The sequence below is a fragment of the Lycium barbarum genome, chromosome 11 (genome assembly GCF_019175385.1).
Source record: "Lycium barbarum isolate Lr01 chromosome 11, ASM1917538v2, whole genome shotgun sequence".
Taxonomy (NCBI): domain Eukaryota; kingdom Viridiplantae; phylum Streptophyta; class Magnoliopsida; order Solanales; family Solanaceae; genus Lycium; species Lycium barbarum.
This window is the reverse complement of record NC_083347.1, coordinates 13,848,593-13,960,349: the sequence shown is the minus strand read 5'-3', so window position 1 is coordinate 13,960,349 and position 111,757 is coordinate 13,848,593. Positions and strand designations below refer to the sequence as shown.

Sequence of the window (111,757 nt, the reverse complement as noted above, 5' to 3'; positions counted from 1 at the left end):
AATTTACCTAGAACAACATATTGTAAATTTTCCTTCAGGATTAATTGCTTAACTTCCCTTGAATTCCATTCCACATGAGGTTCTCCATTAACATAAGTAATTGGTTTCAGAGGAGTCACCGGATGATTTGTTCCTATATTTGGCTTTAATAGATTAGCATAAGTTAATCAGTTAGACAAATTATTAGGAACATTTTGGTTTGGGGTTGGGTTTAGGGATGAGGTTGTAGGTGATGAGGCATTTTGGATGGGGCTATTTTTAACACCCTGTACCTTTAACGAAAGCTTTGACCATGATCCTAGACTTAGAAAATCAGATAAAGAATGTGGGAATTGGAATTTCCCTGTTCAGTTGTAAGACGGGGGTTTACGCCCATGAACAGTGACCGTATTTCAGTATAAGACCCGTAATTCAAGTCGTAAACTGGTACCAAGGATTTCTGAGCATTCTGGAATTTGGCATTTGGATGTCAAATGGTTAAATACAGACCGTATTTTAAAATACGGCCCGTATTTCAAAATACGGCCCGTATTTCAAAAGGTATTTGGAACTTGGGAAAACTTCCTTGATGAAAGATGTAGAGCTTTGAAATACCTTTCCAACGGTATATTATGGGGGTCAAACGGACATCTGTGCAAAGAGTTATGGCCATTTTACTGAAGAGATGCAGTGCAGTCCGTAATTTAAAAATACGGACCGTATTTAAAAATACGGCCAGTATTTAACTGGGCCGAAAATCCAATTTTTCCAGAACAGTATATATTCATCCGTATCAGTTCACATCATTATTTTTCATTCCTTCAAGCCCTAGAACGACCTCCTACCCTCCTCCATCATCAAGAACACCAAGGTAAGCCCACTCTAATTATTCCAACTCAATTCTAACATATATTCTAATAATCTAAGCAAGAAATTATTGTTCCTAATCTAGGGTTTTCAAGAAAACCCATCTCAAGGTTCAAGAATCAAGATTTAGGAAATCTTCTCCAAAACTCAAGTCTTTAATTCAAGTTTTGGAGCAATTAAGGCATGTAGAACTTCCATCCACATGTGAGAATCTCTACGTTCTTCCCTATGCTCCGTTTCTTGATATCCATGAAGTTCAAATCCTAAGGCATTAAACCCAACATATTGGTAGCCCGTATTTATGTACATGAATGTTGTATCTATATTCGTTATTGTATTCCTAATCTTCCATTACGGTTATTAGGAACCCTAGCTTAATCCATGAATCATGAATTCTTCCTCATGTGTTCTCATTATGTTTATATGAAACTTTATGATTTTATCTAGCAAGTTACAAGCATGTTTTCAAGTCAATTATATATATATAATTATGAACTATTGATTTTACTCATGAATTAAGAACATGTTTGCAAGACTATGATAAGTTATCTTATGAAACCATATTACAAGATATTTCATGAAACCATGTTACAAGTTATTTTGTGAAATCATGATTACAAGTTATTTCACGAAAATAATGGGCTTCTTAGCCAACTCTATCATGTTCATGTTTTTGGGAATTGCTTAGTTAACCGAGAAGACTCAGATAGCCTGAAACTACGTTGTCACCGTAGGATAAGGGTTGTCAGTAAGGAGGCAACACCTTCATTATGCAGTTTGGATCCTTACATGCTTATTATCACTTAAATCTCATATCCCTGGCAAGGTGTGAGTGTTCTCCTGGTAGGACGCAAGTACCAGATCATGTTGTCGGTTATACTATAGCGTTCCCCACGTTACAAGCAGTTTTACATACATGTACTTCCATTGATTTACTGTTTTCAGACTTTGCTCACGTTTCATGCTCATGTTCAAGTTACATTCAGTTTCAGTTCATGTCCCATTCCTATGTTGTGCCATGTTCTTCATTTCAACAGGTTTTACATACTAGTACTATTCACCATGTACTAACGTCCCTTTTGCCCGGGGCCTGCACTTCACGGTGCAGATATCGATTTTCAAGAGCATACATCTGCGCAGTAGAATCACTTCAGTTATCAGCTTATTGGTGAGCCCCACTCCTCTCGGGGTTCAACATAGAGTCTGCATTAGTATTCAGTTTATGGTAGTCCAGGGCCATGTCCTGGTAGTTAGTATTCAGACATGTTTTAGAGGTTTCATAGACAGATGTTAGTTCACAGAGTCAGTTGTGCTTTCATGTTTGCAAACTATTATGTTTTCATGAAATTTCATGCTATGAGATAATTTCAAGACTTTATTCCGCAAATTACATTTTCATGATTCATTTAAATTGCATCATATAGATTATATTGTTTTGATGCCCATGTTGACAAGCAAGCCATGAGGTTCGGTCGGACACATGCAAGCAAGGCTCGAGTGCCGTGTTACGCCCAGGTCATGGTTCGGGGCGTGACAAAGCTTGGTATCAGAGCTATAGGTTCAAGTGTCTTAGGGAGTCTATGAAATCGTGTCCAATGGGGTCACTTTTATATGTGTGTGGCGCCCACACATATAAACAGTTGACCACCAAGACATTTAATGTTACACCTCGGAAAATTTTCCGTTCATGCACAGTGAATTGACCGAAGAAGGGCATGATGCATATGATGTTTTGATAAGTAAGAAATAATATTTAATGAATCTAAATGATATTTCAAAGCCATTGGAGGTAGGAGACGAAAGTTGTTAAGGAAAGCAAGGTATATGTTATGTATCGGGAAATAATTTCGAGTATCGAATTAATGATGGCTTAATGACATTTTGGAGAAGAGTTATAATGTCCCTTGTATTGGTAATGAAGTGTTAAGTAAGTGTCAAGAAGGACCCATAAGCCAAATATGGGCATAAGCCATCCAAAAGGGCGAGTTAAGGAAAACATTTTCGGATGATCTGGTTTGGAGGGGCAAACACGCTATTATAAAGTTGGAGTTTGGGAAAAATACCACAGGATGAAAGTTGTATATAATTGAAAGATCTTTCTAACCATAGGTCGTGGGCCCTCACAGCTTATCGGGATCAAACGTTATGGGCATTCTACGACAGACTGTCTGAGCAGAGAAGTTCTACGGACCATTTGACGGTCCGTAGAAATTTTTGACGAACCGTAAAACATTTTTACGGTCCGTAAAATGGACCCAGACCAGCGTAAAACGGTCACAGAAACTCATATTTTGCTGGGCAATTTTACGGTCCATTTTGACGGTCCGTCAAACAGTTTGACGGTCCGTAAAAAAATGGGCGTAGAGTTGCCCGAAGGATCAGATTTCAAGCTTTTAAAAAGAGGACCCAAGTTCATAAATTCATTTCATTTTCCACACCACTTCTCTCTAAGAACCCTCTAGAACCCTCTCAACATTTCATCCACAAGAAAAATCAAAGGGAACCAAGATTAACAACATCAAATTCATGAACCCAAGTGTGTGAAACTCAAGTAGGATTCATCTTCTTCAAGAAAATCCTAAGGAAGGTGAAAAAGGGTTTTGGTGATAAAGGGAGGATTCAACTCTAAGCTTGTTCCACCATCATCTAAGGTATGTTTCATGGTTTTATTGTGCTATTTAAGGTATTGTAAAGCTAAGATGCTTGGATTGTAGAAAAACATGGAAAATGAGTTTTGGAAGGATGAGTAGTGTCACTATTGAATGGTAGTTGAATGAAACCATGAACGTTGATATGTTGTGATCATGAGTATGCTATAAATGATGTTTAGACCATGAAATGAGTGTGATGTATGAGAAAAATGTGACGATAAGCTAAAACCACTAAATGTGGAGAAATTGGAGGAAATTGGTGAATTTTGCTAAATGTATATAAATGATGATTGTTGGTTTCTATATTACGATTATGGTTGCGAATGTTTGGGAGCTGAAACAGAATATGGGAAAAGTAGTAGAAACAAAGGAAATGCTGCCCAATTTTCCCTAAAAATAGCAGTCCGTTCTTATAATTGCTTAGCTAATGACGGCATGAATTCTCTTGAAGGTATACATGAGTGCATCATAGGGGAAGCAAGCAAGCGATAAGAATAGTAAACGTCAAAGGTATGTGAGGCTAGTACTTTCTTTCTATGGTATGAATCCGATGGTATGATTTTCCTTTCTTTACATGAATTCTTTATATATATACCCCAGAAAGTCAAGAGTCTATGATCATGAATAGCTATATGAGATAAGAGATATGCTATGAGTACAATGATGATAAGCTTGAGTCTAAAGATTCTAGAGTTCATGCTATGACGCTCCTATAACGCTAATGATGTCGTATGTTGTATACACTCACCTCATGCATTGTTCCCTCCGAGGTGAGGCAGAATACTATTAAGTTAAGTATGTCTTCTATTGTATACACTCACCTTATGTATTGTCCCTTCAAGGTGAGGTAGAACATTATTAAGTTACAGATGTCTGTTGTGGCATACACTCACCTTATACACTACTTCCTTCATGGTGAGGCATAATACTTATAGATGTCCATAATAAAGTAGGGGGATCACGACCCTACGTCACCCCGACAAAGTATAGTTGTCCTTGAGTTCTCATGCATGTATTACGATGAGTATATAATGATGAGCATATTATGATGATGATATTACACCGCTCCTATATGGACGGGCAGACATACACACCACTATAGTGGGCAGCTTATACCCCGGACGCGGGAGGCCTGGACGCAGGCTATGATTATCACACCGATCCGATATGGACGGGCAGCTTATACATTAATACACTGTACCTATATGGACGGGCAGCTTATACATTATTGCATACATGAGATGATGATGATTATGAGTAAGTCAGCATGTGCTATTTCTTCTATAAGTTACAGTCATATACAGTTGCGTCCTTATTGATGCTTCATTCATCTCATCGACGTATTTTCATTGTTATGCCTCTCATACTCAGTACAATGTTCGTACTGACGTCCGTTTTCTTTGGACGCTGTGTTCATGCCCACAGGTAGACAGGGAGGTGAGCCTGATTCAGACTCATAGGAGCTGGCAGTTGATTTGAGAGCACTCCATTGTTCGGAGGTGCTTATGATTATCTTTTTGTATATATGTATTTTGGGCATGACGGGGTCTTGTCCCGTCCTTATGTTTAGCACTCCAGTAGAGGCTCGTAGATACTCAGTGTGGGTTAGATGGTCTCACGAGATGTTATTTAGTATAAATGTTATTTTGATGGCCAAGAGGTATATATATAAGTATTTATGTTTTATATGGAATATGATTTTCCTACGATTTGAGTATAAAAGTGATAAAAGAGCATTAAATGAGTATGATGAGACATAGAACGATTGGTGCTCGGTAGTTAGCCCCGGGTACCCGTCGTGGCCCCTAGTCGGGTCGTGACATTTAAGATTGTCTCACTTCTTTCAACTCTAGATCGTGCAATAGAGCTATATTCTCATAAATCACTCGGACTCGTGTGTTGTTTCCCATTCTACCGAATACGCCACGTCTCAATGGATGAGAAAGATATAAATCTAATCATTATCGATGTGTTTCTTTCAGATGGGTGGTCATCATGAATTATTCTAACTCGTGCCATGAAGCTTAGAGCAGTAAGTAATATTCTTTTTCCATCGAATTCTTAACGTATCGAATGCGTAAGCGGCGAGAAGGAAAATTCGAGACCCAAGCCTTACCAAATAGTGCATGGTATGTTTATTAGGTCTTAGTACCATTTGGAAGACAAATTTCGATATGGTAGCACACGTAGATTATATACCCTATAAAGTAAGTTTATTTGAACTCTTTTACCATGGAGCTATAGTATAAGGGTGATGGTTCATATTTAAGACCCCACGAGGTAGCATGTTTTGAAGCTAACCGCAGTAGGCATAAATTGTCCACGGTAGTTTTGAGCAGCAAATAGCCTAAGAGCCAACCACCTGCAATACTAGAAAGTATCAACTTTTTCAAGGATATATATATTTTTGTCATATGATCTATGCACATGACTAGAAAGGGACTGATGTGATAAGAAAACCACGAGCAGACGATATGAATTGTTTTAAGGTTAGTTTTAAATTATTTCAGCTTATTCAGATCAGACCTAGAGGGTATGATGTTAGTAAGCTACTAAAAGAAACAGATATTACTATGAGATAAAAGATATGACAATCCCCTCTTAGGTTATGTGATTAAGTATTTATCCCTAATGTGTATAGTATGATATAACTTTGAAAGTGTATAGGGAGTTTGAGGTTAATTGTTCCAATTCCTTGTTTGAGACAGATGAAGTTTCCTAAGTGTGATTCATGTCTATAGTTCAGAAAGATAGTATACAACCCCAGAATAGAGTCAGATAAGGAGGAAAAGTTAGAAATAACCTTATGCTTCACTTTAGTACTCAGAGAAGAATTAGAGAATATGATGCTAGCAAGTGGTTAACAGAAGCATAGTGAGTAAGTTTGAATAGACACAGTGAATTAGAAATTTTCAGCAGAGTTAGTAGAAGTACGATTTGAGTTACTTAGTCAAGTTAGCACTACTAAGGCAACTGTCTGAATACACCGAAGGCGTGCTAGAACCCAAAGGGTTTAAGTTAAATTTGAGGTATAGAAATTGGTGAAAGAAGAAAACCATCTAAGCAGTAAGAGAGCAAGCTATAGAAGAAGAGTCTTTAAGAGTTATTAGAAAAGAGTTTTCCCTAAGACTGACAAAGCTAGTATTCCAGTTATGTACATTAGAAACCCGTTCATTTAAGTAATCCAGTTTTCCCAGTAAGTAAGACTTGCTTGAAGTAAGCTGAAGAAATGGGTCGTCACTATTTTAGAGGAAATTGGTGGAACCACTAGATGACCACTTATCGCTAACTCGAGAGATCCACAGGCTTTAAACGTCAGCTTTTGAACTAAGGGAGAGATCGTGTGATAAGGTGCGTAGAATGTGATTTTTGTCAAGTACTAGGTAATTATGTTATGAGATAAAGTTCTAGATCGAATAGCGGGTTTTAAGGGTATAACGGTTCCAATTCCAGAGTAATTCATGTACTATGTGGTACTAATGCCCATACGTACTCTACTCGTGCCTTTCGTACCCATATCATGCCCATGTTAGAGCTTTACACTCCACGTTTAAGATACAAGAATTAAGACTTCATACGATAGTAAGCTATGCAAGGGAATGTCTTTTCATGTTTCGCACATCAGGTGTGCTCATGTCTAAAGTTAAAAATCGCATTCAGGTCTCACGTATCTGTCATACTTTTACACTCATGTCCATGTTCTAGCATCTAAGTGCTTTTCAAATCTGATGATGATCTTGATCCCTATGATTATTTTATCCATGTTACCACATACTTGTGCCCCAATCCATTTCGCTATGCATCCCACTTATAGCGGTATCGTAACAATCATTTTGTTAGATAACAATGAAGGTGAACCAATATGGATGTCCTACCCATGATTCTATGTAATTCGTGCATATGTTCCTTTAGCTAATGTTTTACGATCATGATGACATGATTCTTTTTTTCTTTTCGCTAAGTATCTAGGCCTCGTTATGTTCAAGGTGACTTTCTATCCATGTCTTAGATGCTCGAGGAACGAATTATTTATGCCTATAATCCATTCTTTCATGAGCCTTATTTATAACAAGGGCGTTTACTCACGGTGATAAGAGTAAGCTATGTTGAGCCATGTCCTATTCTTTCGGTATATCTAAATCCTAAAGGTAATGTTTTATCCATGCCTTACGTCTTTGAGTACCCACGAGTTAGCCTACAATTGTACTCCATGCAAGTCACACTTATGCCTTAGTCTTACTTCAATGCTCATGAACTCAAGTCTATACGCCATGGTATGCAGATACTTATGTGAACGACATGTTTTTCATGTACCCATGTCCCATGTCATGCTATTCACGTATTCACGTTTCATGCCATAAGAATCACGTTCCCATGTACGCATGTTCCATGTTACGTCCTCCATGTACAATGCACCATGTCATGTCTGTTCTCTAAAGCAAAGTATCTTATATGAATAGTACCAATAATTCCTTTTCTCCCAGTTTTCTATAATTCGCTCACGAGAATGAGCAAGATGAGCTAAGGTATTCATAATCATGATTAACAGCTAACAAGATAATCAGAAGTAAGGTGCATTCCTATATTCAAATAGATATATTTTCATGTACCCTATGGTACTTATGTCGGGAGTATTCTACTCAGATTCGACGTATTCATGTCATGCCTATGCTAGAGATTTATGAACACCTATGTTAGGATCATATTCTTGTTATACGACTCAAGTCTGTCGCATTCACATCGAGTTGCGCTTACATTCAAAGCCTAAGTCATACTCATATCTCATATTACCATGGTGACATACGACGTCTGTGATTAAGTCTCTAAGTATCCAAATCCTACACGCGCTTAGTATTCAACCCACATGTTGTAACAATTATGTTTCGACATTCAGATCCCATGTTACGATATCCATTTTCACACGTATTCGTATCTCATAACAGTCTAGCACTCATGTATTCATGCCATCCAGTCTTCGTGTATTTAGGTCCCACGTCATGCGTTTCACGCCCAGGTAATCATGTCATGTTCGTGCCTATGTCCAGTACTCCTGTCATTCGTGCCTACGCATTTATTCCAAACCCCATGCATAGTAATCATGTAATCATTCAGCCAATATCCGTGTGTTCAAGCCAGCTCAGTATATATGTTAGCTACATTCAAGATTCAGTAATCACGTTATGTCACATCATGCGTATTAAGATACCGTGTGAGTTGTGTGTTGGCACTTTAGTTAGCTGGTAGGCGTTTGAGAAATGTCGTGAAGGTCCGAATTATGAAGGAAGTCCTGCCATAAATTTTGTAGATTCCAAAGTTAGTAGCGATTCTTAACCACTAGTCAAAAATCGAGGATAAATGTTTCATGATTCTCATTCATGTAGGCGCTACTCAGTTTCATGTTCCCCATGTACATGTTTCTATGTAATCACGTATTCAGTTCTCATGATCCATGACCATGTTCCCACGTAACCATGTCAAGCTCTTATGTTTTACGTCATGTTTCTTTCATGTTCAGGTATTCAAGCCATGTCCAGCCATGTTCTTAACCATGACCCATCATTCGAGGACGAATGATCCCAAGGGAGAGATATTGAAACACCCTATACCTTTAACGAAAGCTTTTGACCATGATCCTAGACTTAGAAAATCAGATAAAGAATGTGGGAATTGGAATTTCCCTGTTCAGTTGTAAGACGGGGGTTTACGCCCATGAACAGTGACCGTATTTCAGTATAAGGCCCGTAATTCAAGTCGTAAACTGGTACCAAGGATTTATGAGCATTCTGGAATTTGGCATTTGGATGTCAAATGGTTAAATACAGACCGTATTTCAAAACGGCCCGTATTTCAAAATGTATTTGGAACTTGGGAAAACTTCCTTGATGAAAGTTTTATAGCTTTGAAATACCTTTCCAACGGTATATTATGAGATTCAAACAGACATCTGTGCAAAGAGTTATGGTCATTTTACTGAAGAGACGCAGTGCAGTCCGTAATTTAAAAATACGGACCGTATTTAAAAATACGGACCGTATTTAAAAATACGGACCGTATTTAAAAATACGGCCAGTATTTCAAAATACGGCCAATATTTAACTGGGCCGAAAATCCAATTTTTTCAGAACAGTATATATTCATCCGTATCAGTTCACATCATTATTTTTCATTCCTTCAAGCCCTAGAACGACCTCCTACCCTCCTCCATCATCAAGAACACCAAGGTAAGCCCACTCTAATTATTCCAACTCAATTCTAACATATATTCTAATAATCTAAGCAAGAAATTATTGTTCCTAATCTAGGGTTTTCAATAAAACCCATCTCAAGGTTCAAGAATCAAGATTTAGGAAATCTTCTCCAAAACTCAAGTCTTTAATTCAAGTTTTGGAGCAATTAAGGTATGTAGAACTTCCATCCACATGTGGGAATTTCTACGTTCTTCCCTATGCTCCGTTTCTTGATATCCATGAAGTTCAAATCCTAAGGCATTAAACCCAACATATTGGTAACCCGTATTTATGTACATGAATGTTGTATCTATATTCGTTATTGTATTCCTAATCTTCCATTACGGTTATTAGGAACCCTAGCTTAATCCATGAATCATGAATTCTTCCTCATGTGTTCTCATTATGTTTATATGAAACTTTATTATTTTATCTAGCAAGTTACAAGCATGTTTTCAAGTCAATTATATATATATATAATTATGAACTATTGATATTACTCATGAATCAAGAACATGTTTGCAAGACTTTGACAAGTTATCTTATGAAACCATATTACAAGATATTTCATGAAACCATGTTACAAGTTATTTGGTGAAATCGTGATTACAAGTTATTTCACGAAAATAATGGGCTTCTTAGCCAACTCTATCATGTTCATGTTTTTGGGAATTGCTTAGTTAACCGAGAAGACTCAGATAGCCTGAAACTACGTTGCCACCGTAGGATAAGGGTTGTCAGTAAGGAGGCAACACCTTCATTATGCAGTTTGGATCCTTACATGCTTATTATCACTTAAATCTCATATCCCTGGCAAGGTGTGAGTGTTCTCCTGGTAGGACGCAAGTACCAGATCATGTTGTCGGTTTTACTATAGCGTTCCCCACGTTACAAGCAGTTTTACATACATGTACTTCCATTGATTTACTGTTTTCAGACTTTACTCACGTTTCATGTTCATGTTCATGTTCAAGTTAAATTCAGTTTCAGTTCATGTCCTATTCCTATGTTGTGCCATGTTTGTAGCACCTCGTAGCTTCGGGTGAAGGTTTGACTCGTAAGATGATAATATAATGAAACCAATATGAGGATTTTATAAATTATTTTGAAAACTAATCAAGTCATAAGAATAGTCTTTGGACAAAGCAAAGTCAGAAGCCTTTCTACGGGGGATGTTTTCAAGTGAGTTTGTAGAAGGTCTTACTTCCAACGACCATAACCCCTTTATTATTTGGGAATTTGGGAAAACTTCCTTGATGAAAGTTGTATCCCTTTGAAATATATTTCCAACGGTATATTATGGGTCTTGAACAGAGCTACGTACAAGAAGTTATGCCTATTTTACCGAACACTGTGCAGAACCGACATATGTCGCTTGGGGGGGGGGGGGGGGGGGGCGTGCGATGGCCCCGCGCCACGGGCCGTTCGCACAAAAACCCCCTCTCTGACTATCGACCTGAAGGGGGTCGTGCGATGCACGTGCATCGCGGACCCAACACATAAAAGGGTCGGGTTTCGGGTCAAAAGTCGGATTTACGCGTTTTAAGTTATATTTAATATTTGGGGTTTATTTCCCCAACACACCGTTCACGAAAAATCACCCTAAATTCATAGAGAACAAGTCCCAAACCTCAAGAACCTTCCAAGGTAAGTTTTATCATGATTCTAGGTTGAATTTAATTCCCTAATCCCTTTCTAACTTGAGTAAACCTTTCCAACTCAATTCTAACATATATTCTAATAATCTAAGCAAGAATTCATTGTTCCTAATCTAGGCTTATCAAGAAAACCCATCTCAAGGTTCAAGAATCAAGATTGAGGAAATCGTCTCCAAAACTCAAGTCTTTAATTCAAGTTTTGGAGCAATTAAGGTATGTAGAACTTCCATCCACATGTGGGAATCTCTACATTCTTCCCCATGCTCCGTTTCTTGATATTCATGAAGTTCAAATCCTAGGGCATTAAACCCAACATATTGGTAGCCCGTATTTATGTATTTATGTACATGAATTTTGTATCTACTTCGTTATTGTATTCCTAATCTTCCATTACGGTTATTAGGAACCCTAGCTTAATCATGAATCATGAATTCTTCCTCATGTGTTGTCATTATGTTTATATGAAACCTTATGATTTTATCTAGCAAGTTACAAGCATGTTTTCAAGTCAATTATATATATAATTATGAACTATTGATATTACTCATGAATCAAGAACATGTTTGCAAGACTTTGACAAGTTATCTTATGAAACCATATTATAAGATATTTCATGAAACCATGTTACAAGTTATTTCGTGAAATCATGATTTTAATTTATTTACAAGTTATTTTACGAAAATCATGGGCTTCTTAGCCAACTATATCATGTTCATGTTTTTTGAGAATTGCTCAGTTAACCGAGAAGGCTCAGGTAGCCTGAAACTATGTTGCCACCGTAGGATAAGGGTTGTCAGGAAGGAGGCAACACCTTCATTATGCAGTTTGGATCCTTACATGCTTATTATTACTTAAATCTCATATCCCTGGCAAGGTATGGGTGTTCTGCTGGTAGGACGCAAGTACCAGACCATGTTATCGGTTATACTATAGCATTCCCCACGTTACAAGCAGTGTTTTAAAAGGCGGGGCGTTTTACATACGCCTCGACGAGGCATAAGCCTCGAGGCACGGGGCGTAAGCCCCATGGGTTTTTAATTTTTAGTATTTCTTAAAATAATATAATTACAATAAATATTTTTAAATAGGTAAAATTACATAAAAAAAATAAAAGAAAATTGTAAATAAATGAAATATATATATGTGTGTGTGTGTGTGTGCGCGCGCGCGCGTCCTCACAAAAAAGTAATCAAAGCAATCCATTATACACCGCTTATAACTTGTAATTACATATAACATAATTTTACAAGTATAAACAATACAATGAAATAAAAGCTATTATGAAATGCAAATCAATTCTAACATTTTAACTTTCAAACACGGAAATAAACATAGTTTCTTAAAAACACTATTACTATCATACTATTCATTTTATCTCTCTATAAGCAAATAATCAATAAAATTTATCAATATTACAATTAAAACATAACTTTTTCATGAACAAAAAATAAAATTATATGATAATTCTGATACATAGGACTTATGACCAATGACAAGTGAAAATGTACAATTCCGCTATGTGTTTTTTTTTTAAAAAAATTAAGTGATATTCACCCTCACGACGTTCTCAAATAGTAAATATCCAATACTACGACTTGTTAAATGAGTTACACCCAATCTTCTATTTCTATAGATGAAAAAATATTAAGTATCATTATTTTGTTAAACAATTATGAGGGTGAATGATTTTAATTAAGGAATTTAAAATATAATTTGTGTAAGAACTGTTAGGCGAGCCCCGGGCGATGGGCGTTAGGCGCTTAGGGCGTAAGCCTCATAGGTACTAAGCCCCGCACATTAGCCCCAGGGCGTTTTGCCACTGCCGTGCCCCGAGGCGAGCCCCGGGGCGAGTCCTAACACTGCCTTTTAAAACAATGGTTACAAGCAGTTTTATATACATGTATTTCCATTGATTTACTGTTTTCAGACTTTACTCACGTTTCATGCTCATGTTCAAGTTACATTCAGTTTCAGTTCATGTCCTATACCTATGTTGTGCCATGCTCTTCAATTCAGCAGGTTTTACATACTAGTACTATTCACCATGTACTAACGTCCCTTTTGCTCGGGGCCTGCACTTCACCGTGCAGATACCGATTTTCAGGAGCATACACCTGCGCAGTAGGATCACTTCAATTATCAGCTTATTGGTGAGCCCCACTCCTCTCGGGGTTCAACACGGAGTCTGCATTAGTAGTCAGTTTATGGTAGTCCAGGGCCATGTCCTGATAGTTAGTATTCAGACATGTTTTAGAGGTTTCATAGACATATATTAGTTCACAGAGTCAGCTATGCTTTCATGTTTGCAGACTATTATGTTTTCATGATATTTCATGCTATGAGATAATTCCAAGACTTTATTCCGCAAATTACTTTTTCATGATTCATTTAAATTGCATCATATAGATTGTATTGTTTTGATGCCCATGTTGACAAGCAAGCCATGAGGTTCGCTCGGACACATGCAAGCAAGGCCCGAGTGCCGTGTTACGCCCAGGCCATGGTTCGAGGCGTGACAATGTTCTTCATTTCAGCAGATTATACGTACTAGTACTATTCACCATGTACTAACGTTGTTATACCCCATTTAAACGGGTTAAATTAGAGTACAACATATTGGAGATTCCTATTTTGCTTTATTTTAAGGAGTCGCCACCTAATTAGTTTTAAGGTGAATTAGAGCACCTAATTATTAACTAAGGTAAAGCTAACTAAACCCCGTTAATAGTCTGCTTAAATTTTAATTCTAGGTAAGGGTTCTAATTATCCTAAAGGGAAGGGATTGGGCATCCTCTAGGATCCGTAACTACGGTTATCCGGCCAAACTTAGGTTAATTAATTAAGGTTAAATAAGGTGCTTAAATTTTAAGAAAATGGCTTATAATATTACTAAGGTTTTGAAGGAAAATATAAATATACTATTTGTTGACACCCAATGTTGTCCCTCCCTTATTTAATTTTATTTTCCCGGGCTTCTAAATTTATTGGCGAGCTAAACGTTTTTCACTATTAATATCGTTATTTTCATTTTTTCACTATTACTAGCATCACTTTATCACAAATTCTAAAAAGGTTCATTGTCACTTTATTTTCGTTAAATTAATTATACTTTATCAAGTATTTTATTTTCTACATATTAATCATTAATTATCATAGTATACATATTGTACTAGTTACTAAATTAGAAGTCCAAAAACAATTAAAATAGCGGAGGAAGGACCAATATTTTTCAGCCAAATTAATGGCCCAAAATACAAACACAACATCCATTAATTCCACCAGCCCAAATTTTTTCTACCCAACCAGCCCATTACCTAACCAACCCGCCAGCCCACTTCCTCCAAACCGACCCGACCCGGCCCACTACCATTAAAACCCTAAAACTCTTCTTAACAAAAAGAGAGAGAGAGAGAGAGAGCAGCCGCAGCTCTCTCATCTCCCTTCCCTTCTCCTTTTCTCCCTCCATTCCCTCTCCCACGCCGCACACTCCACGCCCACTTCCCTCTGTCCCCCACTTCGTCTTGTCCCCCCACGCTCCTCTCTCTCTTCCACTTCCCTCTGTCCCCGCTCCTCTCAAACTCAAACCCTAAATCGCCCTATAAATAATCGTTTCCAAGTCAGTTAAAGGAGGAGTTTTTTGATTCATGAAATTCCCTAAGAATCAAGGCTGAGAATCGCAAGAAATCCCTTAGGAGAACGGATCTTGAACCCCGAAATCCCCTGAAAAGAACAAGTGGAGTTGGCCGAGATCCCCCTAAGAAAAGATTATTCTTAGCTGCTTCGAATCTATGAAAAATAGGAGTTATTTCAGTCCTTTTGAATACCCGAAAATACAAAGTCTTTAATCGTTCAAATTCCCTTTTAAAATATTAGTTTCAGTTTTCTTGATATTATCTCAAAATACTAAATCCATTCTGTTTTTTCTCGTTCGAATCTAAGTGCCGAGAACTCGGAGTTTGTGTTGTTTCGAGAGTAGATCGAAGATTCGAGGCCTCACTTCGCTGCACTCAAAGAAGGTAAAAAAGCTTCCTTAGTTGAATTTATAGTGTCTTGGTATGTTTATGTATGTTGACGATCGTTAACGTTGGATTAACTGTTAGTGTAGCATATTAGTGAGTTTAGTATTAGAAGTTTGTTTAATTTCATATGAAATTCTTAAGTGTCTGCATGTTGGTTAGTGATTATTATGTGATCATTATGGTCTAAATTAAGTTAGTTTAGCATCTGTTTATATTGGTAAGTTTGATTAATTATTAGCTTTTTGATTAGATTTTATGTTTGGTTGCTAAGTAGAAATATTTGTATTTGGTCATGTTTAATGGTCACTCATACCGGCAAGACAGTTGAGTAGCGGCGGCTTGAGTCATTGGCATCTCTATGAAACCCCTTTACTGTTAGCTATCCTCCATATTGATATGATTCCTCGTTAGTTCAATTAATCATGAGCCTGTCTAGCTGAATATTAATACAAGTCCATAGTTAAATGATTTTTATGTTAATATAAGTTATATATGGTTAGCTTGTTGGTTTTAGAATGATGTTTGCTTTAGTCTAAGGTCAGTAAACTTCATATTTTTATCTTCCAGTTCTGGTATGTAGTCTGTTTCTATGCTTAATTTGCTGTTTAGCTCAACATATCGTTAGGATGTGTTCAAATGCTTATATGACGTAGTTTGTTATTTCATTTGTTTGTTTGTTGTCAGTTTACTTTCGTTCTGTTTTAATTTAGTTTAAGATATTTTTGGGATGCTCCTGATTAAGGTTTAATTTGCTTTATACTTATAGCAGGCCTGATAGGTTTAAATCTTGCTTATGCTTAATCTTAATAGTTTTTTCTTTTAACCTGTTTTGGCTTCATGTTTGGACAACCGAATGAATAATTTAAATGTGGGATTGATTGGACATTAGTGTTTGCTTATAAGCTCATTTTTTACTTTAGGCAGCTGCTATTTGGCTAAGTGTATATTAGTTAAACATTGGTCTGTTTTCTTTGTCACTTAATTTAATCTTTGATTAATAATATTTATACCCTTGTAATTAAGCAAGCATGTATGTATATGTGTGTGTGTGTTATTTGAGTAAGTTGAAGCCATGACAGTGCTGTTTTCCTTTGCTTAAATTGGTTCCTCTGAAAATTGAAGCATTTTTGGTGCCCTGCTACTTCACTCGTTATATACCCTTGCCATCAGACAAGTTTCTAGCCGTACGTATTCATGTTTAGTTTGGTTTAACTTCCAGTTGGGTAATCGGTTATGTGTTAGCTTATTTGACTTGAGAAACTGTGCCTCTGTCAATATTGTCTGGCCATTTTATTTATTTAAAGTTTCAAAACCCTCATGTTTCACTCATTTTTTATTTTGGTCCTTACTATATGTCCTGTATTGCCTCATATGACTTGCACTGTTATGAATTTGATCCTATAGATCTGCTTTAAATCACACATGCTGTCTCTGAATCACTTGGCTTAGCTATTTGCAGAACTATTTGGAACTTGCTTGTATTCTTTGTCTATATGTTGTTATGATTCACCTGGCTTCATAATCTAAAAGAAACTTTGACAAGTCCCCCAGATACCCTCTTGTGTGAACTTACACTGCATAGACTCAACTTGTGTAACTGTGTGTGTCCAAGTAACTTGAGTATTACTCGTCCTTCATTGCTTGAGTCTAAACCTATCTGAAACTATGATTTCTTACTTAAAAATGGCACCTGAGGTCCTTCATGTGTTTAAACTGTCTCACCTTCTTAACTACATGTACACATGCCATCTAAATTAAAATCTATTGTCTTAAACTGAACCTTTTCCTATCTAACTACTATTGAAAGTCTTAAGGTCCTGCTGGTTTCCCATAATCGCAGTGTATATGCTGTGTGTTTGTGATCATTCATGCCTTGTGTTGTTACATTTCTGCACCTGTAGCCATTCATTCAGAGCTCTGCATAACCTGTAGCTCCTCAACTTCCTTTGCTGAGCCTCACACTTATAGAACTTAACTGCTTGAATCTTGTATGCTGTCCTTTCAATATTGACAGTTCTCTCAATTTGCATTACTTGAATTTTGGCATTTTTTATGACCTCTAACTTACCAAAACTAGCTATTGAAGTCTCTTACCTGTTAAACCATTCACTCATCTCAACATCTAGTCTTTTTCACTTAATGTTCTTGAACTATATGAGATGCCCATGAATTCCCCTGCCTTAATTTGGATTTCATCAGTTTGAACACGACCATACTCTCAATCCTGGGCATTTTTTCGGTACAAATCAGTTGAGATCTGGTTTGAATTAGAAAAACCAGTCTGTCTGTAACTGCTGTCCCCCCATTTATGACATAAAATGCTTTGTATTCTGTTTGTTTACCCCTGTAAGTAATGAAACTGAAATGCGGATTTAAGTATTATCGTAGGCTATAAAACTGCAGTTATTTATATACGTTGAAGCTGTTTTAATTAAGACACATGATACGCGGCTGTCCGAGGTTCTATCCACGTGTGAGTATTGTCTCGCTTAGATCGTAATTTGTCGTGCCTGAATCATATATATGTGTGTATGTTGCTGGTATACCTTCGCTGAAATGCATTAGATATACACAGAATATACACAATCTACTGGTCTGTTTTGAATATATATTTTTCATGGCCGACCTGTTGAATTTGTATTTTTACATCTTCGTCGATTAGATACTAATCCTTTTTCTTTTCATTTTATGCATGACCTTCGCATACGAGTCCAAGGGACTCATCTTCCGCATTCGATGTTGGGCCAAGGCCCTACGGAACATCATTTCCCCCTTTTCTATCCAGTTGTGTCCGCAACAAAGGAAACAAAAATATTGGGCTGTTGGCCCAGGCAAACAGCAACAGATTGCAACAGCCCCCTTAAAACAGGCTGAACTATCCCAACAACATTATGGCTATCAGTCCGAAAATGGGCTGAGCCCATTTAAATTATCTCTTCCTCTATTTATTTTGTGCATATTAATTTGTACTATTCAACTAATTCTTTGTTTGTTTTGTTTTATTAGTTTAGATAAATCCTAATTATTTAGTAGGTTTAGTTTTAGTAATGGGTAGTTAGTTTAAGGAAGACTAACAATTAATTCCATAAGCTTTATTCTCTTCTTTTCATGTTTTATTTGGAATAGTTGATTTGCAAAATAGCATGACTAGATATTTTGAGTTAATGGAATCATATTTAATTCTTACTATCTTAAAATTTCAAAACGCTACTAATACACAAATGTAAATTCAAATAACTTTTATAAATAATTTCTTCAAGATTTATCAAATTATACATATTTTAGCCGAATACAACCAAATAAAGTTAGAGGAAGAAAACTCGTTACCTTTTGCATTTTATTAAAAAGATAAGTCTAGATTTCTCTTAAAAAGCTTCTATCTATATACAAATCATTATATTTTGCAAGTCTCATTTTTAAAATAAAATTATCATTTAAAGCTTAACAACATTTATAAGTTTTATTTTTGAGTGGACTACCATGTATTTCTTCAAGTTAGTCTAAATAACATTACTATGTTTTCCTTTAAAACCTTAATAACATTTGCAACCCATTTTCTTAAAATTTAAGTGTTATATTTAGCTTCAATTAATTAACGTAAGTTTGGTCGGATAATCGTAGTTAGCGGATTCTAAAGGATGCCTAACCCCTTCCCTTTAGGATAATATAGAGCCCTTACCTAGAATCACATTGGTTAAGCAGACTATTAACAGAGGTTTAGTTTTAACTTTACCTTAGTTAACATCTAGGTGTCCTAATTCACCGTAAAATTAATTAGGTGACGACTCCTTAAAACAAAATAAATAGGAATCACCAATATGTTGTACTCCTAATTAACCCGTTAAAATGGGGTATAACAGCTTGGCGACTCTGCTGGGGACTTAGGTTCTTAACCATAATGACTTAGGTTAATAATTAATTAATTGGACGTTTTGGGTTTTTTATTTTTTTATTTTGCCTTTATTGTTGCTTTTATTTCTTATGTGTTTTAAGTGGTTGTTTTATTACGTGAAATTTTCTATGCAACAATATGTTACTGCTTTCCTTAAAATGGTATTCCGTTCATATTTCCTCGACTCCTGAAAAATTCACACACTTAAAGCGGTTTCGCGGTTCGCGGCCGTGATTTACTAAATTACCCTTTTAGTTGGATCGATCTTGTGGATTTAGTCGATCGGCGGTGCAGTCGACGGCCACGGACTTTCCACTCCCAAGTTGTCCGCTTGGGGGAGCCTTGTGTCATAGGAAAACAACTCTTAGTCTACCTAGGTAGAGCAAAAACCAAAACCTTGTAAGGACATGCATCATTTTAAACCTAGGAGGCTTAATACCCTTGGTGTATTAAGTTCATTAGTCAACCTTACCAAATGTCCAAATGAGTCTATGACTCTAAGTGACACTATTCACTATTTATGTGCATTATTTGAAGGACAAATGTGTGGAATATGTGGAACTAGTACTCTATAGATAAATATTTCGGGAAAACTGACATTTTGTTGCAGGTTGTCGTGGAGCATCCAATTAATGTCGGAGGGTTGAAGACAACTAAAAGAAATTAGTGGAGATGAAGTGTTAGATATCTTAGAATTGTATTATTAACTAGCATGTAATAAATGTTTATTATTCTTGTAATTAATTTTAGGAAGAGTTGTGGAATGATACATAAAAGACATGTTTGTCCTTCAAATGTTTGTTAGACCTACCTCTGGCATAAAGAGGTCCCTTGCATTATAGAACGCGATGTATTATGTGCAATAATATGTCCTTACACTATATTGACTCTTTTTTTTTTCTTTTCTTGTTTATCTTTTTTTTTTTCGTTTAAACTTATTTTCAAAACAAAAGGTTGACTTGTGCTAAAAGGGAATTGGCGGAGCATCCATATTTCACACGGTCTAGAGCCAAGAAATCAGACTCTGACTCATCACTAATCACCTGGTTAACTAAAAAGACTCGTTCTAAAACGGAGCAAAGTTTGATCAATGCAACCACTTCATCTGAGCCATCTCTTAGTTTACCGATCACGAGTGATCCCACATCCTCTAATGAACCAGAAACACATTTGGAGATCATTGCTCGTCTGGAGCGACGAGTTGCTGAACTAAGTCACATGGTACTTCAAAATCGGTCATTTTCTCAAACTCCGCCACATATGACTCCATCTCAGGGGGTTCGTCAGACTTTGCCTATGCCACCTCAATTCCCAAATTTGGATGAACTTAACCAAGCAAACTATTTTACGACTTCTCAACCAGCTCATTCCGAACCCATTGCCCACCTAGTTACTCAAAATGCTCCTCTTTTGTTTACAGCCGCCTCTTCAAAGGCTCAGTTCATACCGCCGACACATGATGTTACCAATTCGCATCAAGTTCCGCCGGTATATACTTATACCGCAGCTCCACCCATGACACAAACCCAAGGACAATGTCGCACAGATGTTGATCATTATGTCGAAGTCGAAAATGAGGCAAGGGTAGTTAATGATGAAATGATAAATAGAAAGCTCAAAAGTTTGGAAGATGCCATGAGGAGTTTGCGTGGACTCGGTAGTAACCAAAGCCTGAGATATGAAAAGTTATGTGCATTTCCTGAGGTAGAATTGCCACCAGGTTACAAGATTCAAAAATTTGAGAAGTTTGATGGGTCGGGAAACCCTTTCTTCCATCTGAAGGTCTATTGTGAAAAGTTGATTGGTGTGGGGAAGAACGAAGGGATAAGAGTCAAACTATTTAATCAGAGTTTGAGTGGAAAAGCTTTGGAATGGTATTCCAAACAAGATACAACCAAATGGCGTACTTGGGATGACTTGGCAAATGCTTTTGTGGATCATTACAAGTTTCATGTTGAGATCGCTCCTGACAAAATCTCAATTACAAAGTTAAAAAAGAAGTTAACCGAATCATTCCGAGAATATGCTGTCATACCCCATTTTAACCGGGTTATAATTTAGAGTACAACATATTGGTGATTCCTATTTATTTTGTTTTAAGGAGACGCCACCTAATTAATTTAACGGTGAATTAGGACACCTAGATGTTAACTAAGGTAAAGTTAAAACTAAACCTCCATTAATAGTCTGCTTAACCAATGTGATTCTAGGTAAGGGCTCTATATTATCCTAAAGGGAAGGGGTTAGGCATCCTTTAGAATCCGTTAACTACGGTTGTCCGGCCAAACTTATGTTAATTAATTTAGATTAAATATAATGCTTAAATCTTAAGCAAAATAGGTTGTAAGTGTTATTGAGGTTTTAAAGAAAAAACATAATAATGCTATTTAAACTAACTTGAAGAAATACATAGTAGTCCACTTAAAAAATAAAACTTATAAATGTTGTTAAGCTTAAAATAATAATTTTATTTTAAAAATGAGACTTGCAAAATATAATGATTTGTATATAAATAGAAGCTTTTTAAGAGAAAGCCTAGCCAATTTGACTTGGAATAAAATGACATTATATGAGTATAGTGATGTAGGAAATCTAGACTCGTTATGAATAGAATGCAAAAGGTTTAAACTAATGTAAATGAGGCTTTAAAATTCAATTGGTTAGATATGCTTACTTAATCTAAACTATTTTATAAATAGAATGCAAAAGGTGATGGGTTTTCTTTCTCTTTCTTATTAACTTATTTAACTATGTTCGACTCAAAATATGTATAATCAAATTAATCTAAACTGTTTATAAAATATACTCGGATTAATATTTGTATATTAGTGACGTTTAATTTTCTAATATGGTAATAAATAAAACATAATTCCTTTGATTCAAAAATATTCTATTTTAAAAATCAATTGTTCTGAAAGTAAATATTAAGATACTATAAATAACTTTAATGTAAAGAGAAGAAAACAAAACTTATGGTATTAATTGAGTTACTCTCTTAAATTTACTACCCATTATACTAAATCTAACCCACTAAATTTGCTAAGGTTCACCTAAATTAAGAAAATAAAAACAAAATAAAAAGTTAGTCACATAATACAAGTTAAAGGGCACAAAAATAAAATAAAAGAGGCCAACTAATATCAAATGGGCCTGCCCGTTTCGGGCCACTGTGATCCGTAGCTGCAGTTGGGGAGAATGGGCTCAGCCCATTTGTAAATTGCTGTGCACTGTTCATGCCTATTGGGCCTTGGCCCATAAAGTCTTTTTTTTTTGTTGTTGCGGGCTGTTTTGCTATTGGGCTTCGGCCCAGTTTTGTTTTCTATTTTGTGCTGCGGGCTGGGCTGACACAGGAGGAGAGTTTCGTTGGGCTTTTAGCCCAACGCCGAATACAGGAGAAGATGAGTCCCCCAAACTCGTATGCGATGTTCATGCATAAAGAAAATGGAAAGAAAAGGATTAGTATACAATCAAAGAATAAGGTCAAGCATACGAAATGTAAACTAGAAATAGATCAGTAGGTTGTGTATATACTATGTATATCTAAAAAATGAAATAGAGACAGGGAGAAAAGAAAAGGCTTTAGACTAATTCAACCAACCCACAGAAGGTCCAAATCAAATAAGTCACTTAAACTCAATTTTAGACTGGCCCAGTATAAACTGAAAGCTTAGCACATAAAGGAGGCCCAATAATAAATAGCTAACGAGACTTAACCCAACTGCATGCATAGGCTACAAAATCTGTACTTATATTAATAATATACTTGATTTATACTAAATATACAAGTTCCCTTATGCTAACAGTATGCGGGACTGCATATATCTGGTATATTCAGGCATATCCATGGTATATTTACTCGTAAATCAACAACTAGATCCACACAGGGACATGTTCACATATGTTTAGACAGCTTTCGAAGTATAGAGGCAGTACCAGGAACAAAAGAGATAAAAAAAATGCAGTATGATGTGTCTAAAAACAGAAACCAAATACTAATATACCATCAGATGCCTGGTTTGATACATTAGGGCATTTCATGTCATTCTAATATTCAAGGATGGACTTAATATGCAGCACATACAGAAGGGAGTAAATATATCATATAGGAAAGAAAAATATACCACCAACACTAAAAGTACAGAATGCATTTCTGAGAAAAAAAAGGAAGACATCTTAAATACTCAAATGAACCTTGAAAACAGATAGCCAGGAATAAGTCAACTTGCAGCATTTGAAACTCTCAGAACAAGATAAACATGGTGAAAGGGGACAAATATTTTAAGTAAAAAAAAGAAACATGCAGGATTTTGACAAGAATGGATAAAACAAGTATGGCATCCTGATAAGAGCAGGCATAGTATGGTTAATTTGCCATTGAGCAATGGTGCTTTAACTAGTGACATAGCAGGCCAAAGAAAAGTAGGATTTTGGAGTTTCAAGCCACAGAATCATGTAGGCTAATTAGATGAAATGTAAGATTTACTATGCCCAGACAATGCTAACTCAAATACAGGTACAATGGGAGAGAACAAACAGGCTCAATACTAGGTTCAGGTGATACACATGCCTGGGAACATAGAAGTAATCCAAGCAAAGACACATAATAGAACTTATAGATTACAAGCTGAGCACCATCATCTGAGTATATGACATATAGTAGTAAATAGACTAGTTCACATGGTCACGGAATGTCACAGAAATTCATGCTTGCAGGATTAACATTAAAACAACCTCACTTTTCCTCACCAGAGGTCAATGTTCCCACAAAAAGAAATCCAAAACAAATAGCCATAAAACACCAGATACGGATAACTTCAAACAAGCAAGTGGAGACAAGAGGCTAATATGCAGATGCAAAGGTCAAGCTCAAATGGGATGTGTCACATAAATCTTAAAGCAGAAAATCAAATGAGACTGCCACCCCTTACAATTTTAAAAGTTGCTTTCAGTCAAAAATAAAGCTCTCACTAACAGTCAATAGGTAAAACTCACACCCCAGACAAAGAACAGTTTAACATAAGACCCAAAGTAAACCCTTTAAGAATATACGACCATTTTCAACAACCTATACTCCCAGAACATGTCATGAACAACACAAACAATACAGAATACGACATTAGAGACAAGATAAACTTGTATGATCAGCCCATTTCCTCTTTAGCAGACCAACAAGCAAACCAAACAATCCATTTCCCACTCATGTCACACTAATAGCTTAAGAATATTACCAAACAATCATCACTAATCCCTTTGTTCTAACCTGTTTGATATCAGCTCAGACATATTTATTGGAATTTTTCTATTAACAGTCTCAAGATCTGAGTCCAAAACATGCTTATTAGATTATCAAATGACTAGTTTAAACATTTACACTCTATCAGTCTAAGTCCAAATTAAACCAGGACTTCTCTTAATCATATTACACTCTATCAATCTAAGTCAACAAATAATCAGATAGGCTTTATACTAATCTCAGATAATTCTCACTCATTTAACTGAACAATTGATTCAACTAATCATGTTTAGGTAAAAACACCAGCAGACAGGCCTATTCCTATACTAAACACACGCATGCAATTCGGATTACACAAACTTATCTTTAGCACAAGCTAAATTCAAACAGGACAAACTGCAGCTAGACATAATTTTAAAACTGAGTTAACACAAGCAGGGTCCAGTTCCACATAATAGAGACTCAGCCAACAAACACGGACTAAAACTAACTTAGAGGGAATTAAACAGGAAGCTAACACTCATAAACATAATTAACAAGATTTAAACATGGTCGAATATAACTAAACTGGATTCAAGTGGGCTTAAAACTAGCGACTAACAAACATGCTAGGCCAGAGCAGTGATTAGCATATGCAAACAAGAACTAATCTAGCGATTAACGCTACTACACTAAATAATCTAGCACATATAAGTAGAAAATAGCTAATAAATGCTAAAATAAATAAAAAGGAGGAAGATTACCTTTTTTGAGTGCAGCGAAGTGGGTGCGAAGGATATCTACCTCGAAGACTACCAAATCCGAGCTTGCGAGGCTCGGATTCACAACAACAACAGAGCAGACGAAAAAAACAACAAATTTGTTTTAGTATTTCGACTCGATATTTTGAACTATCACAACCACTGCAAATTTGATATTTTTGAAAACTTTGGGGTTTTTCAACTTTAATTTCTAGGGGATTCTGCCACTAAAACAAACCTGTTCTTGGAGGATTCCATGAATCGAAAAAATCCTCTCCTAACTGGATAAAAAAAGTGAGTATTTATAGGGAACTTTTAGGGCTTTTCATTTGACAAGAAGAGAGAGAGGAGCGGGGGGACAGACGGAGGTGGAGGATGCAGAGGAGTGGGGAACAGGAGAAGGTGGAGGGAACAGAAAGAAGTGGGTGGAGCGGCGTGGTGTGGGGTGAGGAGAGAAAGGAGAGAAATATTAAGGGAGATGAGATAGAAGACGATGGGGGTGGCGGCTGATGAGCAAAAAATGAAAGGGAAACCCTAAAAGAGTTTCCCCTTATTTTGAAATGGATGGGTCGGGTCCGGGTCAAAATTAAACGGGTATGGGCTGGTCCGTTTAGGTAATTATTTGGGCTGAATTGATTGAAAATGTGGGTTGGGTGGAAGAAATAGTTTGGCTTCTAAATTTACATAAGAAATCCATTTTAAATTAATCATGTACTGAGTGTGCTAAAATATTCCCTGATATAAAAGTATGTATTTATTAATATTTAGATGAAAATAAAATGACATCGTAATAGCCGGGCGATAATATATTTGAAATTCAACAGTAAGTGAATGCTATTATTAAATTACGCGAAGATAAATGCGATGCGTGTGCGTAAGCTGGTAAAAAGTGCCGAAATGACAAAAAATGTGAATTATAATAGTACTGGTAACATAATAATAATAATAATAATAATAATAATAATAATAATAATAATAATAATAATAATAATAATAATAATAATAATAATAGTAGCTAGTAACTGTAATAGATTAATGAAACGCCAGTATTGATAAGAGTAAAATATAAATATATTTTTTAATTTGCCAAAAATATTGGAAGCGTAAATAGGTATTTCGGAGGAAAGGCGGGACAAAATTGGGTGTCAACATATGCTATACGGTGGAGGGAAGAAGCATCTAGGGTGCACCCGCCCACAGAGGAAACAGAAATGGTTACTTTCTTCATTCAGGCACTAGAACCAGAGTACTATGAACGTTTGGTGACAATGGGCGGAAAAACTTTTGCGGAAGTGATCAAAGCTAGGGACATGATCGAAGATGGCATTAAGACAGGGAGAATAACAAGTCTAGCAGCATTGCAGTCTACTAGTAAGGCCATACAAACTGGTGCTCTTGGAAATGGAAAGAAAAAAGAAAAGGACGCGGCAGCGGTAATAGCTCTAGGAAGCACCTCATACCACCACCAACAACCTCCACGATACAAGTCTAACGCTCTCCACTCACAATATTTCCAATATTCGTCACATCCATACAGCCAAGCTTTGTCATCTTACTCGCCTCAATCACCACAAATTTCCTACCCCGTCTACAACACACAGCCAACATACCGAGCTCCACGAACACCAACATACCCAGCTCCACCATCACAATCTCATCATCCAAACAATGCATCCGCACCTCGCCCAAATAGACCTTTCCGCAATTTTACACCATTGGGAGAGCCATTAAGCGTTGTTTTTGAAAGACTGCAAGCTTCAGGCTTAATATATCCTATGGAAGGAAGAATTCCAGATCCATTACCTAGAAGTTTTGATCCCACTAAAACGTGTGCATATCATTCGGGGGTAAAAGGCCATTCCACTGATCGTTGTTACGCATTGAAACACAAGGTTGAAGATCTTATTGAAGCAAAACAGATCATGGTTAAACAACCGGCACCAAACGTGGTTAACAATCCACTCCCGACCCATGATGGGGCCATGATAAATATGATTGGAATAGATGAAAATGATGACGATCCAGCCAAATTCATAGTGCCTATGAATAGCGTGGAAGATCATGGTCTTATAGCCGTTGCTTCTCCGGCTATAGTGATAAGAGGTTTTGTGCCTGTCGAGATATTAGGAGCTTCATCAACACCTGTGGAGGTAGTTCAAGCGCCAAATCATTTACCAGTACTCTATACCAAAGCGGTACCATGGAATTATCAACAAGCCATGATGGAGTGTCGAGGAAAGGAAACGATCACTGACAAGACTAAGACGTTAGGAATGACAAGGTCCGGAAGGTGCTATACCCCTGAAGAGCTAGCTAGATTGAGGCAAACTAAATAAAGCAATGTGCCTCCCAAAAGGGTCGTGACAGAAGCCGAGGCAGAAGAATTTTTTAGGAAGATTAAGGCCAGTGAGTACTCAGTTGTGGATCAGTTGAAAAAGACCAATGCCCAGATTCCTATTATTTCTTTGCTTTTAAGTTCAGATGTACACAGAAATGCACTCTTGAAGATTTTTAGTGAAGCATATGTTCCAAGTGAAACAACTAGTGAGACGTTAGCTGGGATAGTTGGGCGCGTGCTTGACAGTCATCGAATCAGCTTCGATAATGAAGAACTGCCACCAGAGGGATGTAGTCACAACAAAGCACTCCATATAACTGTCAAGTGTCGTAACATGTTTGTGTCTAAAGTGTTGATTGATGGGGGCTCTGGCCTTAACATTTGTCCACTAACAAGTCTGAAGAAGATCGGATATAATATTAGCGAGCTCAAGACAAGTGATATGAATATTCGAGCATTTGATGGGGCTCAAAGGCGTCCTATTGGAGAAATAGAGTTGAACGTGCTGATTGGACCTGTTGAGTTCATCATGGATTTTCAAGTACTTGATATCTCCACGACATACAACATGTTGTTAGGAAGACCGTGGATCCATTTGGCTGGAGCTGTGCCATCTACTTTGCACCAGACTGTCAAATTTGAGTGGGATCAACAACAAATATGCATACATGGAGAAGGTGGCACGTCTATCTATCGAGAGCAATCTATCCCATTCATCGAGGCAACAGGAGGGTTTGATGGAACAACTTACCATGCTTGGGAGGTTATGAATGTTACTAGAGTGGGTGAAGTGTGTCAAACTTAAGAATCAAAAAGGTCATGCGCCGCAATCATGGTTGCAAAGGAAATGCTGAAAAATGGGTACCAACCTGGATTTGGGTTAGGGAAGACATTAAATGGGCGGGTTGAGCCTGTAGTACTCCCTGCGCAACAGTTTACATTTGGTTTGGGATATGAACCAACTGAGGAAGAAGTGAAGAAAGCACGAAAGAATAAAGGAAAGGGGATTTTCTTGCCAAAACCCATTCCTACCATCGATCAAACTTTCTCAAAACCTGCCATCTCCAAAATTTCAGATTTAACTGTTGAAGTTGCCTATGATGATATTGTGGAAGGGATCAAGAACTTGTTCGTGGAAGATGAAGATGATCATGCCGTGGTAATCGAAGACATTGTGGAAGCACCGACCTTATAGGCTGCCGAGCCAGGACCTGAGTTGAAGAATTGGACTTTTATCTTAGCCCCGATTCACCGGGAGTTTCAGTAATTTAAGTTTAAATTTCCTTTTGTAATAGGCCGGAGGCATAAGCTAGAACCTTTAATTTCTTTTTGTCATGTCGCCTCTATGTTTTGTTATGGCCTTTCTAAATTAAGACTTTGTCATTTGTTGCAATGAACTACGTTTGGCCTGACTTCCTTTTGGATACGTAGGCAGCCCACATCGGGTTCGGCCACTCTTTTCAAAATATTTCGGTGTCTTTGTTTTGTGGGTAATGAACTACGCTTGGCCTGACTTTCTTTTGGATACGTAGGCAGCCCACATCCGGTTCGGCCACTCTTTTCAAAATATTTCGGTGTCTTTGTTTTGTGGGTAATGAACTACGTTTGGCCTGACTTCCTTTTGGATACGTAGGCAGCCCATATCGGGTTCGGCCACTCTTTTCAAAATATTTCAGTGTCTTTGTTTTGTGGGTTTGAACTACGTGTGGCCTGACTTCCTTTTGGATACGTAGGCAACCCACATCGGGTTCGGCCCTCCTTTTATTAAAATAAAACCTCAAAATTTCTTATTTTTATTCACGAACTACGTCTGGCCTGATTCCTTTGGGATACGTAGGCAACCCAAGGCGGGTTCGGCCCTTCTATTTTAAAATTCCAATGTCTTTGGTTTGCCTAACCATTTTGGTCCCCATGAGATACATAAGGATTTTTATGTAAGCTTTTGGTCTTTCCATTCTTTAGATTCATGTGTCCCAGTATCTTGAAACTGGGACAATTTTTTTTTGAAATCGGTCAAATCGCTCCCAAAAACTTTCATTATAAGTTCTCACTTTTCAATTGTTTAGAACCAAGCGCCTCCAGGACTGGAAACTGGGACAATTTTTAGAAGTAGCACAAAAGTGGTCTTAAATGAAGCTCGTCCATGTCTTTCTAAAATGTTGATAAGTTTGAATTCGAGTCTTCATAATCATTTTATCTATTAGAGCCACTAAGTATTCCCTTTCGAAGTCAGCCAAATCTCGTTGCTCTTATTTTCAAACTACACTCTTTATTACTTATTACTGAAACTCCTTGGCAAAGCAAAATATCTGGTGGGGCCTCGAAGAACGTGGACGCAACTGAGACAAGAATCAATTCAAGGACCAAGTTCCCCGGCAAGCACAAGTCAACCAACTTTCTTTTAAACTCATAATTTTTCTTTGATGAGAAGGTTCAATTAATATGAATGTGGCGCATATTTGACTCCTCTTCAAATTTTAATTATGGACGCGAACAAAGAATTAGCTTTCTTCAAAAGGCAAATATCCTTCAATGTGGATGTAAATTTAGCTTGCGCTAAATGGTGGATGTTGTTCCACTCTTCATGGAATTTTGATTGCAACAGTGGACATGAATTTATCTTCTCAACCAAGGGCTGTGAGCGTAATTCTTTCAAACCCAGCTATTTACATATTCTTACCACTAACAGTTGTTTTAGCTCGTGGCATTTTCTCGAGGGACCAAGGGCACGTGATCGTGGAGTTAACCTTTTTCAAAGTGGATACGGACATTGTCACCTGTTATCGGTTTAAATTCCTCGACTTTATCATCATTTCATACATATTTATTTATTTCAAGTCGCCAACAAGTTCTTTTTAGAATGTGGTATTTAATGAGATGACAGGATCGAAATCTTGCATCATATGTTAAATCGTGGGGACAATTGTAGATTTAACTTCTGTCATAACGGGACATGGATGTGGAATTATATCTCTTCACGAATGGTTTTGTGGACGTGGGTATAAACGTGGATATACATTTCTACATTACAAATCATATATCTTTCTGCATTATGAGATTGTGGACGTGACATGGATTTATCTTTCTCGCATTATACAATTTGTGAAAGTGGACGTGGATTTAAATTTCCATGCTATGAATCTTGTGGACATGGACATGAAATTCTACATTATAAAATTTGTAGAAGTGGATGTGGATTTATATTTTTACCGTGGATGTGGACGTGGCAGTGGATTTATATTTCTTACATTATAAAATTTTGTGGAAATGAACGTGAATTTATTTTCTGCATTGTGGATATTGTGGACGTGGAAGTGGATTTATGTTTTTACATTATAAACATTGTGGACGTGGACGTGGACGTGGATTTATCTTTCTTGCGTTATAAATTTTGTGAAAGTAGATGTGGATTTACATTTTTGCACGAATGACTTCGTGGATGTGGACGTGAAAGTGGATTTATATTTTTACATTATAAAATTTGTGGAAGTGGACTTGGATTTATTTTCTACATTGTGGATATTATGGACGTGGAAGTGGATTTATCTTTTTGCATCATGGACATTATGGACGTGGACGTGGATTTAACTTTCTTGCATTACAAATTTTGTGGAGGTGGATGTGGATTTATATTTTTGTACCGTGGAAGTGGATGTGGATTTATATTTTGTACCACGGAAGTGGATGTGGATTTATATTTTGTACCACGGAAGTGGATGTGGATTTATATTTTTGCACCATGGAAGTGGATGTGGATTTACATTTTGTACAGTGGAAGTGGATGTGGAACTATATTTTTGTACCGTGGAAGTGGATGTGGATTTATATTTTGTACCGTGGAAGTGGATGTGAATTTATATTTTTGTACCGTGGAAGTGGATGTGGATTTATATTTTTGTACCGTGGAAGTGGATGTGGATTTACATTTTTTGTACCGTGGAAGTGGATGTGGATTTATATTTTGTACCGTGGAAGTGGATGTGGATTTATATTTTTGTACCGTGGAAGTGGATGTGGATTTATATTTTTGTACCGTGGAAGTGGATGTGGATTTATATTTTTGTACCGTGGAAGTGGATGTGAATTTATATTTTTGTACCGTGGAAGTGGATGTGGATTTATATTTTTGTACCATGGAAGTGGATGTGAATTTATATTTTTGTACCGTGGAATGCGGACGTGGAAGTGGATTTATTTTTTTCTCGCCCTTAAAGTCTGTGGAAGTGGATGTGGATTTATATTTTTGTACCGTGGAATGCGGATGTGGACATAGATTTATTTTTCTACATTATAAAGTTCATGGAAGTGGACGTGGATTTATGTTTTGCATTGTGGATTTTGGGGCATAGACGTGGATTTAAATTTCAGCACAGTGAATTTCGTGGACGTGGATTTATTTTTACATTATAGATCTCGTGGATGTGGAAGTAGATTTATCTCTTTGCACTTAAAGTTTGTGGAAGTGGATGTGGATTTATATTTTTGTACCATTGGAATGTGGACGTGGATGTGGATTTATATTTGGACAGAGTGGATCTTCGAACGTGGATATGAATTCATTTTTTCTACATCATGAGTTTTATGATGTGGGCATGGATTTCGCGAATGAGGACGTGGATCACTATTTACACATTATGGATTTGTACATATGGATTTGAATGTGATCATAAATTAGACTTTCTCAAAAGCGGACATCATCGTGGTTTTAGATTTCCTTAAAAAACAAACGTGGATGTGGATTTAGCTTTCGTTAAAGTGGATATCAACGTCGACTTAATTCTTCTTCAAGTGGAAGCCATAAATTTAATTCATCTCCAAAGTATGTTGTGGATTCAACTTTCGAAACAGGGGTTACAAGTGTAAACTTCTCCAACCCTGTCTTATTTACACATATATTTCTTTATTGCTAACAATTGTCTTCCGCTTGTGGCCTTTTGACAATACTAAAGTTGGCATCACACATCAACTCGTGGAACTATTTCTTCGGCAGCGAACTGGGGCAATTGGTTGGGAAGGATAATCAGACTTCTCGACAATGGTCAAAGATCTACCTCGAACACTCGTCTCCAACCCCAAATATTCCGCTTGCATTCCAGCACACTCAATTTTTCAGAATTCCCAAGTTCTATCATAATTCGACACTGGGACAATATTTTGCAAAGATTCGCACTAATCGGGATTTGTTAGTCATAAGGTGTCGTAGTTGTCCCAGAACTACACCCGGCCTGATTCTCGTGCAGCCCGAGATATGTAGGCAACTCAGAGACCGGAGTTCGGCCATAATCCTCTCAAATTTCCTTTAGCCGGGACAAAATAGGCTACTGAGTCAACGTCTTTGCCCGAAAATTCTTTCATCATTACCGGGCAAAGAGGGACAATTTGTTGACACCCAATTTTGTCCTTCCCTTATTTAATTTTATTTTCCCGAGCTTCTAAATTTATTGGCGAGTTAAACGTTTTTCACTATTAATATCGTTATTTTCATTTTTTCACTATTACTAGCATCACTTTATCACAAATTCTAAAAGGGTTCATTGCCACTATATTTTCGTTAAATTAATTATACTTTATCAAGTATTTTATTTTCTACATATTAATCATTAATTATCATAGTATACATATTGTACTAGTTACTAAATTAGAAGCCCAAAAACAATTAAAATAGCGGAGGAAGGACCAATATTTTTCAGCCAAATTAATGGCCCAAAATACAAACACAACATCCATTAATTCCACCAGCCCATATTTTTTCTACCCAACCAGCCCATTACCTAACCAACCCGCCAGCCCACTTCCTCCAAACCGACCCGACCCGGCCCACTACCATTAAAACCCTAAAACTCTTCTTAACAAAAAGAGAGAGAGAACAGCCGCAGCTCTCTCATCTCCCTTCCCTTCTCCTTTTCTCCCTCCATTCCCTCTCCCACGCCGCACACTCCACGCCCACTTCCCTCTGTCCCCCACTTCGTCTTGTCCCCCCACGCTCCTCTCTCTCTTCCACTTCCCTCTGTCCCCGCTCCTCTCAAACTCAAACCCTAAATCGCCCTATAAATAATCGTTTCCAAGTCAGTTAAAGCAGGAGTTTTTTGATTCATGAAATTCCCTAAGAATCAAGGCTGAGAATTGCAAGAAATCCCTTAGGAGAACGGATCTTGAACCCCGAAATCCCCTGAAAAGAACAAGTGGAGTTGGCCGAGATCCCCCTAAGAAAAGATTATTCTTAGCTGCTTCGAATCTATGAAAAATAGGAGTTATTTCAGTCCTTTTGAATACCCGAAAATACAAAGTCTTTAATCGTTCAAATTCCCTTTTCAAATATTAGTTTCAGTTTTCTTGATATTATCTCAAAATACTAAATCCATTCTGTTTTTGCTCGTTCGAATCTGAGTGCCGAGAACTCGGAGTTTGTGTTGTTTCGAGAGTAGATCGAAGATTCGAGGCCTCACTTCGCTACACTCAAAGAAGGTAAAAAAGCTTCCTTAGTTGAATTTATAGTGTCTTGGTATGTTTATGTATGTTGACGATCGTTAACGTTGGATTAACTGTTAGTGTAGCATATTAGTGAGTTTAGTATTAGAAGTTTGTTTAATTTCATATGAAATTCTTAAGTGTCTGCATGTTGGTTAGTGATTATTATGTGATCATTATGGTCTAAATTAAGTTAGTTTAGCATCTGTTTATATTGGTAAGTCTGATTAATTATTAGCTTTTTGATTAGATTTTATGTTTGGTTGCTAAGTAGCAATATTTGTATTTGGTCATGTTTAATGGTCACTCATACCGGCAAGACAATTGAGTAGCGGCGGCTTAAGTCATTGGCATCTCTATGAAACCCCTTTACTGTTAGCTATCCTCCATATTGATATGATTCCTCGTTAGTTCAATTAATCATGAGCCTGTCTAGCTGAATATTAATACAAGTCCATAGTTAAATGATTTTTATGTTAATATAAGTTATATATGGTTAGCTTGTTGGTTTTAGAATGATGTTTGCTTTAGTCTAAGGTCAGTAAACTTCATATTTTTATCTTCAAATTCTGGTATGTAGTCTGTTTCTATGCTTAATTTGGTGTTTAGCTCAACATATCGTTAGGATGTGTTCAAATGCTTATATGACGTAGTTTGTTATTTCATTTGTTTGTTTGTTGTCAGTTTACTTTCGTTCTGTTTTAATTTAGTTTAAGATATTTTTGGGATGCTCCTGATTAAGGTTTAATTTGCTTTATACTTATAGCAGGCCTGATAGGTTTAAATCTTGCTTATGCTTAATCTTAATAGTTTTTTCTTTTAACCTGTTTTGGCTTCATGTTTGGACAACCGAATGAATAATTTAAATGTGGGATTGATTGGACATTAGTGTTTGCTTATAAGCTCATTTTTTACTTTAGGCAGCTGCTATTTGGCTAAGTGTATATTAGTTAAACATTGGTCTGTTTTCTTTGTCACTTAATTTAATCTTTGATTAATAATATTTATACCCTTGTAATTAAGCAAGCATGTATGTATATGTGTGTGTGTGTTATTTGAGTAAGTTGAAGCCATGACAGTGCTGTTTTCCTTTGCTTAAATTGGTTCCTCTGAAAATTGAAGCATTTTTGGTGCCCTGCTACTTCACTCGTTATATACCCTTGCCATCAGACAAGTTTCTAGCCGTACGTATTCATGTTTAGTTTGGTTTAACTTCCAGTTGGGTAATCGGTTATGTGTTAGCTTATTTGACTTGAGAAACTGTGCCTCTGTCAATATTGTCTGGCCATTTTACTTATTTAAAGTTTCAAAACCCTCATGTTTCACTCATTTTTTATTTTGGTCCTTACTATATGTCCTGTATTGCCTCATATGACTTGCACTGTTATGAATTTGATCCTATAGATCTGCTTTAAATCACACATGCTGTCTCTGAATCACTTGGCTAAGCTATTTGCAGAACTATTTGGAACTTGCTTGTATTCTTTGTCTATATGTTGTTATGATTCACCTGGCTTCATAATCTAAAAGAAACTTTGACAAGTCCCCCAGATACCCTCTTGTGTGAACTTACACTGCATAGACTCAACTTGTGTAACTGTGTGTGTCCAAGTAACTTGAGTATTACTCGTCCTTCATTGCTTGAGTCTAAACCTATCTGAAACTATGATTTCTTACTTAAAAATGGCACCTGAGGTCCTTCATGTGTTTAAACTGTCTCACCTTCTTAACTACATGTACACATGCCATCTAAATTAAAATCTATTGTCTTAAACTGAACCTTTTCCTATCTAACTACTATTGAAAGTCTTAAGGTCCTGCTGGTTTCCCATAATCGCAGTGTATATGCTGTGTGTTTGTGATCATTCATGCCTTGTGTTGTTACATTTCTGCACCTGTAGCCATTCATTCAGAGCTCTGCATAACCTGTAGCTCCTCAACTTCCTTTGCTGAGCCTCACACTTATAGAACTTAACTGCTTGAATCTTGTATGCTGTCCTTTCAATATTGACAGTTCTCTCAATTTGCATTACTTGAATTTTGGCATTTTTTATGACCTCTAACTTACCAAAACTAGCTATTGAAGTCTCTTACCTGTTAAACCATTCACTCATCTCAACATCTAGTCTTTTTCACTTAATGTTCTTGAACTATATGAGATGCCCATGAATTCCCCTGCCTTAATTTGGATTTCATCAGTTTGAACACGACCATACTCTCAATCCTGGGCATTTTTTCGGTACAAATCAGTTGAGATCTGGTTTGAATTAGAAAAACCAGTCTGTCTGTAACTGCTGTCCCCCCATTTATGACATAAAATGCTTTGTATTCTGTTTGTTTACCCCTGTAAGTAATGAAACTGAAATGCGGATTTAAGTATTATCGTAGGCTATAAAACTGCAGTTATTTATATACGTTGAAGCTGTTTTAATTAAGACACATGATACGCGGCTGTCCGAGGTTCTATCCACGTGTGAGTATTGTCTCGCTTAGATCGTAATTTGTCGTGCCTGAATCATATATACGTGTGTATGTTGCTGGTATACCTTCGCTGAAATGCATTAGATATACACAGAATATACACAATCTACTGGTCTGTTTTGAATATATATTTTTCATGGCCGACCTGTTGAATTTGTATTTTTACATCTTCGTCGATTAGATACTAATCCTTTTTCTTTTCATTTTATGCATGACCTTCGCATACGAGTCCAAGGGACTCATCTTCCGCATTCGATGTTGGGCCAAGGCCCTACGGAACATCATTTCCCCCTTTTCTATCCAGTTGTGTCCGCAACAAAGGAAACAAAAATATTGGGCTGTTGGCCCAGGCAAACAGCAACAGATTGCAACAGCCCCCTTAAAACAGGCTGAACTATCCCAACAACATTATGGCTATCAGTCCGAAAATGGGCTGAGCCCATTTAAATTATCTCTTCCTCTATTTATTTTGTGCATATTAATTTGTACTATTCAACTAATTCTTTGTTTGTTTTGTTTTATTAGTTTAGATAAATCCTAATTATTTAGTAGGTTTAGTTTTAGTAATGGGTAGTTAGTTTAAGGAAGACTAACAATTAATTCCATAAGCTTTATTCTCTTCTTTTCATGTTTTATTTGGAATAGTTGATTTGCAAAATAGCATGACTAGATATTTTGAGTTAATGGAATCATATTTAATTCTTACTATCTTAAAATTTCAAAACGCTACTAATACACAAATGTAAATTCAAATAACTTTTATAAATAATTTCTTCAAGATTTATCAAATTATACATATTTTAGCCGAATACAACCAAATAAAGTTAGAGGAAGAAAACTCGTTACCTTTTGCATTTTATTAAAAAGATAAGTCTAGATTTCTCTTAAAAAGCTTCTATCTATATACAAATCATTATATTTTGCAAGTCTCATTTTTAAAATAAAATTATCATTTAAAGCTTAACAACATTTATAAGTTTTATTTTTGAGTGGACTACCATGTATTTCTTCAAGTTAGTCTAAATAACATTACTATGTTTTCCTTTAAAACCTTAATAACATTTGCAACCCATTTTCTTAAAATTTAAGTGTTATATTTAGCTTCAATTAATTAACCTAAGTTTGGTCGGATAACCGTAGTTAGCGGATTCTAAAGGATGCCTAACCCCTTCCCTTTAGGATAATATAGAGCCCTTACCTAGAATCACATTGGTTAAGCAGACTATTAACAGAGGTTTAGTTTTAACTTTACCTTAGTTAACATCTAGGTGTCCTAATTCACCGTTAAATTAATTAGGTGGCGACTCCTTAAAACAAAATAAATAGGAATCACCAATATGTTGTCTAAACTTTATGCAAAGCAGCTTCAGACTTAACAAAAACCGAATTAATGCATGAACATACTTGACTGGACCAGTTGACTCAACACATCGTAAGTAAATGACTCACATTTGCCTTAAAACAGACAATAGGCTAACTGATCATACAAGATTTAGGCACACAAACATGATTAACAAATCTCTAACCAAACTGAACCTATAACTAATCAAATTAGCCATGGATAACATGCATCTAAACACGTCGTTAATCCGAGATTGCATATATAGGGAAAAACCAAGCTAGCAGAACCAACCTAAACTAAAACATACTATGCTAATCAAAATATGAAAAGCAGAAACGACATATAATAAAAAACATAAACAAACTCATAACTAAACAATTTCAGAAAAAAGGTAATTAAAGGGGAGGGATTCACCTTTTCCAAGTGCAGCGAACTGGGGCTTCAAGGTTTCCGATATACACTCGAATTTCAAAATAGCAGCCGAAATAGAAAGACGAATGGATCAATATGTCGAATGAGAAACCAGAAATATAAAAATTGCAAAATATCAATTTTTTTTTAAAGTAAATCAAGGCGGCTAAAAAAAAGACTTCAATTTTTAGGGAATTTCCACGGTTCCAGACCAGCCCTTTTTTTGACCTCCGAAAGGATTATTTATAGGAACCCACTAGGGTTTTCTCTAGGGCTTCAAATTTGGGCGGGATTTCAAAATCAAATCTTTTCCAGTCAACGCGAGGAGGTCCTTTTCTATCGTTGAATCAGAAGCAATGAAGAAAGAAAACAAAAACCATTAAAACCCTTCGTACCCGAAAGTAAAAAGGAACGATTTGAAATCACAACTTGACAAAACTCATCAAAGTTATTTCAGATGCGAGCAGAAAAGAAAGAGGGAGAAAACAAGATTTACCCGCTTCAACGGTTGCAAAACTGACGGAAAAGGGACAAGCCTTAATTGCCTTCCCTGAAATGGCCATGCAAGGCCTGGAATCGCGAAAGTTCACTGCCTATTTTCCGTTCACGTTAGAGAGAGAGACGAAGGGGAAGAGAGAGAGAAGAGGGGAAAAGAGGAGTGTGTGCGGCGCTGAACTAACGATTAGGTTTTAGGAAATGAACCAGTATTATTTCATTGGGCCGGGTCGGGGAACGGGTAGTGGGCTGGGTATGAATTTAAAGTGTGGGCTGGTTATGTGGGTAGGTTTGGACGAAATGGGCTAGTAATTTAAGCTTTAGCCCAAGTGATTTTAGGACTGATTGTAGACTGATTATTATGGACTGGTCTGAAAATATTTATGGGTTTATTGGGCTCGGATTTGAACGAATGAGCTTCTAAATTAAAATATTACCTATTATAAAAGTATGTATTTATCATTGCTCGGAAAAAAAAAAAAAATTATATGACGTCGTAATAGACGTGAGCTAATATTTTGAAAGTTCAACAATAAATAAACACCATTATTTAACTGCGCGAAATAAATGCGATGCATGTGCATAAGATGGTAAAAATGCTGAAATGATAAAAATGCGAATTATCATAATACTGGTAATGATAATAATAACAAAATAATAATGATAATAATAATAATAATGATAATAGTAATAATAATAATGATAATAGTAGTAGCAACGGTAATAAAATAAAGATGATGACAGTAGTGGCTAGGACAAGATAATGAAATGCCGGTATTAATAAAAGTTAATAATTATATATAAATAACTATTTCTTAAGTTGCCAAAAATATTAGAAGCGTAAATAGATATTTCGGAGGAAAGGTGGGACAAAATCGGGTGTCAACAAACGTCCCTTTTGCCCAGGGCCTGCACTTCACGGTGCAAATACCGGTTTTCAGGAGCATACATCTGCGCAGTAGGATCACTTCAGTTATCAGCTTATTGGTGAGCCCCACTCATCTTGGGGTTCAACATAGAGTCTGCATTAGTATTCAGTTTATGGTAGTCCAGGGCCATGTCCTGGTAGTTAGTATTCAGACATGTTTTAGAGGTTTCATAGACAGATGTTAGTTCACAGAGTCAGTTGTGCTTTCATGTTTGCAGACTATTATGTTTTCATGATATTTCATGCTATGAGATAATTTCAAGACTTTATTCCGCAAATTACATTTTCATGATTCGTTTAAATTGCATCATATAGATTATATTGTTTTGATGCCCATGTTGACAAGCAAGCCATGAGGTTCGCTTGGACACATGCAAGCAAGGTCCGAGTGCCGTGTTACGCCCAGGCCATGGTTCGGGGCGTGACACTGTTGTTCATAGATGTTGATGTTTCAGCTGTAAGATTAGAGGGTAATTCGACTACTTGCTTCAAACGGAGGTTGGTATTTGGTGGAGCAGCCCCTATAGGGGTTGTCCACCGGCCAAAGAGGCCATGACCGGCGGCCTGTATGTAGATTTTTTTGTAATTAGGGTTTTAATTTTGAGGAGAGAGAAGAGAGTGTTCTAATCCAAAAATTTGGGACCGGACTGAGGAAATGGAATTGCATTTGATAGAAGAAAAAAAAAATCTACCTTTAGAACGAAGTTGGAATGTGAAAAATAAGTGTTCTATTTTTTAAGGTTTTGATTTAAGCGTGTTATTTTTTAATCAAGACATAATTTTATTTTGAATATAACTCTAATTCAATTAGATAAAAACGTATTTAAAAAAATATAGGGAGAAAAGCTAGTTGTAAAGTGGTCAAGCTTTAGATTGTCATAACGTTGCGCTCGGATGTCCGTTTTATGCGATTTTTTAGGCCCCAAAGGTTAACGTCAGGGGTATCTGTTTGGCCTAGCTTATTTTTCCCCCAAAAGTACTTATTTTTTCAATAAGTGCTTATTTGAAAAAAAGTGGCGTGTTTGGCCAAGCTTTTGGGAGAAAATAAGTACTTCTAGGGAGTAGCAAAAACAGTTTTTCAGAAGCTAAAAAAAATAGTTTTTGCTCAAAAGCATTTTTTTAAAAAGTACTTTTGAGAAAAATACACATAGAAGCACTTTTTAAAATGTTGGCCAAACACTCATTACTGCTCAAAAGTGTTTTTTAAATTAATTGGCCAAACACAAACTGTTTTTTGCCAAAAGTATTTTTTTGAAAAGTACTTTTAAAGAAAAAGTACTTTTTAAAATAAGTTGATTTTATAAGCTTGGCCAAACAGGCTATTAGGCCCCAAAGGTAGATGAAGGGTATTTTTACACCAAATTTAATATTTCAAGGATATTTTAGGCCCTTTTCCGTTAAAAGAATAACAACTTATTCTTCTATTTTTTGGATATTTTAGAATTTTCGGCTATAAATTTTTCTTACATATGGAAATAAAAATCTTAGCGCCCGCAGCACATGTTTAAACCCGCACAATCCAAGTATAAAGACTAAACGTACACCGTCCCGTTGTCATCCCTATTGACGCTAATCTACAACAGAAAACTAAAATGTTCCAATCTCCGGCTAGGTAATTCTTGCTGATAAAGTTATTCCATTTAAGCTCATTAATCTAAGATCAATATTGCACAAAATAAAACATAAATTGTACTTGAAGTCTTTTTTTTTTCTTTTTTATAATTTGTACTGTAGTTCTTTGACAAGAATAAAAGACTCCTAAAAATTATGGGACCTATAGAATAAAATGAAGAAAAAGAAGCTAATCTAAGTCTCTTAAACAATCCGAGTAAATATTAATTTGAATCTGAAGGGAAAGGAAATCTTTCCATTCCCACCGCTAATCAAATAAAACTTAAATATTGTTTTAAACTTCTTCACTGGTGTTTGTTAATTTTTACTTTCCAATTTCCTAATACAAGGTAATTAAGCAATTGAAATCAACTTTGTCACGCATCAACTGTAATAATCTCATTCAAATAGAATGATAACAACTGCAAATCATAATTCACGGACATCTAGTTAATGAATAACCTCCTACACAAAATCTATAAGACTCTGCTAATTAATTACTTACTAATACCAATTAATCAGCAGAAAAATGGCAACCAAAAATCTACAAGTTTTTGTTGCACTAGTTGTGTTAGTGGTTCTAAGTCCATGCAATGCATTGGTCAGAGTCCTTGAAAAAGATGCAATTTGTGAAGATGTGAATGCTTGCTTTGAATATTGTGAAAATTTTGTAGACGGGATTACTGGACTTCCAACCCGTGAGTGTTGTGATAACTTAATGATATTGAATGGCAAGGTAAAATACGAGGACGATGGGGTTCGTAGGTATTGTTCATGCATCGTAGACTTCAGTAATAGCCACTATCATCCTCCTTATCTCCAATCCAGGATCGAACAACTTTATTTAATATGCGACATTCATCTTAGCTTCCCCATCTCTGAGCACATGGATTGCTCTAAGTACTTCCACAAACTCTCTTTCTTTTGTCCATCTTTTATTTGATTTTATTTTCTTGAGGTTGTGATGAGTTTCTTTTAATAGTAACTAACACTTTCTTTAAAAAAAAATTGTGCTTGCAGGCTTTAGTAAGAACTTGTATTTGAGGAGGAGCTGTTCTCTGGGGTCTAATGCTATAATAATTGTTAAATATTTGTACTTTCATCTTTTCCTGAACTTTGAAAGAAGTATGATGATGTGTATTATATACTATCACTCTATGTTTGGTTAACAAGGTTAAGTTGGAATTTATGGAGCAAAGCTTTGTGTTTCAATTAGTTAGAGCGATAATTTAGACATTGTGAGTTTTGAATGAAAAAATGGATTCCATAATGTATATATAACTTTGTTCTAAGGGTGTATTTTACACACGTATATAGAGTTCGACTTGTTCGATATTGAGTCGTCAATTGCCTAGGTGGCTAACCCGACCCACATACAGAAAGAGAATTGACGTGGGGCAATTTTCGTTGTACTGCAAATAATATGGCGCCAGGCCGAAGATCGACGAGCTTTCGTAATTTTGTATTTTAAGAAGATTAAAGAGCTGTGTTTTGAGGTATAAAAAAAATGCTCCTCTGTATATATTCTCACGAATCACGATCACCTAATCAGGTTACAATTGGTCCTTAATATAAGTCATACGGCTCTAACATTGTAATACAATAACAATAGGATTCTTCAACACCTAATCCTAAAGCCTTAAAATTGTGTTGGGTAAAATTTGTGTCCGGGCTAATTTCCGCAACTGGGAGCTTGGAGAGGCAGGGAGGACCTTCACAGTTGGCACCCACTTCCACCTACTCGGGTCATATCAATGAATCTCAATCAGAGTGCTGTGACAGAAAATCATGTGGGGGTGCAGTCGGGTCACATCAGTCGACTGTTAGAGTTGAAAAGTCTTGTTTTGGTTTCTATATAGATATCTTATTATGTAAGCTAAGGGGGATCCATCTCATCTCTTGTAACCCATCTCTTATTTTTTCTCAAAAGCAATACACATCCGTGCACCCTGATTTTCTTTGAATATATATCTATCTTGCTTGATTTTATCATTTCTTGAGCTCGGTTCTTTCAATCTAACTCTGGTAATCACAAATATTAACCCCAAAAGAAGAGATTTCGGGATTGGATACAATCTACTTGTCTTTAAACCCTTAAAATACAAATCTCTAACTGATTATCCGTTTTTACCGGAAAACAAAAATATTATTGGACCTCTGCTGGACCTAAAGCCTTATATCAGTCTCTTCTAAATCAGTTTTTCTTATAAATAATAGGGTGTTGAAGGAGAACTTATCGATGGCAATAAAGACGAGGACCTGTTGCATAGTCCCTGATGCCCGAATCAAATTAAATTGAAATGATTTTTTTATTAATATTAATAAAGACGAGGACATGTTGGATAGTCCCTGATGCCCGAGTCAACTTAAATTGAAAGTACTTTCCTTTTCTTAAATATTAATAAACAAGATAGCATCTTGAAAGTGTCGCTAATCATGCAAAGTTCAAAAAGAATTTATAAGTACAACTTACATATTAACACATGTATGTACGTATTAGATTGTGTTTTTAATTAAGAGATATTCCAAGATGTCATAGGCTTATAGCTATAAGAGTGAAAATTATATATGTTGCTCCTGTGAATCTTTGATTCTTTCTTTTTTCTATCTTGATATTTCTTTCTCGTAGAAGCAATACATTTTTTTTGTTTCTTTTATTTGATACATGCACTTTAGCCAATGCAATTAAGAAAAGATTGAACATGGCTTTAAAATAGAGTCTTTAATGTGTTTTTATTTTTCTGTTACATTTTACCCTGCAATACATCATTAACTCTCTCTATGAAACTAATTATAAATAATCAACCTCTTACCAAAACAACTTGATAATCTACAAGATTGAACTTTTCTAAAACTATTAGTATTGGTATCATAATAATTAAATGGCATATTTTCCGGCTTTTGTTCTAGTTTTTCTTGCAATTACAAGATCAAGTTTGGCTTGGTTCGACTCGAATTGTGCAGATGTCACTGATAATTTCTCATGGTGTGAAAGTTTTGTTGATGGAATCGAACAAACTCCATCGGACGAATGTTGCGATAGTCTCGGAAATTTAAACACCATCGCGAAACAAGAGGACCAAGGTGCTACAAGAATTTGTCAGTGTATTGAAAACATGGCAAATACTGGAGATCATCCTCCATACCAAGAAGACCGAATCACCGATCTTTATAATTACTGTCAAATTCACCTTAGCTTCCCCATTTCTGAACACATGGATTGTTACAGGTATATCCAATTCATTTAATTTCTCTCTTCTAAGAAATGTTTTTTTTGCACCTTGTTAACTGAAACAACTCTTTTTCCCTTGCAGTATTAATAATTAGTACTATGGTGCTATGGATTGTGTTGCTTTAAGAGGTAACAATCACTGAGAGCTTCAAGTTTTGGTGTTCGAGGTTTGTAGCTAGAGGAATACAGCCGATTGGATTTTGATGTTAATCCCATCAATACTGAAGCTTTGTCTTTTGTATCGTAGCTAATAATAATAATAATAATAATTTAATATATGTTTATCGTTGAACTAGTTAAACATCCACTTAAAACGTCAGAATTGATTGCAACTTCATTGCTTGAATAAACTGGTGCCTGGGCTCTGGAACTGGAATTTGTGGAATAATGAAAACTACTCTATGACTCTAAATGATCTATTTAAAACAATTAATGTACAATATGTCAAAATACTGAAATTAAAATTGATAACTTTCGTTCTTTAACATGTTATGCAACTTGCAAAAATTTCACTATTTTTGTGCTGAATTTTTTAACAAAAGAATAGTTTATTCTCTCTATTATATGGATATCTTTTAGAATCTTCTGCTATAAATTTTTCTAACATATTGAAAGAAAATCGTTAGCGCCCCGTATAAGCTTAAACCCGCCCCCTTCTCGTCGCTCCCCATCGCCATTCTTATTGACACTAATCTACAACATCAACTAATTAATACATTTCAATCTCCGGCTAGATAATTCTCAGTGATAAAAGTTATTCCATTTAAGCTCATTTAAGATCAATACTGCACAAAATAAAACATAAATTGTATTTGAAGTTTTATTTTTACTGCAGTTCTTTGACTAGAATAAGAGACTCTTTAAAAACATGGGACTTAAAGTAATATAGGACATAAAAAACATAAGTCGCTGCTAATCTACGCCAAAGAAAAAGAAGCTAATCCAAGCCTCTTAAACAATCCGAGTAAAAAAATTTAATCTGATGAAGGGAGAGGGAAATTTAGGGTTGTTTCGTTTTTCCTTACAATTTTTGGTTTTGATGTACTGATGAAATTTTACATTTATAAACACCGAACTCCCAACTATTTTTTTTTTCTTAAGCTTTCAGATTGCAGTTATATTTTCTTTATTTGGAAAGAGCTATCAATTTGCCATGATAGGGAAAATTCTGCTGCAGAATAATTAATTCTGGAAGCAATATTTTTCTTAATATGTGTCAATATAATTTATATCTCTTAATGTTTAATTTATCAATTGGGTGCAAATGTTGGATACGAATGAACTTTTGCAATGTTATCCGCCGGTAGGTTACTCCGAATCCAGTAATTTTAATCCAAATTTTATATTTGTTTTTAAACAAATCATGTAATATAAATAAATTATTAGTTTAGAACCATTAACTTAAAAAAAAGTTAGTAGAATCTGGAAGTTTCAGATCTTGGTTCCATCTCGGTGGTCAAATAAAACTTAAGCATTGCTTTGAACTTCTTCACTGGTGTTTGTTACCAGCCAGTCAAACTTGTTTATTCAATCTTTCTATTTCCCTACTATATACAAGTTAACTAAACGATAAAATAATTTTGTCACGCATCAAACTATAATCACAGCTGCAAATCACAGTTCATGGACATATATCTGATTAATGAATAACCCCCTACACAAAATCTATAAAACTCTTCTAATAAGTCCATGCAATGCATTGATCAGAGTCCTTGAAAAAGATGCAATTTGTGAAAATGTGAATGCTTGCTTTGAATATTGTGAAAATTTTGTAGATTGGGTTACTTTACTTCCAACCCGTGAGTGTTGTGACAACTTAATGATATTGAATGGCAAGGTAAAATACGAGGACGACGATAGGGTTCGTATGTATTGTTCATGCATCGTAGACTTCAGTAATAGCCACTATCACTATCACTCTCCTTATCGCAGTATCGAATAGAACAACTTTATATATTATGCGATATTCATCTTAGCTTCCTCATCTCTGACCACATGGACTGCTGGAAGTACGATTTTCACTTACATTTCTCTCTTTCTTTAGTCCATCTTTCATTTATTTTATTTTATTTAGTAAGTAATGATCATTTTTTATTTTTTAAATTTCTGCTTGCAGGCTTTAGTAAGAGACGTGTTTGAGGAAGCGGAGCTGTTCTCTCTGGTCTAATGCTATATTAGTTGAAATATTTGTACTTTTCATCTTTTCCTGAACTTTGAATTGGAAGTAAAATGATGTGTATTGTATAATACTATTATTCTATGTTATATTAACAAGGTTAAGTTGTAATTTGTGGAGCGCAGCTTTGTGTTTCAATTAGTTAGAGCGATAATTTAGACCTTGTGAGTTTTGAAATTGAAAAATTAAATAGATTCCAAAATGTATATATAACTTTGTTCTAAGCATGTTTTTTGCACACATATACGGAATTCGACTTGTTGGATATTGGGTCACAGTCGCCTACGTGGGCTAACCCGACCCACATAGAGAAAGAGAATTGACTTGGAGCAATTTTCGTTGTAATATAAATAATATGGCGCCAGGCGGAAGATCGATGAGCTTTCATAATTTTGTATTTGAAGAAGATTAAAGAGCTGTGTTTTGACCAAAAAAAATTGCTCCTCTGCATATTCTCACGATCACCTAATTAGGTATACAATTGGTCCTAATTATATATAGTCATATACGGCTCTAACATTGTAATACAATAACAATAGGATTCTTAAACACCTAATCCTAAAGCCGGGTGTCAAGTGGGCCGGGCCGGGCCATTTAAATGTGGGCCACAAGGGGCCGGGCTTGGAGAGGGAAAGGGTGTCCGGCCCAGCCCACCTCGGATAGGGGCTACACATCGGGCTAACCGGGCCCGTTAGTGGGCCTGACTGGGTTTTAGTTAGTGGGCCGGGCCAAGTTTTAGTTAGTGGGTCGGGCCGGGTTTTAGTTAGTGGGCCGAGCCGGATTTTAATTATTTTAAAAAAAATTCTAATGCTAAAATTTATTAAGTTTAATACTTTAAAATCTAGTTGTTGTCAACTTTATTTTAACCTTCAAGTTCCTTAAATTATACTTTGGCCCTATTTTCAAACTATAAATACCATTCATTCTTCTCCATATTATCTCACAATTCCCTACTCTCCTCTTTCTCTAAATTTCCTACTCATCTAAACGGGAACAATGCACATGAGTTTTGATACTAAACCAAAGTTCTTAATTTAATTATCTCATCTGATCCTAAGTCCTAATGTCATGTGCAGATTGTCACGTCTCCATCATCGGTGGAGACATTTCAATATGCTAAAAAATATTTAATTATTATTATATATAAAATATTTGAAACTAATAAGATTATATTAATATATTATTATATATATAACTAATAGTTTATATTATTATATAGTATACTGTATAACCTATTGAAATATTTTTGAACTTGTGTAAGCCAACATCAAGATAGTAACTTAAAAGGGGTATTTGATTTATTTCACGCATCAGCAATTTCAGAGGCTTGTCATTTCACTGATTTTGTCAGCCTATTATAATGTCTTGTTGCTTTTGGGCACTGATCAATGTTTGTACCTCCTTGCAGAAATTTATCTTGGAGTTGCTACTTGTGTAGGATTAGTTTTACACAATTACATTTATAGTTCTATTTTGACTGCGTACAGATTATTATTCTTGTAAATAAAATTATAAATAAAATTATAACACAAATTTGAAAAGAAATTCAAAGGCTCAGTGAACCTTTAGTTTTATTAATCGATAATTGCAAAGTCGAATTTAAACTTTAAAGCTTACAAACTTACAACTACTTTTCTTTGATTTCGTAAACTTAAACTAGAAAAAGAAAATTCAATTTGACAACTCTTCAAATTTAAATCTACATATTTTCCACCATTTTATTCAATTATTTCATTTAGTAGCAATTAAATATTAACGAATCCGATTCCTCTTCATTTTTATTGTCTCCATTTTTCTCAAGTTCTTACTTGAATAAGAGACACATTACATGAGTTAAAATTAATGGTTAAGTTTTAATTAACTAAAGTAAGATTCTAACTATGGTTTGAATAATTAATATATATTTCATATATTTGCTTCCAAAATTTTAAGAATCCCACAATTATAGCTACAACTATTTTATTGGGATACAATGTTTTTAAAATACTTTTTAATAGTAATATACAAGATATCATCTAGAAAGGGTTGCTAGTTGATTTAATCATGCAAAGTCCAAAAAGAATTATACTTTAGCTTACATATTAACACATGTATGTATTAGATTGCGTTTTTAATTAAGGGATATTCCAAGACATCATAGGCTTATAGCTATACGAATATGAAAATTATATATGTTGCTCCTATTAATCTTGATTTCTTTTTTTTCCTATCTTGACATTTCTTTGTCACAGAAGCTATACTTTTTTTCTGTTTCTTTGATTTGATACATGCACTTTAGCCAATGCAATTAAGAAAAGTTTGAACATGGCTTTAAAATAGAGTAGTTAATGTATGTGTCTTTATTTTTCTGTTACATTTTACCCTGCATAATTACATCATTAACTCTCTCTATGAAACTAATTATAAATAATCAAACTCTTACCAAAACAACTTGATAATCTACAAGATTGAACTTTTCTACAACTATTAGTATTAGTATTATAATAATTAAATGGCATATTTTGCAGCTTTTGTTATAGTTTTTCTTGCAATTTCAAGATCAAGTTTGGCTTGGTTCGATTCGGATTGTTCAGATGTCACTGATGTTTTCTCATGGTGTGAAAGTTTCGTTGATGGAGTCGAACAAACTCCATCGGACCAATGTTGCAATAGCCTCAGAAATTTAAACACCATTGTGAAACAAGAAGACCAAGGTGCTACAAGAATTTACCAGTGTATTGAAAACATGAAAAATACTGGAGATCATCCTTCATACCAAGAAGATCGAATCGCCGATCTCTATAATTACTGTCAAATACACCTTAGCTTCCCTATTTCTGAACACATGGATTGTTACAGGTATATTTAATTTCTCTCTTCTGAGAAATGTTTTTTTTTTTTTTTTTTTTTTTTGCAGCGTGTTAACTGAAACAATTTTTTTCTTTTTGCAGTATTAATAATTAGTGCTATGGTGCTACGGATTGTGTTGCTTTAAGAGGTAACAATAAATGAGAGCTTCAAGTTGAGAGAATTGGTAGTGTTGGTGTTGAGGTTTGTAGCCAGACGAATATAGCTTATTGGATTTTGATGCTAATCCCATCAATAATGAAGTTTTGTCTTTTGTATTGTAGCACGTCTCTAACAACAACAACAACAACAATACGATTAACTTTGAACTAGCTGAACATTCACTTGAAACGTCGTAATCATCAAAACTGATTGCAGTTTCATTGGCTGAATGAACTGGTGCCTATTTAATGGGCTCTGGTACTGAAATTTGTGGAGAAAATACTACTCAAGGATTCTAAATGATTTATTAAAAATGATTAATGTACAATATGTCAAAATACCGAAATTAAAATTAATAACGTTCCTTAACATGTTATGCATCACTTACTTATTGAAATAAAATCGTTAGCGGTCCGCATGAACTTTCTTTTACAAAACAATAGCTTATTCTTCTATTATATGGATACTATAGAATTTTCTGCTATGAATTTTCTTACTTTGTGAAAGAAAATTGTTAGCGGCCCACATAAATTTAAACCGGCACAACCCCGCATAAGCTTAAACTCGTCCCTTCCTCGCTGCCATTCCTTTGACAAAAATCTACAAAATCAACTAATTAATACGGGCAATTTGCACGATTGCCCTTATTCGGGGTTGGTCTTTAATTTTTGCCCCTCAAATTGCTGTTTTTCAAATTTTGTCCTTCGCCTAAAAATCCATGGGTTCAGGGTTTGAACCCTGCTCAATCAAAAAAAAAAAAAAAAAAAAAAATCGCAAGGCAGAGTTTGGATTTACAAGACAGAGTTTGCCTACAAAACTCTACCTTCAGGGCAGAGTTTTCTTAAGATAGCAAACTCTACCTTAAGGCAGAGCTTGCATGAAACTCTCCTTATAAGGCAGAGTTTGCACCTTATGGTAGAGTTTGTAGGCATTTGAGATCAATATTGCACAAAATAAAACATAAATTGTATTGGAAGTTTTATTTTTACTGCAGTTCTTTGACAAGAATAAAATAAAAGACTCTTAAAAACATGGGACCAAAGTATATAGGACATAAATAATCCGAATAGGGAAAATTAAATCTGAAGGGAGAAGGAAATTTAGGGTTGTTTCGTTTTTCCTTATAGTTTTTGGTTTTGATGTACGGATGAAACTACAGTTATAAGCACCAAACTCCAAATTATTTTGTTCTTAAGCTTTTCAGATTTCAGTTATGTTTTCTTTATTTGGACAAAGCTATCAATTTACCATGATAGGAAAAGTTCTGCTGAAAGAATAATTAATTCTGGAAACAATATTTTTCCTACTTTATGCCATTTTAATTTATACCTCTTACCGTCACATTTATCTATTGGGTGCAAACGTTGGATAAGGATAAAGTTTTTCAATGTTATCTGCCAGTAGGTTAGTTTGAATCCATCAACTTTGGTCCAAATTTTATATATTTGTTTTAAAAAAATCAATATAAATAAATTATTAGTTTAGAACCATTAACTTAAAAGGTTAGAATCTCAAATCTAAAAGTTTCAAATCTTGGCTCCGCCTCTGCCCGCCAATCAAATAAAACTTAAACATTGTTTGAACTGGTGTTTGTTACCAGTCAGTCAAACTTGTTTATTCAATTTTGTCTTTCTATTTTCCTAATACAAGTTAACTAAACAATAGAAATCAATTTTGTCACGCATCAACTATAATAATCTCATCCAAATTGAATGATCACAACTGCAAATCACAGTTCACGGACATATATCTAATTAATGAATAACCTCCTGCGCAAAATCTATAAAACTCTGCTAATTAATTACTTACGTACTTACTACCAATTAATCAGCAGAAAATGACAACCAAATGTCTACTAGTTTTTGTTGCACTTGTGTTGGTGGTTCTAATAAGTCCATGCAATGCATTCAGAGTCCTTGGTCCTGAAGATGCAATTTGTAAGAATGTGAATGCTTACTTTGAAGATTGTGAAAATTTTGTAGATGGGAAAAATAGTCTTCCAACACGTAAGTGTTGTAACAACTTAAAGATATTGAATGGAGGGGTAAAATATATAAAGAATGGGGTTCGTAGGTTTTGTTCATGCATTGTAGACTTCAGCAATAGCCATGATCATCCTCCTTATCTCCAGTATAGAATCGAACAACTTTATATAGCATGTCGTGTTCATCTTAGTTTTCCCATCTCTGAGCACATGGATTGCTACAAGTACTTTCACAAACTCTTCATCTTCCTTTCTTTTATCCTTTTTTAATTTATTTGTGGGGTGAGTTCTTTTAGTAGTAACTAATAATTATGTTTTTATTTTTAAATGTTGTGCTTGCAGGCTTTAGTAAGAGATTTGTGTTTGAGGAAGATGTACGAGCTGTTCTCTGGGGTCTAATGCTATATTAGTTAAAATATTTCTATTCTCTCTCTTTTCCTAAACTTTGAATTGGAAGTACAATGATGTGTATATTACAGTGTCACTCTATGTTATATATATTTGTGTTATTAACAAGGTTAATGGAATTTTTGGAGCCAAACTCTGTGTTTCAATTAGTTGCAAATTAATATTTTAGACATTGTGAGTTTTGAATTAAGAGAATGGATTCCAAAACGTATATATAACTTTGTTCTATGCATATTTTTCATACACATCACTACTAAAAAACTTTCAAAATTCGACGGATAAAAAACCAACGGACTGCGTTGCTTTGAAAAACCGACGCACTGCGTCGGTTTTGTGTATTGCTAATTTATTTTATTTGAGGTAGTTTCTTTTAAATTAGGGCTTTTAAAATTATTTCAATCTTAGTTTTATTTGTAGATTTTAGGCCTAATGTTAGTCTATTTAGCTTTGTTAAACATCATTTGTAATGTTATTAATGTTGAATTTGTGAAAAAATGTAAACTTTATTTGACTAGTTTACTTTTCATTTTTTTTTTTTTTTTGCTTGAGATTGTGCTATATTTTATGTTCATTGTCAGTGTATTTGTGTTAGCTTAATTATCATTGTTTGTAATATTATTGATGTTGAATTCGTGCAAAAATGTATACCTTATTTGACTAGTTTTTTTTTTTGGGGGTGGGGGGGGGGGGTGGGGGGTGGGGGTGGGGTTGGGATTGTGCTATTTGTTAGAATCCATAAGTTAGTAGAATTTTTATTGAGCAGTCAAAATTAGAATTGGTTGAGATTGTGCTTTTCAAAGTTAGAATTGTTAAGTTATAGTATTTCTATAACCTCAAAACTAAAGTGTAGACTTTATTTGACTAGATTTACTTTTCAATTTTTAGAATTGGTTAGGATTGTGCTTTTCAAAGTTATATTAAAGTTACAATCCATAAGTTATTAAAGTTAAAATTGTTATTGAGAATTCAAAGTTAGAATTGGTTGGGATTGTGCTTTTCAAGGTTAGAATGTTAAGTTATAATATTTCTATAACCTCAAAACTAAAATGTAGACTTTATTTGGCTAGATTTACTTTTCAATTTTTAGAATTGGTTGGGATTGTGCTTTTCAAAGTTATATTGAAGTTAGAATCCATAAGTTATTAAAGTTAGAATCCATAAGTTATTAAAGTTAGAATTGTTATTGAGAATTCAAAGTTAGAATTGGTTGGGATTGTGCTTTTAAAAGTTATATTAAAGTTAAAACTTATTGATGTTGAATTTGTGAAAAAATGTAAACTTTATTTGACTAGTTTACTTTTCATATATATATATATATATATATTTGCTTGAGATTGTGCTATTTTTTATGTTCATTGTCAATGTATTTGTGTTAGCTTAGTTAGAATTGGTTGGGATTGTGCTTTTCCAAGTTATATTAAAGTTAAAATCCATAAGTTATTAAAGTTAGAATTGTTATTGAGAATTCAAAGTTAGAATTGGTTGTGATTGTGCTTTTCAAAGTTAGAATTGTTAAGTCATAATATTTCTATAACCTCTAAACTAAAATGTAGATTTTATTTGACTAGATTTACTTTTTAATTTTTAGAATTAAAGTTAGAATCCATAAGTTATTAAAGTTAGAATTGTTATTGAGAATTCAAAGTTAGAATTGATTGGGATTGTGCTTTTAAAAGTTATATTAAAGTTAGAATCCATAAGTTATTAAAGTTAGAATTGTTATTGAGAATTCAAAGTTAGAATTGATTGGGATTGTGTTTTCTTAAGTTACATTTTAAGTTAGAATTCTTAAGTTAAAATATATTTCTATAACCTCAACAATTTGTGGGTATATTTTTATAGATGGATCGTATGTGGATGTATAATATAAATAATAGTGATTGTGTGGGTGTACATGATGAATTTGTTGACAAGTTTATCACACATGCAATGTCACTTCACCCTTTTCAAAATAAAGGGGTAATTAGGTGTGCTTGTTCTCGTTGCCGGTGTAAGAAGTATTTGAAACCGGAAGCGGTTAGGGTTCATTTATATAGTCGTGGGACTTATGTTTTAGTTTGAATTTCATAATGGACTTATGTTTTATGTTATGAATTTATGTTAAAACTATGTAGAACTAGTTAATGGTACTTTTGGTTGGACATTTAAATATTTTTGAACTTTGAAGGTCTATTTAGATCGTATTTGATGTGTTTAGATAGTGTTTGATGTGTTTGATTGTTACTTAGGGTGATTTTATGTGTTGTAGCTCTTTTAGAATTGATTTGGAGCATTTTAGTGCTGGTTTTGAGCAGGTTTTGGTGCTGGTTTTTGTACTGGTTTTGTGCAGGTGTGGCTGCAGAAAATGCAGCAATTGCATGCAGGAAATTTTCCATAAAACCGACACAGTCCTTCGATTTTCTGGAAATTAATTCTGTACAATTTCCAGAAAACAGATGGACTGCGTCGGTTTTTTATTTTAAAAAAAAAAAAAAAAAAAACCACTACGTCGGTTTTTTTATAAAATTTATATTATTTCTTTTTAACACGACAACAACAACAACAACAACAACCCAGTGAAATCTCACAACGTAAGGTCTGGGGAGCGTAGAGTGTACGCAGACCTTACTCCTACCAAGGTAGGACGGCTGTTTCCGAAAGACCCTCAGCTCAATAAAAAACATAAAAAGAGGTCAGATAAGGCTAAGAGATTCAAAGCGATATGGAAATGAAGTAACGCAAGCGACACAGATAACATAGAATATTCAAAGCACAGGAAATAAGAGATAATAGCATAAATCAGAGCACAAGAAATTATACTACGATAATGCGACTACTAATAAGACAGGATAATGAGACTATCTACTAGCCTTCTACCCTAATGTGGGTCCTCCAAACCCTCCTATCTAAGGTCATGTCCTCGGTAAGCTGTAACTGCGCCATGTCGTGTCTAATTACCTCTCCGCAATACTTCTTTGGCCTACCCCTACCTCGTCTGAAACCATCCATGGCCAACCTCTCACACCTCCGCACTGGGGCATCTGTGTCTCTCCTCTTCACATGTCAAAACTATCTCAATCTCGCTTCTCGCATCTTGTCTTCCACCGAGGCCACTCCCACCTTATCCCGAATATCCTCATTCCTAATCATGTCACTCCTGGTGTGGCCACACATCCATCTCAACATTCTCATCTCAGCAACTTTCATCTTTTGAACGTGAGAAATCTTAACTGGCCAACACTCCGCCCCATACAACATAGTCGGTCTAACCACCACTTTGTAGAACTTGCCCTTAAGTTGTGGTGGCACCTTCTTGTCACATAGCACTCCGGAAGCAAGCCTCCATTTCATCCACCCTGCCCCAATACGATGTGTGACATCATCGTCAATCTCCCCACTGCCTTGCATAATAGACCCAAGATACTTGAAACTACTTTTCTTCTGGATGGATTGGGTACCAAGCCTCACTTCCAAGCCAGCCTCCTTAGGTGCTTCACTAAACTTACACTCTAAGTACTCTGTCTTGGTCCTACTCAGCTTAAACCCTTTAGACTCCAGAGTTTGTCTCCAATCCTCCAGCTTAGCGTTAACTCCGCTACGAGTCTCGTCGATCAGAACTATGTCATCCGCGAAAAGCATACACCATGGCACCTCACCTTGAATTTGCCGCGTCAATCCATCCATCACTAAGGCAAATAAAAACAGACTAAGAGCTGATCCTTGATGCAACCCCATCACAACTGGAAAGTGCTCTGAGTCTCCTCCTACTGTCCTTACCCTAGTTTTGGCTCCCTCATACATGTCCTTGATCACCCTAATGTACGCCACAGGTACACCTTTAGCCTCCAAGTATCTTCATAGGATCTCTCTTGGAACTTTGTCGTAAGCCTTTTCTAGGTCGATGAATACCATGTGTAAGTCCCTCTTCCTCTCCCTATACTGCTCCACCAGTCTCCTCACAAGATGGATGGCTTCTGTAGTTGAGCGTCCCGGCATGAATCCGAACTGATTCTCTGAAATAGACACGCCTTTCCTCACCCTCATCTCCACCACCCTTTCCCACACTTTCATAGTATGGCTTAGCAGCTTGATACCTCTATAGTTGTTGCAACTCTGGATATCTCCCTTGTTCTTGTATAGAGGGACCATTACACTCGACCTCCATTCTTCAGGCATCATTGCCGTCTTAAAGATGACATTAAACAACCTAGTCAGCCACTCCAAACCTGCCGGGCCCGCACTCTTCCAAAATTCCCTAGGAATCTCGTCAGGTCCGGTCGCTCTTCCCCTGCGTATCCTACGAACAGCACCCTTAACCTCCTCAACCTTAATACCCCTGCAATACCCAAAATTGTGACGCCTTCCTGTATGTTCTAAATCTCCCAACACAATGTCTCTGTCCCCTTCTTCATTTAAAAGTTTAGAGAAGTATGACTGCCATCTCCGTCTAATGAGAGTCTCCTCTACCAATACTTTGCCATGCTCGTCCTTGATGCACTTCACTTGAACCACATCACGTGCCTTTCTCTCCCTCGCCTTGGCTAGCCTGAACAATTTCTGATCCCCTCCTTTCTCTTCTAGTTCAGCATAAAGGCGTTCAAAAGCTGTCGTTTTTGCCATCGCAACCGCCAACTTCGCCTCCTTCCTCGCCATCTTATAAAGTTCCCTATTCGTCCACTGCTCCACCTCATCCTTGTTTTCTATCAACTTCGCATACGCCACCTTCTTTGCTTCCACTTTCCCTTGAACTTCTCCATTCCACCACCAGTCCCCTCGATGCTGGCCACGACTACCTGTCGAGACCCCCAACACTTCCCTTGCTACCACCCTAATACAACTAGCCGTCCTATCCCACATACTTGTCACATCCCCACTACTATCCCAGGCCCTCATAACCTTCAGTTTCTCTCCCATTTCCACGGCACTAGTCGTGGTCAAACTCCCCCATCTGATCCTATTTCGGTCATCCACGACCCTCTTCTTCCTCGTCATCTTGATCCCTAAATCCGTCACCAAGAGCTTATGTCGGGTTGTAAGATAGTCGCTCGGAATGACCTTACAGTCTTTGCACACACCTTTATCGTCCTTCCTAAGGAGTAAAAAGTTTATTTGGGTCTTAGCCACTGAACTACGGAAGGTTACCAAGTGCTTCTCCTTCTTTGGGAAACTCGAATTGGCTAGCACCAACCCGAAAGCTCTTGCAAAATCCAAAAGTGAGACTCCTCCTCCATTCCTGTCCCCGAAGCCAAAGCCTCCATGCACATCATCATAACCTCCCGAAATAGGCCCGATGTGCCCATTGAAATCACCTCTCACGAATAACTTCTCAGTAGGCGGTATGCCTCCCACTAGTTCGTCCAAATCCTCCCAAAAGCGCCTCTTCTCCTCCTCGCCTAAGCCCGTTTGCGGCGCATATGCACTAATAATGTTCAAAGTGAGCCCTTCAACGACCACTTTAATCGACATCATCCTATCAGTGGCTCTCCTAACCTCTACCACCTGGTCCCTTAAATCACTATCTACTAAAATGCCCACCCCATTTCTATACTTCGACCTACCAGAGAACCACATCTTATACCCATCTACCTCTTTAGCTTTAGGACCTACCCATTTAGTCTCTTGGACACAAGCTATATTAATCTTCCTCTTCTTAAGAATCTTAACTAGCTCTATGGACTTCCTCGTTAACGTCCCAATGTTCCAAGACCCTACTCTCAACCTAGAGGCTCCTTTAGCCCACTTACCCCTCCTAACCCTCGCCCCCGTCCCCGAACGAGAACATGACCCTAGTCTACCATCACTAACCAAAGCCTCGAAAATAAGTATGAACTAATAAATTATTCAAAAGTCTAAAGTCAGCAAAATATAACTACAAGTGTATGGACAAATTACGGATATGACAACCGGAGGTACCAACTCCAGTTGAACTGAACTTGGTTGTCGCCGGAAAATACTGTTCACGGTCGAGTTACTGTTCACTGCCGGAAAAATGTTCACAAATACCTGAAACGGAGAAGAGAATAGGAGGGAAAAAAAGAAAAGAAAAAGGGAAAAAAGAGAGAGAAAGAGAGGGATGGCCGGAAAAAGTCGTCGGTGATGGCGCAGCTGCGTACTAGCAGCGCCAGGAGCAGGTTAAAAAAAAAGGGAAAAAAAGGAGAAGAGAAGAAGAAGAGGAGAAGAAGAAAATGAAAGAGAGAAGAAAAGTAAATCTAGCTGGAAAAGTGGCTGGCGTTACCTGGTCGCCGGCGTTACCTGGTCGTCGGCGTCACCTGAACAGTGGCGACGTATGGACGCCGGACGGAGTGGCGGGTGGGCAGATCTGGGAGAGAGCAGAGGAGAGAGAAAGAGTCGTTGGCTTAAATTAAAAAAAAATATTATTGGATAAAAACCGACGGACCGCGTAAGCGACGCAGTCCGTCGGTTTTCAAAAAGCGACGCTATGAAAACCGACGGACCGTGATGGGTCGGTTTCCCGTTGGTTTCAATGAAAAAACCCAAGCGGACCGTCGGTTTTTTCCGTCGGTTTTTGACAATTTTTTAGTAGTGCATATCTAGAGTTCGACTTGTTGGATATTAGTTCGTCGGTCGCCGTCTAAACTAATTGAAACACAAAGACAGAGTATGTAACTTGTTCTATGCATGTTTTTCGAACACATACCTAGAGTTCGACTTGTTGGATATTAGCTCATCGTTCGCCCATGTAGGCTAACCCACCGTTCAAGAGGAAAAGAAAATAAATAAGAAGATAAAGTTATAAACGTAACTTCTCCATAGCGGTTGAAACAACGCTATAGAAAAAGTGAATTTTCAATGGAATCCTTTGGAAATTGGGCTTCTATTGCCAAAAAGCTATTTCGCCAAAAGTGCTTCTCAAATAAACAACAACAACAACAACAGCCCAGTGAAATCCCACATCTTGGGGTCTGGGGAGGGTATAATGTACGCAGACCTTACTCCTACCAAGGTAGGATGGCTGTTTCCGAGAGACCCTCGGCTCAATAGAAGCATAAAAAGGGGGTCAGATAAGGTTAAAAGATTTAAAACGATATTGCAATGAAATAATGCAAGCGACACAGTAAAACAGGATAATCAAGGAATTCAAAGCGATATGGAAATGCAAATCACGAAAGCGGCACAGATAAAATAGAGTAATCAAAGTACAGAAAGTAGCAAATAATAACATAAATCAAAGCACAAGAAATTATAATGCGCTAATGCGCCTACTAATAAGGAAAGATAACGAGACTTATATACTAGCCTTCTACCCTAATGTGGGTCCTCCACACCTTCCTATCTAAGGTCATGTCCTCGGTAAGCTGTAACTGCGTCATGTCCTGTCTACGCTTCTCAAATAAAGCAACTTTTAAAAGTTCGGCCAAATAAGATTTCAATTTAAGTGTCCTAATTTGACTAGACAGTAAGTTTAAAATATGTAGAATGTAAGAATTAGAGATTACAAATATAAAAAGAGATGAGAGATATTCTTTTTTAAATAGACTAAAAAGAAAAGTAAAATACTAAGATATTTAGGATCGGAGCCATTTGACCATGAGAATTATTTACTTTTTTTTTTAAATTTCAAAATCAGTGTGTGATTATAAAAATTTTAAATTCAACTTGGAGTTGGATTTTAAATTCGAAAAAGTGCTCCAAACCTGTTTTTCAACTCCACCGTCTTCAAAATTTTCAAATAAAATGCTCTCTCCTCTCCTTTTTAAAAACTATAATCAAATACAACTTCATCTTCAACTCCAACTTCATAAATTTCAAATAAAGTGAAAAAATATTTAGAATCTATATATGGCCAAACGCCTAAAAAGTGCTAGCTAACTCTCAAATTGAATGATCACAACTGCATTTGACAATTCACGGACGTCTAACTAACATCTCCTCAACAAAATCTTTATAAGACTCTGCTTGTGTCTTCCAATTAAATGAACTATACTTTTTTACTTAACTACTACCAAACCAGCAAAAAAACAAATGGCAGCCAAGAAGAATATACTAGTTTTTGTTGCAGTTGTATTAATGGTAGTTCTAATAAGTACTCCATGCTATGCATCCAAAGATGAAATCTGCAAAGACGTGGATGCTTGCTTTGAGTATTGTGAAGTTTATGTAGAAGGGATTACTCCGAACCCGACCCGTGAGTGTTGTGACAACTTACTTATATTGAATGGCAGGGTAAAATATATAGACAATGGGGTTCGTAGGTATTGTTACTGCATAGAAGATTTCAGTCATAGTCACTATCATCCTCCTTATCTCCAATCCCGTATTCTGAATATGGCTAGAATATGTGGTATTCATCGTAGCTTCCCTATCTCTGAGCACATGGATTGTTCTAAGTACGTACTACTATCACTTTACTAATTTCCAGGTCTCTTTGTTGAAAGGAATACATAATTGCTTGAAGTTATATACATTCTGATATATGTGAATTTAACGAAATAGTAATAATAGGAGGAAAGATATATATATATATATATATATATATATATATATTTTACTTTCATTAGTGATTACGCTATATATAGTCATGTCTAGTTAATCAAAAGGAAAGATGAAGCCTTCCTGAAATTTAAAAATTATCTATTTTTTCTTTACTTTACGTTATTTTTGTTGAAGTGGTGGGTGGCTTCTTTAGCACTAGTAACTGACAATTATGCTTTTTTTTTTTTTTTTCAATTTGTGCTTGCAGGCTATAGTAAGAGACTTATTGTTTGACGAAGACTAGCTGTTCTCTCTGGTCTGATGCTATATATTAGTTAAATAATTTTTATTCTCTCTTTTCCTGAACTTTGAATTGGAAGTATAATGATATGTCTATTACACTATTACAGCTATATTATATTTACAAGGTTAAGTTTGAATAAGTGTAGCTTTGGGTGTAGAACTAATGGCCAATTCAAAATTTAGACATAGTGGATTTTGAATTGAGAGAATAGATTTAAATATATGTATATAACTTCATATAGCCGTGGTTTTTGCAAACATGATATGGTTTGACCTTGAAGCGTTGAATTCTGCATATCGCAAATTTAAAGTTGGATGATTGGATCTGCCACTGGTTACACCATCAGCAATTACTTGAGACATCTCAAAGGCAACAAAACTGCCTGTGCTTGGAATTTTTTCCTCAATATTTTTCCTCCATATGATGTATCTACATGAAATAGGATGTTGTTTTCCTGTGTCAATTTATGTGGCATCGTTCAAATTTCAAAGAGATAAACTTTTTAATTTTGATTATGAATTTGAACATAGAATAAAGGTTTTTCTGAATAAAATTTACATATTTGAACATAAAAAATACTATAAGTCACAATAATTGATAATTTATAAATTACGATAAAAAAGCCTCGATTGACTCTCTAAATCTGAAAGATGCCACATAAATCGGGACAAAGCGAATATTCACAATATTTGTTCTCCCCAAATACTTGTGTAAGTAAAAGGATTTCGTGTACTCGCGGCCGCCCACCATCGGTAATAGGCTGCGTCACCAGGTTGTTTATTCATAGCTTCCATCATTATAGTTTATCAAAGTAATGAAGTTTTCTATTCTTTCATATATTAACTAGTATTAGTATCCGATGTGCGGTCAATATTAAAGAATATTAATCATATTTAAGTTGTGATCGGACTTATTTGGACATATTAGAATGTATTGCTTTAATAAATTTTCAGCGTTTTTTTTAATCCTTCTTTGTAGCAACTAGTCCTTCTTTATAGCAACTACAAGGTCAGTTTTTGTCTCATGATTTTTATTTTTATTTTTTAAATGGTTCTTTTGGCTCATTCCTTATAGCAGTTTTTAGTGGAGTACATTAAAAACTGGACGCGAAATTATTCATAGATATTCTGGATTATACTATTGGTGTCCAACTGAACGGACTCTCGTATATACCTTTTTTCCTAAGTGTTCATCCTTCTAAAACGGTGATGTTTCATCACTCTCCTCCATCAACACTACTCGCTCATCCATGAGATCCAAATGCATGCAGAACAACAATGGATAGATATGTCAAAAACTCAAAACATTTCCAGTGACTGAAAATTCAGTTAATTTTTTGTTCCTTCTAGTGAGCTGAAAATAGCCAAAAGGTTTAGCATCCAAGATACTCAAAACGGATAATATTTGCGGCTGTCTTATAAGATTTTATTTTGGTGTAGTGTAAATGTTTATTAGCAGTCAGTACGCATAATTTTCAGAAAGTTAAACATGCAAACAACATTTCTCATCCGTCACTTCAAGTTTATCTTTCCGTAAAAAACAGGCATATTCAGATCCTCATTTTTCCTACTCTCGCCCAACACCCTCCATATGATGCATCTACATGAAATATGATATTGTTACTTTCATGTACCAATTTATGTGGCACCATTCTAATTTCAAGAGTTAAATTATTTAGTTTTGACTATGCGTTTCAATATAGAATATAGTAGATTTTTTTGAATAAAATTTACATATTTAAAATTCCGTAAAAAAAAGTACTCTAAGTCACAAAATTAGCAATTTACCAGGCGTAACGTAAATTGTGACAAAGTGAATGGTCAGAATATTTAATTTGTTCTCCCCAAAACAATTTCATGTACTCGCAGCCGCCAACCATCGGTAATGGGCTGCGTCACCACCAGTGCCGTTGTTTATTGATCATAGCTTTCATCATTATAGTGTTGCAGAATAATGAAGTTTACTCTTCTTTTATATAATAATTAGTATCAGTAATCACGCGATGCTTGATCAATATTAAAGAATATTATCGGACTTGTTTGGCCATATTAGAACGATGCTTGATCAATATTAAAGAATATTAATCATATTAAGTTGTGATCGGACTTGTTTAGCCATATTAGAACAATGCTTGATCAATATTAAAGAATATTAATCATATTAAATTGTGATCGGCCTGTTTGGCCATATTAGAACGTATTGTTGTAGCTAAAGTATCTGAGAACTTCTCTTTTGCATATGGGAGTTCTAATCCCCTGTTCTAGGTAGTTTATGTTTTCAGATTTTCTGTAAATGACTGCTGAGGTCTGGTTTTCCCAACCTCAGATATGTGTACCTCTCCTTGTTGATGAAATAAAAGGGTTGCGCCTCCTTAAGGAGTAAATTACAAAAAAAAAAAAAAAAAAAAAAAAAAAAAAAAAAAAGGTATTGCTTTAATAAATTTTCAACGTTTTTGTTAATCCTTCTTTATAGCAACTACAAGGTCAGATTTTGTCTCCTGATTTTTATTTTACTATTTTTTAAATGGTTTTTCGGCTCATTCCTTATAGCAATTTTTAGTGGAATACATTAGAAACTGGACGCGAAATTATTCATAGTATTATATTCTGGATTATATTATTTGTGCCCAACTGAACGAACTCTCGTATACCTTTTTTTCCTATGTGTTCATCCTTCTAAAACGGCTACGTTTCATCACTCTCATCCATCAAAGCTACTCTCTCATGCAATGAGATCCAAATGCATGCAGAACAACAATGGAACTTAATTAATTACAAGTGAGAATGTGACTATGGCTGAAAAAGCAAGGACTAGAATAGTATTGAGAGTTACAAGCGACTGAAAATTTCAGTTGCTCTCCTCTGCCCTCCAACTCTCCACCCCACCCGCCACCCCGTCAGGCGACCAGACCGCATCACTGTTCAGGTAACTCCGGTGACCAGGTAACACCGGCCACTTTTCCGGCCAGATCTACTTTTTTCTCTCTTTCCTTTTCTTCTTCTCCTCTTCTTCTTCTCTTCTCCTTTTTTCCTTTTTTTAGCTGCTTCTGCCGCTGCCAGAACACAGCTGCGTCATCGCCGGAGACTTTTTCCAGCACCATTTTCCGGCCAGCCCTCTCTCTCTCTCTCCTTTTTTCCTTTTCTTTTCTTGTTCTTTTTTTTTCTTTCCACCCCCCCCCCCCCCCCCTCTCTCTTCTCCCGTTTAAGGTCTCTGTGAGCAGAATTCCGGCAGTGAACAGTAACTCAACAGTGAATAGTGTGAACAGTAACTCGGACGTTGAACAGTGTTTTCCGGCGGCGACCAGGTTCAGTTCAACTGGAGTTGGTACCTCCGGTTGCCACATCCATTATTTGTCCATACACTTGTAGTTACATTTTGCTAACTTTAGACTTTTGAATAATTTATTAGTTCATACTCGTTTTCGTGGCTTTGCTTAGTGATGGTAGACTATGGTCATGTTCTCGTTCGGGGACGAGGGCGAGGGTTAGGAGGGGTAAGTGGGTTAGAGGAGCGACTAGGTTGAGAGTAGGATCTTGGAACATTGGGACGTTAACAGGGAAGTCTATAGAGCTAGTTAAGATTCTTAAGAAGAGGAAGATCAATATAGCTTGTATCCAAGAGAGCAAATGGGTAGGTCCTAAAGCTAAGGAGGTAGACGGGTATAAGCTGTGGTTCTCTGGTAGGTCGAAGTATAGAAATGGGGTAGGCATTTTAGTAGATGGTGAATTAAGGGATCAGGTGGTAGAGATTAGGAGAGCCAATGATAGGATGATGTCGATTAAGGTGGTCGTTGAAGGACTCACTGTGAACATTATTAGTGCATATGCGCCGCAAGCGGGTTTAGGCGACGAGGAGAAGAGGCGCTTTTGGGAGGATTTGGACGAATTAGTGGGAGGCATACCGCCTACTGAGAAGCTATTTGTGGGAGGTGATTTCAATGGACACATCGGGCCTATTTCGGGAGGTTATGATGATGTGCATGGAGGCTTTGGCTTCGGGGACAGGAATGGAGGAGGAGTCTCACGTTTGGATTTTGCAAGAGCTTCTGGGTTGGTGATAGCCAATTCGAGTTTCCCAAAGAAGGAGGAACACTTGGTAACCTTCCGTAGTTCGGTGGCTAAGACTCAGATAGACTTTTTACTCCTTAGGAAGGATGATAAAGGTCTGTGCAAAGATTGTAAGGTCATTCCGAGCGAATATCTTACAACCCGACATAAGCTCTTGGTGATGGATTTAGCGATCAAGATGACGAGGAAGAAGAGGGTCGTGGAGGACCAACCTAGGATCAGATGGGGGAGTTTGACCACGATTAGTGCCCTGGAGATGGGAGAGAAATTTAAGGATATGGGGGCCTGGGATTGTAGTGGGGATGCGACCAGTTTGTGGGATAAGACGGCTAGTTGCATTAGGGTGGTAGCAAGGGAAGTGTTAGGGGTCTCGACAGGTAGTCGTGATCAGCATCGAGGGGACTGGTGGTGGAATGGAGATGTTCAAGGGAAGGTGGAAGCAAAGAAGGTGGCGTATGCGAAGTTGATAGAAAGCAAAGATGAGGTGGAGAAGTGGACGAATACAGAACTTTATAAGATGGCGAGAAAGGAGGCGAAGTTGGCGGTTTCGACGACAAAAATGACAGCTTTTGAACGAATGTATGCTAAACTAGAAGAGAAAGGAGGGGACCAGAAATTGTTCAGGCTAGCCAAGGCGAGGGAGAGGAAGGAGCGTGATGTGGATCAAGTAAAGTGCATCAAGGACGAGCATGGAAAAGTATTGGTAGAGGAGACTCTCATTAGACGGAGATGGCAGTCATACTTCTGCAAACTCTTGAATGAAGAAGGGGACAGAGACATTGTGTTGGGAGAATTAGAAAATACATGAAGGCGTCACGATTTTGGGTATTGTAGGAGTATTAAGGTTGACGAGTTTAAGGGTGCTGTTCGTAGGATGCGCAGGGGAAGAGAGACCGAACCTGACGAGATTCCTGGGGAATTCTGGAAGAGCGTGGGCCCGGCAGGTTTGGAGTGGCTGACTAGGTTGTTTAATGTCATCTTTAAGACGGCATTGATGCTCGAAGAATGGAGGGCGAGTGTAATGATCCCTCTATACAAGAATAAGGGAGATATCCAGAGTTGCAACAACTATAGAGGTATCAAGCTGCTAAGCCATACTATGAAAGTGTGGGAAAGGGTGGTGGAGATGAGGGTGAGGAGAGGTGTGTCTATTTCAGAGAACCAGTTCGGATTCATGCCGGAACGCTCAACTACAGAAGCCATCCATCTTGTGAGAAGGTTGGTGGAGGAAGAAGGACTTACCTAGAAAAGTCTGACAAAGTTCCAAGACAGATCCTATGGAAATGCTTGGAGGCTAAAAGTGTACCTGTGGCGTACATTAGGGTGATCAAGGACATGTATGAGGGAGCCAAAACCAGGGTAAGGACAGTAGGAGGAGACTCAGAGCACTTTCCAGTTGTAATGGGGTTGCATCAAGGATCAGCTCTTAGTCCGTTTTTATTTGCCTTGGTGATGGATGAATTGACACGGCAAATTCAAGGTGAGGTGCCATGGTGTATGTTGTTCGCGGACGACATAGTCCTGATCGACGAGACTCGTAGCGGAGTTAACGCTAAGCTGGAGAGTTAGAGACATACTCTGGAGTCTAAAGGGTTTAAGCTGAGTAGGACCAAGACAGAGTACTTGGAGTGTAAGTTCAGTAAAGCACCTTAGGAGGTTGGCTTGGAAGTGAGACTTGGTACCCAGGCCATCCAGAAGAAAAGTAGTTTCAAGTACCTTGGGTCTATTCTGCAAAGCTGCTGGGAGATTAACGATGATGTCACACATCGTATTGGGGCAGGGTGGATGAAATGGAGGCTTGCTTCCGGAGTGCTATGTGACAAGAAGGTGCCACCAAAACTTAAGGGCAAGTTCTACAAAGTGGTGGTTAGACCGACTATGTTGTATGGGGCGGAGTGTTGGCCGGTTAAGATCTCTCACGTTCAAAAGATGAAAGTTGCCGAGATGAGAATGTTAAGATGGATGTGTGGCCACACTAGGAGTGCCAGGATTAGGAATGAGCATATTCGAGATAATGTGGGGGTGGCCTCGGTGGAAGATAAGATGCGAGAAGCGAGATTGAGATGGTTTGGGAATGTGAAGAGGAGAGACACAGATGCCCCAGAGCGGAGGTGTGAGAGGTTGGCCATGGATGGTTTCAGACGAGGTAGGGGTAGACCGAAGAAGTATTGGGGAGAGGTAATTAGACACGACATGGCGCAACTACAGCTTACCGAGGACATGACCTTAGATAGGAGGGTTTGGAGGACCCAAATTAGGGTAGAAGGCTAGTAGATAGTCTCGTTTTCCGTTCTTATTAGTAGTCGCATTATCGCAATATAATTTTTTCTGCTCAGATTTCTGCTATTATCTGTTATTTCCTGTGCTTTGATTATCCTGTGTTATCTGTGTTGCTTGCATTATTTCATTTCATATCGCTTTGATTCTCTTAACCTTATCTGACTTCTTTTTATGCTTTTATCGAGCCGAGGGTCTTTCGGAAACAGCCGTCCTACCTTGGTAGGAGTAAGGTCTGCGTACACTCTACCCTCCCCAGACCCCACGATGTGGGATTTCACTGGGTTGTTGTTGTTGTTCCTAACTCTAGGTGAGATGAAAATAGCCAAAAGGCTTAGCATCCAAGACACTTAAAACGGACACTATTTGAGACTTTCTTATAAGATTTGATTTTGGTCATTTGGTGTGGTATAAATGTTTAATAGTCCAGTATGCATAATTTTCAGAAAGTTAAATATGCAAACAACATCTCTCGTCCGTTAATTCAAATTTATCTCTCCGTCAAAAACAGGCATATTCAAGTAAGAACTAGAGAATGAAGATTCATTTATGTAGTTGCTAATTCGGCCTTTAATTTTAATAGACTCGTATTGCAGAATTAAGTTGAAAATAATTTTAATAATAATTTGTTCGCTAGCTCTCATCTTAAAGAATCAAAAGCATATTTTAAATTGTTACAATCTAAAGCACAATTGACCAAATCTTTGATCGCATTACTAATATAATTCAATATGTTATAAAATAATAAAACAAGCAAGAACAATATTGTAGACAAAGAGAGAAGAGGGTTCTTATTTCTTATAAGGGATGAAATACAATGAAGAGAACATCTCTATTTATAGGAGAGAATTGACTTGGTGCCAAAGTCACAAACCCTAAAATCCCTCCTAAAGATAGACATCACAATATTATAATAATATTTATGACACTCCCTCTTGATGTCTATTTCGATATATAATATGCCTCATTAAAACCTTACTAGAAAAAACCCAGTGGGAAAAATTCTAGTGAAAGAAAAAGAGTACATATTTCTAATAATACGCTATTTGGTTGTCTCATTAAAAACCTTGCAAGGAAAACCCAATTGGGACAAAACCTTGGCTAAGGGAAAAAGAGTACAACACGTATTAACACCCCCTGATGGGTACATCATTCCAAAACTTGAATTTTCGCATTCCAATCTTGTGCACCATCTTCTTGAAAGTTGTAGTTTGTAGAGACTTGGTGAATAAATCAGTCATATTATCGCTCGAACACATCTCTTGCACGTTGATATCACCATTCTTCTGGAGCTTGTGTGTGAAGAACAACTTTTGTGAAATAAGCTTTATCCTTTTATGAATCCACTCTTTAGTTGGGGTATGTATGTTGCTACATCTTCAGTCTTTGGATAGAGTTGCATCAGCATATAATATTGTTGAAATCACTCCAAGTGCATTCCTGAATTGCTTTATAAACAGATGTTATCTTTATATGATTTGATTGTCATGTAGACCAACATCATATGACTAGAATCCCTCATAGTCATCGCAAAATATATAAATGCATCAATTGCATAAAGATATGGCACTTCAGGACCAAAATATTCTGCAAGTTTTTCATTTCAACTTCTTTCAACAGATAATATACTGCTTTTGAGAACTCTTCAAGAGTTTCAATAATATTCAAGTAATCAACTTGCACCAACAATATGACATATTTTGATTTTCACAAAGATGTGAGGATAAATAGAGTCATTTGTGCCCTTAGTCAATAAATATCCATTAAGGTGATAAAATCGCGTTCACCTTGCTTAACTTAATTCATATAAGAATTATGAACAAATTTCTACAACTTGAATATGCTTCAGGCATTTAAAATTCTTCAGGAATTTTCATATAATTTTGTCAAGTAATTCATATAGGTTGTGCTAACATCTATTTCTATTTAAATATGTGACATCTTCTGGTGTCCGGACAGCAGGTCCAATAAGCTTTACGCTAACCAAGGTGCGTCATTTCACTCGATAATAATTTCTACGTTAGCATGCTTTATATACATAGAATTCAGATCCTCATAATCTTTTACAATATTGCACTATATTGTACCAAAGATATTGTCAACGATATATCATTTGTTTCGGTTCGCAATGTGACATAACTTATTGAGATCTCATCACTTCCATTATTTTTAGGTACCTAAACCTCTCATGAGGTTTCATGAAGTGTTATGTCGTAGGCTCTTCAAGAGCACATTGCCTCCTTATAATGATCACTGATCATTCGCTCCTCTTTCTTTTCAATGATTATTGCGTTTGGAACCGATTAGTCTACCATGCTTCATGCATGTTGTAGACTCTGTCCTTCAGGGACATGAATTTTATAGGAGCATTTTGCAGCTGAAATTAGAAATTAATTTTGGGTCAGCAAATGCTACTAGCATTTGAGTTGAATTATCCTTTTAATGAGGATCATACTAATGATAATTCATAACATATTCCTCAGCTACTTAGTCTCTCCCCCTTATGTTAGAAAAACTAACATATATCGCATCTTCTTTGGGGGAATCCATCTTTGTGCATCATGGTAGATTAATTAATCATATACCACACATAAAAAATTGTTAGATGGAAATATCTGGTTCCAAACCCTGAATCGAGATAGCCATACTGCTCATGCCGAATAATAAAATTATTTATACTTGTAAACTTCAAGTTTACCATGCCATGTGCTATTTGTTTTAGTAAACTTCTAGTTTACTATGACATGATTTTTTATTTTTTTTTGCCAATAAACTTCTGGTTTACCGTGACATGTGATTTCATCATGCTTATATTTGTGTAGCATAATTTGGAGAATAAAGAGGGTAACCATTCACATATATACTTCTTACTCACTATGATTTGAAGATAATTAATCCTCCAATCATTTATAGCTTCAATATGATAGCCATTTACTTTCGTAAACTTCGGGTTTACTACAGCCTGTGTTTCAATCATAACAACTTCGTATATTACAATCACGAACGAATGACATAATAATATATCGGCTCTTCAGGAGCTTTTAATTTATTCCCCATAATCAGATATTGTTTGGATACTACTGGTGCCATAATTCTTGTATACAAACAATTAGGCTCTTCTGGAGCCCTTAATTGATTTTGTTAGACACTGCTGGTGTCATGAAAGAACAACGTTGTAACCAAATGAATATTATAATGACATTCTTAAATTCATGCATGACAAACGTAAACATTAAGTTATACAATCTTTGGTACTTCTATCATCAACTTCTATGGTAAATATCTCCTTCAGGGAGAATACTCACTAACATCCGAATATTTTATATCAAAGCGACAACACATAGTTGTTTCTTTCTTCAGGAAAGTTTTTGTATGAATTATTATTTCCTTCTAGAAAATCAGCAAGTAAACATAATATATTAATGTGGTTATAGTAGAAAGTATTCTACAAAATGTACATCCTTTTTCCTAATGATACATAATAAAAACATCCAATATGATTAGACATACGACAGGTACGTGCAGCAATGACCTTTATACCAAAAAGTAACATTTATATCCTTTGTTATTTTATCTCTTCAGGAGGTGTGTTGTGGTATTTCTTTATTCACTTCAGGGAATGAAACTTGGTCATTTAGATGAGCTTTATACATAATTTTCAATAGCTCATTATTTCTCTGCGTCACAAGAAAACACTGCTTTAATATATTTCCTAAACTTTTTCTACTTGTCAAAAATTATACCAATACTTGTAGACCACCAAAATACATATAGAACAATTCCTTAGTAGTAAGCTACGTAATACCAAGACATGTTAGTAATTTCCGAATGCTAACAACTTTAAAATCTCTAGTTAACTAATTATATCCGCCACAAATTGCTAACAACTTACTTTCCTAAACATGCATATAATACCAAATTAATGATCAACAGGAATAAGTTCTCATAATATGACCAAACTAGCAAAACTAGCAAAGGGAAGGGACAAAAATATATTCCTGCTTAATATAGTGAAAGAAGGCAATTTATGAGTTCCACTGCAAATAAAAATAAGGCTAATCAGATTCCTTTCCCTTTTAACAAATATAGATATTACATCAATTTCAAAAATTACACATAAAACCCTTAGCAAGTTCCAAATATAGTATAAATTTGACGTTTGAAACCAAAGGATTTTGAGAATTGCAATTGATATCAAGATATTGAATTGAAACGTTTGGACACTTTCAACCATGATATATTTCAACGGCATGTACTTTGTCCTACGACTTCCATAGTTTGATATTAGGTCCAGTACGTCTAAATTCAACCAAGATTAGTACTTGACAATTCGTTTCCAAAGTAAAAACAGGTACAAAAATAGGATAATATTCATCCGCTTTATTTTCTGAGTCTTACTACTTTGGGAATAAGTTTCGATTTAATGTTTCAGGAGCAAATTTCAGATTTACTACTTCAGGAGAAAAATTAAAGTTTACTATTTTAGGAGTAAATCATAGAATATTTAGAATAATTTTTCTCAATTATTCTACCTCTTCTGGAGGTGAATCGTGATATCTTCACAATCAAAAACACGTTTATAAGTTTTATTACAGACTATCACATTCACTTCAAGAATGGATCTGTATTTGTAACATTTATCAAAAGTTCTCATTCTTCAGGAATGGAATAAAATCATCTCTACGTGTTCTGAGCATATCAATTTATGATAGATTAATACATCTTTTAAAATGTTGCTACTTCAAGAGCAAATCAAAGTATTAGAGTATTTTTCTCTAACATATCTTCATTTGTAATCACAGCAAATCTATGAAAATATCACCACTTCTGATGATTATACATAAATAAATCTAACCATAACAAGACTTCGAAAATATTGCCACTACGGGTGACCGCATAATTTATGGCAAACTCTCCTGAAGTTGGAACAAACCTAAGATTGTTGTCCAATTTATAATCCTTTCATTAAGATGATTATTTTATGGTAATGAGTACCAAAACAACTGTTGTATACTAAGTCATACATATATCCGGTAACCAACCGAATAATAAAAAAGAATATTAAATCAAAAGGAAGCAGAAAGCCCCAATTACTTACCTGTATTGGCCACCTTACCTTTTCCATGTAATATAGCATACTAGAGTTACAAATCTCATGAAGAATTGAATACATACAAATCACTTACTTTTCCTCTTGATTTCTAACAAGGTACGGGGTGGTGCCATAAAGCTCTCAAAGATGATAATATTTATGTGGACTAAACTTTAACAAAATATTAGAGACACGTGCTGATAACGTGTTATAAAATAATAAAACAAGCAAGAACAATATTGTAGACAAAGAGAGAAGAAGGTTCTTATTTCTTATGAGGGATGAAATACAATGAAGAGAACATCTCTATTTATAGGAGAGTGGTGCCAAAGTCACAAACCCTAAAATCCCTCCTAAAAATAGACATCACAATATTATAATAATATTTATAACACAATACACTTTGTTATTATTATTCACAATCTTATAACATTACTACATTATAATTCGTGCATAACTTGTTTGCTAACCATACAACACCTGAAAACCTACCTTTTGTAGACACAAATTGCATCCAGTTCCTGGATATATTGTGTTTAGGCATACTATGAGAAGGAAGAAATATTTAAAAAGGTGTAATTTTATCCAAATTTTAATACAATCAGAAAAAGTTAATGAATTTGGTAAATATATGTAGAATAGGCATCCAGTGATTAAGTACTATGGAAAGGAAGTTGAAGTAGTCAGAAATGTATTTTATGCTGACTTTTAGAATATCACCCCACTTGCATTTGCATCCATCCATAATTACTAAAAGTTCATCTCATTGTCCAACTTTTTAAATTTAACGTTGACAATAAATTCAAAATGCATGAAAGTAGGTGGAACATATACACAAAATTAAATCAATCAAATACACGCATGAAAGTAGGTGGAACATATACACAAAATTAAATAAATTCATGATATCTGGGCCCTCAGCCTAGACCTGTCCCTCTCCTGATATTTTCAATCAAACATGGCACTTATCAAACCTCTTTTCTTAAATGGACGACAAATAGCAAAGAGGCAAATAGATTGGTTAATTACAAAAGTTAATTAAATTAATCCACAAATGTTTTTATGCAAGACTATGGATATTAGGGGGCGTTCGGGCCATCGGATTGGATATGAAATTTTCGGTTTGGATATTCGATTTTCGGATTGAAGAAATTACAATCCAAATTCAATCCAAATAAGTTCGGATTGGATTGGATATTTTAAGTTCGGTTTCGGATTTTCGGATTTGACTCTTGAGACTTAAGGCAAACTTATTAGAAACAAAATTCATGTGTTAGTTCCACAGAGGTAAATCTAAATCTTAATTGCTCAGTAAAAAAAGTCTTTCAGTTCAAATTAGGATTAATAAATCCAAGTCATGTCTAACATAGTAAATCCATACAAAATAAAAGCATTATGGAAAAGTGGAAGTGAACAAAATAAAATCTAAGTGGTCATCTGAAAAAATAACAAAGAACTCTGCCGTGGGTGACACTACCGTGAGACTTTTGAGACTTGAAAAGTAAGAAAACCCTATAATATATTTGATTTAATAGAGAATTGTATATTGGACTTAATATTTTAATGGATAGAGTCTTAGGTACTAATCTATTGGACCTTTAGAAACTAGACTTATTAGTACTGGGCACATATAATATAGGTAGGGCTAGATAAAAGGTATAAAAATTTCGGATTTTCGGATATCCAAAAATCCATAGTACTAAATCCATATCCAATCCGAAATCCATAAATTTTAAAAATAAAATCCGAAATCCAATTCATAATCCAAATATTCAAATCAAATATTTAAAAAGTTCGGATTTCGATTTGGTTTACGGGTTGGCCCAAACTGTGCCCACCCCTAATGGATATGATATCTTAATTTTTTACGTATCTCCTTCATTTTTACCTTCCAAAATTTGGTGCCTTGAATATTATATTGTGCTAGGTGTAAATACAAGAGAAGTTTCCTCTAAGAAAACGTTTATAATTTATGTAAGCCTTCTATTGGTGTATCATCATTGTATTCTAATAATAGAAAAGACAAATGATTGGCATATATAAAAATACAATGGAATCCACACGTTGATGTTTAATTTCTAGCACTATAGTCAAGCATGTTATCTAATGTGAACGAGACGAACAAAAGTTAATTAGGGAAAATACTTTAAGTCTATTACATAAACTATTCCTGTTCTCCTTTCAAAAAAAGACAATCTCTATTTGTGTTTCACGATCCATTCTTTTTTAAAAAACTGGAGATGACTTGAGTTGACCTTACATGCAGAGAAATGAAAATTGATCACATAGCCGATTTTAATCCTTGAGAATGGGGGCATAGTTTTATTGTCGTAGTACTGTCCAAAGTTCCTGAGATCATATTTTTCCATTTAGATTCTCGCAATTTTAACTACTTTACCGATGCATTTTAATGGCAACGTTGGAGATTTTCTAAAACAGGCATAATATTGTTATAAAACATGTCATATCATACTACTCCAGTAACTTATTTTTTTCAAGAACTTATATTGAGATCGCAAAATATCATATTCTTACAAGGTATAATTGCTGAAGGGTTACGCTGAAGACTATGGATGACAAAATGTCAAACAGAGGACAAATTGCCGACAAAGCTAATTCAAATAGTAAACACACGTTTTGATTTTAAAATTACTTGAAAGTATTTAAAATTATTGTTAACAAAGCACCATATTTGATCTATTTGGTATTTTTGAACCTAATTTTAGTGATCGTGTGTTCTTTATCGTAATTTTTTAATCCACAAATGTTTGTACTACTTGGTTTTATTAGGTTCGTGCATTTCGTGTGCCACTTTTTAGATGTGCACATAATATCCTATTTTAGAGAATATATTATTATATTTTATAAATAAATGGGACATCCTATTAGTAGCATTACATTTTGGACGAAAAAAAGTTATTTTCCTTAGCATCGTGAATCGTATGTTAGCCTTTCCAAGGCTCCAACTTGTTAAAAATAAATTCTACCATAGTACTCATATTAAACAAAAGGCAATGAATCATTAGAACCTCAATAATAAAATAATATTGTTAAACCAAAAGATAACTATTCATTGGTACACAAACGAGGAATCAATTACTTATTTGATAAGACAAAAGATAATTATATTTTTAACAAATCAATTTGTGTGTGCATATTAGGTTAAATTTGGAGCCAATTGATGGTTTTTATTCCCTCTCTATATTTTTAGACGGCCTTTAAGCCCACAAAATGGCTACTAACAAATAGATCGTGTACAAAGATACCATGAATTGAAGAACATCATCGCTATAAATTTATACAATCCATCCCAACTTGCTAGAGATTAAGGCGTAATTGTTATTACATAATATTAAGATTTTTTTATTTTTTTTTTGCTGATATCATGTACACATTTCAAAAAAATTGCACACAAGAAGCACGAACCCTAAAGTAGCAATATACATATTTAAAAGCAAGGGAAAATGCACGACCTAGCAAATTAGGTGCAAAATATACAATTTACTCTTAACCATGGTTGAAAATTAGCTCCACGGAAAATGTGCATTTTTTTTTTTAACTAGCCGGTATTTAAAGATTATTGGCGCTATTAATTTGGATTTTCACCCAGTAGAGCCCATGCAAATAAAGGATTCCGTACTAACATTTCCACTTTAGGACCCAAATCGAGATTTTAAAAAGTTGTAAAATCCTAAACATTGCACCACATTCCTCGATAAAGATGACTCAAAAGTTCAAATTCATGGTTCCTAATTTCAAGTTAATAATATAATAATAATAATTGGATTTACAATTAATTTTTAGAAATATTTGATAAATCTTTTAAAATGAATAGAGCCTCAGCAAAAATTATTTCAGTCACGTGCACCCTTAAGAATTATTTCCTCCGTCCATTTTTACTTGTCCATATTTAACTTGACACATCTTTTAAGAAGTAATAAATAAAATAATAATTTTACTATATATCACCCCTTTGACTATTATAATTTCAAAGTGTTGTGAAATGCATTGAAATTAATTAATACTTAATAATAAGGATAAAATAAGTATAAAATAATAGATTTTCTTTTAATTATTTAAAACTGAACAAGTAAAAATAGACATATATTTTTAGTATATCGGACGAAAAATGGACGGAGGGATTAGTGTATAAAAAACGAAAAGTGGAAAAAGGGAGCCAAATAAGGGTGTGGAGATGGGACACTAGTTGGCAAAAACGCGTTACATTATTATTATAAAGCGAGAAAGGGAAGAAAAGAACGCGGTTTTGAATTAAAAAAGGTCAGCCTTAAGTAACTTTGATATTCACATGGTCTCCTCTCCTAGTCAATGTGATTTATACTTGCACATATCTCATAGCCTATATTTTTATTTTATCATACTAATGATATCATAGTTTAGTTTATATATCATCATTCCAAAATACATAACTACGAAGTGAAAGTATTTCAATCATGACTGGAGGAAGAGAAATCTTGCACAAGATGAAGGTCTGTTGTCTCAATTCTTTGTTCCTTTATAGTATTTGACTAGAAAAAAAAACCCATTTTTGTGTGTGTTTCATGTTTTTGTTGAGTTCTGGTTGAATATTTATAATAAGCAAAATTGGTGTGGAAGAGTTTGATTATCTAGACATATTACTAGTAGATCATAGTAGCAAATCAAAAATAGAAATAACCTAGTACTAAGTTATTTCAAAACTTAGTCAAGTCTACAAGATAATGGGGCTGTGCAAAATTTTAGCTAAAGCAAGGTTAGAACTTTATTAGATCAGAGACAGTGAGGACTGTATATTGCAATTAAGACTACTGTGATTTGAGTGGTTTTTAGGGATCAGGTGATTTGGGAGTGAAAGAATTCAATTAAGTTCAGCTTAATGTTAGCTTAAGAAGCAAGCACTGAGTATTTAAAGCTATTTGACATTGTATGATTGACTGTGATGTGAATTGTGAATGCCTATGTTGATTGATTATGTTATTAGAAGCCCCTTTGTCATTGTAATTTTTTAAATTAATATGAGCAGAGAGCAAGGGGGTGAAAGTGAGGGAGGCATGATTAATATCTGATTGAAAGAGTCGCGTAGAATTGGAAAGAAAAGGGACTTCCATTTTTCGACAGAATGGATATAAAGCTTTTTCGTCTATGTTGTTTGTTTATGTGTTAGCAGGTATTCTAAGTTTACATTCATCTGAGCTTAGTGCTAATGGGCCAAGCTAGTTCCAGGTCAAATTTAGAGATTTTGAGAGCATTTTTCTCCTATTTTGGTTTCATGAGTTTTCGTTCCTTTGCTTTGCTGCTTGGGGATGAAGGACGAACGAACAAAGTAAAACTGCCTTAATTTTGTCTTTCTCTGTTCATTGTGTGAGTTCAGCTGCTATTTGCAGATTGTGTTATATAGTGTTATCAAAAGCCAAAAGCGCAAAACAAGCTCTAAGATCCCTCGGGGCTTTAAGCCCAAAGCGAAAATAAAGCATGGGCGTTAATGAAAAAAGGCGCAAATGGAGAAAAAAGAAAAATATATATATGTGTAGTCCAACACTAATAATTTTAACCATGAATAACAAATATAAGGACAAAGAAATTGAAAAAAATTATTAGAGCCTTGGTGACGACACCAAAGCGCACATTAAGCAAGGCGAAGCGCTCAACACATTTTGAGCCTCGTTTCAGGGCTTAAGCGTGCTTTAAGGGCATCTTTGACAACACTGTTATACATTCTTCCTAATAAGCAAATAGAGTATGATGAAGCAGATATTGAACTTGTATGCTGTCAATAGAAAAGCAAAGTTTGTTTTTTTCAGTATGAAGATATTTGCAGATAAGGTGCATCTATGACAAAAAGAGATTCTAATGCTATTCCCAAATTATAGATTTATCATGATGGCGTTTGTTGTGTACATTAGAATCATTTTCTGCTAGCTGCTTATTAGTTGCTGACCTACTATCTCGATTTTCTTCCAATTCGACAAATCCTTATGTTGAAATGTGTGGGATCCTGTATCTGTCATTATGCAGCTAGGAATTAAATTTTTATCCTGGCCACGAGAATTTAGGAGACAAATCATCTTCATTGTACTTTATCTTATACAGAATCATCTTTTAATTGTGCATTACAGAACAATCATTAATGCTTGCTGTTTTCTATGTTTATTTTTGTTACTATTTTGGAATTTCCGGTCGTGATTTTCTTTGATGAGTATAATGAGATGGATAACAACTGAATAATCAATTCATATGCCTTAGAGAAGATGATATTGCCATACCGCTGCCTATAACTGGAAACGTGATTTCAGTCAAAGTTTTGGTTGTCACTGGAATTTTTCACTAATTTGAATATCTATTCTTAAATGTATCTGTCAACTGTCTTAATGGCTAGCTATCGAGTCAATATCTTAGGACATTTCTGTTTGTAGGACCACTGCAAGCTCTTACTAACAAATTTCCACATTGCTTTTGCACTTCTCTAGGTTTCTGCATGATTAGTTATTGCAATTTTTCTTAGAATTCATTTAAAAAGAGACAGTGAAGTAAGCTAGAGAGAAGTGTGGTATTTCTTTGTGATTTAAGTAGCTCACTTACACCAGAATTCTCCAAAATTTTCTTAAACACTGATTTCTAGTTTATGCTATCTGTATCTGTTGACGAGGTACTACTTTCCACAATTACTTAAATGACTTCGTTTTGGTTGTTTGGCCTTCGCCATTTGCTTTTCTTCCTATTAACTCTACAAACTTTCAGACCTTTCATGGAGATAGTTAATTGGTCTAATGGTCAAGGAGTCATTGTTCTCAAGCTAATGCATTTGTTACATATCTTGCTCAGGAAAAGGCATGTTTTATTTCGTCCATGCCAGACTCACCAGATACAAGAGGCAAGGGTGGAGCATCAAAGCGGACCACTCACGGGTCCCACCTGGTGAAGGGAAAGTCTAATCATGCGATGGAAGATTGTTTAGTTTGTGAGTTTAAGCAAGTCAATAACAACGAATTGGGCCTATTTGCAATCTACGATGGACATATGGGCCATGATGTGGCTAACTACTTGCAGACACACTTGTTTAACAATATTTTGAAAGAGGTAATGCATTATTTACAAGAAGAATTTGAATTGGAGTGACTCTGCTCTTATTTTCTCTCCTGCGCCTCCCATTTTTCTTATTCAATCCTTTTCTCTGTACGCAGCATGACGTTTGGACTGATACTGTGAGTGCAACTCGTAGAGCTTATAATACAACAGACAAAGATATTCTGGAAAAAGCATTCGAATTGGGAAAAGGAGGTTCAACTGCAGTTACTGCAATGCTGATTAATGGTCAAACGCTTATAGTTGCAAATGTGGGAGATTCTCGAGCAGTCATATCCAAGAAAGGTGTTGCCAAGCAGCTATCAATTGATCATGAGCCAAACAGGGAAAGGGAGATAATTGAAAGCAAAGGCGGTTTTGTTTCAAACATTCCAGGTAGCTTATGTGTTAATGATTAATATGCAATTGATGTAATTTATTGTCTAACCTTATGCTAGTGAGTCAGCCAGTGTGTTGCTTTACACAAGCTGATATTTTGGAATTTTGTAGGTGATGTACCTCGTGTTGATGGACAGCTTGCTGTTGCTAGGGCATTTGGAGACAAGAGTTTGAAGAGACATCTTAGTTCAGATCCAGATGTGGCAATTGAGTTGATAGATAACGATGTAGATCTCATCATTTTGGCAAGCGATGGTCTGTGGAAGGTGAGTTTTCCCCTGAAATTAGAGCTAACGTCGTGTGTATGCTTCTCTTTTAGTTCCACCACTTAGGATACTTCCACTGATAGGCGCCTTTATTCAGATGCGCTTAAAGATATTACTGGCTTTATTTGCATCAGATGCTCTAAACTTTTGCCTGCTGGTATACGTTCAGGGGCTGTTTGGTTGCTGGTTAGAGTTATGCAGTTATTAGTAATGCAAGGGTTTAGTTATTCCATCTTCTACACTGCATAAATAATACATAGATTCGCTCGTAACTTATACATGAATTAGTTATGTGGGATTGTGAATTAATAACCAAACGCCGTACTTGGTGTGCCGTACTTTATACAAAGCAACTCAAAAGCTACCAAATATGGTATTAGTTATGCTGATTTCAATACATGAATAACTCCATTCTTAACCAGCACCCATACGACCCCTCAAGGTTTTCCTGTCAGTGTTAAATTTTTTAACCAGACAAATAAGATATCTTGAGGAGGATGTTCTGTTCGCTCCTGTTAGTCAGTTTTTGACATTTGCTTCACCTATTTGTAGGTAATGTCGAACCAAGAGGCAGTGGACTGTATTAAGAACATGAAAGATGCGAAAGCAGCAGCTAAACATTTGTCAGAAGTGGCGATTTCAAGGAAAAGCAAGGATGATATTTCCTGTATAGTTGTAAAGTTTCAGTGAAAGGGAGTCCTTTTGCAAGTAAAACTGGGCTGTACAAATTTTTTTGAAATGATAATGTTTTCCTGCTGAATAGCGCTTTGTTAAGTTGAACATATTTCCACTGTCCTCCAAACATTTCCCCTGTATAGGAAATCAGTGTAAAATGTATTCATTGTTAAGTACTGTATATTCATTTTCTCAGACAAATATGTTACATCTCCTCTAAGCAGAGTCTGCGAGTGTTTTTTCTAAACTGTTTCTGTTACCTAAAATTATTAATGATTCAAATAAGTACTTAGAAATATAGATGCTGAAGAGTTCCTCCCCCAACTTCCTAGCTGAGCTAATTCATCATTGAACTTGGTTTGTCAATTGACTTGAGAGCACAAGTTCATCACTGATGATAGGGCTGATTTAGGCAAATCTCCCTTGATTGATTTAAATTGTCCCTATTTTTTAAAGTAGTGCAAATATAAGCCTTGAAAAATTAGCCTTTCTAGTAACAATGTTTGCTCATATATTGTTCAACCAAACATACAAACAAGTAGACTGTCATCTAACGTTGGCAATAAGTTATAAAGTTTTACACTGTGATCTGATATATTTTTATAAGATTTTCATTTTTCTCTTGTGGTCCGGACCCCGCGCATAGCGGGAGCTTAATGCACCGGGCTGCCCTTTTTCTTTTTTTTTTTCATTTTTCTCAAAAGTGATCTTTAAACTATAGTTTAAAAAGTCCATAAATTGCCCAAAAAAAAGGACTATTTATTAAAATGCTGCTCAAAAAGCAACGGACAATTTGCACGATTACCCTTATTCGGGGGTGGTCTTTAATTTTTGCCCCTCAAATTGGTGGTCTTTAATTTTTGTTCTTCGCTAAAAAACTCTTAGTTCCGGATTCGAACCCCCGCTCAGTCAAAATTTAAAAAAAAAGTTCGCAAGGTAGAGTTTGGATTCGCAAGGCAGAGTTTTGCCTACAAAACTCTATCTTCAGACAGAGTTTCAAACTTTACCTTAAGGCAAATTCTACTTGATTTTGATTGCAAACACTCCCTGATCAGGCAGAGTTTGACTGCAAACTCTACTTAAGGCAGAGTTTTGATTTCAGGCATAAGGTAAAACTCTGCCTTAAGGTAGAGGTTTGCATTAAGGCAAATATTTTTTTTTACTTAGTTGGAATTTTGCAAAACTCTATCTTAAGACCTAACTTTTGCCCGAATAGGCCTAATTTTTCTACGAAACTCTGCCTTGCGATTTTTTTGTTTTGTTTTGACTGAGTCGGGTTTGAATCCCAAACCTCATGATATTAGGCGAAGGAAAAAAAATTAAAGACTAGCAATTTGCGGGGCAAAAATTAAAGATCAGTGCCTTTGAAGGATAATCCTTACCAAAAAATGGAAAGGAAAAAACATCAAAGACTTGATAGTACTTGCTTAGAGCCTGTTTGGATGGGCTTAAAAAAGCAGCTTATAAGTTGAAAATAGCTTATAAGCCAAAAAAAGAATAGGGAAAAGGACACTGTGTGTCCACGCAGCCAAACTAATCCCACATTTAACCACTGTTTGGGCTTAATCCCACTAGGTGTCCGGTCGGCCCAAATTAATGCCAAAAAATGACCGGTCGGCCCAAAATAATGCCAAGGCTGGCCGGCCCAACAGCTCAAGCGCTTAAAAAAAAGACTTTTTGAAAGGTCACCACTAAAGGGCTGCTACAGCATATATACATATGTTGGAATTATATATACACTTTATATACAAGAATTATACAGTTTATAGACATATGCTGGAATTAATCCTACATTTATTATACATAAATTATACGTTAATTATACATTTATTATACACATATTATACAATAATGATATGATATTTATTTTTAACATATACAATAGTGATACATATTTTAACCAAAATGATACGGTTTCTATAATACATTTTTATACATATGATACACTTTCTATATAAGACTGATATAGTTTATATACACATGTTGGAATTATATATACACTTTCTATACAAGAATGATATAGTTTATATACATATGATACATTTTATATACATATACAACAAGGATACATCTTATATACTCATATGATACAGTTTCTATACATATGATAAATTTTATATACATATGCAGCAGGGATACATATTATATACACATATGATACAGTTTTTATACATCAAAGCTGTTTTAGTCCTGTAATGGCGTCTTCATATGAATCCTCTGCCATTTTTGTAACCTGCAACTCACAAAAAACGACAATCATATGTGTCCTTTCGTACGTGCTCCCTTATGAACTGTTGGTTTTTTTATCTTTTGCACTTGTTCGTATATTTTACTCAAATATTGTAAAAGTAATTTGTATCAAATAAAATTGAAAGGCGTCCTCTCAAGGCATCAAATAAAATTGGAGAATAAGGTGGAAGAGGAAAGAGGAGGAGAAGATGGAGAAGAAGGGGGAAGATGAAGAAGAAAAATGGAGAAGGCAGAAAAAGAAAGGAAAGTGGCTAACGGCTGGAATTATTTTGGTGGCTATAATTTGGATTTGTACAAAGTTAGGTCATTGGGGATAAGTTTAGGCCGACCGGCCATTTGTGTCCTTTCCCCAAAAAAATAAGTTGGGGTAGCCTAACTTTTTTTTTTTATTTTTTTACTTATAAGCTGTTAGCTTATAAGCTGCTTTAGATAAGCTAAGCCAAACGGGCCCAATTATTTTTTTGGGCTTATTTTAAGCACAAAATGACTTATAAGCTGGCCAGCTAAACACTCAAAAAAGCTGAAGCTGTTTTTAGCAACTTATAGGCCAATCCAAATGGGCTCTTAATAGTATTAATTTCGTTGGGCCTTTTCAACCACATGGGTCACTCTGTTATTCCAACAAAAGCTCATATGGGGTGATTCACTCAAATGTCCTTTTCCAGGCCCCTATTTAGATTTTGATCCTATTCTTAAAAATTGTGCAAATATAATTTTTAGGAAATTATCCTTCCAGAAATGTTAGATCGAATCTATTATTTGCTCATATATTTTATAACCTTACATACAATATTAAGTTGTTGTTTAACGCTTATAATAACTTGCAAAATGTTAGGCCGTAGTTTAACCTTCTCTCATTAAAAATTTTGTTTAATCAAAAAGAATTGTTTAACAATGATCCAAAAAGTCCATAAATTATCAAAAAAAAAAAAAATCATTTATTATGCAGTTATCTTAAAAAGGGACAAATGTTGACAAATTATGAGCTCATCCGTAGAGTAGCGGGTCCAATCCAGTTGCGTATTTCTTGAACGGTCCAATGTTTCTATGTTGACAAAATAAGATTTCCATAATGCTATCTTCTCAGCAAACGAAAAATAATGTTTCTATCTTCTCAGCAAACAAAAAATAAGGTTTCTATCTTCTCAATTTGAAAAAGAATCTGTTTTTGACTTTTCATTCAATATTAAATCGAAATAAAAGAGTCCAAATTTTAGTGCTTCTAATAACCAAGATATTTGCAGGAGATTTTTCAAAAGTAGGTTCTAAATTTACTTCAATTATTTTGAAATATAATTTTTCGCATCCAAGAGATTCGAACCAGAGTATCGTTCTTGTCGCGTAGCATCATTTTCTTTTAATAAGAACACGCGCAAAAAATATCAATGAAGGGGTGTGCGTTGATTATGCAAACAAATAACATCAAATGTAGAGACGAGTTCAAAATTTATACTAGTAAACAAAATCCATATGTATATGTCTGAGTCTTCTAATTTCCATTGGGCGCACACAATAGAAAATGATGAATTTAATCTCATGTGTTGTCATCAACGACAAATTCAGAATTTAGAATAAACGAATGGATAAGTATATACTTTAATAAAACGAATGGATACGTATATATTTTAATAGTAAGCATTCCATATTTGGAATCGGAAATGAATTAAACTGAAGAGAAGTCGTGCTAGTAGGGATTCTCAAAATGTGTCCAAGTTCGTCCAATAGACACCTAAGACCAATAGACTACGGTATCATTTTATTATACGGAAAAGGTCCAAAAATACCCCTGAACTATTGAAAAAGACTCATAAATACCCTCCTTCCACCTTTTGGTCTAAAAATACCCTTCCATCCACCTTTTAGGTCTAAAAATACCCTTAAGGTTTGTTTTTGGCTCAAATATACCCCTCAAACTAACAAGTTAAAATTAACTCTTTTAAAAAGCCAAATGGCAATTTGTAATTGGTCAATAATAAAATTCCGTAATTTAAAAAAAAAATCCAAATTTAAAAAAAAAATTGCCAATAATAAATTTCCAGTAATTTAAAATTTTAAAAATTGCCAATAATAAAATTCCGTAATTTACATATTTTTTTTAAAAAAAATTGTGTGGAAACTTAAAAATTAAAAACTAAAAAATTTAAAAATATGAACGAAACTGTTTTTTTTTTTTTTTTTTTGCATTTCGTGAATTAATCAACGAAATATGTTTTTTTTTTTGCATTTCGTGAATAAAAAAACGAAATAGGAAATTATAATTTTTTTTTGCATTTCGTGTATTAAAAAACGAAATAGGATAAAAAAAATTATTTTCGTTCATATAAAAACGAAATTGGAAAATTGGACAAAATATATTTTCCAATTTTGTTTTTATATGAACAAAATTAATTTTTTTATCCTATTTCATTTTTCAATACACGAAATGCAAAAAAAAATTATAATTTCCTATTTCGTTTTTTATTCACGAAATGCAAAAAAAAAAACATATTTCGTTGATTAATTCACAAAATGCAAAAAAAAAAAATCAGTTTTGTTCATATTTTTTAATTTTTAAATTAAATAATATATGTGTCCAATCACAAAATGTCATTTGGCTTTTTAAAAGAGTTAACTTTAACTTTGTTAGTTTGAGGGGTATATTTGAGCCAAAAACAAACCTTAAGGGTATTTTTAGACCAAAAGGTGAAAGGAGGATATTTATGAGCCTTTTTCAATAGTTCAGGGGTATTTTTGGACCTTTTCCGTTTATTATATTCTTTGTGTGGTTATTTTATTTATTTACATATAATACCTTTTTTTTTCGCAACGAAGAGAATAGATGGTAACGCTTAAGCCTTAATGCATCCACTCTTGACTATACAAACAAATAAGATCAAACACAGAAACGAGTTCAAAATTTATACAACAAGCTCCAAGACCATGTATATGATTTCTCTACGTTTTAATCTTCTATTCTCTTCGAGCCGCACACAGTAGAAAATGATGAATTTAATCTCATATGTTGTCATTAAAGTCGAATTCAGAACGTAGAACAAATGAGTCGATAAGACGATAAGTACAGATTTTTAAAAATACTTCACGATAATACGCATTTCATATTTGAATCGCAAAATAATGAATTAAATTGAAGAGAAGACGAGCTAGCAATCAATGAGGATTGTAGTTGGATAAATGGATAGAATCCTTCCATCCTTAATCAGACGTTCCGAGTTTGAAAAATTACAGTTAAGAAATGTCTTCTCTTAAATAAGTCTTACGCGAAACAAATTTAAATTAATCAGCATACTAATGCTAATATTAGACACCGAATCAGAAATAAAAAAGCCATGCTGGCAGGGATTCTTGAAATGTGTTCATGTTAGTCCAATATAATTAGGCACTGCAAATGCCATGCATGAGACCACTTGTTTAGCATCGACATGTGGCAGCTAACCACGAATCCTTGATGATCCCACGTGAGACTCATATGAAGCTATAACAGGTGGCACCATTTAATGGGCAATTTGTTGAAACCAATTCCAAGCGATTTGCATAAAACGAGAAACCAACTCTGCGCTATGAAAGCATTTTTAACCTTTACTTGACCTCCAAAACTTTGATTACATCACCCTAAATTACTAATCGACAAAATAGGCACTAACTTTCTTTCCCAAAAGCGTACAAAAACAATTAACTAACTCAACCCCTTCTCTATTCATCATTAATGTCCGCCATGTGTTTGCTAGAACGATTCTTCGGTTTTAATTTACGGGATATAATTAACCAAAACTTATAATTAAAAAGAAATTAATCTTAAATTTATCATAGTATTTGTATGAGTCTAAATATTGTAGGTTTCAATTTGTTAATTAATCTTAAATATATCATAGCATTTGTATGACTAGCAGACTAGGTAAAAAAAATTTAAAAAATAAAAGAGAGTTTTGAATATTATAATCTAAATAAAATAGTATTTAAAATGCATTTGAATCTTGTGATGATGAACAAATCATGTAGAGTAATAGAATGAATTGACTATTGAGAATTACTTACCAGATATAGAATGAGATATCTTTTTTAGAAAGATTAAAAGGAAAGTAAGACATCTAAATTTAAATGAACAGAATATAGTATTTATGCAATAATTCTTTTTATTAGAAATAGTATAAAGTTTATTGTTTCTAAATTTTTGTTTGTGGAACGAACAGAAGAAAAAAGGGAGTCACTGAAACGGAAGGAGTATTTATTTTGTAAGCTAGAAGGCTAAAATAAAAAATGATTTGTAACCTATTTATATTTATGTACAATGGACAAGATTGATGCATTACTTGTTATTGCTATATTTAGGTTATGGCCAAGCGAGAAATGTTGGGTTTTAGGAGCCGTTTGTGTTGAGTACTGTTCACACGTATAAATACGCGGTTTACTGTTCACGCGTATAAAAACGTGTGTTACTGTTCATGCGTTATTTGAAGGTTATAAATAGAGTTCTAAGCTTCATTTGGAAATACAACCAAAAATTGAAGAAGACAACACATCCCAAAGAGAAAGAAAAATCTAAGAGAAATACTCTTAGTGAAAGGCCTAAGTAAGAGAAGGCTTTTGAGAGAATTTTTAGTAAAAAATTCTTGAGTGAAATTGGGATTGGGGTTGTGAGGTTGAGTGCTGTAAACACTTATAATATTTCTTCTTTAATAAGATCTGCAGCAGCAACGTGGACGTAGCTCTCACATTGAGGGTGAACCACTATAAATCTGTGTGTGTTATTTATTTATTTTTCGCTTACATCACGGCGTAAGTAGGTTCTGTCTAAGGAGGTTGGTATTTAAGTGGTCCAGCTGTGACCCTCCAATCTTTCCTGCGAACCTACTTACAAAGGTCGGATTTGGGATTCAAATCCTAACAACAGGTATCAGAGCAACAGGTTGTGTTGTGATTTAGAAACAATGGGAGGCGAAGATGGTACGGCGCACGACATCGGTAAATTCGATGGTACAGATTTTGCGTTCTGGAGAATGCAAATTGAAGATTATTTATATGGCAGAAAGCTTCATGAACCTCTGAGTCCGAAACCAGAGGAGATGAAGCAAGCAGATTGGGATCTCCTCGACAGACAAGTTCTGGGAGTCATTCGGCTGACGCTGTCAAAGAACGTTGCTCACAACGTGGCAAAGGAGAAGACCACCGCAGATATGATGAAGGTATTGTCTGACATGTATGAGAAACCTTCGGCAAATAATAAGGGATCGTATCCTTGCCGAGGAGGTGCGCAGGACAGATTCTGGAGAGACATCGACAAGTTCTGCTTTTAATGTTGAAAACAGAAGCAGAAATTATGATAGAAACTACAACCAAAATAGGGGCAGATCGAAGTCAAGGAATGGCAGGGGTCAATCCAGACCAGGACGAACACTTGAGTGTTGGAACTGTGGAAAACCAGGTCACTTCAAGAAGAACTGTAGGGCGCCAAAGAAGGAGGACAACAAGGGGGTTGGAATCAACGCTGCTACGGAAGACATTGGCGATGCGTTGTTGCTATTGGTTGACAGCCTGATAGACTCTTGGGCGCTTGACTCAGGAGCGTCCTTTCATACCACCCCACATCATGATATAATGACAAACTACGTGGCTGAGAATCTCGACAAAGTTTATTTAGCCGATGGAGAGCCGCTAGACGTTGTTGGCACGGGAGACATTAATTTGAAGATGTCAAATGGATCCTCGTGGAAGATTACAAAAGTTAGACATGTTCCAAAGCTGATGCGAAACCTGATCTCAGTAGGTCAGCTTGATGATGAGGGATATGATCTCAACTTTGGTAATGGTTCTTGGAAGGTGTTGAAAGGTGCTATGGTAGTTGGCCGAGGAAAGTAGATTGGCACTCTCTACATGACGACAAGCTGTCGTGATACTGTTGTTGTGGTTGACAACACAAAGAAGACATATTTGTGGCATTGTCGGCTGGGACATATCAGCCAGAAGGGGATGAAGCTGTTGGTGACAAATGGCTTAATTCCGGAGCTGAAGACGGTGGACCTTCATACGTGTGAGAGCTGCATTCTTGGAAAACAAAAGCGAGTAAGCTTCTCAAATGCAGGCAGGGAGTTGAAGGTCGAGAAGCTGGAATTGGTGCACACAGAGGGACCTACCACTGTCCCCTCTCTTGGAGGATCACACTACTACGTGACCTTCATTGATGATTCAACCAGGAAGGTATGGGTTTATTTTATGAAAAATAAATCCGATGTGTTTAGTGTATTCAAAAGATGGAAAGCCATGGTCGAGAATGAAACAAACCTCAAGTTGAAGTGTTTGAGGTCCGACAACGGCGGAGAATACACCGATGGTGATTTCAAACGGTATTGTGCCGATAATGGAATCAAGATGATGAAGACTATTCCTGGAACGCCGCAACAAAATGGAATAGCCGAAAGAATGAACCGAACGTTGAATAAGCGTGCTCGGAGTATGAGAATACACTCTGGACTGCCCAAGACATTCTGGGCAGATGCAGTCAATACCGTGGCCTTCTTAATTAACCGAGGACCGTCAGTTCCCTTGGATTTCAGAATTCCAAAAGAAGTCTGGAGTGGCAAGAAGGTAAATCTTTCATCTCTGAAAGTGTTCGGCTGCTTATCATATATTTATAATGATGATACGGCTAGAAGCAAGCTTGATACAAAATCAAAGAAGTGTTACTTTATTGGCTATGGTGACACCGAGCTTGGTTACCGTGGGATGAACAAAATCGGAAGATCATCCGAAGCAGGAATGTTTTCTTCAACGAAGAGGTACTGTATAAAGACAAGTTGCAAAAAAAAATCAGAATGTCAGGACAAGGAATCGGAAATAGTCGATTTGAGGGACTTTCCGACACCTGAGCCGCAGCCAGGTACAGCCGAGGCAGAGGAACAAACAATCCGAGAAGATGCTGATGAAAGTGCTGATTCTGAAATAAATCAACAGACGCCAATCACAGAACTACGTAGATCATCCAGAATCAGGAAGCCGATTCACAGGTACTCTCCATCCCTCAACTACATTCTACTCACTGATAGAGGGGAGCCGGAATGTTATGAAGAAGCAATGCAAGTCGATGAATCGACTAAGTGGGAGCTGGCAATGAAAGATGAGATGGATTCACTATCGGCAAATCATACATGGGAGTTAGCCGAGTTGCCAAAGGATAAGAGGGTATTGCAAAACAAATGGGTTTATCGGATAAAGGAAGAACCCAATGGAAGCAAGCGTTATAAAGCAGGGCCGGTTGAAAAAAGGGTTATCGGAAGAGTTTGCAATGAAGGATTTGGGAGCTGCAAAGCAAATCCTTGGGATGAGAATCAACCGAAGCAAGGAGAGCATCAAACTCTCACAAGAAGAATATGTGAGGAAAGTTACCAAAAGGTTTAACATGCATGATGCCAAGCCAGTCAGCACTCCCTTGGCTGGACACTTTCGATTGTCAAAGGATCTGTCGTCGAAAACCGAGGATGAGAAGAAGCAGATGGACAAGATACCTTATGCATCTGCAATCGGTAGTCTTATGTATGCAATGATATGTACAAGGCCATACATTGCACATGTAGTGGGAGTTGTCAGCCGATTTATGAGCAATCCGGGAAAGCAACACTGGGAGGCTGTGAAATGGATATTCAGATATCTGAAAGGCAGCTCGAGTTCAGCTCTGTATTTTCGAAAATCAGAAACAGGATTGTAAGGGTATGTTGATGCTGACAACGGTGGTGATGTTGATAGTAGAAAGAGCACATCCGGGTATGTTTACACCTTCGGAGGTACTGCAATCTCTTGGGTTTCCAAGTTGCAAAAGATAGTAGCTCTCTCTAGTTGTGAGGCTGAGTACGTTGCTGTGACGGAGGCCACAAAGGAAATGATATGGCTATAATCTTTTCTGCGGGAATTGAATCAGGACCACGAGGGGAGTATGCTATATTGTGATAGCCAAAGTGCCATTCATTTGGCAAAGAACCCGGTCTACCATGTTCGAACGAAGCACATACAACTCCGGTACCATTTCATTAGATCAGCTTTGGAAGATGGAGCGTTAGTGCTGGAGAAGATTGCAGGGAGTCAGAATCCAGCAGACATGCTGACAAAGGCAGTGACGATAGACAAACTGAAGCAATGTTCAGCTTCAGTTGGCCTGCACGAAGTATGAAACTAGGAAAGAGCTGCTGCATCGATCAAAGTGTGAAGACAAATTAAAATTAGCCTTCAAGTGGGAGAATTGTTGAGTACTGTTCACGCGTGGTACTGTTCACGCGTATAAATACGCGGTTTACTGTTCACGCGTGTTACTGTTTACGCGTATAAAAACGCGTATTACTGTTCACGCGTGTTACTATTCACGCGCTATTTGAAGGTTATAAATAGAGCTCTAAGCTTCATTTGGAAATACAACCAAAAATTGAAGAAGCCAACACATCCCAAAGAGAAAGAAAAATCTAAGAGAAATACTCTTAGTGAAAGGCCTAAGTAAGAGAAGGCTTTTGAGAGAATTTTTAGTAAAAAATTCTTGAGTGAAATTGGGATTGGGGTTGTGAGATTGAGTGTTGTAAACACTTGTAATATTTCTTCTTTAATAAGATCTGCAGCAGCAACGTGGAGGTTGCTCTCACATTGAGGGTGAACCACTATAAATCTGTGTGTGTTATTTATTTATTCTTCGCTTACATCACGGCGTAAGTAGGTTCTGTCTAAGGAGGTTGGTATTTAAGTGGTCCAGCTGTGACCCTCCAATCTTTCCTGGGAACCTGCTTACAAAGGTCGGATTTGGGATTCAAATCCTAACAGTTTGGACATGATTTGAAATCATGTTTGGACATACAATTTGAATTTATTAAGTTGTATTTTTTCTTATAGACATAAAAACCCCACAAATTGTGAAAACTATCAAAACTTTCCTAATTCTTATGCAATCTTACCAAATGAGCAAGTCATAGTTCATAACAAAATTAATACGCTACTAGAAGCCTTTTCTAAAAAATACAACATCAATTGATCAAACTTTAGTTCAATAAAAAGAAAATTTTAACATGAATAGTAATGTAACTACTCTTTAATATATTCTTCCCACATGGTATAAACATAAATAACAGTTGGTAGAAGTTAATGAGATTGGTAAATGATTGGCGAAGTAATTGTTAAAAATATCTAATAATTTATGGGTCATACAAAATATAAACTTATAGGTCAAGTTTTACATTTAAAAATTTTGAAATCATGATTTGAAATCCCAAATAAGATCATGAGATGAAATCGCATGTCGAAACGCTGATTTCATCTCATAACATGAAATCGCATGTCCAAATAAGACTACTAAAATTTGAGAACCACAAACAAAATTTTATCATTCACTGACACAACAAACATCTTTCAAGATAAGTACAAAACCTTGATGGTATTCTGATTCAAGCAGGAGTTGAGGGGGGGGTGAAAAAAAATAAGGCTTTATATGTACACTTTGTGCAATCTTAAAATTTTCCTCTTGTAGTTTCTGGAGGAAAGAAAAAGCACAAAATTGAAAAGGAAGTTCCAAAAATAAAGTTCACCGCCAGAGCATTGGTAGTTGGGTTAAAATTCTGCCAAAGGGTTGAAGAAAAAAGAGTTTTAACTCATATATACGACTGTATAAAGAATTTTTAGCATTATTTAGCTATTTAAATTATATCCAACAGGTATCTTTGGCGAAATGAGATTTGTGATTTAAAATAAAACATATTATTTCTTACGATAAATAAAATTGATCTGATAGTATAAATTTTTTTTGCACCATCAACAAAATAATGAGTTAAGCTCAAAAGAGAAATGTTAGACCTAAAATTCGTAAGTCGCGACACATGATTTAAATATATTCTTCAGCCACCTCTACTATTGTTACAAGAAGTTATCTCTGTCAAAAGATTCAATAATTTATATCAGTACAAAAATTGGTATAATCTTTCAATGAAAAAAATTCAATTGACCCCCTCATCCATATAACACGCTACTCAAGGAGTCAAAAAAGAGGTCAAAATATGATTCACGGAAGAAGGATGCTACCCCATGTGTGAGGATACATGACTGCCTTGAAACAAACCCAAATTAGGAAAAAGGTAAGTTAAATTGTTTAATGAAAAATTTAAAATTAAATTATTTTAATATAAATAATATTACTTCCTCTGTCCCCCATTTTAATCGTGGTTTTAGTACAATATTCTCTCAAAATTATTATCACTTTAAGAATTCAAAACTAAAATTAGTAATTTTTTCAGCTAAACCCTTAGTATTAACTCATGTACCTTGTAGTTTATTACCTTTCCTAATAGGCCAAACAACTAAAGCGACATATAAAATTTGACGAAGAGAGCACTTTTTAATCGCGTGTAAAACACCTTTAACAAGTAATAGGAGGAGGTCAATTATCAAGGAGTACGATGGATTTTAACTATTTTTTTCGGTTCATACAATGGATTTTAAGTTAGAGGTTATGTGTTAGAGCTTCAAGAATTGGATTTTTCTTAAAGAAGGTATTTTTTTTCTCAATTAGGTCTTAGTGGCGCGATATTCCCTCTAATCCAACAGCATTAGATTCGATAGATTAAAATATAAAAAGAGGTCAAATTGGATTAACGGAAGAGGATGCCCCATGTGAGGACATGACCTATCTTAAAGAAAACCAAATTAGGAAAAAGAATATATAAAATATACAAACAAAAGGGAATAAGAGAGAATACTGACTTTTTCACAAAAAAACTAATATTGCATGCAGAAGAACTAAGTGACAAGCTGCCACATATCCCTCTTTGCATGCCAAGCCCTAATACTATTCAGCCACGCACCTCTTTGCCCATCCCTCACACCATCCTCGTCACCCCCCAAAAATATTGTCTCCCAAATATTAATTCATTTTATGTCATGTATATAATGATCCCCATTCTCATCTTATTTCCTTACAATTCATCATTTCTTTGACGTCCCCACATTAACACACTCTCTACAACTTTCTCGAAAACACTTAAAAAAAAAATTCCATCATGGAAGGTCTTTGTGCTGAGCAACATCATCATCACAAGTATCATCCCTCACACCAACTTTACCTCAACAAAAAATCCCTTCGTGACATTGACATTCCCCCAAGAAAACTCCTTAGCCGCCGTTCAACTCTCTCAATCGACCCTGAAAACATGTTTATGGACTCTCCTAAGTCTGTAGGGGCGGAGTCTGACACCCTTTTTCAGAAATTCTTACCGTACAACAGCCTGGACGACGATGATGATCCGTACTCGTCTGACCATTTCCGTATGTACGAGTTTAAAGTCAGACGTTGTACTCGTAGCAGGAGCCACGATTGGACTGATTGTCCTTTTGCACATCCCGGTGAGAAGGCTCGTCGGAGAGACCCACGGAGGTTTCATTATTCTGGTACGGTTTGTTCTGAGTTTCGTAAGGGGAATTGTAGCCGTGGTGATAATTGTGAGTTTGCGCACGGGGTTTTCGAATGTTGGCTACACCCAACTAGGTACAGAACTGAAGCATGCAAAGATGGGAAAAACTGCAAAAGGAAGGTTTGTTTCTTTGCACATACTCCAAGACAACTTCGTGTTCTGCCACCTAGTTGTCATGAAAGTAGTTGTTCACCAAGAAACTCGAATACTTCCCCTCTTGAGAAGAAGTACAGGAATTGGAACCATTGTTGTGTTTATTGCCATTCTGTTTCTGCTTCCCCTACATCTACTTTGATCGGCATGTCACATATGTCGCCGCCTATGTCGCCATCACTTTCACCACCACTTTCCCCTGCAAATAGAACTCAATTTTCATCACCTATGTCGCGTTACACCGATCGTTTTGGGAGTGTTGAAATGGGCCAGCTTGATCCAGCTGGGCTGATGAGTTATAAAGATGCACTTACTGAATTGGTTAGTTCTTTGGAAGCTATGAATGTGAATGAAGTACCAAATTCTTCTTCTTCAGGAGGTGTTGTGGCTTCTCATTCTGGTAATTTTGATGGGAATTTGAATTTACCATGGTTGGATGTGAATTTTAATAACAGTAACAGTTATGATGATCAGCAACAGTTCCTTCTTTCTCCTTCAACTCCAATGTCCCCAAGTCCAGTTTCTAGTTCAAGAACCAAGTTTTACACAAGGGAATTTCCATCTCCTAGTCCTGTTTCTAACTCAAGGTTGAGCTTTGGAGAAGAAGCCAATAATAATGGTGCAAACAAATACTACAATGACAATGGATTAGGTGGACCAGATCTTGGTTGGGTCAATGATCTCTTGACCTAAAAATTATGGAACTTATGGGCCATTGATGGAGCGGAGTTTTAATTTGTGGTCCTGTTTGATTGATGATGATGAATAATTATTCAAGATTTGAAGACGAAGAAGATTTTTGTACATACAAGTTCAAGAAAGTACTGTTTATTTTGCTAGCTGCTACTGCACCATCCATATATAATCAAGACTTTGTATATATGAGATGGATGAGGAGGAGGATGTGTGGCTGTTTTTACTAATTCGAAAGCTTATTACATTTTTTTTTTTTTTGCCTTATTTAATCAATGTAAGATTTCTGGGTTGTTGATTATGAAGATGTAACTTTCAATTTCAATTTCTATCTTGTTGAAGGGGTGAGAGTTGTGAGTCTATTGTGTTATATTCAAGTTCAATGTGAACCCATTAATGTTATTATTCTTGCATTCAAGTCAATAATAGTTTCTTGCCTTTCTATAATTGTCTACGTTAATTTTCCCTTTACAAACTTCATTTCTACTACTGGTGGTGAAGTGGAAGTAATAGGGTTGTCTTGATCAATATGTTTTTACAGTGACAAACTTATTTTTAACATTAATTACTTATTTTTAAATTATTCTTAAATCATTTTACGAAGTGCAAAATAATTTTTAAATCATTTTACGAAGTGCCCCACCGCCTCGCAACTACTACTTTGACCTATAATTTAGAAGTCTATTAAGATTACTAGTTAAGAGTACCCTTGCTGAGCACGGGCTCAATAACACTATATACTAAATGTTAGAACTATAATTTTCTTTTCACCATAAAAAAAATCATTTTCTTTTCACCATAAAAAAAAAAATTATTTACAACTTATGCTTTATTTAGATTACCATTTAATTTTATTCATGTTAATTCAGTGAGTTAAATTTTGCTCCAAAGAAATAGTTGAAATTTATTTTATGGACAAATCTGCCCCATTGAGCTAATGGGGTCAATTTAAATAGTGACTTCAAATCCAGAAAGCATGCATATATCTACAACGTTCCAATTTGTAGTAACTGCCTCAACAAGATACCACTAATTGAAATGAACCTAAGAATAGCACATTTATATTCTGTTGCTACTCTAGAAGCAACTTTTTTCAATTAGTATATTTTATTTAGATGGACTTCATTAAGTCTCTGATATCCAATTGAACTTCAGCAATAGTTGGAACTAAATCAAATAATTGAGTAATTCAGTTTTACAACAGAAAAATGCTTCTACAAGCGTCAATTATAATATGAAACTCAAAGACAGCAACTCTAATTAACTTACACACACAACAAAAAAAAACATTTTTTTCTGAATAAAATTAAAAAACATTTATTTCTCAACAAAATTAAAAGAAAAAGAAGATGAGACCAAAACAAGCTATGTAGAGATAAAATATCAAAATATTTACAGGTGTTTGCTGAGTTAGTGGAGTCCACTAAGAGCCTGTTTGGATGGGCTTATGCCTATGAGCTGTTTGCAGCTTATAAGTTAAAAAAAATAAGTTGGATAGTCTAACTTATTTTTTTTGGCTTATAAGTTGTTTTCAGCTTATAAGCTGCTTTAGATAAGCTAAGTCAAATGGGCCCAATTATTTTTTTTGAGCTTATTTTAAGCACAAAATGACTTTAAACTGGTCAGCTAAACACTCAAAAAAGCTGAAAACAGCTTATAAGCAACTTATAAGTCAATCCAAACGGGGAGTAAAACTGGCACCTCTATAGACAAAATAAGTCGATAACGGATGACATAAGGTACGGTAAATTCATTTCTCATTTAGTGGTAAAAGCTTAAGTGGGAGCCATGTTTTGCAGCAATACTTTTGACAAAGCTGCTGAACCTAAAATTACCTAAATAACCTTGTTACCCCTAATTGTATAACTAGAAATCGGAGGGCTTTCATCGACGGGAAGCTCTTCTCCCAATTCACTCTTATTAAGAGTATATAATATAAAGCTGATAGTGGATAAGTAAAAGTCAAGTAGTATATATTTTTAAATATTTTATATGTTATGTAGATAATTACTCTTGAACTGCGAATATCGTCATACAATGTACAATTCCGTGCAGTTCCTGAAATTCTGCAATTCTGAAATCTTCTTTGAGAGATATCCCAATAATCCGTGTGAATTGGATATTTGGATTTTGTTAGAGATAATCACGATTAACAAACAAATTAGAAGAGGATGAGGTGGCGTAAAAGATTGAATGTCGTCCATGTGGCATGCATGCAGATTGTAAATATTTTGTTGGATTTTATGGATATATTTTGGATCTTATGAATATAATTATAGCTTTTTATTTGATGTTTTATTTTTTGGGACCATTTGATGATTTTTGTTTGATTTGGAAACAGCTTTTGAGGTTTAGATTAATTTAGAATAAATTTAATTTGAGAAAATGTGTGTTTTGATGGGTTGTTTTTTGGGTCGAGATTAATATTTGTCGATCAAAAATGCTAGAACATAGAGCATATCTGTGTACCATTGAACAATTGGTCATATTTATGTAGTTTCTAAATTAAATTTAATCTCGGATGATCGAGGGGAGAGAGAGAGCATATCTTTGTACCCTTGAGCAATTGTTCATATTTATCACTACTATATAAAATTTTAGTCTCGTGTGAGGAGAAAGAAAAAGGAATTTTTCGATCACATACATGAAGAATTATATGTAGTTTTAACTGACTATGTAGTGTACAATATTATAGACGTCTGTGAACATAATTTAAACTCTTGTTTCGTCATAATGCACAAATCAATGAGTTTGAAAAGCTCCCTGGCCTAATTATTTAACCTGCATCAAACTGTATAGGCGTTTTACTGACACTACGCCTTAATTGTAGGAAATTAAAGGTATTGCTGGTCAACAATACGTTTTAAAATAAGCATAATGTTGCATCAACTACAGAAGAGATGAAGAAACTTAACTCAAAATTATTGTATTATGCCGAATCTATAGGTGAAAGGTTATCCCGCCTTAAATGCAGGGGCGGAGCTAGCCCTTTGGGTGTTGGTTCGACCGAACCCAGTAGTTTTGGTCCGAATCATATATTTATATTAAATTTTTGGTCAAATATGTACAATTTTTATTTTAGAATCCAGTAACTTTAAAGAATTAGAACTCCGAACCCACAAGCTTCAAATTCTGGTTCCGCCTCTACCTAACCTAAACGTAGCTAGCACTAACTTTTGTTGTAACTTTTTCTTAATTTGGAAGGACAAAAACGTAAATATATCGGCAGAATCTTTCCCTGTCTTTTTTGTTTAGAAATCGAAAATGGATAATGAAATCAATAGCCAGCTTAATTAGGACTTGAGTAAAGACCCCCGAGTTTATAGTAATAATTATTCTAATAATAGCTTGAACAGTCACGGACTCTTGAAAGTTACACTTTCCACTAGTAATTATTGTTTCCCTTGAACTAATTATCCATTAGTCCAACTTATACATCAGCAGCTTGTGCGAAACCACATGCTCCCGTACACTTTGCTATGATGGCTTTACTCTTTTGTCAACCTAAATCTTCTGAAATCTTTACTCTTTTGTCAACCTAAATCTTCTGAAAACTATTTGAAGTGTTTTGGTCAGTATTAATGAAGTCATTTTATAGGAAAATAAGTTTTATGAGAATCATTTCTTGGTTACGAGAGAATAATTTTCACTAAGATGGAAAAAATAGCTTTGGCGGTGATCGTGTTTTTTTTTTTTTTGGTAGCTATCATTTTATGAATCACTAAGTGCAAAACATTACATAGCCATAGTTTAGCTATCACAGCCAACTATCTCAAACGAAAAGGAAAACTACATCAGCTACAACTAGCCTAGTTACATGGAGGAATACAAATTAGAATTGATATTGCTAGAACAATTTGATAGTGCTTGGTCCAGCCCTCACATTGCAAACATATGCTATTTCTTTGGCAATACACTCAATATCTCGACTTCTCTTTTCAAATATCCTCAGATTTATTTCAATCCATATGGAATGGATTACTTCAGCATAAAACATTCTCATGACCTGAGCACCTTGGGATTTACCTTTAGCACACTTAAGTATCCATGTTAGTTGTTGAGTCCATCTCTGATAAGAGCAAACAGGCTTGTGCATCCAATTCATCAACCTTCCCTAGAGTTGTTGTGTGGCAGGACAAGCTACAAACAAATGAGCTCTATCTTCACCATGAGACTGGCAAAGGACACATACAAGTTCCACCTTTATCCCCCATTTGAGGAGCCTATCATCTGTTAGCAGTCGACCATAAAGGCATAGCCACATTGTAAACATTGCCTTATGCCTTGCATCATCATGAAAGATCAGACATTTCCAGCTGACCCTTTCCAAAGTTCCCAGAAGTTGTAGATAGATAGTTCTAATTACGCTCATATTAGGCTGAGTAATCACTGATACCTGATCAAGAGTTCTGCTTGCTGCAATTATCTGCCTAACCATCCAGCTTGCCTGCTGAGAAATACACATAGTTGTAATAGTCTGGCCTTTAACATAGTATTCATGTATCCACTTTATCCATAGTTTATCCTGCTTATGTGTGAAGTCCCAACTCAACTTAGTAATAGTAGGTCGGTTCCCCCCCGCCCCCCAGATTTTGGTGAGCAGACCCTTTCCCAGGCAACCAAGGCTTTCTTGGTGATTACATTTACTCCAGACCACACATAGCTTCTACAGTATGAATCAATGGCTTGGATCACATGAGCAGGCAGTATAAACAGTTGATCCCAGTAAGCTTGTATAACAAATAACACACTCCTAGCTAGTTGAATTCTTCCTGCATAGGAAAGCTTTTTAACAATCCATGAAGCTATCCTTTTGGTAATCTTTTCAATCAATAGTGGCCATTGAATCAAAGTCAACTTCTTGGTAGCCAGTCGGATGCCTAAATACTTAAAAGGCAATGTTCCAGCTGAATAACCCAACAGCTGAAGTATCATGCTTTGTTCAGCCACATCAACACCCCACCCCACCCCTCAAAAAAATATACATAACTATTATACAAGTTAGCTTGTAAACCTGAGGCATTAGAAAATAGCACAAAAGCTCTATGCATGGCAGTTACAGAAGGAAGGTCACCTTTGGAGAATAGCAACAGGTCATCAGCAAAATTGAGATGTGTAATGCCCAGTCTTGAACACCTAGGATGAAATTTAAAGTCCTTGTCTGATCTCAGATTAGCCAGGCTTCTACTCAGATACTCCATCACTGTTGAAAAGAGGAATTGAGAGATAAGATCTCCCTGCCTCAATCCTTTAGCAGCATTGAAAGGGTTAGTAGGGGAACTATTAACTAAGATAGTATAGTTAACGGTAGTGACATATTGCAGCAACCACTTTTTAAGCTTGGTGGGGAAACCAATTCCTCTTACATCTGCTCCAAGTACACCCACTCAACAGAATCATAGGCTTTCTGCAAATCAATTTTCACCATACACCTAGTTGATATATGTTTTCTAAAGTAAGCTTTAATCAACTCATGTGCTAGGATAATGTTATCAGATATCCTTCTCTCTGGGATGAATCCTAACTGAGCTTCACTAATTATACTAGGCATAAGATTTTGCATTCTAGATCTCAGTACCTTAGAGATGATTTTATACAAAATTGTGCAGCAAACAATAGGTCTGTAGTCTTTAATTGTCACTAGACTGGCCACCTTAGGCACTAAAGTGACTGTAGTGAAATTTATGTTTTTACACATTCTCCCAGTCTAAAAAAAACTCCTTGATAGCTTGGCATAGATCATACTTAAAAATTGTCCATGCCCTCTTAAAGAAGTGAGGACTATACCCATCAATGCCTGGAGCTTTATCATCTTCAATCCCATTAAGACCCTCTCATATCTCCTGATCAGTAATATCAGCACACAAATCCATTTGCTGAGAGTGATTTAAAACAGGCCCTTGTTTCATGACTCTCTTATTAACAGCAGGAAGAGAGCCAGCTGATGTTCCCATTAAACTCTTGTAGAAAGCAATAATTTCATCTTCAATGTCCTTAGGATCATGTAGTTTTTGTCCAGATAGAGATATGAGTTCTGTAATCATTTTCCTTTGAGTTCTTTCTTTCATAATTGTTGAGAAGTACTTGGTACTACTATCCCCAAGCTTACTCCGGTTTGCTCTTAATTTTTGTTTCATCGCACTTTCCTCGACCATAGTCCATTTTTCTAGTTGTTGTACCAAAACTCTTTCTTGTGCCACTAAGCTGTCAGTGCATTGTGTTGTTAGAGCTGCATGTACCACTTTCAATTCCATTCTAGCATTATTAATATACTGCCTAATGTTCTTGTATTCTCTAGCATTAAGATCCTTAAAGTGAGGTTTCAGACCCTTAAGCTTAGCCATATATCTCTCATCTTCCATCTTGAAAAGGTTTGGTTCCATACTTGGCTAACAATGGTCTCCAAGAAGTTGTGATCAGCCCATTTATTGAAGAGTCTAAAAGGTATAGCTCCACTTTGAGGTGTTGAACATGGTTGCAGTATCATAGGTGAGTGATCAGAGATCATGGGAACATCATACTCAGTCTGTTCATGGCCCCACTGCATCATCCATTCTGAATTTCCAAAAGCACTGTTTATTCTACTCCAAATCCTATCATTACCTGCCTGCTTGTTTGACTATGAGAAGTATTCACCCTTCCATGCTAATTCTGGTAAATCCACAGTCTACACACAGTCAATAAAATCATGAATTTTAGCTGTAGTCACAGGATTCCCCATAATTCCGTCATTCAAGCCTAACACAGCATTGAAATCTCACCATACAAACCAAGGCTTTGAGATCCCAACTGCCAACCTGCTTAGTCCTTGCCACAGGCATTTTCTCTGTTCCATACTATTGAATTCATAAACTGATGTGACATATGCAGTAAAATCAATTGACTTGTGTCTTACCAAGCAATGCATAAACTGAGCTTTTTCCTCCAAAAGTTGTACATCATAGTAGTTAGGATTCCGCAACACCCAAATCCTACCATTCACAGCTTGAGAGTAATTATGTAAACTGTTCCATTTATGTACCAATTTATTAAGAACATCATCAGCCCTATAGGACTTTACTCTAGTTTCTACTAAACAAGCAAAAGTAATCTTCCTACTAGCTATATAATTCTTTAGTTCCTTCTGCTTATACCTTTTTATTTACACCCCTAACATTCCAATACAACCAATTCATGATGCAACACTGGAAGGTCCTGCTATATCAGGAGGCCTAGTACCTTGTGCACATCCCTCATTACTCCCTTTAGTCACTAGAGTTTTTCTAGGAGTTGTTCCCTTATTAAGCACAGGAAAGTTACTCAAATTACACTTCAAATTACAAATTTCCTGCTTGTCCCCATTGACTTGTCCAGTATCCTTCTCGGGAATCTTGACTTGTGTACTTTGTTGTTGTGCTACCCCTGTCATAGTGGTAGTTTGAGTAATTCTTATTGCACTATCCCTGAATTAGTCTGAGCCCCCACCTGAGTAGGTATTGCAGGCCTTTTATTCTTCCATTCCTGTGTGATTGCTCTACCTTGGCTTCTTCTCGTAGCTGGCCTAGGTGGTGGGTGAGGTTGACCAACTTTTGGAGCACATTTATGTCCCACTATCATGCATTGATCATAGAAGTCAGGCTTCCAATCATATTCAACTGGTTGTGCAAACTTCTCCCCATTGTGATCAATAATGAAGATTTCACTAGGTAATGGTTTAGTGACTTCAATTTCTATCAGCATTCTAGCATATGAAATCCTAGCCTATTTAGACATGCATTCATCCGCAAAGATAGAGCTGCCCACCAAGCTAGCAATCTTACATAGAGAACCATAAGCCCAATAACTCATAGGTAACTTCGGAAACATTACCCATAAAGGTATTTCTGATGGAAATTCCACACTAAAGTCAAAGCTAGGACTCTATAATTTCAAGATGATAGGTCAGTTATTAATAAAGTAGGGTACTACGTAGTACCTGAGTAGTAAATCTCATTCATATTTTCAACTAATTGAAACTTAATAACTTAATAGCCCTCATCATGATAGAATGCATCAGGATCGGCTACTTTGTTCAATGTAGTCAAAACAGACTTGCACATTGCATTATAGCCTGGAGTTTCCCCTAGGAAATATGCTATCAAAGCACATCTCCATTTCTAAATCTCTGATCAACCTCAGTCTTCTCAAGTTGTGCAATCAGTTGTCGCTCAAGCACGTGGGGAGATATAATGCTCAAAGGCATGCCTGAAGCAGCAGAACGATTGTTCTTAAAATAATTGACTCGTGTAGGACCTTGCTCCTCCATATGACTAGTTTCATCCTGGGCAATCTCCACCTCCTTCGATTTAATTGCAAGTCCAACATCTGGAGCTCCAACCACCTAATTCGGAGCCCTAATCGACAAATTCCCTATTCCATTAGCTCCCCAATCCCTAATTGGTGTGTCACTCTCACTAGGGATCTGAGAAGGAGTAAGATTAAGTTGTTTACTTACCCCGAAGTTAGTGTCATCCCCAGTCCCATTTGGTGTAGTACTCGCACCAATTTGAGGTACGGTCTCAACTCCCTCAACTGGATCACTCGTAAACAGGTTCGATGGTATGCGCGTCCCCACTGAGCTACCAAACGTAACCACTGGTACTTTTTGAGGTCGTCCACGTCCACGTCCTTGTCCTTGTGGCTACGATTTTTGCTTTTTCTGATTTTTTCGGCCTTTCGCTATGGTTGTACTAGTTCCGGTGCACGTTAACTATCGTGCGAGCAGAGCATAGCTGAAAGAGTCCCTATTTTGCTTTTCACTTAGGTCAATTGGCAATAAATTTTCTCTCGACTTCAGAAAATTAGTTTTATGTTGCTTGGTGATTGTGTTCCTGATAACTAATTTTACATTTAAATTCATATTACTTCTCCAACTAATAATTAGAGATATTATTGTTATTATTATTACTATCGTTCATCTTTTAATATAGATTTTTTCAAAAGAAAAATACACTAAGCCAACTAAATATAGGAAAACAGTTTTTGAAAAAATATTTCAAGGAAAAAGTTTTGCCATGCAATATTAACTCCGTCATACCAAACCTATTCCAATGGACTTAAATTTTTATCTAGCTACCCTAATTAGGTGCAAGTATCCAAACCTAGCTAGCTAAGAGGTAAAAAAAAAAATTCTCTCTCTTTCTATAGGCTAGGAATTCAGGAGATCGGATTTTGGATGAAATTTGAAACTTTGACCTAACTATATATGCATATACACTCACCATGATTAAGGACTAGTGAAGTAATACCAAACATAGCACATGACACTCAAGAGTGTGGTCTAATAATTAATGAAGTGTTGAGAATCATGCGGAGGCGGACCTACCCCTAGAGTAGGGGGGTCAAATGCCCAAGGTAACTTCGGAAAAAAACATGTATATATGTGATGTGTATAGTACTATTATATATAAGCGCTGATCCTAATATTTGGTCGTCCTCACAGTCCTTAAGGGTTCTATAGGAAGCCTACACGCGGATGTTGCTGTGCAAAAAGTTTACTCCATGTAAAGTTGTGTGAGACAATGTTACTTTTAGACAACTGAGTTACTGGTCCCACCTAACAACTCTATACCTCTCTAATTTTCTTCATATCTCATTTTCTTTCTTACGGTTCTTCTTTTAAGTTTTTTCATTTTCTCTTTCCTCTTCCTTCTTCATTTCCATGCTCGCCGCATTTTCGTTTTTCTTTTGGAAAAAAATATGTTATCCTTTGAATGAAGTTAATGGAAGTAAGTTAGAGTTTCACCATTTAAAATTATCAAGCCAATAAAAAATATTTTTTATAAGTGAAAGTAAAAAATAAATTATAGTTCTTTAAATCTGGGCTTTGATTTACTGAGTTTGACTTTGATGGTCTGGTCTCATTCTTTGTCTTTTTCAACCCTTAATTTTTATTTTTATTTTAAAGAAAAAAAAGTTAAATTTTTCTCTAATAATTAAAGAACAGCAAAGAAAATGTAGTGCTTTATTTAAGAAGTAAACCAGCAAAAACTATCCAAAATAGAAAACGAAACAAAGATATAAAGGAGTAGGTGATTCAAGTGAAGGTGATTCAAGTGAAGGAAAAAGAATAAAGAGGATAGCTGGGTTTAGCAACAAAAAAAAAAAGGAAAGGATATATAGTTTGATATAAAATAAAGACTAAGCTTCAAATTAAAAGGCAAAAGATATACGGAGAGAGAGAGATAGGAAACAGTAGTACTATATCAATTGTTTCTTCTAACTTTTGTTTTGTGTATTCCTTTCTATATTTTCCAATACAAACAAGCCCCTCTATATATAGAAAAGGAAAAAGGCGCCATAGTTGAAAAAGGCTTCTAAGATAAGTAATAAAAACTTAATGACCAAACTAACTTTGTGGCCAAGTAAAATGGACATACAATATAATATTTACAACACTCCCCCTTGGATGTCCATTAATAGACGATGTGTCTCATTAAAACCTTATTAGGAAAAACCCTGTGGGAAAAAGTCTTAATGAAGGAAAAAGAGTACACATATCTAGTAATACGCTTTGAGAGTTGCCTCATTAAAAACCTTACCAAGAAAACCCAATGGGACAAAACTTGGTTAAGGAAAAAAGAGTACAACGCGCATTTCACTCCCCGTGACGAAGACCAGGATTCAGATGTCGGAGTCTTCGCATTCCAATCTTGAATATCATCTTCTCAAGAGTTGAAGTTGGCAAAGATTTGGTGAACAAATCTGCAGGATTGTCACTTGAACGGATTTGTTGCACATCAATATCACCATTCTTCTAGAGATCATGTGTGAAAAATAACTTTGGTGAAATGTGCTTCGTTCTATCTCCTTTTATGAAACCTCCTTTTAATTGAGCTATGCATGCAACATTATCTTCATATAATACTGTGGGTATTTTTGTATCATACTTCAAGCCACATATTTCTCTGATGAAATGTATCACTCATCTCAACCACACACATTCTCTACTTGCTTCATGAATAGCGATTATCTCAGCATGATTTGAAGAAGTAGCAACAATGGACTGCTTTGTCGGTCTCCATGATATAGCAGTACCTCCGCATGTAAACAGTAGCCTGTTTAAGATCGAGTTTTATGTGAATCAGATAAATAACCTGCATCTGCATAACCAACAAGATCTGTACTAACTTTGTTAGTATAAAACAGACCCATATCGCTAGTTCCCTTCAGATATCGCAATATATGCTTAACTCCGTTCCAATGTCTTCATGTAGGAGAAGAGCTATATCTTGCTGGAAAATTAACAGAGAACGCTATGTCAGGTCTTGTAGCGTTAGCAAGATACATAAGTGCACCAATTGCACTAAGATATGGTACTTCAGGACCAAGAAGCTCTTCATTCTCTTCTTGAGGTCGGAACGGATCTTTACTCACTTCATGTGAGCGAACAACCATTGGAGTACTTAAAAGATGCGCATTGTCCATGTAAAATCATTTTAAAACCTTTTCGGTATAAGCAGATTGATGGATAAAGATCCCATCTGTCAAATGTTCAATCTGCAAACCAAGACAAAGTTTTGTTTTTCCGAGATCTTTCATCTCAAATTCTTTCTTTAAATATTCAATCTCCTTTTGGAGCTCTTCTGGAGTTTCAATTAGGTTTATGTCATCAACATAAACAACAATTATAACGAACTCTGATTTTGTTTTCTTAATAAAAACACATGGACAAATGCCATCATTTATATAACCTTCATTTACCAAGTACTCACTGAAGCGATTGTACCATATGCGTCCTGATTGTTTTAGACCATACAACGATCTTTGTAATCTGATTGAATACATCTCCTGAGACTTTGAGCTAATTGCTTCAGGCATTTTAAATCCTTCAGGAATTTTCATATAGATTTCATTATCAAGTGATCCATAAAGGTAAGCTGTAACCACACCCATCAGATGTATTTCAAGGTTTTCATGTACAGCTAAACTGATGAGATATCGAAATGTTATGCCATCCATAACGAGTGAATATGTTTCTTCATAGTCGATACCGGTTCGTTGAGAGAATCCTTGTCCAACAAGGCGTGCCTTGTATCTCACAATTTCATTTCTCTCATTCCTTTTCTGCACAAAAACCCATTTGTGGCCAACTGGTTTTAAACCATTAGGCGTTTGGACTACAGGTCCAAAAATCTCACGTTTGACAAGTGAATTCAATTCTGATTGAACTGTTTCTTGCCACTTTGGCCAATCATATCTTTGTCGACATTCTTTGACAGATTGAGGTTCCTGGTCCTTAATGTCTTTCATAATATTTAGTGCAACATTATATGCAAAAACATTATCCACCATAATCGTCGATCGATTCAAATCTAGCCCATCACCAGAAGAACTCAATGATAGTTCTTTATTCACTTGAGTCTCGGGTTCCCTAATATCTTCAAGAATATCAGGATTAATCAGATCTTGAATATCTTTATGATATTCTTTCATAGTGTCATTTTGATCATTTTTCGCATTTCTTTTTCTAGGATTTTTATCCTTAGAACCCAATGGCCTACCACGCTTCAGGCATGTATAAGATTCAGAGGCTATGACACGAGTAGATTGTCCCTTTGGGACATCAATTCGGATAGGCACATTCTCTGCAAGGATATGTGACTTCGTTATCCTCTTCAAATCAGTAAATATGTCTGGCATTTGATTTGCTATTTTTTGCAAATGAATGATCTTCTGAATCTCCTGTTCACATATGGGGGCACGTGGATCAAAATAAGACAGTGATGGAACTCTCCACTCAATTTCTCTTTTGATTTCTTTTCTCTCTCCCACTAATTATGGATTTTTTTTTTTATCAAATCGACAATCTGCAAATCGGGCAGTGAATAAATCTCCCGTCAATGGCTAAAGATAGTGAATAATAGAGGGTGATTCAAACCCAATATATATTTCTAACCTTCTTTGGGGGACCATCTTAGTGCGCTGTGGTGGTGCTACCGGCACATATACAGCACAGCTAAAGATTCGGAGATGAGCAATATTTGGTTCATGACCAAATACTAATTGTGACGGGGAGTATTTATTTTAATGAGTCGGTCTGAGACGAATAAGAGATGTTGCATATAAGATAGCATAACCCTAGACGGTAGTGGGCAACCATGTTTTCATAAGTATTGGTCTTGCTATCAATTGTAGTCGTTTAATAAATGACTCAACAAGGCCATTTTGGGTATGAACATGTGCTACAGAATGTTCAACTTTTATCCCAACTGACAAACAATAATCATCAAAATATTGAGACATAAATTCTCCGGCATTATCGAGGCGTATAGTCTTAATGGGATAATTCGGAAACTATGCCCTTAAGCGTATTATTTGTGCCAATAATTTCGCAAACGCCAAGTTGCGAGACGATAGGAGGCACACATGAGACCATCTTGAAGATGCGTCTATTAGGAACATAAAATATCTAAATGACCCACAAGGTGGATGAATAGGTCCACATATATCCCCATGTATACGTTCTGGAAAGGCAGAGGATTCAATGTCAACTTTCATTAGTGATGGCTTAGCTATAAATTTACCCTAATAACAAGCGGCACATGAAAATTTACCACTTTTAAGAATCTTCAGGTTCTTAAGTGGATGCCCATTTGAATTTTCAATAATTCGTCTCATCATTATTGATCCAGAGTGACCTATTCGATCATGCCAAAGCACAAAAGTACTTGAATCATTAAACTTCTGGTTTGCGATCGAGTGTGCTTCAATTGTACTAATTTTTTCATATTATAGACCAGAAGACAAAGTTGGTAATTTCTCCAAAATGTATTTCTGGCCAGAGACATTCTTTGTAATGGCAAGATATTCATCATTTATTTCATTTAATGTCTTAGCATGATACCCATTACGACGGATATCTTTGAAACTTAACAAGTTTCTTGGGGATTTAGAAGAGAATAATGCATCTTCTATAACAAGTTTCGTCCCTTTAGGCAGAAATATAGTAGCTCTTCCAGAGCCTTCAATCAATTTCGAATTGCCAGAAATTGTATTAATATTTCCCCTTTTTCTACGCAAGTGGGAAAAGTATTTCTCATCTTTGAATATGGCATGCGTTGTTCCACTATCAATCACACAAATATCTTCATGATTGGTCATTGATCCAAATAAAATTTGAGAAATTTCCATAGATTCTTCAAAATGAAAGAATAGACAAAGTGAACATGAAAGTAGATATTATTATTATACAAAGCATTACACAAACTTTATTTACATAACTATGGAAACATAACTATTATAGCTAATAGTAACAACATGGATGAAAATATCTAAACTATTACAGATTCATCACCGATCAGATGATCTATTTTTCCTTCAGGGAGTTCAAAGAAATCTGCCACATCTAAATGCATGGGCTCAACATTATCTTCAGAAATAAAATTTGCTTCGGCATTCTTTTCTGCCTTTTTGAGGGAGACTTGATGCAACTCAACTAGGTGCTTTGGCGTACGACAGGTACGTGACCAGTGCCCCTTTCTTCCACATCGGAAGCATTTATTTTCTGAATTTTTCTTTTGCACAGCTTCATGCTTTTCATCCTTCCTTTTACACTGCTGGTGGTGAAGGGTATTATTTGGTGCAAAACGAGAATCATGATTAAAATTCCTCCCTCGACCATGGCCATGACCACGACTGGGGCCATGACCTCTTCCACGCCTAGAATGGCGAAAATTTGCCTCATTCACTTCAGGGAATGAGGCAGTACCAGTGGGTCGGCTTTCAAGATTTTTCATTAATAATCCATTATGTTGTTCAGCCACTAGAAGATATGAGATTAGATCAGAATATTTCTTGAACTTCATCTCTCGGTATTGCTGCTGCAGGAGCATACTCGAGGCAGGAAAAGTGGAGAATGTTTTCTCCAGCATATAATGATCAGTGATATTTTCACCACATAATTTCAACTGAGAAATAATTTTAAACATGGCAGAATTATATGCCTTAATAGATTTAAAATCTTGTAGCCTTAAATGGAGCCAATCAAAACGTGCTTGTGAAAGTATGACCATCTTCAGGTGGTCATATTTATCTTTTAAGTTATTCCACAGAGTACGAGGATCTTTAATAGTGAGATATTCCATTTTCAAGTCCTCATCAAGGTGATGGCGGAGGAATATCATTGCCTTGGCACGGTCTTGGTTTGATGCCTTATTTTTATCTTTGATGGTGTCTGCCAGACCCATCGCATTAAGGTGAATCTCGGCATCAAGAATCCAAGACATATAGCTATTGCCGGATATATCTAAGGCTACAAATTCAAGTTTAGTAAGATTTGCCATTAGTAAAGGGAAAAAGAAAGTCAATACCTTCGAGGCTTTTAAAGTATTTGCTCGAGATGATAGAGTCTCGTGCTGATAACGTGATATAAAATAAAGACTAAGCTTCAAATTAAAAGGCAAAAGATATACGGAGAGAGAGAGATAGGAAACAGTAGTACTATATTAATCGTTTCTTCTAACTTTTGTTTTGTGTATTCCTTTCTATATTTTCCAACACAAACAAGCTCTTCTATATATAGAAAAGGAAAAAGGCTTCTAAGACAAGCCATAGTTGAAAAAGGCTTCTAAGACAAGCCATAATGCTTCTAGGACAAGCTATAGTTGAAAAAGGCTTTTAAGACAAGCCATAAAAACTTAATGACCAAACTAACTTTGTGGCCAAGTAAAATGGACATACAATATAATATTTACAACATTTGGTATTTTAAAGATAGGTTGGAATTTTGGTGGATTAAATTGTTTGGAATTCCATGGTCCACGGTTCACTTGTCAGATGATTTGTGGACAATTTTATACATCACTTTTGAAATTCTATGATATATTACAATTTACAAATAATTAAGGGGTTGTTTGGTTTGAATACAAGTTATGATGGGATTAATTATGTTGAAATAAGTTATACTGGGATTATTTATGTTGGGATTAGTTATCCTGATATTATTTCTTATTGATTGTTTGGTTTGTTGTATTAAAAGTAACATGCATTGCATAACTTTTAAGAAAAAGTTATTTGTTTACAAAAATACCCTCCACCTTATGTAGTAGAAAAAGGGTTTTGAGAACCTCATAGCTATTTTAGTCAATTTCACTGTTTTATCCCGGGATTACTATTCCACCCTCTGATGGGTATAAGTTATCCCAGCACTATTTTAATCCTGAGATAACTTATCCCACGATTAGTAACCAAACAAAGAATGAGGTGGTACTAAATTTTTATCCCATCACTATTTTTGCTTATCCATCATACCAAACCATCCCTAAAAGTAGAAACTATTGAGAGTGTTGAACATGAAAGCAGTGATATCAATCAAGATTGAATTATCTTTCAAATCTCTTACTGTATTTGGTTAATTGAGAATAAATATTCTTGAGCATAAACTGTATATGAAGAATCAATTATTCTCGAGGTTCATTTTGATGAATTTAATTTTTCCTTAATTTCATCTAAAACTATATTTAAATCATCTTATTTAATAGCATAAAAATTTGCCACATGAAATTACAAATGAAATTAAAACTTAAAAGACATCAAAA

At 35.8% G+C, this 111,757-nt stretch overlaps 5 protein-coding genes across 5 annotated transcripts; all 5 read left to right on the top strand.

The window, feature by feature from the left end:
- The first annotated feature begins 49,239 nt into the window (after window positions 1-49,239).
- LOC132619454 (protein ARABIDOPSIS THALIANA ANTHER 7-like) lies at window positions 49,240-49,691 on the top strand. The gene is made up of 2 exons (XM_060334359.1): window positions 49,240-49,586; window positions 49,679-49,691. Exons 1-2 carry the CDS (start codon window positions 49,240-49,242, stop codon window positions 49,689-49,691), a joined length of 360 nt encoding a protein of 119 aa, XP_060190342.1.
- A 1,882-nt stretch (window positions 49,692-51,573) lies between these two features.
- Window positions 51,574-52,252, top strand: LOC132619453 (non-specific lipid-transfer protein 13-like). Its single transcript, XM_060334358.1, has 2 exons — window positions 51,574-51,944; window positions 52,063-52,252. Exons 1-2 carry the CDS (start codon window positions 51,574-51,576, stop codon window positions 52,067-52,069), a joined length of 378 nt encoding a protein of 125 aa, XP_060190341.1. The 3' UTR covers window positions 52,070-52,252.
- A 7,781-nt stretch (window positions 52,253-60,033) lies between these two features.
- On the top strand, window positions 60,034-60,953 carry LOC132617669 (protein ARABIDOPSIS THALIANA ANTHER 7-like). Its single transcript, XM_060332728.1, has 2 exons — window positions 60,034-60,455; window positions 60,809-60,953. Exons 1-2 carry the CDS (start codon window positions 60,091-60,093, stop codon window positions 60,813-60,815), a joined length of 372 nt encoding a protein of 123 aa, XP_060188711.1. The 5' UTR covers window positions 60,034-60,090; the 3' UTR covers window positions 60,816-60,953.
- Window positions 60,954-76,542: 15,589 nt separating this feature from the next.
- Window positions 76,543-80,902, top strand: LOC132617434 (probable protein phosphatase 2C 58). The gene is made up of 5 exons (XM_060332438.1): window positions 76,543-76,770; window positions 79,103-79,357; window positions 79,462-79,738; window positions 79,853-80,007; window positions 80,560-80,902. Exons 1-5 carry the CDS (start codon window positions 76,735-76,737, stop codon window positions 80,695-80,697), a joined length of 861 nt encoding a protein of 286 aa, XP_060188421.1. The 5' UTR covers window positions 76,543-76,734; the 3' UTR covers window positions 80,698-80,902.
- Window positions 80,903-93,852: 12,950 nt separating this feature from the next.
- Window positions 93,853-95,603, top strand: LOC132618266 (zinc finger CCCH domain-containing protein 2-like). The gene has a single exon (XM_060333331.1). It carries the CDS (start codon window positions 93,945-93,947, stop codon window positions 95,199-95,201), a length of 1,257 nt encoding a protein of 418 aa, XP_060189314.1. The 5' UTR covers window positions 93,853-93,944; the 3' UTR covers window positions 95,202-95,603.
- The last annotated feature ends 16,154 nt before the right edge of the window (window positions 95,604-111,757 follow it).

What these genes read in the sequence shown, in the direction of transcription:
- LOC132617669 (XM_060332728.1), top strand. Translation starts at nt 60,091, where the DNA reads ATGGCAGCCAAGAAGAATATACTAGTTTTTGTTGCAGTTGTATTAATG.
- LOC132619454 (XM_060334359.1), top strand. Translation starts at nt 49,240, where the DNA reads ATGGCATATTTTGCAGCTTTTGTTATAGTTTTTCTTGCAATTTCAAGA.
- LOC132617434 (XM_060332438.1), top strand. Translation starts at nt 76,735, where the DNA reads ATGACTGGAGGAAGAGAAATCTTGCACAAGATGAAG. An exon ending in TTTTGTTTCAAACATTCCAG is followed by an intron (nt 79,739 to 79,852) that starts GTAGCTTATGTG and finishes GGAATTTTGTAG; the next exon opens with GTGATGTACCTCGTGTTGAT. An exon ending in CAAGCGATGGTCTGTGGAAG is followed by an intron (nt 80,008 to 80,559) that starts GTGAGTTTTCCC and finishes ACCTATTTGTAG; the next exon opens with GTAATGTCGAACCAAGAGGC.
- LOC132619453 (XM_060334358.1), top strand. Translation starts at nt 51,574, where the DNA reads ATGACAACCAAATGTCTACTAGTTTTTGTTGCACTTGTGTTGGTGGTT.
- LOC132618266 (XM_060333331.1), top strand. Translation starts at nt 93,945, where the DNA reads ATGGAAGGTCTTTGTGCTGAGCAACATCATCATCACAAGTATCATCCC.